A 144,179-nucleotide genomic window follows, 5' to 3' on the forward strand; every position below is an offset into this window, starting at 1 on the left:
GTATGATCATGTGATCATGCACTTATGTGATATGATTCAGGCACTTTGTAACTGGCTCACATTTATGTTGCAGCATCCCACAGTCATGGATCAACAACAGTGACTTTTTCTACCAGTGTCTAACAAAGTCAGTAGGGAAGCCATCAAGTAGTTACAAATGGTGGTCACATAACTGTGGGACATGACCACCTGGGGTTCATCTAAATGACAGCAACTTGGGACTGCTGGAATGAATACACCACACATCTTATGACTGAATATCAAAATAGCAGAGTTGGAAGGGACTTTGGATGTCTTCTAATCCAACCCCTGCTCAAGCAGTAGACCCTATATCATTTCAGATAAATGGTTGTCCACTCTCTTCTTAAAAACCTCCAGTGGTGGAGCACCCACAACTTCTAAAGGCAAGCTGTTCCACTGATTATTTTTGATTCCTGTCCAAATTACTGTTGGTGAGGACTACCTTTATATGCTTTGGAACCCATAAATGATTTAACATTTCAGTTTGCATATTAGAGGAACATTTTTAAGACAGATGATTTTGAATGGAAGTAATGAAATGTTTTGTTTGCTTTATAAAAACATAGTTTAGGAATAGCAAAGAGTAGGAATTGAAATTTACTTTCTAATTTTCTTTAATTAGCACAGTCTTTATTATTTATTATTTCTTTCCCTTACAAAAAGAGAAAGAAAATAGATTGCTTTAGAAAACTCATTACCAAGAAATTATCATAAAACAAAAGAGCAGCACTTGTAAATTGAATGTTTTATGTTCTTGTATGATTCAGTAAAAGTATTTGAGAACCTAGAATGTGAATTAAGAATTCTCATCTCTTTATTTTAAAAAAATAACGTAATATTTATCTGTATGACTCTTAAATTTAGAAATAATTAGGAAGGAAAAAATACATCTCAGGATACCATATTAGGAATACATGTATCTGTCTTCCTAGAACCATTGGGGCAAAGTATCCAAGGATAAGGAGCTTAATGAAATCAAAAGAATATTACAATAAGCTTTAGAAAAGGCTCGTCTCAGGGTTAAGTTGTCTAAATACACAGCAACAGAGGGCATATAGCAGTCTAACACTGGAAGCTAAAATTCAGGAGCATGAATGCTTTACTATTGAATGGGCCTCCATAAAAGTTAAGTAGCCTATATATTCACCAGGAAAAGCAAGACTACATTATTTTTCTATACAAGTTTGATACCAACACAATCAGTAGCTGTCTATCAATCACAGAACAGGCCTGGAGATGACTGGAGCTTTAAATTTTCATTTCCTCTTTGTAGATAACAGATTAACAGAGTTGGAAGGGAACCTTATAGATTATCTAGGCCAACACACACCCCCCCCCCCCGTGGATGGGTTACGACTGGTACGCCTAGGTACGGGTGTACCGGTGCCTACTGGGAGCACCAAGTACCGTTCTGGTATGGTGCTCCGGAAGGCCCGCCCGCCCGCTCTCCTTACCTTTATTTGAGCTGCCCGGGGCATTTGCACACGTGTACGGAGCATATGGTGCCTGCGCGATGCTCTGCCGAGCAGCTGGAGTGTCAGGGCGGTGAGTACGTGCATGTGTGGACGCCCGGCCCCATTGCAGCATACCGGTTGCAACGGGATCCGGACTCCACCACTGAACCTACATCATTTTTGACAAATGGCAGTCCAGTCTCTTCTTAAAAGTCTCAAGTGATGAAGCTCCCATAATTTCTGAGGGCAAGCTGTTCCATTGGTTGATTGTTCTCACTGTCAGAAGGTTCCTCCTTATTTCTAGATTGAATCTCTCCTTGGTCAGTTTCCATCCATTATTCCTTGTCTGGCCCTCAGGTGCTTTGGGAAATAGCTTGACCCTCCTCCTTTCTGTGGCAGTCCCTCAAATATTGGAACACTGCTGTCATGCCTCCCCTGGTCCTTCTCTTCACTAGACTAGGCATGCCCAGTTCCTGTAACCATTCTTCATATGTTTTAGTCTCCAGTCCCCTAATCATCCTCGTTGCTCTCCTCTGAATTTTTTCTAGTCTCAACATATTTTTATAGTGTGGTGACCAAACCTGGATGCAGTACTCTAGGTGTGGTCTTACTAGGGCTTTATAGAGTGATATTAGTACCTCACTTGATCTTGATTGTATACCTCTGTTAATGAAATTTAGGATTGCACTGGCTTTTTTAGCTGCCGCTGCCCACCGCTGGCTCACATTATATAGATAAACCATTATATCTTATAGCACTTTTTCTTGTTTTTCATGTTTAGCTGTTTATGCCTTTTGAAAAGCTGCTCATGAGAAGGCACTATAGAAACAGCATTTTAAAAAGTAGTAGAAAGTGCTTCTGTTTGTATAGAACTATTATGTACCATATTGGCATGGTTGGGAAAAGTCACAATCTGGTTTTAAAATGTATGACTTAGACTAGTGTAGTGATTCTGGTTTTGGAGAGACCCAGTTCAAGGTCACTGAATAACCTTGATCCAGTCACACCCGGCTCAACCACTTTCACAAGATGGTTATGGGGGGAAATGGGAGGGATGCTCTGCATGGGAATTTGTCTTCCTGTGGAAAAGCAAGACATAAATCTCATAAATTATAATAAAGTTTGATTTTAATACAGTAAAACTTTTATTTGATGATTTTTCATTTACCAATTATTTTCATTTTGACATTTCAGTGTTAAAAGGTAGTTTCCCCCCACTAAAATGTATGTATGTTGTATGAAAACACACACACACTGGACAGGATTGATCATAATTTTAAAAGTAGGACAAGGGAATTATTCATAAAAGCTAAATTGCTAATCATGGATATCAACAAGATTCCAAAGAGCTTAATGTTTTACACTGTTATAACACAATAGTACACAACATAGCTAGTTCTAAATTACTTAATTACATTTGTTTTGCTGATTTTAGTAGAATTTGCTTCTCTATAGGATTTCCAAAGGATGTCAACTACTAAAACTTCATAGTTACCGGTTTTAGGCCCTTCCCCCTTTTCAATAATAGCTGTGGAAGTAAACACCCTTTTAGATTTCTATGAAAGGAGTTATCATAACTCTCCCTCTACTGAAAGCCATCAGAAGGAGAAAGGAGAAATAATGCATATAATGCTGTTTCTATGCTAATGAGCACTTCCTCTTGACCTCTGATTACTGCATAGGAAAAAGATAGCATAGGGTAATAAAAACATGAGACAAGTACAGGTAGCCCTTGACTTATGATTGATCACTTTGCAACTGTTCAAAGTTATGACAGATCCCTCAAATTACATCTAATTTGTGAGCAACAGAAGGATATCATATTCGATGGCATTATTTAATTGATTTGCTTTAATAAGGTTAAAATGGAATATCATTTTTCCATACATGTATTTTTAGTAGGTAGCTGAACCTAGAGAAATCTATGGAAAGTAGACCTATTGTGTCTATTTTAAAAAACTTTATCCAATATAAATGTTTAAATTTAAATCTGATATGTGGAATAATGCTTGAAATGCCCTTGCAGCCTGAGAATGGTTATGACACATCAGTAAAGATCAGTATTACATGAAAAGACTTGCCCACATACACAACAATCTCTTTCCTACCAAAGGAAAGGAATGAAACTAATCCTTTAGGAAAGAAAAGAACCAATGCAAATATTCATTTACCATTACTGTTTATTTTATTTATTTATCTAGTTTGTCACTCATGTACAAGAGGAATAAGAATAAACATGAATAAGAACACAGGGAATGGGTACAAATAAATGGGGACATTAGGACAGGGACGTTAGGCATGCTGGTGCATTATGGATGCCTCTACTGATCTCAGGAATGGGGTGAGGTCAACAGTAGACAGTTTAAGCTTAAAGTTATGGAAGTTTGAGAATGTAACAACAGTGTCAGGTAGTGGATTCCAGGCATTGACCACTCTGTTGCTGAAGTCGTATTTTCTGCAATCGAGTTTGGTGCGGTTTACCTTGAGTTTGTATTTATTGTGTGCTCATGTATTATTGCGGTTGAAGCTGAAGTAGTTGTTGACAGGACGCTGTAGCAGATACTTTTTCAAGCTTGGTGGCATAAAGTATTCTGTTGCAAGTAGAGGAGTGGAGTGAAATACCACTGGACTCGCTCAATTGTGTTAATATCCAATATACTGTGCGGATTCCAGACAGACGAGCTATATTCGAGGATTGGTCTACCAAAGCTTTTTTATGCTCTGGTTTGCAGTACAATATTACCGGAGAAGAAGCTTCGCAAGATTAGGTTAACAACTCTTAATGCCTTTTTGGCAATGCTGTTTCAGTGACTCAACCCAGCCCCAAATCAGTTATCTGGTAACTTTTGCTTACCATTAATGCTAGGGATTCAGACTACATATGGTAAATACCATATCCATTTCTTCAGAGCGTAGAAGTTTACATTCATTCCAGAATCATTGAAAGCCTAGATCAATCTAACAAACAAGCTTGCTAATTAGCTAGCTAGCAAGCAAGCATGCGTACATACATACTAACTCTATATCTTGAGGAAAAGGGAAAGAGAAATAGAGAATGATATCCAAAGTCAAAGTGGATCTTAGAGTAAGAAAGATTTACTGTACTTAGTTGCATCTCTATTGAGGATATTCATATATAATAGAAATGCAAAACTTTTAAATATTCCATTGGTCAGAATGGAAATCTGACTAATCAAACCATATTTTTTGTTAGGACCTTGTATTATAAAACTGCCTTCAATTGTCATATGAAAAAGCAAGAGTCTTGCAAGACAATATGCAAAACAACCTGATTTTGCAACATAATTTGAACTTTTCTGAGTCATCTGTTAATTAAGCATTCTAGTTTTAGTGCTGCACTGAGGTTCTCTTTCTCTCAGTCTACTGAAGGATGAAGGCCTCTTAGTTCAGCACATTGATAGATTGTTTTTCAATTTTCCAGTCAGAAGAGAAAGCATAGCTGGCCCAAAATTACGCAACCAGCTTCCATGCCTATGAAAAGACTAGAAAATTCCTAAATCAATTATCTGAACCCTAATGACCACAATGACTCATATATTTATGTGGGAAAATCTCCAAATACTATAAGGTTTATATATTGATATACATGGAAAGTATTAACCACAGCTATACATTGTAGTGGCTCAGTGGCTAAGACGCTGAGCTTGTCGATCAGAAAGGTCAGCAATTTGGTGGTTCAAATCCCTAGCACCACATAATGGAGTGAGCTCCTGATAACTTCTGCCAACATAGCAGTTCAAAAGCATGTAAAATGTAAGTCGAAAAAATAGGAACCACCTTTGGTGGGAAGATAACGGTGTTCCGTGATCCTTCAGCATTTAGTCATGCTGGCCACGTGACCATGGAGATGTCTTTGGACAGCGCTGGCTCTTCGGCTTTGAAACGGAGATGAGTACCATCACCCCGAGTCGGGAACGACTAGCATATATGTGCGAGGGGAACCTTTTATACATTGAAATTCCTGTTATGGCCTTCAGATATTACTGAGGTTAATACTGAAATAAGACTGTCAGGAAAGGATGAACGATGATACTGAATCACTTGACACTTGACCTTGATGATTTTAAGTTTATAATAGAGAGGATATGGGAAATTTAGTATAAGGCAATTTATTATATGTAATCAAATACACTGTAAGAGATAGCACTTAGTAGCAATAGACATGAGTAATTGCTGTAACATACAATCAGTAACGTCAACATGTTTTATTTTGGGAAGTACATTAAACCAATCATAACATTATTAAATTATTGGGGTATTATATCTGTTTAAAATAAACTTGCACAGATTGTTGAGATGCTTCTTATTTTCTGGATTTATTTTGTACTTACTATCAAATGTCAAGGGTTCTTTTTTTACTGCACTGAAAAGAGGAGTAAGCACAAGTCTCTTGTGAACAGCACATATTAACATGTAAATATTTTCATCTGGCTTTTCTTAGAAAATACATGAAATGACAAAAAGAATTGCCTTTCATTATAGAATGCTTTAAGGCAAAGCTCCATAGAAACATAAATGGTATGTTCCAAGTAAGAGGTATTAATTTTCCAAGTTGGCACTTGAAATTAATTTATTTTTTTCTGGTTTCGACCATCTTTTGATTCCCACATTGCAATGATATTAAAATACAGCAAGAAAAAGAGAAAGTGTAAGCAGGATACAACAGACACAGCTACTGGAAATAAATCTGGTAGATGCTTTGGAGGTTCCACTGTGGCACTCATTAAAGTCAGGATGCTCATCAGAATTACTGAGATGAAAAACTGAATGTTGAAGAGAAAAGGCATGATGGTTACTACAATTTTGCCCTATAAGTGGTTTCACTGGGTGTTGTTTTATCACCCTTAAATAGGAAATTGGGTGGCATATAAATTTAATAAATAAACATTTCAATGAATTCAATGCCTCCGCAGCATAACATCATATTTGCCAGTTGCCAGGGTTAATGCTAATAAAATACCATTAAATACACACATTTTTCAAGTAGAAAAATAATTCTATTATTATTAACATATATAAAGTGCTCACTGCATTACTAACATGGGCACAGGGATGAAGGAATTTATTTTATTAGTCAACTTGAAGGATTATAATTATAAGATGTTAGATGCTACTTATAACTAATGCTGAAATATTCTAGCAATTGTTTGATAACAGCATTACTGAATAATGTAATTCAATAATTTAACTGAGGAAGTTTGGCAACTTAATATAATGATTTGTGCTTTGGTAAGAAAAACATGCAAAGCATGAATATGCTCTTAGTAAAATTAGTGCACATAATATATTTTTGTAAGTTACTTACTAAACTCTTTATAACTTTTGAAAATGTCTTAAGCCAAGTAACGTATTTCCTTAGGTAACTGGAAAGTTTTTTTAACTGCAGATCTTCCTCAGCTGTTTTTTCAAATATTGAAAAAGAAGTTGTACACACCAGGAGGAAAGCCAACATTGTGACAATGTAAGACAAAAGAAGGCCATCCTTTAATAGAAGAGGAAGCATGCTGTAAAGGGAAACATGAATTACTGTGAATTCTAGCAAGGTTATACAAGCCAAAAAAATTACCATGTAAAATAAATCTTAAAATGTCTTCTCAAAGTATGAAGAATTGTTTAGAAATAACATTCAAACTCACCTGAAAGTTGAAACTAGAAGAAACCACGTAGATATAAAAGGAATTTCATGTATTACTAAACAGACTGGTCTATGGGGAAAACAAAAATATAAGCTCAAAAGCATTGTTTAAGAAACATAATAACTTTTCAGCTGATGCTTCCCTGATAATCATAAAAGCATATTAGGACAACAAAATAAATGGATTAATGCTCTAAATAATGGATCTTTCTATAGGAATAAGCAATACTTCATGTCCTTGATACCTCTGCAATAAAAGAATCTGCCTGCATGGTCATTGCTGATCAGCTACAGCTTCAATGCATACTCAGTATTCTGGGACCTAAGAAAAGTCCATGATTTCACTTTCTGGATTCTATTACATTTGGAGAGCAGAAATTCATGGACACACAACTCACAAGTTTTGTAAATGTATTGGTGTAGGAGCTTTAATCTTATTCTAAAACATTTTTGTCAGCACTTTAGTTTTCCTTACACATATTTCCAGATACCAGTGTGAAGTGGTTTTATATAATAAAGTATTTTAAAATATAAAATACTACTTACGCTGAAACAAGAAGAACAGATTTTTCATGCACTTGGAATGAGAAGAGGAAGAAAGACAATGAACAGCAAACCTTTGAAGAAGAAAATGTAGAATGTTAAATGCTAGACAAGATCTGCTTTTACTTATATTGACAGGACTATGTAGATCATTTTTGTGCTATTAGTCATGGCTAATCAGTTTCACACTTTTATTACCAAAAGCTTTTTATTTATACCATAAAATATGGCTACTTGACCAAGGCTCGCAATATGATAAAAAGCTTTAAATTAGTAGCACGTGTACCTAGATTATTAGCTGATTAGTTGTTGATGAAAGCACGAACCATCAACTAGGTAAGTGACTCACCAGGGCATCTAAACAAATCAACATAACTGACAAATCATTGATGTAAAACTTAAATGATCTAGACAAATTGAGATGGATTTAAAATAGGTTTCTGGTATGGTAGAGCTCTACTTTCCCTCTCTGATCTGAAATGCTAAATTGGGCTGAAAAATTTATTATCAGTTTTTATTACACCTTTAGGTTTTTCAGTGTTCTGAACAAATATTGCAGGTAGAAGTCCATTGTCAAAGACCATTAACAGTGCAAGAGCCTATCATTTAGGATCAATGACAATTTGCCCACGGGCAACTTGTCATGGCCAACTCACCACAGCTAACTTGCTGCAGGACAATTCGCTATGGCCATCTTGCTACAGGACACCTCACTGCTGGACAAGAGTTACATTAATACCAAAGAAATGGTGGAATAGAATCATTGAAGAAAGGATGCAAGAGGAGGGACAGAATGAAATGTGAATGGCAAAAATTAAAATATTTTTTATTTATTTTAAATAATTAAATAGAACAGTTAAATTGTCCCACGGCGAGTTGTTCCATGGCGAGATGTCCTGCAGTGAGTTGTCCATGAAGAGTTGGCTGCAGCAAGCTGGCCGTGACAAGTTCGCTGTGGCAAGTTTCCCATTCACATCATTTAAATCATGTTTACTGTTCTTTAGCCATGTTTACTGTTCAATGAGATGTTGTGAATGAGGTTAACATTGATTATTTTATTGCCAAATAACTCCTTGGACATTATAAACAGACTATTATAATGATGTCAATGGAGTAAAATATCTCCTAACTTTTTGTGCATGCAGTTGATGACAGATTAGAGACCATAGTTGAAGATCCTTAAAGAATTGATAGGAAAAAAGCTAATTCCAACAGAAGAGAATATATGTGGTTCACAGGGTTGAACTGTGGAGTTCTTGAGATTCTCTGATCTCCAAGCTAGATTCCATGATCAAATGAAGCAGGAAAGGGGGAGTTAAGAATGAAGAAGTCAGCAGCATTTAGCCCAACTGATTGTTTATAGGGAATCACTGATTGGAATTGTTCTTTTCCCCTTTCTACATCCCTATCAACTATAACAGAGATAAAGAAAAGAGATTATTACATATTACAAAGCTATGAATTCTTATGTTTAAATATGTATACCCTTATATACACTTACCAAGCCATATTTAAATCCTCTGAGCGAAGGTTGCAGAGTCAGTTTTATGCAACTGGGAAGTACAGTCAGGAATGTTAAAGCAAAACTAAAAATAAAGTAATATCATATTAAAACCATTGATTTCAATAACCAGATTAATTCTGAATCAAGAATCAGTTGAGAATTGTTTAGGAATACTTTGGTATTGCTCAGTTTTTATAGTTACTGAAGAGAAATAAGATTCCTTTCATAATAATGATGATGTTATTGATTCAGCTGAGTCCGACTCAATCACAAATGATAAACCAACAAGCAGAGAACAGCTCCACAAAATGTTGAAATAATATTTTTATTAAGGCCATTTTATATAGTTCTATATACCATGAATAATTCTAAATCTAAATAATTCTAAATTAGTTCTTTTATATGCATCTTTTGCTAAAACCATAAAAGGAAGTTGTTTGGGGAGTTTGATATTTACATACCTTAATTTAAGTTGTGTATCTTTTGTCAGGATTGTCTTTATTTTGAAAAGAATGCTTACAGCGCACCAAATATTGGCTACTTTATCCTGAAAATATATTTAATGTATTGCATTATTTTGAAGGTAAAACATAATTTTATATACATGGAATGGCAGAAATAATCAACTTGAAATTAAATGTATCTGTGTAGCCTTCTCATAAAATCATAGATTTTTGAGGAGACCACAGACTGTCAATGCTACAAAACTACCTATAACTATGTAATATCCATATTTTAAAAAGCAGCATGAAACATTTTTTCAAATTTGAAGCCACATTTCATTCTGCCTCATTCTTACTAGTACATATTTAGCACCACTTGCTAGCTGCCAGCAATGACAGAGTTAACCCCTAATAAATCACAAAGTCTAAAGACATTAGCAGTTGTGCTAGGATCACTTTCCAAATTAAATTTGTAACCAAACAGCTAGCATACTCATGAAACTCATCCCTAAACAGCTGCTTGAATCACAGCTGTGTAGACATAACAGCAAGAAAGCTACTACAAACAACTGAACAATCTCCTTGTTCTCTTACAAGAATACAGAACACACACTGCAAATTTGCTGAAGGTGACAAGTGCCTGGCAGCACCACCAACATAAAAGGTGCCAGCTTAATAGCCAGTGAAGTCTTACAATTATCAGCACTGAAGACATGTCTGTAAATGGGAATCAATTCAAGGAACCTGTCATAGGCACCCCAGGATAACCTTACTGTGCATTGCTTAGTAGACAGTTTCTTAGTTTACCCAGATTAATATCCCAATCAGCCACTCCTGTGCCAGCTCTAAAAATCTTAACACTGAATAAACTGTGTTAAGTTTTTAAATCATACAGACCCATTTCATTAAAATCTACAATATGTTCTTTCGTTTTTAAAGCATGAAGTGAGATTAATAGTCAGAAAAACAAACTGCTTGACAGTCCTTTGACTTATGGATTTCTATTCTTCATGTCACATTTCTATTTCTATTTCATCGTGTAACATTTCAGTCAGTTTATGACTGGGGAATAAGATCCTAAGTGTTTCTTACGATGTGCCATCACCACTGCTGTACGTAATGATTTTCAGATGCGAGTCTGCTGCAAAGTGTATCACTATTTCTCTGTCTGGTGCAAACAAATTAATAAAGTAATACCATCAATAAAACCATCCAGTTTATGGTCAACATCTTAAGGCTTTACCTTAGCCAAGCAAACTGTAAATTTTCCACCAGGATAAATTTAAACCATACAAATTTGAGCATCAATCCAATCTCTATTTTGGAAGATTTTTTTAAAAAAAGAAACATTGAATTCATTTTTTTTCATATTGAATTATTTCTTAAAACCTCTAGATTGTGCAAAGACATTGTTTATTATTGTGGAATATATTTGAAAAATGTATGCCTGAACTACAGATCTGACGATGGGATTAATTCTATTTGTATAATATCCTAGAAGATGCCAGCTGAGCTAGGGGTTAAATGCTGGATTAAATAACTGGCAAGAAATGACAGTCAGAGAAGCCAGATCATATTACTAGCCTTCTGGTGTATCTTCCACATGAAATCCCTAAGGGTCAAAGTGAAGGTTTCTCAAGGGAGCTAAAAATATAAAACATTTACAAGAAGCTTGGGAGGGGGAACATGAGGCATACCTCAAACAAACCTCGATCTACAGGAAAGAGCCTTCTCAGTACTTGCAAAATTTGTTCAATGTCTGTACAAAATGGGAGCCAACAGATTGCAAAAGAAAGAATGACAATAAAAGACAGTTTCATCAACAGCCATAACCTGTAAGAAAAAAAAAGGGGGGGGAATCAAGCCTCAAAGAAAGATGATTTTTATGTACAGTACTTTCAAACTTAAAGTTTACTTTTCCAAGCAGGAAACCTGTTAGAAAAGTTAAGAAAACTGTTAAATATGCTCTCCCAGCCACCCCCAGGAAGAAGAAAAACATTCTAAACTCTTATCTTCTAAATATGGGTGTACATTTGTGACCTGTGCTTAACTAATGACAGGTGTTGAAGAGAAAAGATAGTTGTGTGTATTTTGATACACTATAGACACTCTTAAAACTATTTAGTATGTTATTTAATGACTTAGGAGAAACATGCTTCTCTGGGGGAAGAGGGATGATAATGACATGAATCCCTACTGCAAAAGCTAATCAAGAAATGAATGACATGCACAAATTCCCAAGGCAAAACAGCCTAAGTGCATTCCAGGACCATTTTTTTTTTGGATGTCAGCTTGTAAAGATACTCACCCTTTGCCCAACAGGCCTTTCTTGAAGCACTTTCCCAGCAGGTAGCAGAAGAAGGGCAAAGCATGGTAGAGCTCCATTTGTTTGTAGTTTATAGCAAAACAAAATGCTACAGAGCCCAAAAGGTCCAAGTCATAAGAGAGAAACAGCACTCCCCACAAAGCAAGACCAAGACTCACAGAATTATATATGTTTGTTCTGTTAAGGACAACAATCTGTAAAGAGCTTGCTAATGAAGAATATGCAACTGTAACAGGATTCTGTTGGTCGTCCACTGCCACCAAAACCTACTTGATGCCACAGCATCATTCTGAGATGGCATGAAAAGAATCTTCATGTCTTAAAATAATAAAATGGGGCAGAAAAATATAGCTTTCCCCCTAGTTGTGCCACATGTTGCTTTGACTTCCCTCTTCCCTCCCCTTTTCTTACCCACACAGCAACAGATTTATTCCACAATATCCATGCATTGCAAAAAAAAAGATACTGAAAATGTCCATAGTCAATCAGAATGAGACCGGGATAAAGCAATGTGCAGAGAGCACTAGAAATCTGAGAACAACAAACAACAACAACAAAAATCAATCATACAGGTAAAATGTGAATATTAATTTTCTTTAGAAAGATTGTACTGGAACTGTCAACCCATTGAACTTCCTCCATCTAAAAAGATGCAAATAAAGTAGTGTTAAATCTATTGCAATGGATAGTATTTTGTTTTTTTACTGTTTTTCAAAAGTATAACTCAATTACTTCACATGTTTAATGTTTATTAAATTTATATTCCAACCTTTGTTCACAAACTGAAGGCACTACTGCCTCCCATTTCCCCCCACAACTATTGTGTAAGGAAGGTTGGAACAAGAGAGTGTGGTGGTTCCAAAGTCAGACAGTGAGCTTCCATGGCTGAGGGTACCCTTGTGACTCAGAAACATAAAATGATCATGACACACAGACATTTTATTACAATAAGATCTGACATTTGCTTGGCCCAAGGAATTACAAGTTATCTGATAGAAACACCCACTAGACAAGAATAACATGTCTCTCTGATGATTTTATGTATGAAAACATTCACAGCTGCTCTGAATTGGATGCCACATGGATACAGATGACAAAGGTAGTGGCTTATAGTGGTAGCTGGGAGATTTTTGAGCCAGTGATTCACAAAGAAGTAGATAAGGTTGTCTGTAGGCTTACCACTGCCATTTTTGGACTTGACCCCTGAGTCCCCCTGGGAATAGGGCGGCATACAAGTCTAATAAACTAACTAACTAACTAACTAACCCTGTTAGCTAGTTAAAACATGATATTTTTGGACTACTATCCCATATAAAACTTCTAGTGCCAGAAATATTATATTCTCCCCCTATTTTCCACACAACAACAACCTTGTGAGGTAGGTTGGGCTGAAAAGAGTGACTGGCTCAAAGTCATCTAACCTGTTTTAATCGCTAAAGTGGGACTAGAATTCACCATCTTCCACTTCTTAGGTTGATACTTTAACCACTAGACCAAACTGGTTGTGTGTTAATCTTATTTTATAATTATGCTATGTTTTAATTGTAAACCTTGTTTATTTTACATAAATAGATTGACATATATTTGTTTCTTGTGAAACACTGTAATGAAAACTGTTAAATTAATGTTTTAATCATAATTGGACTAATATTGTTTATCTGATTATTCACTACATTTCTTACTTTTTTCATACAGAAACAACATTATTTTGCAAAGAAAAATATACTAACCTTTTTTTTTATTGATGTCTCTTTTAAATAACAGCAGTATAAGATTACTGCAGGAATATAAACTAGCATATCAGCAACAAGAACTGCAAGACAGAAAAATTATATACAGCAGTCAAACCAACATTTCTCATAACTCTAATTCTGCTTTGGCTTAATTGTTATAGCAATAGCACTTAGATTTATATACCGCTTCATAGTGCTTTTACAGCCCTCTTTAAGCGGTTTACAAAATCAGTATATGGTCCCCAACAATCTGGGTCCTCATTTTACCCACCTCTGAAGGATGGAAGGCTGAGTCAACCTTGAGCCAGTGAGATTTGAACTGCTGAACTGCAGCTAGCAGTCAGTTGAAGTAGCCTGGAGTACTGCACTCTAACCACTGCGCCACACTCTGTCATGATCCTTATGAATCATTTATGGAATTTCCCTTCATATTTTTCCCCTGCATGTTATGGCTCAGGAATGCAACCTGATCAAATGGGCACCCTCCACAGCTAGAAGGTTGCCACTTTGCTTCTTCTTTACTGAAAAAAAACCCTAATAAACATTCCATTGAAATGATCTAATCAAGGTTAAACCACCATGGCCAAAATGAGGAAGGCTTATCCACTTTTTCTCCCCATATTTCATACACACTTAAATGACTATAATATGTGCAAACATGGCTATTTCTGTATGTGTCTGCTTGTATGTGAGCTTATGTGCTTACAATCATAGAGAAAGAGTTCCTAGTTAAAGACACTATTAATACTTAACATGCTAGGAAAAATAACAAAACACCATCATGTGTCTGGTGGGCCTCTGAAACATGGACACCACTAGAGTGCTTGATGGGATTGTTCCTGTAAGGTTCCTCACCAATTAATGATCCTGGGTAGCTGCTTGGTTTAATGAAGAATTAAGGGAAATGAAATGACTAAAAGGACATCTACAAGCAGGGGCCACAGAAAAACTAGAAATGCATCAGAACAGATATTGACAAATGTTTATTTTTAAGCTGCACATCAGCAGAAAGAGAAACAGCATGATTTCTCTGCATTCACAGATTTTTCTCCCAGCAGCCTCAATAAAAGCCATCAGAGGTTTTTAGGGAAATATGTGTAGATTAAGATATCTAGAGGCTCAGTGCATGGTTTTGTGGTTTTCTGGGCAGATAACATTGCTCATATGGGCTAGATACCAGTTGGACAGAACCCAATACAGTGAGCAAATCTGGATCCTGTACTGTTATCTGAGATGCTTTTGAGAATACATTCAATGCAGTGAGCACGTCTTATTGGTATCTCAAAGAGGGAAGTGTGTTGTTCTTGGTCCTTCAAATCTTTTATTGGTGTTTGATACTATCTATCATTGTATTCTGTTGGGCTACCTGCAAGAGTTGGGAAGTTGGAGGCTAGCAAAGTATCTGGAGACTATCAAAATCTGGACCTTTTTTATTGCCAGAAACATCTATTTCGAAGGAGGTGTTTAGAATTCATTTACTGCTCTATATTTATTCTGTTGGAATCTATCCAGAGTTCTCTGATTGGGGTAGATTATAAAAATAGGAAATATAATAACAAAAATTCATAGCAAAAGATACCAAAACAAAATATCAGCAGAAGCTGTTGCTTAGTTTCTAACTTTAAAAGAGGGGGAGGGAGGGAGAGGGAGGTACAAGTGGTATGTGGGACAGAGGTTCATTTTCATAATGATTTTCATAATTTGATTATTTCATTGTTTGATTATTGCCACTATATCAGCCACTTGAGTATATACATTTCATTTGTTACATAATAATTATAAAATTATTGTAAACATAAAGTTACTTAGGTTTTTTTAAAAAAAATATTTTACAATGCCAAACTATGACTTGAGTGATTTCTCAAAACATTTTTCCCAGTATATACACTCCCTAGAGGGGGGATTTTCTAAAATGGGTAAAAATAATGGCTAACATTTAACATTATTGAATTCTGTAACCTTGATAACATGCATTTAATGGCTATTGTTTAAAAAATGTCTATCCATTTGTTTGGTTTATACATCAATGATTTATCCGGCGTGTTGACTTGAGCATTATTAAAGACTATTTCAAGGGTAATTTGGTTCTAGTGATTTTTAAAATGCAGTCAATTACTAAAGACCAGATGGAAAGGTTTGTGGCCAGCATAAGAGGTGAGGCGGAGGAGTGTCTAATTCTGCCCAAGCTAATCAGCAATAAGAAGAAACTAACATAAGATTATTATTTTTTTGCACAGCTCTATTCATTCCTGGAGGATGAATAACACAAACTAATTAATTGTTTATGATGCTTAATAAAAAAAACTCATGACATTGCTAGGTTTGTTTTTCTTTCATTATTAACCACCATATTAATATCAATTAATGTGTCTATGAAAATAATAATCATTTTGATTTAATTGTAAAAGTAATCGCTACTAAATGTTATGATTCTGTATAGAATACTAGCAGTTTTTAAATGGCTGGAAAAGCTATTATTACATAATAAGAAAATATTGTTATACAGTAAGAAGCATTTAATCTTTTATGTGCATATTAGCATCCATTTCAGTAGCACCCTAAAAATGTAGGCTGGGCCCAAATTAGTCCAAATATGAACACTTCCAGCTACTGCAAGAAGAGCAGGACAAGCAATACAACTGTCTGTTGGTTCTTTCTTTGCTGTAACAATCCTCTAAATCACCAAATCACTGACAGTATCTTTTCAGGAAGTGTGGAGGGTAACATCTAGTTCAGGGATATCCACCCTTAGCAACTTTAAGACATGTGGCTTCAACTCCAGCCTGGCTAGCTGGGGAATTCTGGAAGGTTTGCCAAGGTTGAGCACTGCTAGTTTAGTCTTTCAATGTTTAGTCTAGTGTTTCCATAAAAACTGAAAACACTTGATGAAGAAAAAGTACCTATTTTATATATACTGTATATATGGAATTAGAATTAGTCAAAGATTCTATTTCATTTAGCGTTGTACTCATCTTGTATACATCTACAGACAATTATTGACATGAACTTAATAAAAATTTAGTTTTATATAATATGGAGTAGAGGACAAGCTGTAACTCTACTGCCATTATTTATTGATCTTTTTGTATTCAAATATTTCTAGCATATTAGACAAGGCAGATATGATTATATAATGCAAAATAAGACAATGTAACGGCTACTATATATAAATGTGTGTATCTCAAAAATATTAAAAAATATTTACTTCTAACCACATATTAAAATGATTTAAATAACTGAAAACAAGTTAAAACCAGATGTATTGCTAATTATTCAACATTTAAATGACATTTAAATATTGCATAAGGAGCAATTAAAAATACCTGTTCATTAGTCAAAACTGAATAAAGTCAAGCATATAGTTACTATGAGAAATTCCACAATATGGAGAATATTGAAAAGTCCAATCTCTTTTGCTCACTCAGTACAATTGGTTTTAAAACTGAATCTAGGAAGAAGAATATTCATCTTGAGTAATAAAAAATGTTAGCATTATATCTGGCAAGTTATTCAGAATCCTGTAATGTAGGTTCTTACCTTAAACAATCCCTTTCATTATATATTTTGTTAGTATACAGCTGTACTAATATTAGCATATTAAAGATTATAATCACTTGTATCAAACTCTGCGAACTCCTCTTATATGGAGCATCTCCAAATACACAATACAGGATCAAATAAAATGCCTTGTATAGTTACATTGTAAAAATAGAATTCCTACCTGATGCACGCATAAATAACTTGTGTGACTGACTCTCATACCCACGAGATGTGTGTAGAGTAATCCAACTGGGATTTATAAACTTTGCCCTAAAAACAAATACGAAAAAACATAATTGTCTTAAGGTGTATTTATAAGATATGAAAAATAATTTAAATTTGTAATAACTGTTCTTTTAATGGTACTTAATCATCAAATATTTAAAAAACACATAATAGTTTTTCTTTTGAATGTTGTAAACATATTCCTCAGATTTTTAACTGTATAAACAAGGTAGCAGAGACCATTCTGATTAATATTCTTTACCTTAAATGAACTTACAAAAATTCTTTGGTTTTAGTCCAGTTTCTGAAAACTAAAAGCAATAATAAAACACTTTTTATAATTTCAACATATCTATTCCAGTGTTTTTTTAAGACAAAAAATAGCTATGTTGACCACAGAAAAAAGTAAAACCCATATTGGAACAATAGTATTATAAAGCCAGTTTAAGGTAGTAAGATAGCATAAAGTTTTCTAGATCTTTGCAAAGCTTTTATCAGCTAGTTGTATTTCTTTTAGGAAATTAAAAAAGGAAATTGTAGGCATTAATTTGTTCATTACAATTTTGTAAAGAATAGAATAGGCAATTTACTATCCTCTTGATATTTTTTTATTGAAAATTTTAAAAAGCTTTTACAAATATTTACCTCCCTCCCCCACTCTCCCCACCCAAGCCCATCCCCCCCAACCTCCCCCCCCCCGACTTCCCAGAGCAAATACAGGGTATAAATTTTAACAATCATATTCTAAGATAAACTAAAAGAAACTTGGCTTCATCTTTCATTTGTGCTTTAACTCCTCTTTTGTTAAACTAACTATAAACAAATCATATCATTCCTTTCTCTTTCAGTCATAAGCTATCTGGAATTTCTTAGACCCGTATTTATTTTGAATATAGTCAATCCATCTTCTCCATTCCAGTTTGTATTTCTCATCTGAGTACTCCTTAAGATATGCTGATATTTTAGCCATCTCTGCTAAGTTTGTTACTTTTAATGTCCATTCTTGAATAGTAGGCAAATCTTCCTTCTTCCAGTATTGTGCCACCAGCAGTCTTGCTGCTGTTATTAGATTCAAAATCAGTTTAGTCTCTATAACAGTACAATCAGTAGTTATACCTAACAAGAATAACTGAGGGGTAAACTTTATCCTCATTTTAAAAATATTTTGCATAATCCACCATATTTTTATCCAAAATGCTTTAACCTTTTTGCAAGTCCACCATATATGGTAATATGTAGCATCAACACAATCACATCTCCAGCATTTAGGTTGCAAATTTGGATACATGCAAGCCAGTTTTTTAGGATCTAAGTGCCATCTATAAAACATCTTATAAAAGTTCTCTCTCAGGTTTTGGGCTTGTTTTTACATTTCTTACCCATATCTTTTCCCATGTATCCAGCATTATTGGTTCTTCAAAATTTTGTGCCCACTTTATCATACAGTCTTTAACTAATTCTGTTTCAGAATCCATTTCTATTAATACATTATATAGCCTTTTTATATGCATTTGACTTTGATCCCTGATTTATTGTAATAGATTGTCCTCATCTTGTGTAATACCAATTTTCTGATCTTTTTGCCATCTGGCCTGCAACTGTCCATACTGAAACCATGTTTGAATTACCTTTTCTTCTTTTAGTACATTCAAGGGTTTTAACTGTAATACACCTCTTTCTATAGTAAGAAGCTGTCTGTATGTAGTTACATCCTGTTTTTATGCTATACTTATGTTCTCTATTGCATGTCTGGGAATTGCCCACATAGGTATCTGTTGTGGCTCGGCCGGAGCCTTTGGAACTGCTATCAGACTCTGACAGGGAGGGGCCCTATGAGTCAGGCCTGGAGGAGGCGGAGAGCCCTACACAGAGTTCTGACTCCGAGTAGGGCTCAGAGAGACTAATTGGTCTCCAGGTAATGACTGAGCCTTGTAGCAGTGAGAGAGGTTGACACAGAAACCTCCTGTGAGTTTTTTTGAGATGCACGCAGGAGAAGGGCTGGCCGACGTAAGGAACAATTGAGGACTCATAGGAGATGATAACGAGCAGCTGTGGCTCGTTAGGATCTCCTCCTGCAGATAAAAGACTGATGGTGCCACCCCTGGTTGCAGAAGTCAACGTTCTGTTTCTGTTCTAGTCAAGCTCTCCGTTTGTGTGCAACCATTGAGAAAAAGCACTTGGATAAGTGACTTGATTTATATAATCCTGTTTTGTAGAAGTTTATGAGTGAGGACTTTTGCCAGAGCATTTATCTGTGTTTATTTTGGGCTCGCAGCCAGCAAGAGCCGGGACTGATAAAAACATTCCTTTGCACGTTCTGTTTGGCTTTAGTTTTTTGAACGGACAAGATGGGGGGTCAGAACAGGTATCTTATCATTTAATTTATGTTGATATTTTTTCCAGACACGCAATAGAACATTCCTTAATATATGACTTTTGAAAGTCTTATCCACCTTCTTGTCGTATATCAAATAGGCATGCCAGTCGTATATCAAATCATGCCCCTCGATTGAATTAATCCAATCACTAATTATTGATAAAACTACTGCTTCATAGTATAGTTTTAAATTTGGCATTTTCAAGCCTCCTCTCTCACATACATCTTGCATAATTTTAAGTTTTATTCTCGGTTTCTTCCCTGCCCAAACAAATTTGTTAATGCCCTTCTGCCATTCCAGCAAGTTTGCATCTTTTTTAAGTATTGGTATCATTTGAAAAAGAAATAAGAACTTAGGCAAGACATTCATTTTCACTGCTGCTATTCTTCCCAACAAAGACAATTGTAGTTTTTCCCAATTTTTCATCTCTACCTGTATTTTATGCCATAATGGTTCATAATTATATTTATATAGCTTCCCATTTGAAGTTGTAATGTAAACTCCTAAGTATTTAACCTTATTAACTATCTCACATCCTGTTATTCTTTCTAATTCTTCCCTTTGATTAGTGTTCATATTTTTAACTAGCATCTTTGTTTTCACTAGATTTATTTTAAACCCAGATACTTGGCCATATTGATTAATCATATTCATTAAAACCTTAGTAGATTTCCCTAGTTGGGTTAAAGTTATAACCAAGTCGTCCGCAAATGCTTGTAATCTATATTCGTGATGCCTAATCTTAATTCCCTGTAAATCTTCTGACCCCCGTATTTTATTCAGCAATAACTCCAAGGTTATAATAAACAATAATGGTGATAAGGGGCAAGCCTGTCTTGTACCTTTCTCGGTTTTAAAAGATTCTGTTAAACTCCCATTGACTATAATTTGTGCTGTTTGTTCATGATATATTGCCTTGATTGCTTGTAAAAAATACTCTCCAATTTGCATCTTTTGCATTGTTTTCATTAAAAATTGCCAATTAACTCGATCAAATGCTTTCTCTGCATCTAGAAATATAAGCGCTGCAGGGACTTGGTTATTCTTTCCCAGATACTCCAATATATTAACAATTTGTCTTACATTACTTCTCATTTGTCTCCCTTGTATAAAACCAATTTGATCATTGTGAATCAGTTGCTGAGTAACCACCATCAACCTATTTGCTAGTATTTTAGCAAAGATTTTATGATCTGTATTGAGTAATGATATAGGCCTATAATTTTTTGGCTGAGTAAGGTCTTGATCTTCTTTGGGTATCAAGGATATAAAAGCTGTTATCCAAGATGGAGGTACCTTCCCTTCCATTTGGATTTTGTTAAATAATTCCTTAAGAAGTTCTACCATTACTAATTGTAAATTTTTATAGTAAACCGCTGTCAAATCATCTGTGCCCGGTGCTTTCCCCGCCTTTAACTGTTTAATTACCTGGAGGATTTCCCCCGAGGTTATTGTTTGGTTCAATCTCTCCCTATGCTCATCCTTAACTATAGGTATTTTTTCTTTGTCCACGTATCTATCTATATCTAAGCCTTGTATTTTGTCACCCTTGTACAATCCTGTGAAAAATTAAAGGAAGACTTTTTGGATCATGTCCTGTTGATAAATTTCTTTACCTTTGTAATATATATTTTTGTATGTTATGAGATTTTTGTTTCTTCCTAGTCATGTATGCTAACCATCTACCTAGCTTATTTGCATTGCAAAAGGTATTATGTTTAGCATATAACAAATTAGTAGCCACCTGATCAGAGATCAGCATATTGAATTGCGCTCGTAATAAGGCAATTGCCTCTTTTATCTTCTTGTCTCCTGGGTTTGATATTAACTCCTGCTCTTTCTGCTCAATCTCTTCCTCTAGTTCCTTTCTTTTTCCCCCCGTCTATGTCTGTGTAACTTATTTAAATTTATGAGGACTCCTCTCATATAAGCTTTGCTTGTATCCCAAATCATTTCCATAGATGTACCCTTATTCATATTAAAAACAAAATATTCTCTCAGCAATTTTTTACATTCATTGACATTTCTCTCATATCTAAATAAATTTTCGTTTAGCCTCCAACCCCTTTTAGATTCCTTCCCATATTCCAATTCCATCCAAACTGGGTTATGATCTGTTAAGGCTCTGGAACATACCTTTGTCTTCTTTACCTTGGAAAGCAAATCATTTGTGGTCAATATAAAATCAATCCTAGAGAAAGATTGTCTATCAGAAAAGAATGTAAAGTCCTGTTCTTTAGCATTCCTTTCTCGCCAGATATCTCTAAGCTCAAAATCATCCATCATATCAAAAAAGGACTTAGGTAATTTCGCACGTGTTTGAATATTTTGCGAAAGACCCTTCTTATCTTTCTTGGTATCCAAAACTCCATTCCAGTCACCCATTAGTATGCAGGATCAATAGTCCCACTGTATTAACTTGGTATGGAGCATCTTGTAAAATTTATCTTGTTGTTGATTGGGAGCGTATACTCCTATTAAAAGTATCTTTTTCCCTTCTAGTAATAGTTCTATTGCGATATATCTTCCTTGAGAGTCTGCTTCAATTAGATCAGCTTTCATATCCTTTCTTAGGTATATAACTATACCGTTTTTCTTCTCTGGGGCGGAGGCTACAAAGTATTGTCCAAGTCTTGCGTTTATCAAATATTTCTGGTCATTTGTTCTAATATGTGTTTCTTGCAGGCAAATTATATCATTCTTAAACTGTTTCAAATAATGGTTTGTTTTCTTCCTTTTCTGCGGTGAGTTTAAGCCATTGATGTTCCAGGTTAAGAATTTAGTTATCATCTTTAGCTCCCTGAAGCTTTTTAAGAGCCATCTTGAAATCCTGTAGTTTGGTTTTCAGCCTAGCTCCTCCCATCGCTTCTGAGCTGAAATCAGTGGCTTCCTTAGCCACTACGTAAGCTTGTTGCAGAGCTTGTTGTTTCTTTAATTCTTGTTCCATATGTCTAGTAACCACTCGGGTTTGTCTTTGCTCCTTGACTCCTTCTAGTTCCACCAGCTGGGTCTGAACTTGGTCCACCTGCAATGATCCTTGAGTATCTTGCTGTCCTGTCTGTCCTTCTTGCTCCCTTTGTCTGGGTCCTGGAGATGGGGGGTGACCAGCTTTTAGTACATTGCTGTAAAAATCTCTAGCCTTCCAAACTGAGTTAAGACAATATCTTTGACCCAAGTAGTTGACCACTAATCCGGCTGGAACTTCCCATCTGAACTGTAACTGACGGTTCTCAAGTTCCTCCACTAGAAATGCAGTCTTTTCTGGATCTCAACATTTTGGGTGGGATTTCCTTCAAAACTGTCACATCCTGACCCGCAACCTGCAACTTGGTTTTGTAAGACTCTTGTAGTATCAAATTCCTCACATCCCTTGTGGCAAAATACACTACAATGTCTCTTGGGAGTTGTTTCTTTCTAGCAATCCATGAATTAACACGATATATCTTGTCTATTTGCCAGTCAAAGTCCCCGCCCAACCAGCCCATCAGTTGGTCAAAGGCTTCAGAAAAAATCTCCTTCAGATTTTCTTGGTTTTTTTCTTTAAGGCCCCTTATTCTGAGGGCAAATTCCATCTGCATGTACTGGAGCATTGTGATTTCATTTTCTGCATCGTAAATCTTGCCTTGGACCGCATCCATTTTAGTTTCCAGATTAATATTGGACTCATTAACATTTTCCACTTTTTCCTCCATTACAGATACATAGCCTGATAAGCATTTAAAGGCTTCTAAAATATCTTCTCTGATTTGTTGATTATGAATCTGCACCATCCCCAACACTTCTTCCGAAATCTCCTTGAAAGCAACAGAAATCTTTTCCTGCATTTTAATTTCAATCACGGTTGCATGGTCTTTTAAAGCATCATTTAAAACTCTTTGCAATATTTCTTGAGTCAAAGGTTCTCCAGCAGGAGGAGGGTGTTGGGGGGGGGCAGCAAAGACTGTAATTTAGTTGTCGGAGCAGGAGAACTCCCTGCACTCTTGGAAGTTATAGTTGTTTTAGTCTGCTTTAAAGCCATTTCCTCAGTTAATCTTATCTTGCACCCAATTAATAAGTCCAGACAGACCGCTTGTTCCAATTATTACTCTAATAAATCACTGCTGATTTAGTGATCTTTAAGTAATTTTTAACTCTGTGGTAGTTTATAACATTACAGCACAACCCCGCCTTCAAAGCTCTTCGGCGCCATCTTTTTCTTTCTGCCACGTAGTTTAATAGAAGGAATTTTTAGAAAAATTGAGTTAAGGTCTGTTAATACATACAATTGGAAGTTCTCCGGTATTCCTCTGCCTGTCTTGGATTCAGGTATAAATCAATCATTGAACAAGGGGTGGACGCATGTCTTTGTTTCTTCAAAAAGGCAGAAAGAGTCCCGGACGCAGAGTTTGCTGAGTTGCAGGGGGGTTCACACCTTCCACTCCCCAGATTTATCTCCTGGGGGAGGTTAGTGGAGCACTTCCCAAGCCCAGCTGCTCACCCCTCCTTCTTTGCCCGAAGAAGAGGTAATCAATCTGTCAAACAGCTGATGAATGCTGTTTAGACAGCTTAACGCAATCTCAGGGCTGGAACTGCTGAAAAAATCAGTTCTTCAGACGACACGTCCAAACCGGAAGTCCCTCTTGATATTTTTAATTTCAATTCCTGTCACCACAAGGCAGTGTAACCACCTACAATAGAACTGCAGTTTTAAAAATCTAGAGAGACCGTCCATTCCTGAAGCAGAATATAAGAAATAAAATCTAAAGTCTCTTCTGTCCTTTAGCACAAGATTTCTGTCATTTTTAAACTTTAAAGTAATATCTCTTCAAAGCTGCTTCTCAATTGGTCTCTGCAAACTAAAAACATAGATGCATATTGATCACTGTGAACAAATGTTGTTTTTATCTTGCTACAGATTAAAACAGGGAAATCCCACTTAAAGCCTATCCTTATTACCATGATATTGATACTGATAATAATCATTTATCAAACTTGTGTGCCACCCAACTCTCAACAACTTTGCGTAGCTTGTGATAGTAGATTGCATGATCATAGTTGTAAAGCATCTTAATGAAAAATGCCTTGGCCATTTACAATAATATAAAATCAAATACAGTCTTTGTAAACATAGGATACATGTATCTATATAACTGGACAAAAATAATTAGATGTTTACACTGAATACATAAATCCTGGGCTATATATAAGATCTATTTGCAATGTATAATCTACACTGTGTCTCATCTGTAACAATTTTGGTATATGGATAGTACTTTCATGTAGTTTGTTAGCAAAATATGAAATAATGTGAATGCTTTAACTAATATATTATAAAATAAACTGTACGGAGGTGGGCACTTGCAACCCACAATTGCCTCCTGCATCCAAAGCATAGTCTCTAGAATTCTTCAAAGTAGCTGGAATGTCGCTTTTGGGAAAATTTGGAGGATTTATATTGAAGGGCTTTCCCTAATTTAGAGGAGATAGAATTTAAGGAACAAAATAGACATTAAGTCCCTGCAACTACAAATATGGAAATCATTTCTTGATGTGACTCCAATCCAGTGATCTGGGAATTCAAACATTGTATATAACGTCTATATCCAATCATTTTCCTGATTCTCCATCACATTAAAAAAAAATCTTATTAGAGATGTTAATCTCTGATATACCACAGAACACTTATGGATATAAATAACTTCTGAATTAGCGTATTTTGTTTTCTTTTTAAAGAATTATGTTAAACAATTGGCTATATAATAATTAACTTACACATAAGCACACAGAAGACTGTGATAAGCAGTAAGAGGTGGGTAGTCAAGGCCCCAATATTGTAAATTATTGTCACTGGTGTTAAAATACCTGAAAGACAAAGTGAAATTCAAAATAAATATACATGTTTAGCATATTATAGGGACAATATCTCTTTTATTTTCTTATATAAATCTAAAGCTATTTTGTGACAGCTTCTGAGAAAGTAAGCTTTTTTCTCCACCACCACCTCCAAATGATCTTTGGATATTTTTCTGAATAAGTGTTTCTTAAATAATAGTCTGCAGAATGATAATGGAAATAAAATATGGTTTTTATATTAAGTGTATGTAATTGTATAAGATGCCACAGTGGCTTTAAAACCTTCAATATAGGTATAAGATTTCACAGATGTTTTCTAGTCTTCAATATAGGTTTTCCTATATTTAGGAAAAACCAAGATCTAATTCTATTGCTTTCACTGGAAGAAACACACAAACATCCGAAATAAAAATGAATGATTGACTGCTTTTGTCAGTACACAAACTGCTGCCATTAGAAGAAAAAACTGCTCTATTTCAAACGTGTTCAGATGGTACTGTTGTTTTATAGAAGGATGAGCTTTTGAAAATTACAGTAATTGCACCTTAACAAAACGTAACAAAATTATTGACTCTACAGAATTTGAACAAAATAAGTGACAAGCAACTCAAATCTGCTCAAGACATTAATAGTAACAAATTCAACTGGTCCTCTAAATCCTCTAGAGAACAATACAAAAGTGCAAAAGCAAAGAATGCTCATTTGGTATGAGTCTTCTGTACTGTACATTTGAGTGGAGAATAATCAGAATTTAGACACATCTTCAAGTTGAAAGACTTCAGAAGATTTTATGCCATGAAAATAAAAATTACAAAAATAAGATATCAGAACCTTTAAGTCTGTGTGAAACAGAGTGACTAGTATTTTATAATTGCCAGGGGCAAGTCCTTAGTTTTTCCAGTCTATCCAGTCAAATGCAGCCAGTTTCTGACATTTATTGCAATAAATGATATTTCTTGAATACCTTATAAGCAGCCTGAAGTATCTTATGAACAATTCATGATAAATCATATTTCTTAAAGCTGCATCTCTACCCTTTTATCCCACTATTTAAATTGTCTCACACCAAGATAGTTTTAACTTCTTCATTACACTATTAATATTCTGCGTTTTACTTGTTAATATCTCATTTATTCATCCAGCATTGCCCTCTAATTCAGTCTTAGACTCCATTAGAAAAGGTTCGTGCATACTGATGAAGAGAAGGCTAAGAAATTCCATATTTCTAACTAGCAATAAGGAAGAAAAGATGCTGTCAAGATTGTCTTTGATAAATATATGCATGGACTCCAAAGCAAGATAGGGAAGGCAGAAAGATTTAAATTCATGCCTCTGGCTCAGGAAAACCACATATAGGAAAACTACATACAAATCACATTTCTAGTTTATTGCCCACCTTTTTAATATACTTTGCTTCTGAACAAAGGAGGAAAACGTGAAGTACATGCAATATCACTTGTGTATATATGCATAGTGTTATCACTGTACAGTAGCTCTTCAAAGGCAAAGACTTTGGGGGAACCAACTTTCTAGAAATGCCAAGTTGCACGTAGCATAATGAATCACAAAATATTTGATGCTGTTGCAAAACAAAGCTAATATAAAATTGCTTCCAAATATACTTTCGATACTGCTATATCCCGTTATTCAGCAATACATGAAGGAAAATTCTAATTATCCAAGAGTAAACTAGTGGAAAGGATTCAATAATTGTAATTGTATGTTTTGATGGCAGATAAGTGCACTTTCACTGGTTCTCATTCCCTTACTTGTAAATTCTTATACTTATTAATCTTTTGGAACTGAACAATCTTCTCTCTTCATCAAACCCAATTTGCCTATCATTTAAACATATTATTTATTATTAAGTATAAATATAATTTACACAAAAACATTTCTCTTTATTCTATATTGAAGCCTTATACTGAGACAATACATTAGCCCATTAGCTTCTAGACTATGTGCTCTAGTAAGCAACAAACTCCAAATTTATTAGTCTTAGCACTATTGTTTTGACTGTGGAAAGGAAATGTTGAGTCTGAGTCTTCAGAAATTAAAATAATACATTTAATAAACATTAGTCTTTAGAATATCAAAATAATAAATTTAATAAACATCAGCTGTGCACATTTTGAAAATGTTATGAGAGCGCAGCATCTTTTGCTATTCATTAAAATGGTCCAGCTTTCTTTAGAATTTTGTGTGAGCCTGAAAAAGGTGTATTCGCTTTAGAAGAGCTGAATTGTTAAGAGTTAACTGACTCTTAAGCAATCGCACTTTCAACTTTGAAATAGAAGTTCGAAAAAGAGGGGCTACCGGCTGTGCTTGCATTGCTGCAATGTCCAAACCGCAGCACCTTTCCACTCATTTGCAAAACAGGTGTAGCTTAATAAGCAAAAAGAAAAAGTGGGGGAAGGACAGAACTTCTATATCACTGTTTCTTTTTATATTTCTGAATGGTTTATTACATCTGGAAGATAAGGAAAATATTGACAATGGGCTTTCTTCTTCAGGCAGACTCTTCCCTTAGCACACCCTCCCAATCATTATCTGTCCTGAATCATAATCTTCCCTTATCCAAGATATGTTGAGAGAAAAGGCAAATACTTATTACTAGTTTTTCCTAACTATAGCTTCAATGCTTCATCTTTCTCTCTGGTGCTTTGCTCATCTAATGGGTAAACAGCATTTTTCTCCTCTTTTCAGATTCCAATCAAACTAGGTTTTTTAAAGAGAAGCAACAGCACAGAAGAGGCATGTACTTCTATTCAAAGGCAGAGCATAATATAGAGACATCAGATAATAAATCCAAAGATGAGAAACCAATGCTTTCTGCTTCAACTACACATTTTAGAAATGGAATTTCTAAACTGTATTTCTATAACACTTGCAAACCCATTTAATATTTTGATTAATCTGTCTAAGCATTGTATATATAGATACTTAATATGATCATAATGACATCTTTTGAGATAAATCTGAACAGACATAATATAATATATTGGATCTGAAAAATAATTGCATTCCTATAATACTATTTTGGATATCACGTTGAAGAAAAGTGATCTTATTTCTACGTAATTATGTTCAAAGCTATATGGTCCAGCTAAGATCCCCCCCCCCTCCAGCCTATTGTCTAAAATGAAATAAAGACATACCAGTGTTTGACTGGCAGGTTATAAGTAATCTCTTGCCAGTGTCTTTGAGCTTCATAGTCTCCATACATAGGTGCTTTTCCTGCACCTAAAACACAAAAGGAAGAAAATATGAGATATGTTTGTGTACTTATTTGTTAAACTATATGCTATCCATTGTTATGATTCTACTAGTGTTTTTATTAAATGCTTGAGAAATAAATGTTTTCTATTCTAAATGTGTGTCCATGTTAAACAGAAAATATTTCTAATTCTTTCAAATACAAAAATAAAACAGTATTGATATTCTTCCGTCTGAAACATACACTCATACATGATACTATACATGCAGAATCCATCTTCAATGTTTCTTAATGTAGCACCCCATCTGCCATTTCACAGACTCCTCTGACCAATAGCTTGCAATATATAGCTTGATCTTCTGATCTTCAAGAAAAAGAATTGGGGTGCCACAGGACCGCAAAAAGCCCTATATCAAAGACCTTCTCTAATCACCATTTTTGGACCTAACACCTAATACTTGGTATCCTCAAAAATATGGTCCTACTCAGTGGTGGATTCCAGATCCTGTTGCAATAGGATGCTGCAACGGGGCCCGGTGTCTACCACGTGAATGTGTGCATCATGCGTGTAGCGCACACATTCATACTTACTGCCCACAACGCTCCAGCTGCTCGGCTGAGCGTCACGCAGGCGCCATATGTTCTGTGCGGGTAAGCCCCGATTGACTCAAATAGCAGTAAGGAGAGCAGGTGTGCAGGTGGCCCCTCCAGAGCACCGTACCAGAACGGTACCTGGTGCTCCCAGCAGGCACCGGTATGCCCATACCGGAGCGTAGCCCACGACTGGTCCTACTGCATACCTCCATCCATGTACAATGAAGGAGATAAGTCACTTTCATTTTCTTTAAGCTTTATACACTTTATACACTTTCATTTTCTTTAAGCTTTGTAATGCTTGAGTCAAATGTTATGCTTGAGTCAAATTCAGCTTGAAGTTGGTACCAATTTTATATGTAGCAAATTAGGTTCCATTTTGCTCAATTCTACTTGCTATTCTCTCAGCTATTCTCTTGAATAGGCTTCTTTTTAAACAAGATATAAGATATATGAAACAGTGTATTTGTTATAGCATCCAAGTAAATATCATATATACAATTATTCATTTCTTGTCTCCTGATTAACTAATGAAAGCACATATATATTTCAGCTAACACACTATAACTACATAAATTGAAAAGTTTCTTTTAAATCTAGGAAAGACTTTTATCATTCTTTCATATAATTTACTTTTTGATAGTTCATACATGCAAGAAGAGAAGGGTAATATTTGTCCCTTTGTAAAATGTGGACAAGTTCCACCAGAAATGAACTTCTGGAGCAACTAAATATCATTATTGCCTGAGCATAGGCAGAGGACTATTGCCTTGCCTTGCTTTTAGTAAAGAATTACTTTAATGCAGATAAACATATACACATATAATTCTTTTTGGGTGGAGATTGGGAGAAAAAGCTACCAATCATAACAATTTGAAGTTATTATTAAACAGATGCAGATCTTCAAAATATCATACCAGTATTACTTTATTGTAGTGATTGGAGCCCACGCCTTCTGAATAAGGTCCCTAAGTATAAAGTACAAATTATAATCCACCTACCCCATTAGTTAAATACCAGCATATTCTAACCAGCTGCCTAAACTAATATACATAGACAATAAACAGTGCTATTAACTTATACAGACCTAAGTGTCTGAATGAATGGTTGCAGGTTGAAGATTACTTGTACTACGCATTTGTTCACACTAGATTTTATCAATGAGTTACTTTAAGAATAATATATTATTCTATCTTATTATAGATAGTTCTCATTTAGCTACTGCCTCATGCAGTTATTGTATACCCTTAACTGAAGACTGGTACACTCTTTCTATCTGGGATGGTTGTCCTCCTCCACCAAGTGTCCAGCTTTCAGAAGAAGCACATGGAGTGGTAAGGGAGGAAAGAGGCAACTGACTACCCAGTAAATCAGCTAAATCAACCTTGCCTGGTGAGCAATAGGGAGACACATGTCAGATCACCCTCACATCTGCCTCATATAGCAGCTATTCATCATTACAATCGTGATGAAAAGTGACCAATTCTCACAGTCCTCATAAGTATATAAAGCAAAGGAAAGCTGAAGTAAGTTCATAAGCATAATCACTCAGTGACCACTTCACTTAACAACTGAGTTGCCAGTTCCAACTGTGATCACTAAATAAGTACAAGGGAGAAATAACTTTAGCAAGTCTTTTTATTTATTTTACTGGTACTCTGAGCATAAGAAATATTTTTTACTGAAGTATTTTAATACCACAACTTTCGGTTTTTATTCTGGAAATGTCTACTATTGCAAGTCTTAATAACGTTTCCAGTTTAAAAGATGATTACCATAAAATGGATAGTGTCTGAAGAACAGAAATATATTCAGGTGTTTAAAATATGTGATTAGAATCAGTAGAATAGGAGAGAAGAGCTGTCTTTACTAAGCCCGTTGCCACTAGAAATACTGAGAAAATTCTACCCTATAAGCATAGCATCCCAACAGTAGATTTAAAACTATGATTCAATAGGCTAAATATATAGAAATGAATCCCCCCCCCCCACTTCCCTTCCTTCAATCTTTGATTTTAGCATATGGACAATGGCATAAATAGATTTATTGAATAAATAAAGTCAGCAAGTCTATGGAAATTCTCAGTCATCCGGGTCATGATTGTCCCAAAGGTGCTTTTTCAAGAGGCAACTGGACTTTCTGGTTTTTCTTTGAAGACTTTTGCTTCTCATCCAAGAAGCTTCTTCAGCTTCTTGGAAGCTTTTTCAGCTTCTTGGATGAGAAGTGAAACATCTTCAAAGAAAAATCAGAAAGTCCAGTTGCCTCTTGAAAAAGCACCTTTGGGACAAGGTCAACATGTATGAGTTTACTTTCTTCTTCACATGTTTTGAACCATATTAAAGATAAAACAATTAGAACAGGGGAGGGGGGAATAGGCAGAAAGCCATACAGTACTTGACCTCTCAATTGTATGACTGACAGACACAATTTAAAGTGTAGGAGAGATAAGATCAGCACAAAACTAAACCTGCTTTAATTTAAATTTCATTAAACTTAAATGCATCAAATATTTTATTATTATTGTTGTTGTTGTTGTTGTTGTTGTTGTTGTTGTATTTTTACATAAAACAGTTTAGCTAAGTGCTTCCTGGACTTAACCTTATGTAAGTACTAACACAATAATGAAATACTAGATTAGATTAGTCATATGAAGATCATTTTTAGATCAGTTAAGAATGATCTAAATTTTATAAGATGCTCAAATAATACCGCATTTGTTTATTTCAAACAGATATTAAACATAGAATGCTCAGGATATAACTGAATAATATTGAAGGATGAGCAAAGATAAGATAGATATTTTTGTTCATATAATTATGCTGATATTTGCAGTTCTATAAAAATACAAAATAGTTGCTCATATATCATATATTTTGTACAACAATCCCATATTAAGATTTCCCACTATCATACTCTGAACTTTTAAAGAAAATTATCTCCATACACTAGCTCAAAGTCTGAATGTGTATTACCTGAATAAGGACCAAGTGATACAGTCCATCGAGCAATAAGTCCAAGTAACACAGTAATTGTGATTAAGCTCCATTTTTCCATAGCTGGTCTTCCGTCCAGACCTGGAAATAAGAACAATTATATTACACACTATTTTACATTAATTTAGTCCTAATATATTACCATAATAAAACCATTTCTCTATAATATGCACAACTCTGTTTCAAAAGGCAGCAATCCAATGTGGGCTTTTTATAATATTATTACGGGGAAAAGAAAACCAGTGAAAACAAAGAGCAAATTTCAGCATAGTATCAGGGGGCTATTCTGCAACAGCCAGAAACGCTATTGAAAGAATCATAGCAATAGTACTTAGACTTATATGCCACTCCATAGTGCAATAAGATCATTCTTTCCTTTCTCCCCTTCTTTCCTTTCCCTATCCCCTATCCTATCCTTTTCTTTCCTGATGCAAAACTGCCTAGTAAGAAAAGAGAGCCATTCCTGATTTACCAGGCTGCCAACTGGGTCTCTCAGACTTAATTGCAAAAACACTTGAAAGCCAGTCTATGCCATATGGGAGCTACCATAGTTCACCCTAACTGGCTTCTGTAAGACTGAAATGGGCAATGGAGATAGCCAATTTTGTGCTGATTTTAGTTATCTGCTGGTTCAAAGGCAGATGAATATCATTTTAACCAAGTCATAGAAAAAGGGCCATATTAAACACAGATTAACCAAAGCAATGTATTTTAGAAACTCTGCCAATATAGTTAATTTGTGATTTAGTGTATAATATGAAACCAGAAAATTGGGTTGAATAAACCAATGTCAAGTATACCTTGGGTACACAATTAAACCAAAGTATCTATTTCAAAATATGATAGACCTAAACCATATTACAGTTTATCATTCCATATTAAACCTAGTAATTGTCACCTGAAAATTGTGGTATAGCAGCTTGCATGAATCCAGTCACTAATTTTTATTAAAGCAACCTTCTCCAGTCAGGAATCATGCACATTGATAGTCCCATCAATCCCACTCGCCATACCAACGGTTAAATGCATGTAATGCAAACTACTCAACCACTTGTTAACTATGTAATTATTATAGGATTCAGTTTGTAGAAATGCAGAAAACAGTATGCATTGAAGAATGCATGAAAATAAATGGAATTATTAACAAAAGGTTCAACATGAAAGAAGGAGTAAGACAAGGATATATAATGTCCCTGAATTGTTTAATATATTTATAAATAAAATAGGAACTGGGCATGATTAGTTTAGTGAAGAGAAGGATCAGGAGAGACATGATAGCAGTGTTCCAATATTTGAGGGGCTGCCACAGAGAGGAGGGGGTCAAGCTATTTTCCAAAGCACTTGAGGGCCAGACAAGGAATAATGGATGGAAACTGAACAAGGAGAGATTCAACCTGGAAATAAGGATAATTTTTCTGACAGTAAGAACAATCAATCCAATGGAAAAGCTTGCCTTCAGAAGTTGTGGGAGCTTCATCACTGGAAGCTTTCAAGAAGAGACTGGCCTGCCATCTGTCAAAAGTGGTGTAGTATCTGCTGGGGGGGGTTGACTAGATGACCTATGAAGTCCTTTCCAACTGTTAATCTGTATCTGTATCTAAATGTATAAGAAATGCTTGTAGAATTATTAATGGGAGGGGACTTGTTCTTGCTTTCAGTAGTTTTGCCTTATAAGTTTTATCTTATTTGAAAGACACCAAGAGTTTGATTAGATTGCAGTGATATAGTAATCTAATAAGTACAATGTCAGATAGAATGTGCAATATAAAAAGGAGTATGGCTCTGAAAATTAAAGAATCAAACATCAGATTAGTTGTGTTTGGTAGAAAACGTGGAGTGAATGATTAGAGATTATAAATGGTGAAAAACTATAACAAGTACCGGTAGATGAAATTGCATACTGGGTAGCATGGGAAAATGGTTGGAGAAATATTGGTATAACAAATAGGTGATACATTGATACATGTTTCTATAAGGAAGAAACATTTATCAAAAGAAACAGAAAAAATAGCTGTGCTCACTTTCTTATTGGGCAGTATAAATTTGATATCAGAAAAAAACAAAGACGATGAAGGAAGTGGAAATGTAGTATTTAAAAAGTACATGTGGGAGCTTAGCGTTAAAAACAAGAATAGATAAAAATCAAGAAAAAGTAGATGCCAAATTAATGAGAGTCAAGTAAAGAAGTTAATTGCTGGCATGAAAGCAGTATATTTAAGTGACTTGATTATAGAGGGAAGAAAGTAAAACTTGTACTTCAAAAATATTTCCTTTTATTTCACATTTTAAATTGCTTGCTGTTTCCCTGCAGATGGCAAAAAATTACATACAAGAAAGGGAATAGCATGATGGGGATGTATGATTAATTCAAGAATATATGTTTATATAAGACTGCATAAACATTCCGCAGCATGCAGAATTATCAACTCTTAAGTGTGCTTAGCACCTTAAAGCCTCCTCCCCGCCACATTTGTTTAATTATCTAGGAAGCATCATTGGTATTTATGAAAGGAAGCCAGATTAGGGCTCCTGTAAGTATTTGACCATATTGTGGAACCAGATTGTGGGGGGCAATATGCTGACTCTGTAAACCGCTTAGAGAGGGCTGAAAAGCACTGTGAAGCGATATATAAGTCTAAGTGCTGTTGCTATATGCAACCTGCACATAGTTTAAAATCTCCTCAACGCCCATTACTGGAAAGATTGACTATGTGACACCCCACACCGATGTGGGTTGGAAGCACAGTCCCTATAGGTTTTTTTTTTAAAGAAAGCTCTTTGAAGAGGAAGCTGGTCACGATCTCTATCCTGCTACAGTCCACGAAAGCTCCTCCCTTCCCCAGTGGAAGAAGATTCAGGTTCCGTATCCAAAGTCGCCCTGCCTCTGTATCCCTTTCCTTGCCTGCAGCACAGCCTTCCCCAACAGGGAGCCCTCCAAATCAGCACGCTGATGTAAATCCCGGCCGTTGGCGAGGCTGTTGGGAGGGTTTTTTTTTTTAACCAACGGTTCTGGGAGGCAGGAAGCTGAGCACCCACAAAGGGGAAAGAATGCAGTTCCTGACTCCCCCCGAAGGGACACGCGCGTTTCTCTTAACAGGAAACGCCAAGCTTCATCCAGCTATCAAGCGCGTGCTCTACTCCCCTCAGGAGCGCTTATAAATTATAAATCCCGCCTTTGCCTCGCGCCATGTCGGCCACCGCCAGCGACCCCCCCTCCCCCGCCGCCATTGGACACTCTCCGACTCACCGAAACTGACAGGCGCGAAAGGGCATTCAATGGGCGTGCGCGCGTCCGACCGGCTCATTGGTCCCGCCTTGCTGGCCGGCCGCATGCGCAAAAGGTTTCCTGAATAGGTGACGTTCTCTGCGTGTTACGTTTAGGCTGAGTTTTGCAGGAGGCTCGTCAAAATCAGTGAAGGTGGCTGCTGGTTTTAGATGAAGCTAGTCCCGCAGGACATTAAGATAAATCCATGTGTCTTTTCAGTTACGACCTGAAGTCGTTTAGTTTGTAAACAATAAAAATATAGCTCACTGTTTTATTTAGACTGGGATCGCACATTACACTGTACTAAGCTATGGATTTATTAATCATGATTTCTTGAATAAGCCACGTAGTTCAATATCATTAGGCACATTAAAATGGGAACATAAATACCCGGGGGGGGGATTAGAAAGTGCAAAAAATGTCTCCTATATCTTCCAGCTATATTCTATAATTACAGAACACTACAAGCCGAAATATATCACAGTCTGATAAAATGTATAAGTTATTTGGCCAGAGTCTTTTAAAAAAGTGGAAAGTGAAACAAAGTAAGCAAATAAAAACAGCAATAGATAACATTTATTTTAATTCATTTCCTTCATTCATGAGTATGAGTATGAGTAGTTTATTTATATGCCGCCCTTTTCCCTGGGGGGACTCAGGGCGGCTTACAATTCGAAAGGAGGGGAAAACAAACAAATTAACACATAAGACAGTACATCATTAAAAGCACAACATTCATACAATTCGGGTGGGTTACGGTCTTTAACCCCAGGCCTGACGGGATAGCCAGATTTTAAGGGCTGTGCGGAAGGTCTGGAGGGTGGTGAGGGTACGAATCTCCACGGGGAGATCGTTCCATAGGGTCGGAGCTGCCACCGAGAAGGCTCTCTTCCGCGTGGTTGCCAGTCATCACCTTTACATAATGCCCATCACATTCAGAATGATTCTGAGCAGTGTACAACTAAAGCATTAATACCATATAAAAATACAATACATCAATAAAAGGATCCAGGTAAATAAAAATAAAATAAGCTAAGTTTTAAACATATGTGGGGGGGAGGCTTTAAGGTTGCATGCCACTCAGCAAACCCCTTGTGGGTTTGCAGAGCCAGGTTCAGACCTCTTTTGAAAGGTGAAAAGTGGGGCTGCCTCATTTCTTAAAGGGAAGATATTCCAATGGGTGGGAACAACAACAGAGAAAGCTCTCCACCATGCAAAATTCTTTAACTGACAGTGTGTGTAGCATACTTTTCCTGCCTGATCAGGTGGGACAGACGGATGTGATGGTGGGTAACAGGGTTCTTCTGGTAACCTGACCCCATGTTCTATAGGATTTTAAAAGCCAATACCTTGAATTGGAGTCAGAAGCAAAATGACATTCAACCCAGTTCACACAGCAAAAGTGTTACATGCACCATTCTTGGGGCCAAAAAAATTACTTGCACAGCCACCAGCTGAAGCTTCCAAATATTCAGGGATAGACCCATGCAGAGTACATTGCAGTAAACCGTATGGGAAATAACCAGGGCATGAGTGATTTGATATAAGGGCCTCCCAATTCAGATAAGAGGTGTAGCTGCTGCACAACACGAAGTTGAACAAAGGGCCTCAAAGTTGAGTAAAGGCCACTATTGCCACCTGCTCTTTCAGCAGGAGTCATGAGTCCAGGAGGTCCTATTACATACCAGTCCGGTCTGGGGCAGAGCACAGCATGTTCTGCTATTGATGATCAAGTCATAATTCATCTCCTTTTGCCTAGTGATTTTATTTACCCAATATTAGTATTAAATTACCTTTGGTTAGGTCCTTTGTAATTCTGCTGTTTTATGGTCCTATATGAGATTCATTTATGGTAACTCAAGTGTTGATTTCTATGTGTATTGGCTCTATTCCTCTAGCACTGTGTTCCTAATCCTGTTTGCTGAATCTCAAGATTAAAATGAAAAATAATTGCTTGACAACTTTACTTCAGAAGGATCTAAGAGAGTGGATTTCTTTAACCTTAGTTCTTTTTCTTAAGGTTAATGCTGATAAACTTTGATAGAATGTATAAAAACGTTAAGAAGTTCCAACTGTTCACCTCTAAATTGGTAATATGTGTTTTAATGCACTTCCAACAGAACAACCTGGCATTAGCCAGTTGCAGTCAGGTTTTCTTTCCCAGTAACCAACTAGATTAAATAGTATAAAAAGAAGAGAAAAAGGGAGATGAATATTAATAGAAAACATTTTGATTTCACTTCATATATAAGACATTTCAAGTAATCAAAATCTTACTTCCTGCTCACTACAAGAGTTTGGCCATTATATTTACATATATGAGATCAGTATCAATGATTGTTGTTGTTTGCTTTTAAGGCATAAATAGAAATATGTAAATTACATTAAAACAGCTGTTTGAAAAAGATAATGGAGCAATTGTTTGGAATATGGTTCAGTATATGATTCAATACTTGAAATGATTAGATGGGACAATATTCATGCTGAATACAACTTATTAGTTAGTCAGAATATAAGCTCAAGAAGTAATTCATTTATTTTGACTTTGATAGGAAAACATAATGGAAGAAAAATCATTGACATAGCATGCAGTGAGAAAAAGGGAAAGTTCATGTAATCATTCAGCCTCCAATCTTTTCAGAATCTTAGCGATATTCTGAAAACCTCCCAACACTGAATTATGGGTATCTGCCCAGCAAAATAGTTGATCCCTGCATACACACTCCATTAATACAACATGATTAATAAGAGGAAAATGTCAAGGTTGCTACCGTGTTTCACTGAAAATAAGACAGGGTCTTATTTTCTTTTGACACCCCCCCAAAATAAACACCTAGCCTTATTTTTGGGGAGGTCTTATTATTTTTGAGGTGCAGGAGGCAGCCAGTGTGGTCACCTCATGGCTGCTGCTATGTTGCAATATTTTAGGGGAGGGCTTAATTCTCCGGGGAGGGCTTATTTTCAGGGAAACATAGTATTTATGGAAATGTTCATTCTCTTAGTTTGATTATGTTCTCTGTATTTATCCATTTACAAATGTGAATTTTTAAAGGACTAGAAGATTATTGTAATTTTTAAATTGCTTACTGATAAGGTCCAGTTTACTTGGCTTTATATTATCTTACTCTTATCTGTGCATGTGGTGAATCAGTATAGTCACTTTCTTTATGAAAAGTTTAAAGAATTGCAAAAATGTGGATTGTATTCTCAGGTTTCTGACATAAACTATTCTATGAACTCTGGTCATCTCTTATCTTCTCTTTTATCTTCCATTTTCATACTTTCATCTAATTTTACCCATCCAGCAATCTTCTGCAATCATCATCTGCCGTAATTGACTCTTTAACATGATTTTGTGAAACCTTATCATTTATTAAACTTTTCAAATGAGAAACTGTTTAATTGGTTAACTAAGATATGCTATAAAACTGTGTTCGAATTTGGACCACATGCCATCTGAAATAAGTTTGCAGATATTAAAAAGACAAATGTTTTCTGCATGCTCAAATATGCTTATATATTACTTGTATTTATTAATCATCATTCCAGAAGATACTCAGACCAACTTAGAAGAGAGTTGGAAAATATTCTAGAATTGAATAGCAATAAAACTGTTCTGTTTAGCTTTCAGTCATTTAAGAGCTGTTAGTTCTACTGTGTGGTGTGAATCAGGGCTGAAATGCAGAAAATAAAATCTCCTCAAATTTGATTTCTCTCCCCCTTTAGAATGTATTGCAAAATTCATTTTTCCACACAGAAGTCATCAATTGATGCCAACTCCCCCTAATTAAGGCAAGGATGCATATAATGATCAAATTCTGAACTGTACGTATTGTTTTTATTCACAAGAACAACACTTAGACATTTGAAACTTGTTTTGGTTATCCATTTTTACAAGCACTAAAATAATAGTATATACTAAAAAGATACAGAGCATTGATATTATTTATACAGAGAGCATGTTAGTAAGTGTCTGGTGTGTAGTATAGTGTAAAGGCTTAGGGTTAGGATCTGGCCTGCAGGATGCTTAGATCTGGTCCATGGGGCTGCCCTGGAAACAACAAAGGACATGTCCGTGGTGCTTCTGTCAGTGAAAACAGAGCTCTGAAGGGCCATATGTACCACCCTCGATTTCTGTTTTTGCTGGCAGAGGGTTGCAGGAAGCCGTGGCAGCTGAAAATGGAGCTCGGGAGCCTGTTTTCGCTGGCAGAGCACTTGGGCCACCACCCCAACATAAGTGACGTTGAACTGGCCATGCCCACCCTGCCCACGCCCACTCCAGCCCCTGAGGTCAAACACAAACCTGATGCGGCCTCAATGAAATTGAGTTTGACACCCCTGGTGTAGATAGAAATGAACTTAACCTGGGCATCATATCATACAGAAGAACAGACTTTCCAGTCATAAAATATACTTAATAGTCTATGTAACACTGGTAAATACCTTGAAAATACATCTACTCTTAAAACAGCCTCTATTTTTTTTTAAAGTGAGAAATTAAAATAAAAGCAGGTCAATAAGATACAGATTGCTTTCTACACCAAATGACAGTAGTAGAGAAAGCTACTTGTTTATAGTGGTGTTTGACCAATACCTGTTTCAGGCAAGCAGTTCATCACTTGAGGGCATGTTAAAACCTAGCTTGGGCACATTTTAAAAAGATTATAAGATTGGTTGCCTTGAGCAAAATGAATCTGTATTGAACAATTAAGTATTATTTTCAAGAGTATAGTATGGCCTTACAATCATGGATAAACTTCATTAATTAGATTTATTTATAAATACTGCTTGAATGTCATCACATCTGTAGGAAATAAGCCATTGTATTTTTCCCCAGAGAATCAACTATACAGTCCAATATAGGACTTCTCACAACAAGTCCCATCTGTATCAAGACAATTTGTACTTCCCAAGAAGTCAATATTTTAGAATTAGGATATACTTCTTTCAATCGACCAGACTCTGCTAATGTCTGAACCCCCAGAGTTTGCTTGCTAATATATTTATTTTGGTCTCTGCTCTCACTACTCAGAAGTGCTCTAAATCCAAGAGGAATTTAAAAGTGATATTTGCCACAACTCCCCCCACCCACTTCTGTGATTTACAAAAGTTATTATAATGTTTTTTGCTGGCCTCCTAGATTAGATGCATTATAATTGAATTTCATTTTGGAAAATTGACATCTTCCATCCTTCCATCACTGAACTATGCATCCAGGGTGCATGAGTGGACTGAGGTGGGGATGGGAAAAGGACAGGTCCAGAAAGCCACCCAGTATGTGGAAAATTAGCATGCAGTGGCTGCCTTTCCAATTCTTTTCTCCATTTATTGCCTCATCTTCCTTGAGCAGTGCTCTGAAATGTCCTCCTTAATTTCCTTCCCAGATCACCACAATTGTAATTGTTAGGCAAACAATCCAGGAAAGATTTTTTAGTAGTCCTAGTTTACCCTTGCTTAAATGTAAGCCAGCAGTATGCTGCAGCTGCCAAAAAAGGCAACAGAGTCCTAGACTATATCAACAGAGGGATAGCATCAACATCATGAGAACCGGTAGTACCACTCTATACTAGATTAGTGAGGCCATACTTAAAATATTGCATCCAGTTCAGGTCACCATGATAACAAAAAAAGATGCTGAAGCCCAGTGGTGGGATTCAAATTTTTTTTACTACAGGTTCGATGGACGTGACTTTGTGGGTGTGGGTGTGGCAGGGGAAGGATACTGCAAAGTCCCCATTTCCTCCCCACTCCTGGGGAACGGTTACTGCAAAATTCCCATTCCTTCCCCACCCCACTAACCTGCTTTCCAGCTCCATTCTCCTGTTCAGGGCAACAAAAGAAGATCAGCTGGGAGACAGTGGGGGCGGGGCCAGCCTATTTGCCAGTTCTCTGAATTACTCAAAATTTCCACTACCAGTTCTCCAGAACCTGTCAGAACTGTCTGAATACTGCCTCTGCTGAAGCCCTAGAAAGAGTGCATAGGGAAGCAACAAAGATGATAAGGGATCTGGAGGCTAAATTGTACAATGAAAAGCTAAGAGAACTAGGTACCATATGTTTAGCCTACCAAAGGGAAGGGTTAAGAGTGACATGATAGCTGTCTTCCAATACTTGAAGGGCTGTCACAGGGAGGGGGGGGGGTCGACTGATTTTTTTCAAACTATCTGAAGGCAGGAGAAGAAGCAATGGGTAGAATTTTGTCAGAGGAAGATCCAACCTGGAACTAAGGAGAAATTTCCTGATAGTGAGAACAACTAGTCAATGGAACAGCTTGCCTCCCAGAGTTGTGTGTGTTCCATTGCTGAAGGTTTTCAAGAAAATATTGGACAATCATTTGTCTGGGATGGAATGAGCCAGGGGTGAAATTCAGCAGGTTCTGACAGGTTCTGGAGAACCGGTAGCAGAAATTTTGAATGGTTCAGAGAACTGGCAAATGCCACCTCTGGCTGGCCTCAGAATGGGTTGGGAATGGAGATTTTGCAATATCCTTATCCTGCCGTGCCCACCAAGACATGCCCACAGAACTGGTGGTAAAAAAAAAAATTGAATTTCACCAATGGAATGAGCAGGTTGGATTTGAAGACCTTCCACCCAGGGGTGGTATTCACTTACGTTCCCTACTAGTTCACAAATGTGAGCACACACACTGCCTTCTGCCCCTGCACTTTGGGTGAAAAAAGGCCCTAAATGGGATGCTGTAGAGCCGGGGTGGGTGGGCAGAGCCAACTGCGATGTCTGCTTCCAGCCCTATTTCTATGATTCCCTCTGCAACAAAGATGGGTTCCTACGGGTTTGGACCGGCTTGGCCTGACACACCCCCAAACCAGTTCTTGCGGCGGCGGCATAGGCACCGCCATCTGGGTTTTTTTTAGTACTGTATGTGCGCGCAGCACGTGAGTGAACCGGCAGTAGCAGCAGCCAGAACCCACCCCTGCTCTGCAGTCACAGAGAAACCAGTTGCCACCAATTAACAACAGGCAAATAAGACTGAAATAAGGCCCAAAGGCATGCTAGTCATGAGGGCAGGTAGAACAGGGTTCAACAGCCTATTAGATCTGAAAAACAAAAACAAACCCATAGGAACATTTAGGATCTTGTCCCACCGTAGTGTCATCCCTTCTATTCTTGAGTGAGCAAGGACTATATGAGGACCCAGATTGTTGGGGGTAATATGCTGACTTTGTAAACCGTTTAGAGAGGGCTGTAAAGCACTATAAAGTGGTATATAAGTCTAGGTGCTATTGCTATATCAGATGGATTTTGTTGCCCCTACTACTACCCCTACCTGCCTCTTCCTAGGCCTTGCTGTCCCTTGACTTCAAGGGAAGATTGACACATTTTAATAGATTGAAAATTATTAAGGTTGCCCTTGGGTGATGTCAGAATAATGGAGGGGAGAAATAACCATTTCAGCACCAAGGATAACTTAAGCCTCCCTTATTTATGGAAGACAAAGCAGCATCTTAGGACCAGGGCAGAGAAGAGAGGTTGCCAGTTCTGCAGGGTTAAATATGAGTGTAAAAAAAACCCAACACACCATTGTCCTCCTTGTCATAAAACTCATGCAAACTCTTACATATGTAAATGTCTGTGGTATAGGTTCATTGTATATTTGGACACGTGGACAACAACTTTCAACCAGCCTGAATACTTGTTTTATTAGAGGTTAGCGAGGAAAGTATTGATGCATAGTGCAATCCTTTTGCCCATAAAGTGGTCTTAGAAACCATTTGTGTATTTTCATGTTTTCAAATTCTCCTTTCCATCCATTGCAGTTCATTGCCATACTTGCAAAGGGTGCCTATACATTCAGATCAAAGCAGAGTGGGATTCTGACTTGATCTAAGGCCTACAGATTATCAGATGATACCCATAGAATCTCCTTGTTAGCTGAAATCAGGTCATAGAAACTTACCAACATGGCTTTTAAAAAGCAAACCCAAAGGCTTCTCTTGAGCTTTAAGTGGCATTTGAGGAATCCCTGTCCAAAATAAATAAATAATGGATGGAGCCACAACAAAAGTTAAACATGTTTTGAAATAATGTACATATAAATGTAATTAAAATTAATCACCTTTGATTTTAAAAAATAATTTCTAGTCATGCTTTTAATCATTTTTTCTTTTTTATCATTTTAGAAATCACAAATTATTATCAACTTTTGGATATCTTCAGGGATTGTACCCAAAGCTTTCAAGAGCTATCTGTGGATCTTAAGTTTCAGATTCTGGACAATGAGAGTCTCTGACCTCCAGCTGATCAAAGGAACCATAAGCATACCAGCCTGCAAGTGTGGACTGCTTTCTTTTTGTTGGTTGCCACTATACCTGAGCTCAAGGATCTATGTAGTATTCCCTCTCTCAAATTCTTCCTCTTCCACTCTTCTGTCTAAGTTTTAAAATACCTGCTCAATTAGAATCTATTTCCTATGTCTTTTTCCTTGTAAGGCAATAAACAATGATCACCTTTGACTCACAATAATGAAAATCTGGTTTCTCTAGATCTGGTTTCTCTTTTTCTCTCTGAACTTCCCGCCTCCTCATGATTTTAGGCCACCACTCCACCACTGCAGCCAGCATACCTGCTGTGAGTTGAAGTCCCTCCAATATGGAAGACCCCACCTCCATATTGGGAGAATGTCCTTAATGCCTCTGATATCGAAGGCTGCAAAATGAAGGGATATTGTGCCCTCTTTCAGCTTTTCCTTCAATGGGCTTCCAGACTGAATGGGACAAGTTTATTTCTGCTTCTATAAATGGAGCAGTTAACTAAATCTAATGCCCAAGGAAGGAAATTTATTTTATGCAGCTGAACAAAACAGGGCGGTAATTTATATCCTTATATCCGATAAAAGTTTAGCGGCTTCTGGATTTGGATACATACTCCTTTCCCATTCTTAAGTTGCTCTCGATGCACCAAAATCATCTCTGGCTGTGTTAACACCACACACCAAACTTGATCCAGCCCCCCAAAAAAGTGGTTAACTTCAATGATTACCTTTTTTAAAAAATTGCTTAATGCATTAGGCAAATTGAAGCCAGGTGACTAATTCATGGGAAACCACATCTTGCAATCGCAGAAGAAGTAACTTAGGTTAGCCACCAAGATCATCATGTCAGGCAAACACAGTTTGGGTGTTTGTAGAAGGGCTGATATAGATGGGGGCATTCAGATCAAGAAGCTAAAAAGGGGGTGCTTTTACCTTCATGGAGCATCTCTCTGCCTCTCTCACCTGTCAGCCTACCTGCCTGCCCATCAGCTGCCCTCAGGTCTACGCATTCATGCTTGGGGTTGCCCTGAAGCTTCAGGGGGACAACCTGCCATTCCACCCAAAATCTGAGCACCGCACACCACTTCGGATCCCTGGGAGGCTGAAAGCCCAAAATTCCTCCGCTTGTCTTCTCCCACCGCCAGTGGAAAGGCGAACGGGGAAGCCTTCCCCCACCTGAACCTGAGGCCGGAGAAGGGAGCCATCCTCCCGGCCTGGAGAAAAAAATAAGAGACGCGCGCACCGCCCAGGCCGGCCGCGCGGTATTGGAACTATGCGAGGCACGCGGAGGGCGCGCTACTCCGGCTAACAAAAGGCTCCGGCCTGGAGCGAGGCCTCGCGATCCAATGTCACGGTCGAGGCCGGAGAGCTCGCTGGGCGAGTCAGGAAAGGCCCCTGCTCTCTTTTCCCAGGGGGATCAGCTAAATATAGGCCCTGGGCCTGGCTCTGGGCCCAACCTCCGGACCGTGGGCCGTTGGTTGTATAGGAAAAAAAACTATTAGCAAGGAACAACTGCGAAGCGCCGCGGGACTTTAATGGCGACGGAGATACAGTCCTCCCCACCCTCCACCCCTCCCGGCCTCAGAGATTCGGTAACTCGGAGGGCTGGTGGTGATGGTGGGAGGGATCCGCGTAGGGACCTGGCTGGACCCGCGGCTGACACCGAATCCCCCCGCTCGATCGGGAGGCCACCTGGCCTGCCTCGGGGTGTCAAATGATTAGCAGGTCCTTATTTATAAAGTTCAAGCGGTTTTCCTCCCGCCTTCCTGGTCAGCGGGCGGCTTACTTTATTTTCGTCCGCATATCCGCGGGTATAAATGTTTACTTAGGGTGGAATAATATTTATGGTTTCTCTAGAAAACAAATCAGGCCCCGGGCAAGGCGCGTCCTCCGGCCCTTGTCCAGCAGGCGCTTCCTCCGGCCCGCCGATTGCTTAACGAGAGAGGACAGATCCTGCAGCCAAGCGGCGGAAAGGCGTCTTCCTCCCTCTCTTTCTTCCTTAGGGCACATGCTTCGTATTTGGGGGAGAATAACAAGGTTTTTTTTAAAAAAAAAAAAATCCTGCGGCTTCCTAAAAAAAAAGAAGAAGGAAGGAAGGAAGGAAGGAAGGAAGGAAGGAAGGAAGGAAGGAACTGATCCTCCGTTCTTTTATCTGATCTTCCTTTTATTTTACAGAACAAAAAAACAGACCTCTTCAAAATTAGTGATCATATCCATGGGTTCTAGCGGTTCGACGCTGAGCCCTGATTTCCCAGGCCGATCCCGATTTAAAAGATGCCACAGTTCTTTGCCTGCGAGACTGTACGAGGAAGTTCCCCCTATTAGGCCCAGAAGGCTTAATTAGGTTAAAGTCGTTTGATACATCAAAGCATTTGTCCACCAAGATTCAATTAGGAATATGCGGTTAGATTCTTTCCTAATTTTGCGGAGTGGCAGGCTGTCAACAGTGGCATATCAGTTAGTAACTGAGCATTGGTATCAAATTCTTGGTATCGAGTCTTGTGACTTTGATTGCAGTTCAAAAGAAATGAATTAGGAGCTTTCTTGAACTTGATTCCAGAGACTAAGGTTAGATGCTATTTCAACAGAAGAAAAACTTATTTAATTTAAAGACAAACAGAATCATAACACCTTCTGCATTTCTTTGAACATGGGGGTGGGGTGCAGTTAATATAAAAACCTAGGTGGAGAATTCAAAATTTTAACTTATTAAATGTAATTAAAACAGAAATGAGATTTGTCTTCTTGGTTGTGTATTAATTCAGTATAATTCCTTCCTTCCTCATAATTAATTGTTTTTATTACCAGATTATCTGACAAATTGTCTCAATCCTATTTCTTTATTATGGAAGTTACTTTACCATCTCTATCTTAATATTTATATAATATCCAAATAATTTCCCTATAAGTGTAATCCAATCTGTAGCAATTTTATAACGTTTTTACAGAAGTGTCACTAGATATATCTAGATTTAGATATACATGGATAGAAAAGGTCGAGGATGATATTTGGGAGAGATTTTCTTGCTCTTTGAGGCATTAAATTTTTCAGTCTGTTGTATTTTTAACAGAATAATTGTATCTCATATATAGGTTCTATTGATTTTTTTTTTGTTTCCATCTAGCTGAATGACTACAGAATTTCCCCAATGGAGCAAAAACGTTTTTTATAATTCTCTTTCATATGATGTGCTAACTGGAAAGCAAACACCAAAAGTGCCATTTTAAAAATTTATTTACAAAGCTGTGTACAACACGAAGGAATAACATTTAGAATACATATATTCATTCATATATAAACAGACTTCTATAATAGAATGAGAGGGGTTTTTCTCCCCTTCTTTTTTTTCCTGCTCAGTTCTTTCATATTTAAAACGCCTTCCCTTATCGTTTGCTGCAAATTTAGATATATTTCGAAGAAAATTACCGGAGGAAAAATGAGAACCTTCAACAAAAGTGAAAGTTCGGGACTCCTAAGCTTGAGCGTTCTCGACTTCCCGTTATCCCTTTTCTCTGATTTTTTAAAATATGCGTTTGCTTTTTTTGTGTGCCAAATATGGACCATTAAAAAAATAAAATAAAAACGGCAAAGGAAAGTCCGTCATTGCCTCTCGCCCTCCCCGCTACAAATATCGAAGAAACAGGTCGCCGCGGGGTTGCGTGTCAGCTTTACCTGCAGCGTCCGAACCCTTCTTTCCTATGCGTTTTGCCAGCGTTGTTTCAGGGCTCCTCCGAAGCCTCCGGGTTTACATCGCGAAGGCCACGGACTAAGGCAGAGAGATGCGGCACTGGAGCCGATCGAGTCCGCAGAGGGTCGTGACGAGAAAAGGAGTCTCTTGGAGAAGCGGGAGGCCGCCAGGAACCCTCCCCCCCCTCGATTCTTCGCAGGATCGGAGAAAAAAAAGGCGAAGTTGAGGAGGGAGGAAGGAAAGGAAGGAAGGGAGAGCGGGTCCCGCGCTCGCCGCCGAGCTACTGCGCCGGCCACTTGGCCTGGACCGCGCCGGCCGAAGCGGCGGGCTGCAGGAACTGTCCGGAGAGAATGTTTGTAGGCACGCTGAGGATGGGCGCGATGGCCGCCGTGGTCCTGGCCAGCGAGAGCGGCTGGTGGGCCAGCAAACCCGACTGCGCGGTGACGGGCGTCCGGAGGAACGTCTGGGCGCTGACGGCCGAGGAAGAGCTGACGGCCGGCCCGGCGCCCGCCCCGATGATATTCTCGATGCTGAAGGAAGGCCGGCCGCTGGGCTCGGCTTTGACCCCGCCGGCCGCGGGGCCCGAACCGGTCACGGCGCCGAGCCCGCTGAGATGGAGCTGGAGGCTGGGGCTGAGCTGCGCGTTGAAGGCTTTCCGGCTCAGCTCGCCCGAGGGCAGGAGGGGCACGGCGGGCGGCAGCATGGGCCCGACGGGCGGGATGTAGGGGTACTGCAAGGCGGCCGGGTGTGGGTAGGCGCCGTGGTGCAGGCCGTAGGCTCGGCCGTAGGGGCCCGAAGAAGAAGCGGCGGCGGCGGCGGCGGCGGCGGCCAAGCTGTAGGCGCCGAAGCTGTGCATCATGAGCGCCGTCTGTTCGCGCAGCTGCTCTTGCTGGTGCCGCTTGAAGCGCTTGCGGCGGCGCAGGAAGGAGCCGTTGTCGAACATGTCCTCGGACTGCGGGTCCAGCGTCCAGTAGTTGCCCTTGCCCGGGTTGCCCGGCTCGCGGGGGATCTTGACGAAGCAGTCGTTGAGCGAGAGGTTGTGGCGGATGGAGTTCTGCCAGGCCGGGAACTTCTCCCGGTAGTAAGGGAAGCGGTTGCTGATGAACTCGCAGATGCCGCTCAGCGTCAGTTTCTTCTGCGGGCTCTGCAGGATGGCCATGGTGATCAGTGCGATGTAGGAATAGGGCGGCTTCACCAGGCTGCTCTTGGGCTTGCCGCCGCTGGAGGCAGCAGCCGCAGCGCCCGCCGCCGCCCCGGACGGCGCGCCCGGCGCCGAGCCTTCCTCGCTCCCCTTCTCCTCGACGGGGCTCCCGCCGAGGCTGCTGCTGCTGCTGCCGGAGCTCATCTCCACCGCCTCTTTGGCCATCAGCAGCTCGGCCGCCTCGTCCAAAGCCAGCGAGGCGGGCAACCGAGCCAAGCCGCTGCCGGGGGGGCTGCCGCCGGCCTCCAGGTCGCTGCCTCCGCCGCCGCCGTCCCGCTCCTCCAGGCAGTCGTCCTCCTCGCCCACCACGTCGATGTCCACATCTTCCGCCGTCAGCACCGTCTGGCCGGACATGTCGTTGGCGCTCAGGTTGCCTGACAGAGTCATCTCCCAGCTCAGGAAAGGGGAAAAGCAGCGGGCTGGAGGGTGCGGGGTCGTCAATGAATTGGCCACGGGCGATAAATCGGGAGAGTTGAAAGAGAGAAGAAGGGACGAGAAGTGTCTCTGTGTCGGGGAGGAAGGGAGGAAGGAAGAAGGGGGCTCTTGGGGACACTTGGATCCAAATCCGGCCCCTCTTTGAACAGGGTGCTTCTCCAACAGGTAGCGGTGTCAGTAGCCAGAGAGGGAGCGCCCCCCCTCCCCAGCCTTCCTCTTCTTCTTCCTGCTCCTCCTCCTCCGCTACCTGTCGGCCACGGGGGCCTCCTCCTCCTCCTGCTCCTCCTTACCCAGCTGTCGGCATCCGAGAGCAGACCGCAGACCCTTTGCCCACCTTGGCGGCGGCTGCGCTGATAGGCGCCCGGGAGATCTGCGGGCCAAGCCTTCCTTGCACGCAGCTCGAGTGCGACGCCGGCAAACGGGGCGGCCACTCGGGGCTTTCCTTTCAAGCAGCCGGTCACCAGTCAAGCAGCAGCGACGACGGGGCGGCAGGGAGCGCAGGCAGAGTCCGAAGGGGTGGCGGCGGCCAAACCGAGCGAGCGACCCGAGCTCCTGTAACCGTTTTTGGCTCCTGGTCTGGAGCCCTCCGGCCCGGGAGGACTCCGGGCTTCCAGACCCCTACCGGCTGCTGCGATGTTGGACTGTGCTTTTCCCCAAAAGGAGCGATTGGCGAGCGGCGACCTTCTCCCGGCTCATCGGAATGGTTGTGCCCGCCGCCACCGAGGCTGTTGCTGCAGGTTAGCTCTCTTCGACTAAGGGGATCTCCATCTCTCTCTCCTCTGCCTCCTCTGCTCCAAACCTCCCTCTTTCTCTTTTGCCTTCTTTACTCCTCTCTCTCTGCCCCCACCTCGCTTTTTCAAATCCCACAAAACACCCCGTCCGTTTCCTCTGTTTAAATTCCCCCCACCCTTTCCCCCCTTCTCCCTTCTATCTCGAATGGGCGGAGGGAGAAAAAGGTTCGGTTTGGCAGCCCAGAGAGCAGGAGAGGGCGGGGAATCCACGGGCGTTATAGAGGAACTCGGTTGCCACTTAGAAAGTGCCTTTTTTTTAAAAAAAAGGCTGCCTGATAGATTACTTTCCAGTTAAAGATATACTAGGGGGCGGGGCCACGCGATGGCTTGACGTCAGCGCCCCCCTGGCAGGCCAAGCCCGGCTCAAGTTGTTTCAGGGGGATTGTCAACAAAGAGACAACGGCGGCTCCTTTTCCCCCCTTGATCCCCGCCAAGTGATCAGCTCGCCTCCCTTCAGGGAAAACTTGCCCAAACAGGCCTTGTGGCAGGTCTCCCCAGCTTGGCCCCTTAAAAACAAACATCTGCTCAGGTCGCCAAGTTTATTCTAATAGGAATGGATGGAGCATCAAAACAAATCAAAACAAAACAACCACGCTGGAATTCGATGAACCCAAACACGCACACACAGACACACACACAAGAGAGAAGATGCCCCATGCAATCTTTTCAGAATTGGGCATTTACACACACACCCAGAGAATTTTCCCAGAGAATGGAAAGCAAAGTAAGTCTTCAACTGTGTCAGTCAGGCTGGATTAAGAATTAAATGATAGAGCCAAGTATAAATACAATTATTATGTTGCCCTGGAATGCTTTGGTTTTTTAAATCCGGTTTTTTTTGGGGGGGGAGCGTTGAACATCTCTATCCCCTCCATAACTTCCGAGAAATTTTGTTGTTGTTGTTGTTTTCTCCTTTTACCTTTACTAAATAAATACCAGCATCCGCTGGGAAACGAAGAAGGAAAAGATGGGTATCTATTCATCTGGTAGGTCAGTTGGGGATCGAAATAAGACCAAAAAGACATAAAATAACCACGCCTTTCTTAAAAAAAATGGGAACAGAAAGAAAAATAACCAAAAGAAGAGAGAGTGTGTACGCTGTAGCTTTATTATTATTGGTGGTATCTTGCAGAGGTGTTAACGACGTAATAATAGCTCATTAGCATATTAAAAAGTAGGAAATGGAGAAAGGGGGAATGTGTGTGAATGGAAATATTTTGGTATTCACCTTCAAGGTAAGCCTTGTCCCAAGAAAACAAACTCCAGGAGGTAGCCAGTTCTCAAAGTTTGTTGCAAATGTCTATTTCCTCCTCTTTAAACAAAAGCCTCCGTTTCCAGAGAGAGAACAATTGCTTGGAGTTTAGGTAGGAAATGACTCGCTTGGTAGGTGGCTTTTCTTTTTGTTTTTTCGTGGTTGTAATGATTGTTGTGACTTCGGTGAAATGTTGATAGGAACAACAACTACTACTACAAAAACAACAGTCGTCAGGGGGGAAAAAAAAGAAAGATTTGAATCTCCAAAAGAAATGTCCAAATCCACTTGCCTGGACTGCCCTTGTGTGGCCGCTTTTGTTTTCATCACAACATTTTACAGCTTTCGGATAAAAAAGCGGGACATCTTTATATTTAAACAGAGCGAAACACGCGAACCAAAAAGGTGGGTCCCGTGTTGCGATGGAGAAAAGGGGAATTGACTTAAGACCGAGTGTCGAAATGTGCTAATGAAGACAGAAATGGCAAGAATAGTATATACAGAAGGCACCATGTGTGTGTGTGTGTGTGTGTGTGTGTGTAACAGCCCCCCCTCCAGTGATTTATGCTCTGAGCAAAGGGAAAGTAAGAGGAGGGGACCTGGCTCTCTGCATGGAGGACCAAACCTCCATATCACTGTTCACACGAGAGGGGCTTTCAAGTTTACCCTCTGGAAAAACCGGCATCCGTAAGTTACATTTCTCTCCCCCACCACACCTCTACCGGCCGTCGCCCCGCTAATCAGTATGGCACGGACGGACCACCGCCCTATTGAGTGATCTGCCACGGGACGTCCCAAAAAAAAAAAAACAAGCGGACAGGGACTTCGAGCAAATGCGACGCATTGTATTTGGTCCTTCTCTGTTTTGCAAAGCGCTGCCTCGCGGAGTAGAGAGGAAAGGGACTTTGCGTAGCTCCTTGTCGGAAGCTCTCACCTTTACAGAAGCTCTTCGGTGCGGTTCTACGATCGCTGCTTTGGAGCGATTCTTCCCAGCTGGGACTCCTTAGCAAGAAAAAGCGACTGTTTCCCAGCCTAGATTAGATGAGGGAAGAAACCAGGCTAATTCGGACGGGTGTTAGGAGATCTGCCTGTTCGCGGGAAGGATTCGTAAAACCAGGTTTATCCCACCCCACAAACACGAGTCCCCTTTTCAGTCGCGGATGGCCGTGGGACGTTTTTCTCTGTCCGTTTTTCTTTCTTTTTTCGCCCTTGGTCTCTTCCTGAGGGAGCCTTTACCTTTCGATGGTCCCGGGGTGAATTCCGACCCTTGGACCAGTAAAACCTTTGCAGATCTCCGCGTGCGTGTGTTACAGCAATGAATAAAAGGAATCCGAGCAGGAGTGGGCCGATCCGTCATCCATTCCGATTCATTCCGTGACAAAAAAAAAAAATCAATTTCTCAAATATAGTCACGCATTACAAAAACATCCGTTTCTTCTGTGGTTTTCTTGTGAAATCTCACCGGGGATTGTAACAAGGTGATGAGAGAGAGAAAGAGGGAGGGAGGGAGAGAACATCACTCTAGAAAGCGTCGCCTTCATTTGTTGAGCTTTTTGCTTTGACACAATTGAAGTCAAATTAATTGATTCATACCATTAATTATGGTGCTTAGCGTGGAAGAAACGTATCCCTTCGATTAGGACTCTATTGTGCTAATCTCTTGTTCCATCAGTGTTACCATCTGATGCTGGGAGGAAGAAGGAGGGTGACTGCCGGAGGGTGTTTGTGTGTGGGGGTGGGGGTGGCCCGGGGAGAGAAAAAGGAGACAGGAGAAAGCACGGAGGCAAAGTTTGGGGCTCCTTTTGGCAAATCGAGCGGGGCGCCTGAGTCTGAAGCCAGGCACCATCCGCAGAACTAGTATTCATTCGCTTCGGGCCTCCTGGAGGAAGGGCCAAACCTGGGTTCACCTGGCTTGGGGGTCCCATCTTTGATTTGTCTCCTGTTCACCTTTTCCTGTGCTGCAAAAAAATATTATTTTTTATTTATTGGATCAGTATTTACGTTGTATCCCCCCCTAAAGTACTCCCCAAAAGGAGGTGAGGAGAGGAAAGCTCTTCGCATCTGGAAAGGTGTCTGAAGCACAAAGACCGGTGCTCATGTCCAAAAGCTAATTTGGGGGGGGTCTCTTTCTCCCTCCCTCCCTCCCCCCTCTCGTGCGTGAGGGGGGGGATGGAAAGGAAGACGCGGTTGCCCAAAGGAAGGGTGAGTTTAAGCCAAAGGCCAGGACCACCCACCAGCGAATGAGTAAAAGGGAACTCTTCAGTGAAGTTTGCTCTTTGTACCCTTAAGTTTTCCAACTTCGTAGGTGAAGCTTCCCTCCTGCGTCCAGTTTGGTGACTGTGGAGCGCTGAAGAAAACAATTTAATTTTAGAATAATAGCAAAACTTTCTCCGAAGCAATCCTCCTAATTACTCTCTCCTAAAGGAGAAGGCTGAAAAAGAATATTTTTAAAAAATTCATGCGAGAGAGAAGCTACGGGTAGATATGTACAATATTGCACAGGCGCGATTTAGCAAGCAGATTTTGAAACTGCTGTTCGGATCGATAGGGAGCCAGATAGAGACGTTGCTGGCCTTGATGGGGGGAGAGGGGGAGACGCGGAACGAACAACTTATGATAGGAGAGGAGAAATTAATTACAGTTCACTTGGAACCTAGGATGAGCAAGTGAGTGTCTAGCCCACAAAGTGAATTAAAAATGAATCCGGAGAGGAGGTAGGAACTGAAAAGGAGGCGAGAGGAGGACGGCCAGCTGCGTTGGGCTAGGCTTCTTCTCCCGGAACCAACTACTATATATATTTGCTCCCCTCCTGTGCCCCGTGACTTTCCCGGGATAGTTGTAGAAATCGTTGACCTAAATCCTTACAATTTAAAAAAAAACAAGGGGCGTTTTTTAATCGAAGAGGGAGTAAGTAAATAAAGGGGAGCGTGGAAGAAAGCGTGTGGATGAACTGGCGTACCAGTCGAGAAACAGACGAGGGCTGGTGTCGATAGGTTTCGATGTGAATGCTGTGAAATAGCCCAGATGCTGGACTGAGAAGGGGAGCGTTTTCTCGTTAGCAGCTCGGAAAAAGAATTGGGGAGGAAAAAGCCGCACTCTGGCCAGGGTTGCTATCCGGCTCGGGGTAGAAGGAAGGAGGAGGGGTGGATAATCTAATTTAATTGACATCCTCCCCCCGCCCGCAAGAGTTTCACTGTCACAACCTTCCTTCTGGAGACGCATTCGGCTTGGCGTTTTAGATCACTCACACACACACACACACACACACACACACACACACACACACACACACACACACACACAAAGCCACGATCCCATCGAAATCTATCCAAGGATGAGGATGGGGATACTGTAATTACAAAGTTGGTGCTCTAAAAGGAATAAAAACAAATCACGTGTAAAAAAATCGTCCGTCCCCCCGCGAAACCACGGGAGACATTTGAATACCCAAACACGGAGGAGAATGGGGTGGGGGTTTGGGGGAGAAGCAGCAGCCTCGTGTTTGCAAACTGAGATCTTTGTCCTGGAAAAATGTACAAACATCCCTTTTGTGAAAGGCAACACGTTTAATGAACGAGGAGAGAGAGAGAGCGAGAGAGAGCAGGTAGGGGCCAAACCCCGACTAAAATGGTGTGCTAAATTTATGGCATTGTTAGCGTGCTTTTAATTATGGCTATTATGTTAATTATTGCCCATTAGCGCGGAGTTATCAGCGGCGTGTCAGCTTTAATCAAAACGAGGCTTTCTCTTGAAAATGGTTCTTTCCCATCCGCCCGTCAGGGACAGTGAAGAGGGGAACGAGGCAGAGCCCAGGCGGCAAAAAGACCCTCCGTAGGGCGCGAGTCGACGGGGCGGGGGAACCAAATAAAATGACTTCCCCGTTGAAAAAAAGCGACTTGGACGTGATCCTGCGCCGGCTTCTCCCTCCGGAGATTTCCCCCTCCGGGCCAACGAATGGGGGAGGGGAGAGGAGAGAGAAAAGAGCGCTTGGCCCGGCCTCCCCCCCTCTTTCGCCTCTCCGCCCCTCCTCTCCGCCCCTTCTTGAGTGAGGCCGCTTCATCATGCCGAATCACTCTGTCAAACAAGATGTTCCGGCTCGTTTTTATCCGTTCCGTTTTACGTCTCCCCCCCCCCGACCTCCCCAAGTCGTGTGGGCCGGGCTCGCCAAACAAACAACCTGAAGCGCCCGCTGGCCTCAGCCAAGGGCCGAGGTGGTGGTGGTGGTGCTGAACAAAAACCGGGGAGACCAGATCCGCGGAAGGGGCGCCCCCTTGAGGAGAGGTCTGGATTTTGGCCCCGACTGAAGGTGCCCCTTGGAAAAATGTGGACCCGGTTTTCTCTTCCCCGGTCTTCGATTGGGAAGAGTTCGCCCCATGAGGCTCTGCTTCCTAACCGGCAGGCAGGAGCTCCCCTTATTACCTGTGGCGGGGGAGGGGGAAATGTTCTGCTTGGAGGCCTCCCCGAGCCAGATAGAAGGGCTCCCCTTTTATTGTCTGTACTGTACTGGTTCCCCAAGGTGCCCCCCACTCCCCGGTTTCCTAACCGGAGGACTGGGGGGGAGCACTTTGGAGAACCTGTACAGTGTAAGGTTGAGAGGCTGCTGGGTGGGGGCTAGAATTGCCCTGTGAAATTAATCTGGGGTGTCTGGCACTGGCCAATGAAAAGAAAAAGGACAATAAAAGCTTCTATCTGGCTCGGGGAGGCGTCCAAGGAGAACATCTTTACCCCCTCCCCCCTCAATAAACCCTCAGGTAATAAGGGGAGTTCCTGCCTGCCGGTTAGGAAGCAGAGCGCCAGGCCGGTGGAAACGAGCCTAGGATCCGAGAGCGAGAGCCGTCTTCGGGCAGGCCGAGCAACGCACGCAAAGACTCTTTATTGCCCCCAAAAGCCACTTTCTGGACTCTTTTTCTCTCAGGAGAAAAACTCCTCGATTTAAGGAGACTTCGACTCAATCTAAGCCAGCTCAGGATAGTGGCCTCTTTCAGCCCATACATTAGGCCAGTGTTTCTCAACCTTGGCAACTTGAAGATGCCTGGACTTCAACTCCCAGAATTCCCCAGCCAGCGAATGCTGGCTGGGGAATTCTGGGAGTTGAAGTCCAGACATCTTCAAGTTGCCAAGGTTGAGAAACACTGCATTAGGCTACACCCCCCCCCCCCGAGGGGGCTCACTCGTTTCCTGGACTTGAAAGCCCAGTCATCACCAACTGGTCCAGGGATTATAAGGATGAAGGATGCTGCAGTCCAACATACTTAGGAAGGTTCTACTTACCTGGGAGGGTGAATCTCATGAAACTCGCTCCGGCTTCCTCTTAGCGTGGAAGGGGATTGGACTATAAAGTTGTCCATTATCTTAAATTCAACGTGGATTCGAGCATGGGTCTCGTCCATTTTGGGGGGACCTACCCCAAAGGGGGCGGGCCCAAAAGAGAAAAGTCTGCAGTCCTGTTGACTGATTGACAATTTCAGGCAGATCCCCACCCCCCTCCTACACACTTCCCAGCTAGGACTGGGACAAGTACTGTTCTTACTTCCTTTCCTGGCGGGGTTTTCAGGAACACCTGGTCCTTCTCTAGCCACCTTTCTCCTCTATATACTTCCGAGCAAGATACATCGCGGGCACACACCCCTCCAGGGGTGAAATTCATCAGATTCTAACAGGTTCTGGAGAACCAGTGGCAGAAATTTTGAGTAGTTCGGAAATCGGCAAATACCACAACTACAGAGTGGGATGGGAATGGGAATTTTGCAATATTCTCCCCACCACCCGGAGTGGGGTGGGAATGGGGATTTTGCAGTAACCTTCTGCCACCCCACCAAGCCACGCCCAAAGAACTGGTAGTAAAAAAAATTGAATTTCACCACTGCCCCCATCCTCCTTACCCCAGCACAGAAACTCAGTGAAACCAGTTGCCCGAAGAGAGCGAATCTCTCTCAAAGGTGAAAACGAATCTCTCTCAAAGGTGAAAACTTCCGACTTCTTGAACCTCGGAGAATCCGTTTGTCTTGGTTAAGAGAAAGTTCAAGATCAGGGGCAGCCGCCGAGTTATTTTTAGAACCGCCCACCCATTCCTCTTGCTTTAAATTGAGGGTGATGGATTGGTTATTTAGATTTAACACCGATGCTTTCATCCAGTCGCTGGGAAAAAGGGCGACCCGGCCAGTTCACGACTTCAGCCACCGGGGCTTCTAAATAAGAGAGGTGGGAGATCTCTAATGGTCTCCAGATGGTAACAATGCCCATAACACGAACAGTGGATGAGGCGGGGTCGTAGTCCAAACAGCTATTAAAAGCCACCCCCCACCCCCTTTGGAGGCAGCCATAGCTGCCAGCATCCCACTCATATAAAACAAGGAAATGTTAGCCCGAGCGCAGAATTCTGCTTTGACCACTTCGACGGCTTGCAAAGTTCTGGGGTTCTTCTTCTTCTTTTTTCTTTTGCAATGCAATTGCAAGTATCCCAATTGCTACCAAAGGCATCCCCATCGAATCCAAACAATGGAAGCGAACAATGGGGGCTACTCAAAGGAGGGAGGGCAGGCCCCCGCCCAAGCCCCTCCCCGATCCTCCAGCGTTAACATTTAGAGCAGGGATTGGGTTGATTTCGATTGCAAATATAATAAGCGAAACAAAAGGAAGTACGAATTAGAGCCGGTTTTTCTTCCCGGCACCTCGGTTTTATTAGAGGATTCTCACCTGCTCTATTCCCACCCCTTCGATCAAGGGACATAAGAGTTGTTTCTTATCTTTCCAATGTCCCATTTCTGGAAGGATGGGCGTTTGTATTTAATGTGTAACTATGGCAGTGGAGAGGACGCCCCATAGAATTCCACGGGAAAGACTCCCCCCAAATTCTCTTAAGAACCGGCAGCTTCAAGGCCGCTGGAAACCTAGTTTTTTTTTTTTTAAAAAAAGAAGATTGAAATGAAGCTCATGGTTTTAAACTCTTGGGTAGCAGGGCTGCTCTTTGTGTGACCCGGAACTGCTGCGGGGATCGTTTGTAGTTTTCTCCTTTGAGGAGATCCTTGCTCTTCGCCTGCCAGAGGCTTCCATCCGGGCTCGGCCGCCTCGAAAAGCCGAGGAAAAAAAAGAATTGAAAGATTGGCGAGATAGGATTTTCTTTCTCCGCCAATAATTCTGACTCCTCATCGCAATGCCCATTGATAGGAGGGGCTCTGCGAAGAGATCTCCCTGTAGCAACGCGGGGGAAAATGATTTCAGCCTTTCCTGCAGACTGGGAACTGCGATTTGGATCAGAATCTGGCGTGGTAGAGGCTGGTTTTATTCCAAGAAGTCGTTGGGGACGAAGGCAATGCATTACTCTGTGTGTGTGTGTTTGTCTATGTCAATCCTTGTTATATTTTTAGGATTGGTATTATCCCTCACTATCGTTATCACAGTAAACATCGAACCATTAAAGTACCAAATATGAACCAGTGGTGAAATTCAATTTTTTTTACTACCAGTTCTGTGGGCGTGGCTTGGTGGGCGTGGCAGGGGAAGGATACTGTAAAATCTCCAGTCCCTCCCCACTACTGGGGGAAGGATATAGCAAAATCTCCATTCCCACCCCACTCTTGAGCCAGCCAGAGGTGGTATTTGCCGTTCTCAGAACTACTCAAAATTTCCACTACCGGTTCTCCGATACCTGTCAGAACCTGCTGAATTTCACCCCTGCAAAGATCCAAATGAAAGTGACCCTCCCCCATCCCCAGCATCCCATAAGAGGCTTATTTTCATTGCTCTCACTTAGGCATTCGGATGGCTCCTTCGAAGACATCTCCTCAAAGCCACCGCGTCCTCCCCCTGGATTCTACTGGAAGGAAGAGTTCGCTGCTCCTTGGCTCCTTCGCAGGAGAGAGAAAGAAGATTCGTCTTCGGAAGCGACTGGGGCGGGACATGCAACGATTTCGGGATGTTGGTTGGCCTTCCGTGGAAGCGTACCCCATCCATTGGTTTGGGTGGGTTTTCGCCAGAGCTGACACAACGTCTTCTTCTTCTTCTAACCACATGCTATTTGTTTGAAATTGTGAAAGTGGTACCCCACCTTTCCTTTCATTACCCTAGACGATATTTCTCAACCTTGGCAACTTTGAGATGCGTGGACTTCAACTGCCAGAATTCTGGAAGTTGAAGTCCGCAGTCTTAAAGCTGCCAACGTTGAGAAATACTGAATCAGAATAGAGCTGGAGGGGGCGATTGGAGGGCTGAGGTTGGTTATCTGAGTTGGAGGTTGAGAATCAGAATCACAATAGAGCTGGAGGGGATCATGGAGGTCTTCTAGTCCAGCCCCCTGCTCAAGCAGGAGACCCTAAACCATTTCAGACCAGCGATTGTCCAGTCTCTTCTTAAAAAGAGTGATGAAGCACCCAGAACTTTTTGACTGCAAGCTGTTCCACTGGTCTTCTTTGTTAGGCAGTTTCTCCTTAATTAAGGAGATTAATTAAAAACACTGCCCTAGATCACAATGGTCTGGCTTGATCATCTCCCTTCTTTCAGGAAAGCATGGTGGTGCTATGTGACCAATATAGTTCTATAGTTCTTCTTCTACTCCAGTTTTCTGTTGGCTGCTCTTTACCAACACAGGGTCCAATGAAGTCTAGCCCCATTTCCTGCCTAGCCAATGGCTGAAGCAATTATATCCCAGTACACCCTTTCTTTGCCCTTAAGGCTTTGATTTAGGATCAAATCAGTTTGATCCTGTTAGTTAGAAGCATTTTTTTTAGTGGTTGAAAGGCTGGTCTAGAAACCAGGAGACTGTGAGTTCTAGTTCTACATTAGACATGAAAAACCAGCTGGGTGACTTTGGGTCAGTGACTCTCAGCCCAACCCACCTCACAGAGTTGTTGTTGTGGGAAAATAGGAAGAGTACGAATATGTTCATCGCCTGGAATTACTTAGAAACAAGAATAAAGGTGATTTAAAAAAAATCAAATCAATCATTTCCTGACAGTTAGAACAATTAATCAATGGAACAACTTGCTTCCAGAAGTTGTGAATGCTCCAACATTGGAAGTTTTTAAGAAGATGTTGGATAACAATTTGTCTGGTGTAGGGTTACCTGCCTAAGCAGGGGGTTGGACTAGAAGACCTTCAAGATTCCTTCCAACTCTGTTATTCCATATTCTATTCTATTTCAGGAAGAGCTCAGCTCTCCCTTGGCCCTTTCTGTTTCCCCCTTGATTCCACTCCTACCTTTGGAGCTCCAAATCCCATCTTCTCAATTGCAACACATGCAGAACTCACACTACTCTTTCTGGTATCTCCAGCCCCTCCCCCCACATATCCCCAAAAGAAAAAGAGGGAGAGAGAAGAACGCAACTTACTTAACTGAAGCGGATTCCTCCAACCAAGCACAGCCTTCCCCAACTGGCATCTTTTAGTTAGATTGGATCCAACTCTCAGCCACAGTCATTTTCCAGGGGATGGAAGGTGGGAGGTCCAGTCTAAAGGATCTGCAGGAGGCCAGATTAAGGGGTGGGAATGGGCTTCGGACATAGGTAAAGGCAGAAGGGGCAGCCAGTCAGCTTTTCTCCCTTCTCCAGCTAAAGAGCAATTCCTACTTTATTTATTTATTTAAGTTTAGATTCATTTGAATGATGTGGGGGTGGGGGCTTTAGGTTTCAGAAGAGCTGAGAAGAGAACATTTCTGGAGATGGCACTGGAATTACATCTCCCCCCTTTTACACCACTTATGTGCAGCTCCTAAGACATTGCAGGGGTCTTTTTGTAGGAAAGACCATTAAAAAAAAGAAGGAGGATGGGGGCCCACCAGGAGCACTGGAGGTAGGGAGGGGTGTGTGTGACACAGCCCTCCTTTATCAGTAAAAATATTAAAATGCTGCCAAGTTGAGGGGGGGGGAGATTCTTTCTTCCTCCAAAGAGGTGGGAGAGGAAAAGTTGGGGGCTTTGAAGCAGCCCTGAATCTGGGGGCAGGGTCGGGCAGGAAGAGTGGCTCTCACCACTCCATCTCTTGACACTTCTCTTCTCTTGTGACTCCACCTGCTGTTTGTGAGGAGGGGCAGCGCTCCCTCGGAGTCTGGCTGGAAAGCGAATGGGTTCGGGATGCTGAACCAGGAAGTCCTGGGATCCAAAAGGGACGATCACTTGGGCTGTTCCTCTCGGTCCCCCCCCTTCCCACCAACTTCGTAACTCTTCCAAGGCCAAGAGCACTTGAGACCTGTGGCCTCTGGAATTTTTTCCTGTGCTCAGGAGAGACCCCTCCAGGGATGGGAAATACCACTATATATATTGGGCCAACTGAGCCAAACCAGGACTCCCTTCCTTCCCAGAATCTCACTTTGATCCAAATAATGTGCATACTTTTAACTATTTTCGGTTCCACCACAAAAGCGCGTAGGACAAAATCGCGCTCGACAAAAGCGCGCTGTGACGTCATCACAGCGCGACGAAAAAGATCGAAAAAATGTAAAAATAAAGCTAAAACCTTCCCCTAACCCCCCCAAACCTAACCCTAAACCTAACCCTAACCCTAACTCTTAACCTAACCCTAAACCTAACCCTAAACCTAACCGTTAAAGTAACGAAAAACGGAACGGTAACCCTTATCCTAACCCTAACGCTAACGCTAACGCTCTAAAGCTAACCCTAACCCTTACCCTTACCCTAACCCTAACCCTAACCCTAACCCTTACCTTTATGTGAATCGGCTTGCTTTAATTTAATTTTTATTAATTTTTATTTGAATTTTTCGATCTTTTTCGTCGCGCTGTGATGACGTCAAAGGCGCGATTTTGTCGATCGCGCTTTTGTCGTCCGCGCTTTTGACGGGTCACGCTATTTTCATCAAGGGTTTTTTTTTAATTTTTTGGGGGGAGAGGAGGTTTTTTGGGGGGTGAGGGGAGAGGCCCAGATCAGTTTAAAAATTCAACATTTCTGGAAATTCTGTATGCTGAGTTGGTTGGGAAAGTTATGGAGATGCAGAGAATGACCACGTGGTAGAAAGCTATCTTCTTCCCCAACTTTGTGATCTCCACAAAGAACTTTACAAGTCTGAAGTGAGATGGGCTTTACTAATTTAACACATGGAAAGCACCAAGTTGTGTGAAAAGATTCCCTAAAATCTTTGGATGGGAGGCCACTAGGAAAGCTCAGGCCTACTGGATAGACTAAGAAGAAAATCCCCTGGAAGAAGGCAATAGCAAAACACATTGATGATGTTGCTGAAAAAAAAGATAATGTATGAAGTCATCCACAACTGAAGGAGACCTAAAAAGTCTTCAGAGGCCAGCTGAAATGGCCAAACCAGATGTGCTTTGTCCAAAGGTTGACCCATAATAAGTAAAGTTCATTAATAGGAGGCTTTGAAAATTGGTACAAACCTGGTCCCCTCCACTCATTAGTCTCCATGGTTGATGCCCAGCTTCCTGCCCATAACTGTCCTTATTTTACAGGATAGCAGGGTTAAAGGCTGATGCTTGGGTACAGTCCCCTAGAACTCCTTCCAAAACTGCTCCCTGATAGTCATTCAGGGGGATCTTCAAGGTCTGGTTAAAAAAAGTAAAAAAAAAGCCAACCTCAATGGTGCGATGGAAGCTCCACCTGGTCTTTACGTGCCATAGTTCACTGCAAGTCAAGGAAGATCCCATAGGTAGCAAAACTAAGAGTATTACTAAGACGCATGGTCCAACACAACAGAAGAGGTGGGGGAGAGAGCGTTCATGGTGCAATGGAAATATGAAGTTAACCCTGCGTATGGCTGAAAATCTGCAGCATAATTTAAATCACCGAAATATTAATTAGTAGAATTCACAGAGTAATTCATTTTAAAAAAACCACAGAGATGTAACTGATGAAGGGTCTTGCAAAAAGACAGACAGAGGCAGTGGGAATCTGGGAAGATTGTTACAATGTATTGCAACCACTTTCCTATCCTCTGATTGAAATCCTTGGATGAGATCACATGTCCTTGTTCAAAGTGGGCAGGAGTCACTCCATAATATAGTAAAATCCACCATTAACCATGGAAACGTGCTGAATGATGGGAGTTTCTACAATGATAGGCATTTTAGTCTCTCTCAGGCCAGTCTATCACAGGGGCTTTTTGGGGTAGCAAAATGAAGAGAAATCCCAGGTAAGTCCTTTGAGCTCCTGGCGAACATGCTAGATATAAATTGAATACATTGTTGGTCCTTATTAGGTATGGATCAGATACCAGATCACACCAGAGACCTCCCACAAAGCTTGCTGACAACAAGAAGCAAAGATCATTTCCAGTTCGGGAAATGACCCATCCAGCTGCTAACAGTCTAGCTTGTTTTTGACTTTGGGACACAGCAATGACCGACAATCCAAGTATAGACACATTAGTCATGGGCAACAAGTAGACATCTCTTATGCCTCCATCAGTTATTGAACAGGTGAGGGAAATGTGCTTTTGGCAATCCCACTAGTTGGAGATGGTTCTGCACACACTGTTTCCATGTATAGTTATCTTCTACAATTCCGTGCAGCAAAGTTACATTTTTGGGATGTTACAGTGTACAGCAATAAAAGAAGGAAAAAGAAGGATAAGTTTCTCTGTTCCTTGTTTTGTTCTAGGACAAAGGCAAATGCATTTCTCAACAAAATACTTCAATTTTAACTTCAATGGAGACTCAACATTGATAAATTGAAACATGGATGGGCCAGATCTAGAGAGAGAAATCCTTAGAGTCTCCTTGTGGACTAACCTCAAACTCCACAAGGAGAAGCAAATTCTCACCAATTCTTAGAATATAAGTATACTATATGCACATATGTTTGTTGATGTGCTTTGTATGTATGTCAGTGGTGGTATTCAGCAGGTTCCGACCAGTTCTGGAGAACCGGTAGCAGAAATTTTGAGTAGTTCAGAGAACCGGTAAATACCACCTCTGACTGGCCCTGCCCCCATCTATTCTCTGCCTCCTGAGTTCCAGCTGATTGGGAGGAAATTGAGATTTTGCATTAACCTTCCCCTGGAGTGGGGAGAGAATGGAGATTTTACAGTATCCTTCCCCCTGGAGTGGGGTGGGAAAGGCGATTTTACAGTATCCTTCCCCTGCCACACCCACCAAGCCATGCCATGCCATGCCACGCCCACCAAGACACGCCCACAGAACTGGTAGTAAAAACGTTTGAATCCCACCACTGATGTTTGTGTGCAGTATTCACTAGTAGACACTGGTAATTATTTGCTTTTATGTGGCTATATGTAGCATACTTTAATGGCTTACCTTAAGACTGGTACCAGGTGAATTTATGGCTGATATTTCCCTGGGATAATTCCTTGACCGTCGGTTCCCACCACTCCCAAGGTATCATGTTGGCTGAAAGAGTACAAATTGAACGTGTACTTACACATGGCACAAGACAGGAACTTAACCTCAATGTCATGGGAACTCAAGCTTCCATGTGGAATTTAACATTCGGCATCTACTTCCATATCCTTCTCAAAACTGAATTTCATTCCTTTTTTGTTTGCTTTGTTAGTTTTCATTTTTGGCAATGGGATGGATATACTAGGTCAGAAAGATTGTGGAAACAGGGGGGCAATTAATGCTTTTCTTACTAACAATTAAATGGAACCCTTCAAACTCCTCCCTCAACAAATCTCAAAAAATGTTTCAGGGAGTGTATTTGTATTGTGGCAATGTGCTATGTGAAATAAACTACATATTGCTCATGTCCAGATATTCTTGTGGAATTCCAAGATTAGTTTTAGCTGGCTGGCTTTTAAATTCTTCTCTTCTCTTCTCTTCTCTTCTCTTCTCTTCTCTTCTCTTCTCTCCTCTCCTCTCCTCTCCTCTTCCCCTTCTCCCTTCCCTCTTTTTCCTTCTCCCTTCTCCCCCTCTTCTCCCTTCTCTCTCTCTTCTCCCCCCTGCCACATTCTCCCATTCTTGCTTATTATTTTCCTACAGTCTTTTGAGAGCAGCAGGCCAAAGTTCCAATGCAGGCAGCTCTGCCCTTTCACATGTTCCCTTGTTTCCCTGGGAGTCAATGAAAGCTTTGTGTCTATTTTTCCAAATACATTTTTGAGCCTGTAGCACTGCCACATTGAGAACATCCTTGGTTTCTTTTTTATGACCCAGAACAGAGCATGTGTTGAAATGTGAAGCCCATAAATAGACGGATTCTGAATACACACACAAACATAAAAGGGATACAATACAAGTCAATATTAATTCATGCTGAGTAAAAAGTTTCCATGAACATAACATCACCTCCCAGCCTTGCCTCCCAAGCCTTCTTATCAAAGCCACTGGGTTGTATGCATGTTTTCTTAGAAATGTCCCCAAAGATGAAAGGAAAACACATTTGGAAGAAAATATGGTCAGGATTGCACAGTTGTAGCCTTAAAGCCTTCAATGCAGAGGCCAATCAAAAAGAAATTCTAAGAAAATCCTAAGAAAACCAGGAGTTAAAATAGAACAATCCAGTGATTCATAGCCACTCAGTACAGAGTCTGACCACACATCCAAAAGCACACCATGTTTACTTGAAAATTGGTCACAAATTCAGGAATGTCCATTTTGCCAAAACTGATTATAAGATTATAATCCTAGTTTGCTTTCCTAACTGAACCTGGATTTCAACACACAAAACAAGATACAAGATGTGTTTGTTAAATTGCTGGTTATGAAGATGTCCAGGGAAATTTAGATTGTGATGGCCATCAGGAAAAAAGGAGAAAGGCTACTGAAGGTAGAGTTGTACAGGTGGTCCTCGACTTATGACCACAATTAAGCCCAAAACTTTTGCTGCTAAGTTAAACATTTGTTAAGTGAATTTTGTCTCATTTTATGACCTTTCTTGCCACAATTCATAAGTTAATCACTGCAGTTAAGTTAGCAACATGGTTGTTAAATGAACCTAGATTTCCCATGACTTTGCTTGAAGAAGGTCACAAAAGGGAATCACAACATCCTGAGAAACTGCAACCATCATAAATATGAATCAGTTGCTGAGCATCTGAATTTTAATCGCATGACCACAGGGCTGCTGCAACGGTCGTAAGTGTGAAAAATGGTCATAAGTCATTTTTTCAGTGCTATTATAATTTTGAACAGTCACTAAATGAAGAGTTTAGTGGTCAAATAGTCGAGGATGAATAATTTCTAATGTTGACTTTTTAAAAAAAAAATAAAGATGTAAAAGGAGGGAGCTAAATCAAAGATGGAAAATTCTCCTCAACTTTTTATAAAGGACAGGGTTTAAAAAGCCAATAATTCATTCTGAAACCAATCTGCACCAGTCTGAGGTCCTTCAGATGTTTTGGAATCAACCTCTTCCATAATTCCCAGACATAAACTATGCTGCTTGGATTATGAAATTTGATCTCCAACATTCAAAAATATGCCAGTTTTGGGATGGCTGGATAAAGTGATATTTATAGAAGAGAGTATTTGTAGCTTAGGGTTGAAGTGTGGGATCCTTGGTGCTCTCTGAGTTTGGTAGTTTTCTTGCAGACATTTCATGATCAAACTAGGTTACATCATCAGTGCTAGAAACACATCTAGTACTGATGATGTTACCTAGTTTGGTAATAAAATGTCTGCAAAAACCCACCAAGCTAAAAGAGCACCAAGAACTTCAAAATGATACTTCCCATTATTTGACATAGCAAAAGGCAGTAATGTTTCTTTGTTAGAGATATAATTCCAGGAATTTCAAACCGTGATATGGCTGCAAATATTACTTTGGAAAGATGGAGCATCATCTATTGTCAAAGTTTGCAGATGACCATTAAGGGAGGGTATTTCAAAACAGACCAGCTGCTACATCCCTTCATATCCCAGAACTGGCGTCAGTATGGAAGTGATCCAAGTTTGCAGTCCTGGTAAGAAGAAACAGTTCCTGCTTCAAACATGCTAAAAATGCCTTCAGGCCTAGATGTTCTAAATCAGGGGTGTCAAACTGGCAGCCCATGGGTCAGATGCGTCACACGCAAGCCACCTTCACCCCAGCTCCGCAAAGGGAAAAATATTGCAATACATCGCGTGACAGCAACATGATATGGTGAGTTTGACACCCGTGTCCTAAATGAATGCAAAGCAACTCTTTGCTGATTGGTTTACTGAGGTTTCAGTTTTTATTTATTTGGATTGATGGCTTGTTTTGCATTTTTGTGAGAATACCTAAAACCTGTTTAAGTTAGAGCGTTACTTCTTGTTCTGTGCTACTTTTTTGCTTGTTCTGGTGGAAATAGTGCCTTCTCTGAGAGTGTCTATGGAGATTCTCAGTCATCCAGGCCATAACTGTTCTTCAGCTCTAAAGCTGGAGAAGCTTCTTGGATGAGAAGCGAAATGTGAGGTCTTCAAAGAAAAAACAGAAAATCCAGTTGCCTCTTGAAAAAGCACTTTTGGGACTTCTATGTGAGTAATATCCAGGCCTCTTAAGTTAGGTACAACAATCACTTTAGAAACTACACAGATAGGCAAACTATAATATAGAGGTGCTATCATCACGACAGTAGTTTTTTACTCTAGAAAACCAATGCACTGGAACTGTGTATGTCTAGTTTAATGAAAAGAAGGACTAGGGGAGACATGAAAGCAGTCTTCCAATATCTCAGGGGTTGCCACAAAGAAGAGGGAGTCAAACTATTCTCCAAAGCACCTGAAGGTAGAACAAGAAGCAATGGGTGGAAACTAATCAAGGAGAGAAGCAACTTAGAACTGAGGAGAAATTTCCTGACAGAACAATTAACCAGTGGAACAACTTGCCTCCAGAAATTGTGAATGCCCCAACACTGGAAGTCTTTGAGAAGATGTTGGATAGCCATTTGTCTGGAATAGTATAGGGTTTCCTGCCTAGGCAGGAGGTTGAACTAGAAGACCTACAAGGTCCCTTCCAACTCTGCTATTGTGTCGTGTTGCATTGTATTATTGTATTCACCCAATATTAGTGAATGATATCACATAAAGTTCTGATAATATTCAATAGCAAACATACAGAAAATCCAAAAAGAAGAGAACACTTTTTTGCAGAAAGGTATGCATGACATAAGAACTGCAAATCAATCCCCCACATTTTAACTCAGCATGTTATGCAGACCTAACCCTTATGGCTAGTTCATGGTTCAGTATGATGTCATTTGGGAAGACACTAAATTGCACAATATATTCATTCTAGCTCAATCTTGAAAAGTCTGAATTGGTACTTGATCAACTTTTAGCTTAGAAATAACTTTGTCCATAGAACATAGACATTTTTGAATGGAGAACGTATATTTATTATAGCTGAAATAAAGGGATAATTATGTCAATAAAGACAAATAACTGTTTTAAGCTTTTCACTTTAGTTACTATCCTTCTGTTATATCTTTAGCAGTTTCTGGATGCCCAGATGTTTAACAAGTGATGCTTCTTTTGACATAGTTGGCCGAATTAGAAACCTCCATTCAGAAGTTGACATTTGTAGTATTTGTAGCTGTGTTTGGATAACTAGGACAATGTATGAATCCTAGTCGTGTACTGTCTACCTCTTCTACAGCAGTCCTTCTTCCTCAGCTAGTCTGCACAAAATCTTTTATGGGAATAATCCATCTTACAACTTACCTTAAAGTTCTTGTTCTGGTGAACTTCATTAAGGTCTATGATGAGGTTTCCAGTGAGGAGTGGTTCAGGAGTTAATGTCCACCCTCATAATAATGGACTTTACCAATTGTTATCTGGATCTATCCACTAGCCAGACTAAGTACTGTATATGGCACATTATTTGGTTGGAACCAGTGATATGAAAATGTAGGGTAATTTTTTTAACATTTGCTGTCAGGGTCAAGTCACTCTCTGTTCAGTTTTAGACATAGGTAATTGGTGCAAAACTCTGTGAGGAGAGGGATGACTGATTTAAAAGTTCCAATCTGAGCAGCTGATGGATTTCATACTTTTGATAATGGGCTAAATAATTTGAAATTAAATCCGGGCAGAACAGAGATTCTGTATGTTGGTAAGGAAAAAGCTAAACTTTGGGACTGAGAGAAGGGTCTTCTGCATGGGAATGTCCTCCCATAAATCTTTGGGTTTAGCTAAATCGCTTTTATTTTTCTGCTTTAGAATACCTTTTTAATTTTAAGTCACCTGGGTCTTGCAAAAGAAGGTGAGACAACATTAAATTAATTCATTAGTTAATTTTCAAAAACAAAAACAACTCCAATCTTATCTGCTCATGCTGACACCATTAAAGAAGAAAAGGAAGGAAGGAAGGAAGGAAGGAAGGAAGGAAGGAAGGAAGGAAGGCTGTCCTAGAGCCAAGAAATTTTCAGAGGCTTTTAAAGTGTAATCCAGAACCCTCAGCTCAGCCAATATGTTTTTATTAAAGGGCACTATTAGATAATTTTACCACCTCCTGCTTTGAGATCACTTTCCCACCACCTTTTAAAACAAGACCATCGTGATTATTTTACAGCATCCTTGGTATTCTGAGATCAGTCCCGAGGGTTACTCATAATAAACCTCATAATGTGAATTATATAATACATTGTAACAGGGCAATTACTATTATAAGAACACAGTCTAAGCTTTCTATTCCATTTATAAGAAACATCTGCTCAGAATAAAATGGATACATGAAGAGGGAAAAAGTGTTTCAGCTTATCTAGATTTAGGTAAGTAGTTACATTAAATGTAGATCCGCTACCTCTATATTCCAATAGTATTATTTATGCCTGGTTGCCTGTAATTGAGAATGGTTGCTTACAAAAACAATCAGGTAATCAGTGTGATCCAGAAACAGCATCTTTTCATAAGACTCCACTAGGTTGCTTCCAGTAATCCTTTCTTCTCCCTTTTGTCACTTTGATTACTCTTAAACAGTGGCTTTCTTTGTATAGCTGGGTAGAAAGCAGTACACTAATAAAAAAGGACTCAATAATTACTTTGGTTTCTTTTGTGTCCTACAGTTATTTTTCACGGATAAAATTATGGCTGCTTGATATCCAGAGCTTTCAAGTAAGTTGTCTTTCAAGTTTCCTTCTAAAACTGAAGAGGGAATAAACAGGAGAAATACAATTTTACCCAATGTTTGGGTGCAGTTGCTCACTGGCTTCGTATACTTTTGTAAATCATGATCTCCTTTTGAATTCATGCAATACTTTAGACCACTGGTCTACAAACCACAATAGCTGGGTTACAAAGCATATTAAGTTTATGTCAAAAAAAACAACAAACCCACCACCTCTCCACATTATATCTTTTTGTAATATATGAGACCAACCACTCACTCAAATGAATTCCATATAAAATTAACTTTGTTTTGACAAGTCCCATTTTTCCCTCCAACAAGTTTCGAGATCGTAGTTATGAACTCCTTCCTATTTTATCCTCACAGGCAGCCTGAGGGATTTAACCAAAAGACTAAATAGATGGCAATAACCACTAAAGAGATCTCCAAGACAGCAGAAATATTACTTTAGATCCCAGCTGCCACAGTATCAGGACCTGAGTTTATGATGATTAAGTCAAAACGCTCAGATTTTACTTTGACTATCACCTTCCATAAAGGAACAAGTGCCTTCCTAGATAATTTGTGCCATTCTCTGCTTCCATCATTTACCATAAGTTTACATGTCAATTGTGATTTGCACTGGAACAGGGAAGACTTTGATCTGATTTCCTTAACAGGTATCTAGTCTGTTGCCAAAATTTACAAGCTGCTTTTATGCCTTCCACACAATACTAATCACTGGACACTGATATTTGGGTTAGTAAACTTTAATTTCTCTCCCAGGTAACTGTCACCTTTTGTTTCATCCCTGAGCTTTTATTTTTCAAGCACCACAGCTGACCCCTGAACTCAATTTGCACTTGCCTATTGATGCCTAAATATCTATAATATCACAGTAAATTAAATTCCATTTTAAAGGGTTTCTATTTAACACTCTGTCAGAACTTTCACAGTATTTGATTTCTGGTTTCCTCTGCCCACTGACAGGTTTATTTCAATATGGCATGATTAATGAAACCATATATTTAGGGAAAGCATGGCTGGCATTACCATAATCTCTTAATGCTTGCTTAGGCAACATTGTATTTTGCCAGCAGGGCTCCAAAAACTTCCAGCCTCTTTAGTTCTAGCAGAACAAGCAGGAAAGATTAGCAGGCTGAAGGAATAGGTGGAATTGTAATGCATAGCAGGCTGATGGCTTGCTAAATTGGACAACTTTCCACTTAAATGGTTCTGGCAAAGCACCATTGAGGTGTTTGTGGGTTTTCAAATCATCTTTTCTTTCACTGGTGAAAACACCAGGATGTTTGAGAAGGCAGGTCTTTGTCAACTAAAGGAATAGCACCTGTGTAAAATAATCAAAAACAAACCCATTTCATTCTGTGTAACAAGTGGGCAACTGAGGATAACACAGAATTAATCCCTTAGGCCACAAAATCTATGCCAAAAAACAAATGTGTGTTAATGTTTGAGGCCTTAAGGGATTAGGTATATTTGTGCAACATGTTTACTTATGGGTTGTTAAACCATAAATTTTCTCAATTATTTCAGTTTGGCAAAGGTTGTAAAGGTGCTCCTCAATTTACAACTATTACTGAGCCCAAAATTTATGTTGTGAAGTGAAAAATTTGTTAAGTGAGTTTTGCCCCATTTCATGATTTTTCTTGCCACAGTTGTTAAGTGAATCACTGTAGTTGTTAAATTAATAACATATTGTTAAGTGAATCTGCTTTCCACAGTGATATTGCTTGTCAGAAGGTCGCAAAATGAGATCATATGACCCCAAAACACTGCAACTCTCATAAATGTGAGTCAGTTGTCAAGCATCTGAATGTAAATGATGACCATGTGGATGCTGCAATGGTCATAAGTGTGAAAAATGGTCATAAGTGACTTTTTTAGTGCCGTTATAACTTCGAACAGTCACTTAACAAACTGTTGCAAGTTGAGGATTATCTGTACAGGCTGCTGTATCCAAGATATGAATCTGATCACTTTTTTTCCTTTCTCTTCCTACCACCCTTTCTTTGACTCTCCCACTCCATCACCCTGGCATTCATCCTATTCTTCCTTTCCATGCAGTATTGTAGGTGGGCGGCAGAGGGATTAACTCTGTAAGATGATAAAGGAGTACAGAAAATTATGCTGAAGGTTTTTAAAGACCTAGATTTAACAGACAACTAACAATCGACTGGCTTTACCTATCATGTCAAACTTTGAGGTCCTTGGTGCTCTCTGAGCCTGGTTGTTTTCTTGCAGGCATTTCATTACCAAACTAGGCAACATCATCAGTGCAAATGTCTGCATGGCATGGGTCTAGGCTACTTGTCTCACCCCAACGGGACTGGCCTAATCCACCTGCAGGGGAGACATACTGCAGATCATGTCAGGCAAGGAATTTCAGTTGGCTGGTTCCAGAATAAGAGCCTTCTCTGCTGTGGTTCCTCTCCTTTGGAACATCTTACCCCCTAAAGTGGGATGTTTTTAAGAGCCTTAAGATTGGGCTCTGCCAAATGGCTTGGGGACCCAATGGGGGAGCTTCATCCTGGAGGTTGTTGATTAATTAAATTCAACCCCACCTCTCTCCCCATGTGTCCAGCTCCCCTCTTTGCTATCTTGTGCCCATGATTTTATGTGATAATGTTTTTTATCTGATGTGTTTTTTTTTTTTTACAAAGTATGACTTTAATGTTTTTTGATGTTTCTACGTTATAAGCTGCCCAGAGTATTTGGATTCGAGCTGGGTGACAAATACATTTTATAAATGAATGAATGAAATGTCTGCAAGAAAACAATCAAGCTCAGAGAGCACCAGGGATCTCACAGTTCAACCCCAAGCTACAAGTGTTGAGACTCTAGAAAGAGTGCAGAGAAGAGCAATGAAGATGATTAGGGGACTGGAGGCTAAAACATATAAAGATGATTGCTGGAATTGGGTATGTCTGGTTTAATGGAAAGAAGGACTAGTGATAACAGGATAGCAGTCTTCCAATATTTTGTCACAAAGAAGAGGGAGCCAAGTTATTCTGCAAAGCACCTAAGGGTAGGACAGGAAGCAATGGATGGAAACTAATCAAGGAGAGAAGCAACTTAGAATTGAGGAGAAATTTCCTGACAATTAGAACAATTAACCAGTGGAACTATTTGCCTCCAAAAGCTGTGAATTCTCCAACACTAGAAGTTTTTAAGAGATTGGACAAGCATTTGTCTGAAATGATATAGGGAAAAGGTTTCCTGCCTGAGCAGGGGTTTGGACTAGAAGACCTCCAAGGTCCCTTCCAACTCTGTTATTCTATTTTATCAATGTAAAACTTTCTTTTTCTTGTGGTTTGTTGAATATGCTTTGCTTATTGTTTCATTATTGTTTTTCCCACTTCAACACAGGGTGGTGGTGACTATTGATGGTGGTGAGAAGGACCTGATGAAGTGTTTAAGGCCCCTTGATTAAGCAATACTATCCAGTGAGACCCAGGAAACATATCTTCTTTGGCACTGTGCCTGCCTCCAGAAAAGCATATACTACAGTATATCTATGAGATTTGTTTGACCCTATTTCCCCCCACTCTTCCTTAGAAAGTTCCAATGGGTTAAGTTAGCTTTTCTGACACATTTGTAGATATTTAGAACTTGGATTTCCCCAAGCTTCCCCCAGATATTCATGTATGAAATATAAGTGAGTCCATTTTGGAGCTGTTGATGGAAATATATATGGCGCCTGAGATATGATGGTGTTTTTTGAGGAATTATTTCAATTTGTTGTTCATTATACAAAATCATATGTCATGTGGGAGACCATATACATACTGAATGAGTGAATAACTGAAAGAATAACTGAATGAATGATATGTGGTTCCAGCCAGTATGTGGATTCACACACAGCATTAAGCTATTTTTTTAAAAAGATTCATGGCAAGGTGTATATATTATACTATATACATGGCTTTCAACAAATATTGAATCCATATAATAAGCTCACTCCAAACCGAGCAAATGATGCATTGGCTTAATGTGATGTATGAATCCAATCATTCTTAATGCAACCAGTAGAAATTTTGAAATGAATTCTAGACTGTTGTTTGTGTCTATAAACAGAGATGTGCACCCAGAGCCACATAAAGACATTAAACTGCATGCTTTTTATTTCAAAAATATGGATTTTTTAAATATAGAATTTGTACTCTTTGTATGAAGCATAATGAAATTTCTTAACATGAATGTAACAATGGATCAATAGTAGAAAGATAATAGGTAATAACATCCAATCGAAAACCTGTGAATCATTTTGTATAGTTTAAGTCTTATTCTGATGTGCAAAACAAAGTCCAAAGCACAACATAGTTTGTGTACACATCCTGCCACAATAGGGTGAGAGTAGAATCTGTTGGGTTTGAATTGACATTTGAATCAATATAGTCTATTTCCCTCAATATCAAGGTCACACTACAGCTGCTCCCATGATGTTTAGAATGCGAGTTCACTTTTTACAAAATCAAATTTCACACTTTAGGTTTTCTGGAAATACGTAATTACAAGAGAAAAGAATACATTTCCCTTTCTGGAATCTTAGTGATAAAATTATTATAATTCTCTGGCATGTCCCTGACTTTTGGAGTCATTTTGTATCTTGCTTTTTAACCTTTGACAACAAATATTGTTGTATCAAGAAGACAGCAAATCCAAACAATTACATATGTAGTCCAATGGCATACTCGAGAAAATCAATATTTGACATCTTTGCAACTCCTTCTTCTGAACAGCGTTCAATAGCCTTTATTCACTATACATTTATATCTCTTTCAGATTTGCCTTTGTCACCAGAAACCCATTTTTCTCCTTTGACTTCTACATAACTTCTTTGCCCTGTACTTTTACAGATGCCTTCTGGCTATAAATACTAATGAAATCTCTTTGCTTAATTCAATTTTGCTGGTACACTTACAGTTATGACCTAACTTTCCCACGAGAGAGAGACTGATTGAACATTTCAATACCTTATGGATGGGAGCAAACATTCTACAGAACTGGACTGACAATTTCCATAATTATAGAATTCACAGCCTAATGACCTTAAAAAACAATAAAAGGATCTCTTGTTAATTCCATTTCTGTTACTGACATTCAGGATATTTCATTTTTCACGGAACAACAAATTTACTTTTTATTTTCAAAAGAGCACTCTATCCTTTTACCCTAGATTAAATTTTCTGAAAGTTGAAGGATTTCATTGAATATTTAGCATTTCTTTGTCTTTTAAAAGTTAGAATATTTATGATCCTTAGAATGCTTTTGACTGATTTATAGCAATCAATTATGAGAGTGCATTTTCAAATAGCTCCTTTAAAAAAGAGGAATAGAATAATTAAAAAGATCAGAAGTCCCCCCTTGCATATAATTATTTCATTATGCTGCTATAGAGCCGAAATTATTTTTGCTGACTGGGAACTATTGTAAGTGAACAAAATCTATAGTAATATACTGTATACTAGCAGGCAGTTCTTCATGAGAATTAAGGCCACTAATTGCATAAATTGTTATGCAGCCTGGCGTTTCACACTGTATATAAACCTAATGACTAAGATCCTTTCTTCTAGTATAGACAGACTCAAAGCATAACCTTACAATACAATCAATTTATTTCTCAAACAGGTTTATTGCTTTGTTAAACATTCATTTAGATAACGATTCACTCTGTAGTCACCACAGGGGGTGGGGGAATACACATGGTCAATGTACAGATGTAGTGTTTTCTCCCAACAGAACTGCATTTAGGATTGATCCTATTATTATAGACCACATATAGACCACCATTATAGATCACATGGTCTATAATCAGGTAGAATGATGTTTTGCCAATCTTCACAAAGAAGGCTACTGCTGTGAAATCTTTAGACTCAACAAATATCCTTCTGGCCTGGTTTCCCTCTGCACTACTTAGCATTCTTCAAATATAGTGGCTCACAGTTCCTTTACTCCATAGGAAGCATGAGCTTGATGGTTTGGAAATATGGGATATGGAGCCAATCACATTGGGAAGGAGTCAGGTTGTGGAAAGCTGAGATAATTAATCATGGTTATTCAAGAAGCTTACTATCAAGACTTGATGTGGACCTGCTGGTGATACTTGCAATGGGTCCTCCATCCACCTACCTCTCCAAGAAACATTGGATAGCTGAAGATAGGCTATTTTAATTTCTTCTATGCTCTGATAAGAATTTCAATGGGAGTCAATATGGTTAAACTGTTGAACTGGAACCAAGGAAATGCAGTATCAAGTCCACATTCAACCATAGAACAGGTCCTGCATGTTGGACTGAGAAATAGTGATTGGTCCAAAGGAACCTATTGACTAGATAAGGTTGACTATGTCACAGAGGAGTTTGGGAAGAATGGTATGTTGTTGAGTCAACAACTCAAAGAAGTCAAATTTGCTCAAAGATTTGGATATATTTGAGATAAAACAACTGACTGGAATGTTAACTAGGTCTTTCTTAATTCATAACAAAGATAATATCCTAGAGTTCCTGAGGCCTTGTGAAAATAGAGCCTCTTTATAAGTTCTCTGTGTGGAGGAGTTGAAAAAGGTGTGTTTGGTCAACCAATTTCCTGACTCATGTACTAGTCTTGCAGTGTAATAGTGAGGCTGTGAGTTTACTGAGTTGGGTGAACAAGCTACAGGATTGCTGCTCCGAGCCTAAGATTAGAAGATATCATTTCATATCGCCTTGCGCTTTTAGAAGAAAGACAGGATCTACATTGAATGCATGTAGATGTACAGACATAAAATACAATCACAACAATACAATGACCTCTGGCTAGCTTAAGTTGGCTTCAACATTGCTTCTCTGGGAAGATTACAGAATAAGCAACCCAGATGACACATTATTAAACCAAGGGGGGGGGGAGGAAAAATAGAAAAGTATTAAGATACAAATATACAACTTAAAAAATTATACAAGTGGATTTATGATAGGGAAATAAAAGGTGGAAGTGGAAATTTATTTTTATGTAAATATAAAGCCTGGATTGCTGGAATGCCACCCTGAAAATCCATCAGAGGAAGAAAATAAGCAAGGGCAACAATGGAAGGAGGAAGGAAGAGGAGGGAAAAGAAGAAAGGGTAAAGGAGAGGAAGCAAGGGAAGGGAAATGAGAGTAGGAGAGAGGGCAAGAAGAAGAGAGGAGGAGTGGGGGAGAGGGAGGGGAAGAAAAATAGAGGAAGGAGAGGAGGAAAGAAGAAGGTAGACAGAGAAGGGAGGTTGGGAATGAGGAAGGATAAGGTTGTTGCAAAATAAGATGGGGATGCGGGGAAAGCGATTCCAATTGTGTTTTCTATATTTTTCAAGCAGATTGTGATAAATGCTAGAAGCCAACAGATAAATGTTAATAGTATCTATGAGAATGTATATTTGTGAATGTATATGGAAAGGAAAAAATTAAACTTTTTTTTTTTTTTTTTAAACATTGCTTCTCTGGCTGTCATTACTGCCACTATGTTTCATTTGCCAGAATGCACAGGCTGGAAGAGTTACCAAATGGCTCTTTGCACAGGGTCTCTTTAAGGGTGGCCCAAACAAGATGACACTACCACAAAGGACTGCAATTGCTGCCTATTTTGGCTGCATCTTTTCCTATTGTAAGGGAAATGCCTGGACTCTTACCCTCCCCCCCAGACAGGCCCCACCCCTCAGTACCTTCCCCTCCCAAAAAAAGAACTTTTAGCCTGTGCCTAGTGATGTCAGATTGGATATCTATCTGATGACTTGAATTTGAGGACCTGTACTATATTTAGGACATCACGTCAGACCCCATGCTTTCTATGTGTCCTTCTGGCAACTTTGAGCACCTGTTATTCCATATCTTTCCTCTGGCAAAGCACGGTTAGAATCCTGTAAGATTTGGTCACATCCTTACTCCTGCCCTGCCTCTTCCCCTGCTATTTCCTAGTGGGAAATTTGGCCTTTTGAAAACTTTGGCATCTCTGCTTCAGAGAGCCTTGCCAGAATTTTCTAATTGGCTAAGATCATCTGCACCTAGGGCCAGGCTGTCAATCCTGGGACAGCTGTGTCCAGAGGGTTTATTGCAAATCTGCCATCTGCCTCTATGTGCATGCCCAAACTTATCGTCCTCTATGTCCTGGGAACTTACTGGTCTCCAGTGCATTGCCTGCTGTGGAAAGCTTGCTCAATAGCCCTTCACTAACCGGCAAGTGTGTCCCACCCTAGACAAGGAACTAACACAGTGTTTCTCAACCTTGTCAACTTGAAGATGTCTAGACTTCAACTCCCAGAATCCCCCAGCCAGCAAATGCTGGCTGGGGAATTCTGGGAGTTGAAGTCCAGACATCTTCAAGTTGACAAGGTTGAGAAACACTGAACTAACATCTTGTTTTCATCTGATCCAAAATGCCTACAACAGTTATTCATGTTAATGCTTCATTTGGTACTTTAATTGTCAAATATAGTTTAAAATTGTACCGAACTGAAACTGTAAATAGATGCCCTCTGAGGCTGGTCCAGATAATGGTCATTCTCTAGACAAGACTCCAAAATATTGAAGTCTGCCAAGTTCATAGTAGTTGAACTAATTAATAGATCTCGACTGAAGGTTCAATGTTTCAAAGAGATCTAGAAGTCATGTCTATACCGTAATTTCCAATAACATAAGATAGATAATTTTGTCCAAACTTCAAGAAAAATATTTTAGACTAGGAAACACATCCCCCCAAAAGACAAACACTTACATAATGCATATTGATTGGCTCACACATAATATATAACAAAATTAATCAATGCTCTGGCTTAAAATTTAAATCCAGCAATTGTGATTTATAAAGCATGGTCTTTGACTTAGCATGTTGTGCACACCTAGCTAATTATGATTTATTCAATAAACAATGGCTAAGAAATCCTGCCTTGATATAAGCATATTCTGAGCTATAAAAATTATTCCGATGTGAATGGAGGATGGATAATTGGATTTATAGGTCACTTCCTCTCAAGTTTCAGGGAGGGGAGGGCATAAGGGAAAATTTTTTGTTCCAATCTTTGCATCAGGGAAGCAGTTATAATAGCAATACTTTAGCATGTGCGGGAAACAAATTTATCTTCTTATTCCAGCAAGATCTGCTTCATACAACCCTACTGAAATGAATCGAGAAACTTGCATATTATTGAACTCTGAACTGGACAACTTCTCCAGATTTGAACCATGACAACAAGAACTAATTGGACAATGAAGAGTTGGAGTGATGGCATTCACAGTGGGTTCGGTACAGTTCCCATTGTTTCTGAATCATACCCAGATTTGTGTGATCAGCAGTCGCTGACGTTTGGCAAAGGAGGAAGTGCCTATAACGCCATTAGCATGAGTAAACCTTGGTGGGATTCTGCTAGGCAATTGATGAAGCTGTTCAGTTCCTGGCTAAGCCTCAGCGATGTGTGAAAGGAACCATGGATTAGCACATCTTGGGGGGGGGGGGTGTTAATGCCTATTGCCAGGTACACAGCTTTGGGGCACCCGCCTAGATCATTCTGAATGTAAATGGCTTATTTCGCTCCTCTTTGTGAATTCAGCTTTTCAGGAAGTGTGTCATTTTGCCCCCCCCTTCCCCCCTTGAGCCAAATTTGCTGGGCTAAAATAGCCCAGACAAGGAGCAAGTTTGTTTAAACTAACCCAACAAATACAGACAAGCAATGTCCAATTTGGGGACAAGCTTCTGGTTGTTTCAAACCCAGATGGAACTTGATCCATCATTTCTAATGTCCATCATTTTTGAGCAGTTTACAATCAGTCCCTTCCTTTTCTCCAATAGCCAGTGAGTGAAGCAAAGTCCTGTTATAAATGTGAAATCAAGACTGAATAGCAATAGCAGTAGACTTATATACCGCTTCATAGGCCTTTCAGGCCTCTCTAAGCAGTTTACAGAGAGTCAGCATATTGCCCCCAACAATCTGGGTCCTCATTTTACCCACCTCGGAAGGATGGAAGGCTGAGTCAACCCTGAGCCGGTGAGATTTGAACCACTGACCTGCTGATCTAGCAGTAGCCTGCAGTGCTGCATTTAACCACTGCGCCACCTTGGCTCTTAATGACCATTAATGGCTTATATTAATAGCTTATATTGTAGACTAGTCACATATTCGTGATCGAATTAAAATATCAAAGAAAGCCCTGATGCAAAAAAGCTGACTCCAAACAACTAGAGTCACTGCTGCTTTTTTAATTTGGGAGTGAAAGCAGATTCAGAAAAAAAGATATGATAACAAGTACAGGTAATCCTTGATTCAGGACCACAATTGAATCCAAAATTTCCATTGCTAAGCAATACAGTTGTTAAATGAGTTGTGCTTTATTTTATTACCTTTTTTGCCACAGCTGTTAAACGAATCACTGCAGTTAAGGGAAACATGCAGTCATTAAGTGACTTCCCCCATTGACTTGCTTTTTGGAAGCTGGCTAGAAAGCTCGCAAATGGCCATCACATCACCCCAGGGTACAGCCACCATTGTAAATACATGCTGCTTGCCATGTGCATGAATTTTGACCAGATGACCATAGGGATCCTGGTGAGGGCCAGTCATAAGTCATTTCTTTTGAGTGTCTCATAATTTGGAACAGTCACTAAACAAATGATTGTAAGTCTAGGATTCCTTCTAGAAGACAGAATTAAAGCCTAATAAATGGCAGTTCCTTGGCTGATCTTAAACGAAGCAACCAATTTATAAAGGACTGGGCATTCTGCTGGGTTATGGGCTACTAGAAAGCAACATCACAAGGGTTCTTCTATGTTTGTGAGCTTCCTGAATGCTTCTGAATACTCAGTAAAAGACCCAGAAAGCTGGACCACATGAGCCTTTGGCCTGATCCAGCAGAAGATTTATAGGATCTGATGAGACACCACAGGATTTAGCAGGGTCCTTCTTAAATGCTCTTGTTATGCTGATTTTTATTTAGGGACATTGCAGTGGATTAATGCATGAGCAAAGCAACATGCCTACGGAGGAGAAATAAATTCAGGGTCTGGCAGGCAGTGCCAGTAGCTATTCTCTATTGATTGGAGAATGATGAATGGATTTGCCTAAATAGAAACATTTCGAGGACATTTGATACCGAAACCCAGTTTGGGTGTGATGCTGCTAAGCCATAGAGCTTGATTAGTATGAAGATGCCTGCTTGCAGTTGAGGTACCACTTCCTGAATAGCAGAGCTAGAGAACCACAGTAGCATAGTTTGTAAAAGTATCTGAAGATAAATAAGGAAGATAGAGAAGGATGAACTAAATGAAACTCATCAGACCTTCAGATATTTATTTTATTATTTATTTAAATGATTTGGCCATCCAAATCCAGTAGTTATCTTCCATGGACACAAATTATTCCTCTCCCTCCTTCCGTCTCTTCCTCCCTCCCTCCCTCTCTCATTCTCTCCATCTCCCTCTCTCTCCCTTCATAATTCCCTCCCTCCCTCTCTCCTTAGCTATAATGGCAACAAAATCATTTTTTCATGAATTCCTTCATGCATCTGAACAAGCAAGAAAGAACCGCTTAAAAGGGAAAGAAAATATTCTTCTTTTCTTCCGACATTTCCCTAAATGGAACCTGTGAAAACAAGGAACAGTTCATATCCTTAACATGGAATTAAAGAAATGAAACTTCAAAAATACGGTTAGGGGCATTTATTGGAAAAACAAAATCAAACATTTCTGCAAACCAGCAAAAATCCCACTCAGTTTGAGATCGCTTTATGCAAAATATTTTTAAAATCACCAATATATTTCATCTGAGATAGCTTCCTAACATGATCAGCCAGAGAGGGGGAAGGCAAGAGAGGATGAAGTTATTTGATCAGGTTGAGATAATATGATATTATCAAATGATCCAGGCTGTTCCCCCCCCCCCAAATAACAAAATGTGGAAGCAATGGTGTCTTTGACCTTCAGGAGAATTGACTTGTCTAGCTTAACTATTCAAACAAACAACTGTATACACTCTTCAACCCCGATGAAGATTTTGATTTACTTTAATGGCATGATTTTAATGAGCTAAATTACTTTATTGAAATGTGTTTACTGAACTATACAGCCTTTCCCTCCTAAGTGTATTCTCTAAGCTAAAAAGTGCTGTGAACGATATGAGAGGATATGTAACAAAGGAGCTGGATTGTTGTCTAATATTCTATAGAATATTTATTTTAGAAGCTGTGAAAAATGAGTCTTGGTTTAGCTGTGAAAGGAAAGTGATTTCTCACAGTCCATGGGTATCCATGACTTGATAAATTTATAGATTTTCTGAGAATTAATCAGTGGAATAATTGAGACACACACGTGTGCACACAGAGTTTTCATTAGAAATTTGTATTTGCTCTATATCCTCATTATCATTCACTCTTTACTGAAGAGCACACCATGCTTTTATCAATAATCTTTTTTTTTAACCATCATCCTTTTCTTTGGTCCATGAAAAATGTAGCCTAGCTTTGATGTGATTAGCTTTCCAGTTGCAGGTAGTCCTCGTTTAGTGACTACAATTGGGACTGGCAACTTGATCATTAAGCAAAGTATCACACTTTTACAAACTGTTTTCAACTTTCCCGGACTTTACAAGCCTGCAATCGTTGTGAATGCAAGGACTGACTCCTAAATTATGCTTTTGACATCATTGTAACTCAACAGTTGCTAAACGAAGCAATCATTATACAAAGACTCTCTGTATTATGGAATTCCAATCCCAAGCAATCCCAACTTTTATAGTCAGTGGCCAGTTTCCTGCCATCAGATCATATTCAAGGCAGTGAGCAAAATTTATAAGAACAGAAAGGAAATTAAAAATAAAACACTACTAATATTACATTAACAAACAGTTAAAATCTATTGAGAAAAATGCCTCTTTACAATTGTGATGGCACTTTACAGAGAGAAGACTTTCTCCTAGTGCTAGATAGACAAGCATTTGACCATAGGATGCTCTTCAGAAGAACTTATCTTGAAGTACTTGAAGCCTTTTTAGGTTCATAAAGGAATAGAAACTATTTCACAGATAATCAGATCTTAAGCCCTTGAAGGCTTTGAAGATCAATACCTCAATCCTCAATTATGTCCAATAAACAACTGCCAATCTGTAGAAATCTTTTAATACAACATATTTTTTTCTGTCACATACTAGCTGGCAGCCTAGATACTGCTAGTTTAGGATAATTCCATGCACAACATATATTTATTCTGAAATAATAGCGCTACATCTTTAACGCTTACCTTTATAATTGCTGGATGAAGGCCACTATTTCACTAGTAGTATAAGTAGAATCATGTGCTTGAGAACTGATGGTCATTTAAGTTTTGATAGAATAATACAATCTTAAAGAAGATAACTTAGGTTTAGACAATAGAACTTCAAATGGATAAATTTGAAACATCTATCATACAGCTATGTTTTCCAGTTCATAACTTTTCTATATAATTTTTCATGCGCCTTAACCCTGCATGAAGACTTGTAGGGATGATAACTAGCTTAGTTGATAATTAGATTCTCTAGGTAATTAGCATGGAATCCCCAGCTATCAAAACAGCATAGCAGCCCTCCATAATGTGTCTCTCCATTTGTTTTGATACAAAAAGTCTCAATGCCTGACTTCCAGATAGGTATTGCTGCCTGCAAGGGATGATTTGCAGTGCAATACAGCTGGATGGCTCTGAGTTAAAGAAGGTTACTATATCCCTTTGTAAGCCAGATGTTGAGTTGATGGGTAACCATTGTCTTTTGGACCTATGGTTTGTGATGCCTTTCCAAACACAGGAATTTGATTAGTGTTTGGGAAAAGCACAGAAGGCTTGAAAGGGTTCCTGGTTTGATTCAGGCAGAAAATTCTTATACTTTTTAATTGTTCAAGATTATACAAAGCAATGTTTTAAAAAATGTATCAGTACAATGAACAGTACAGTGAAATGCATTTTAATAATATTTATATAAGAATGTAAAGATGGATGTATAATTGAGATTAGCAATTTTTTGTTATGATGGATGAATAGACTGGGAGAAATATGGGATTTCTTAAGGAATATATTTGGGAAGTAATACAATGGACAGAGATAAAACAAATGTAAAAACTAGTAACAAAAAAGTGGATCTGGAAAAAATGAACTGATGGAAGTGTTGAAATGGAACGTTATGATTATTTCAAGATTTTGTTTATGTTTATTATTAAATTACAGACCATTTTAAAATCTTATTTTGGTAATGATAGATAAGTATTTTGGATTATTGATTGGATTTTTGAAATAATCCAGTGATTGGAATATTGGAAATATTGTATACTTTATTAAACTTAGAGTTAAACATTGGTTATGTTATGTTTAACTTAAAATAAGACATTATCTGATTATAAAATTGTATCTGTACTGAGAAAAGTTTGAAATCCCCTCTCTCTTTTTCACACACACAAAATACACAATATAAATACACCATTTTGAATTCCTCCCTTCCCTTTTTGTTTTCTATTTTCTATTTTATTGAAATGTAATAAAGTTGTTTAAGAAAAAAATGGGAAAAAATTATACAAAACTATATTTTTAAAGTATACCAGTGAAAAAAAAAATCTACACCCCTTTTTGCTTTTGTGTAACTTCAGTACGGGTTTGCTTATATTGCTTTTTTTGTCAATGTGAGGATAAAAAGTAGTTTTTAGATAATTCCTTCAGCCAAATACTGCCCCAGAAATGTCAGTTTCTGCTTGGAGCAGATAGAATAAGCATAATTATAGCTTCGCTGGCAGGATATTTTAACATTGATGGTGATAATGTTTAAATTTTTAATCAGGCATGTAAGTTAAAAAGCACATCACATAAAATGTGCAAAGAAAATGAGCTAATCCTGATGTACTATTAGACACTTTATTTCACTGATGGAAGCGAACATCGATAAACATTATTTATCATAAATGACAGAACTGAATGTGTGTTGCTAATAAAACCTACACTGTAAAAATGGTGATTCTCCGAACAGCCATGAATTATTTTGGGGAACTTTGTGATATGTATACAAAGTGTACACAAAGCAGAAGGAACTTATATTGGAATTCATTACTTAGTTGTAATCTTTACTGAGTTCTATTACATTTATTTTCAGATAGCTGAATATTGGACTGCAGCTTAATTCTTTTTTCTCCTTTATTTCAGCTCTCAGAAATTCTTAAGCTTAAAAGAAATGAGAAAAAGTTTATTTAATTTTAATTATATTTGCTTAGATGATGATGATGATGATGATTGACTTACTTGTGTCCATTTATTTATTTATTACATTTATACACCATCCATCCAATATGACTCTGGGCAGCTTACAGCATCATGAAAGCACAATGCAAAACAACAAAGACATTAAAAACGTTACAATATTCAGCAATAAGAATTAAAACAGTAAAGTTAACAACAACAACAACAACAACAACAACAACAACCAGATAGGTACCTATATGTAAACAGAATGAACCAATTACCTTTGTGAAAATCAATCCTGGAGAATTAGGATCTTCTGCCCCCTGCTGCTTTATATGTCCTATATCTAGGATCAATTGAAGGAATTGAGCTGAGGAATCTTAAGGAAGCTGCAGAGAGGAGAGCTGAACCAAATCCTGTTGTGCAATTATCTCACATGGTGTTGCTTGTATTCCTCCCGCTGAACTCCTCTTCCTCATCCTTCTCTTTTGCCAGATGTTTATTCTCAAAGAAAAACGAGCGAAATGGTAATCAAAAGAAGAGAGAAGAAAATAAACTAGCAGAGGATTATACCCAGGGGCCAGTGGGGTGGAAATGATGAGGATGGAATACCCTTCTCCATGTTGTGGTAAACAGTCCTCTATTCTAGGGCTTCAAGTGCTGGTCTTGGACCCAGTTTTCACTTGACCATAAGCCTCACTGGGTGACTACATCAGTCATTCTTGCTCAGTCCAACCCTTTCACAGGGTGGTGCCTGTGAAAATTATATGAGGATATACGGTAATTGTATGAGGATATAATTAGGGAAAACTCCCAAGTTGAGCTTTTAGAGAAAAGGTGTGATATAAATGTTATAAATTGTGATACTTTGGGGAAATATTTCTTTCCTATTTATCAAATCTGGTGGCCTATCTAACGAAGGTGTGTGTGTGTCTGTGTTTGTGTGTAGTTCATAGAAAGCTGCCTATCAGAAAAATGCAACTTTAAATCCTGCGTATTTCCAAAATCTAAATTTAAAATAGGTATATGTGATGCACAGCTACTGTTGCTTCTGATTCTTAAGATTGCAATCCAGTGCATATTACCTAGTAATAAAGCTCATTGAAACCAACAAAATGCATTTTAAGAATTCATATGCATAGACAATCTACAATTTTGAAGAGATATTGAACTCTGCCTATTGCCCAATCTAGGAACAATGGCTATAACAGGATGCATAGTAGGGAGGGAGATGAAGTTTAGCAATCTAAAAGTTATTCAAGATGAAGATTGTAGAATAACAACACTAAATAGTTCATTTCCAATCCTCAATGGGTTGTATTAGATCCTTTTGAGCACTAGTTTTGATGGGATGCAATAAACCATCCTATCTATTAAACTCAGAAGTTGCTTGTTTCCATGTCAACCATTTTATTCCATATGTGGTTTATATATTTAATCCTTGTTAACTTGAAATCATCAGGAAACATGAATTCTATGACTGGATTTACCTGGTAAACCAATCCATGGGTTGTTTAATCATCGTTTGTTAAATATGCCAGCTTTGTTTGGGTTACCAAATTATGTCGAGTCACAATGATAGCCGTCTAACTACAGTAGCTGAGGTCAAAGTATACATTAGCCGCAGACCAAATCATATCCTTGCTTAGTACTGTGTGAGATTTTCAGACTGGAACAATAAACAAGTCTTTTTAGTGGTGACACCACAACTATTGGATCTCTTTTCTGATTAACAGTCATCACACTTTTGCTGTTTTCTCATTTTTTCTTTCATAACATTTCAAAAAGTCTAATAACTTTTAATTTACCATTGCTGTCCCCTGATGCTGATATTTTACTACCCTGTTTCTCTGAAAATAAGACCTCCTTGGATAATAAGCCCAATCGGATACTTATCCTGCATCTAAAAGGCAAGATAAATTTAAAACTATTAAGGCTGACTAACCAATTTTACTATGGTTATGTTTTGATTTTAGCAATTATAATCTTAACAAGCAGACTTTGGAACCACTAATTTTATTCCCTTCCTTTCATAAGGTTGAGATGGTTTGATCAATAAGAGATTTTACTTTCTGAAATAACCTTCCTACTAATTTGCTTGCTCTGATTTGATATCCTTTGGGTGGGTTGGATCATCATTTCCAGCCAGGAGAAGACACAGAATTACAGTGCAATGAATCATCCTGAACAAAGAATTCAACATTTTGCTTCTGTTACAGTTATAGATATCTCAATTCTGCTTCTGTCTTCTGTAACATAAATTTCAGCAATCTGCTTGATTTTCTTTCACATTTTCTAAGGTGGCCAGGAATAAATTTGGGATATGGCATCATTGAGCACAACATATTTTATCTGTCTCAATTTTATCTATCTCAGGGGAGTCCAACATTGTGAACTTTAAGAATTGTGGATTTCAACTCCTGGAATTCCCCAGCCAGCATTGTTGACTGAGGAATTGTGGAAATTGAATTTATCTACTGATTCAGTCTTAGTTCAATGGAATAGCATTATTTATAAGCTTGTTAGTACGGTAATAAGTATTAAAACATAATATGGATAATGTGCATTTCTTCTTAGAGATAAAGTAGAATGAATTACTGGGCCTGGGAATAAATCGTTATTGAGTTAATTTACTCATATTGTGCTCAGTTACATGCACACACTAAATAAAAGTTACTATTAACGTGGCTTACTTCTGAGCAAATACGAATACGATTGCAGAGAAAAAGAATTGGAAGAGAATATCACACATTTATATATTGAAATAAATCCTTGAATTACCTAGCAAATTTAAAGTAATTGCAATATTTTACAAAAGATTTTAAAAATCACTGATGCTATAAATTATTAGCAAATAGTAATACTAATTTACAAAATTTCCAAATAATCTGCACCATAATAATTAAAGGTAATAATACTTTCAAGCCTGTTGCCCTAACCATTGGACCAAACTGGCTCTTGCTTATTTCACTGCTTGTATATGTGCACCAATAAATTTATCCCAGGAGATGTGATGTAAGTTAGAGCAGGGGTCCTCAAACCTCAGGTTATGGACCAGAACTGGTCCATCACCTGTTAAGGAACTGAGCTGCACAAACAACAGGTGAGTGAACAGAGCTTCATCTGTGCATGTGCAGGATCTACTTTGTGCACAACCCCTCCCCTGGATCGGTGGAAGAATCGTTTTCTACAAAACTAGTCCCTGGTGGCAGAAAGGTTGGGAACCGCTGAGTTAGAGGGTCACTTAAGATTATATTCAGCATAGATGCATGTTTCATAGAATCTCACAGAGATATGCTTATGTGCCCTATTGAATTGAGACCTACCTCCAGTTTGTAGCATGAAATTTTCAAGTCATCCTAATCAGGCCATTATAGTGAGGGATTAGTAAAATCATTAAACAAAGTTCCCCATTATTTAGAGAAACTTTATTAATTGACTGGCCAAGTGATTCCAACACTGCTTTATATGAATAAAAAATCTGCTTTATCACCGTGGTCAACATCTTTTATTAAAGCATTGATCCTAGATATCAGTAAAGGAATTCTAAAAATGCAACCATTCCTCCCTCTGCTCCGTTTCTCTACCCCTTTTCTCTTTTGCCCTAACTAAAAAACAATCAGCCAAGATGTTCCGTTTAAGTCCTGACAATTTAATACACCCTATTTACTGAACATTTTCGTTTGCAGCTGAGGAAAGCCAGAAGCCCCTATGTTGGGAAAAATTAAAACAACAAACCTTGATTGCATATCACAATTTCATATTTTGCAGATGTTAATATTTAATCACATACAGAAGCATTTAGCTTAAGTGCATTAATGTAACTCATTTAAAAGGGCTCAGTAATGGTCCCTATTAACTCCCAGCGCGGGTATTATCCATGTTGCTGTACTCATAAGGCCAGAGGGAGTGAATCCTATTGGCACCCACTGAGATTGCTGTGATCTGTTGCAAATCCTGTTAACATCTAATTACTTATGAGAACCGTCCAGGGAATAGCTAATGAGCTGCAGGAAACCCATTGAAGGAAATTCTTCTTTAATATAGAATGAAACATCTTCTGTCTTTCAATTATAGCTTCTCTCATATGAGCATAATTATACTCTTAGGAATGTGACTGTTATTTGTTATTTTTAATTACATGCCATTGGTCAGATGGAAAAAAATAATGTTCCCAACCCAGATAAACATTGGTGAAAAGTTTAATATTCAAGCAAATGTAATAATCTGATTTGTATCTACTTTCTATCCTGTTTAGTCATCAGATGTTAATATAAGAAGCATGGAAGGAGAAGCATGTAGAGAGGAATGCAAAATAGCATGTATGAGGGTGATAACCTCCAGAAATAGGAATATTTTTTTCTCTAATCCAAGATGTGATCTCTTGATTAACTACTTAATCAGAACAATGAATGAGAAATATAAACAGTATGTATTATTGTTAGTGGAGGAAACCAATGAACACATTTAATTTCCATTGTTATTTTTGGTATCTCTCAGCCAGGGGTGAAATGCTACTGGTTCAGACTGGCTCACTCGAACTGGTAGTAAAAAAAAAAAATGCTACTGGTTCGGGCGAACTGGTATTTCCAATGATCACTGTGACACATGATTTATATTAGCTAGAATCATAAGATTTCCTGCTTTCTAAATCTAAATCGCCTGGCACAGCGGATTCCACTTCTCGCTTTTCTACTTACCTTTGCAGGTGTGATCAGTAGCAGGCTTGTTCTGTTTTGATGCTCTGCGCATGCGTGGAAGATTCTGCACATGCGTGGAGGTAGTGCTTGCACGCACGCTCACATTGCTACTGAACCGGTAGGAAAGGTAAGTTGATTTCATCTCTGCTCTCAGCTCACTCCATGCCCTGCTAAATATTTCTCCCCCCAAACATATCATTGAGTTTTGTGCTTGAAAGATGAGTGTTGTGTGACACAAAATGCAAATGCTCCACTAAGTAGCATGCACTGCTGCTATTTTCAATTCCTCCGGTAGATTGGCTTGCATTGGCCCAAGACGCTATTAGCTCTTTTGAAGTACAGATGGGCAGAGAACACTGTTTCAAAGGTTTTCTCCAGACCACGGTGAGAAATGATGGGAGTTACAGTTCAACCTCTAAGCAGCCTTCCGTAACTGAGAATTTCCAGAAGAACACAACAATTTGGCAGTGTCTCAGAACAAATGCAATGACAGTAGGATTGATTAAAGGGGAAGTACATTTTACACCACCATAATTTTCGGTCCTTTAACTCAGCAGCAGAGAAGAGAGCAATCAACAAAATAAGAGTAAGGGGCTAGATGACCTCTAAGGTCCCTTCATGCTCTGATTTTATGATGCTACTCTCTGGTTTGTGCAACTATATAGGATTACAATGAATGGAGATAGATCTATAAAAGTCACTAACATTGGATTTCAAAATTAGTTTTTCCAGGTGACTCTTTTCTTACCTTAAAAAGGGCATTTAATGTAAAACTTAAATTCTAAAAAAAGTACTTTTTGGTGCACATTGTTCACTAACTGGAATAATTAAAACATTTGACAATAATTTGCCATTCTGCTAGTGGTTTCATAAGGAACCTATAAAACTGATCTCAATGAATCCTAACAAATTAAAAAAGGGTTGATTAGTCTATAATTGGAAAATTATCATCGTGATTATCACAAGGATGATAATAATTATGCAGTAGGGAACAACTTAACCTGGCCAAAAGTGCCACCAACTTCATTGATTACATTGTGTGCTCAATGTCAACTCACAAGCCTAAAGACATGGAAGGCATTAGGCAAAAAAATATCCTCTATCAAGAATCTTGATTTTGTTGCTCTCAGCAATCAGCTATTTGCCCTAATCTAGAGTCTGTGTGAATATAAGGCTGTGCATAAAAGATAGGATGCTATGCAATTTTCTTTAAGCTTTTGAAGGAGAGGAGAGCTCTAAACATAAACTTTTTATTCAGAGCTTTGCCTTTCAGTGAAATGAAAGATAATATTTTTTTCACATGTATTTCTCCTCCTGAGTGCTATCTGCACTAAGCAGATTGTTGGACTGGTGCATTTCCATCAACTCTACATCTACAATATAGATCTACATCTACCTCTACATCATCTATCTGTACTCTACAGCTATTTATACTATACATTAGCTATACATTTATACAGCTATACATTTGTACCTGCCAATTTCTAGTTCTCTGAAATTATTGCAAAGTACTCTGCTGCTTTTCTTCCTGGAGCCGGCAGGGAAATTCTCTAAAAGGGTCTTTCCATTAGAATGTGTTGACATGGATTCCCGTAGTCTCTCCTTGAAACTGTTGATTCCTTTTTAATTTACTTATCAAAATTAGCAGCATCTAAAGAGCAGGCTTGGTGGCTTGCTTGCAGATTGATTGATTATCACAGTATAATATTTCTATCTTGTCATGTCCACACAGAATCTCAGCAGTTTACCCAGAAACTCAAACTGTGTGCCCATGCTTGAATTTAATTACTACCCTGGGTTTTCTATGATTCAGACAATGTTAAATCTTAATCCTTTAATGGTAGCAGTAAAACTTCCAAGAAACTTCAATTATAGTTGCAACTTATAAGATGTCCTTTTATGGAAAGGATAGTATGGTATCCTGGTATACCTATTAAATTATTTAGCTTTCCCTTATTCTTGGTATTCTGATCCTACTGAAGTAATTAGTTACATTAGATTTAAACTAATTGTGGTCCTTATAATTAGTGTAGCATGCACATCCTGATTTTGGTTTCCAAATAAGTGCGCATGCATCTCTCTCTCTCTCTCTCTCTGTCTCTGTCTCTCTCTCTCTCTCTGTGTGTGTGTGTGTTTGTGTTTGTGTGTGTGTGTATCTCTATCTTTTTATATGTATATGTCTGTGCATTTCTTTATAATATTTTATTGCTTTTTTTGTCCCTTTCTATAAAGTCAGTGAAGAATAGAAGTTATCACAATATAAGATAATCACAATGTAACTCCTGTTTATGTTAGATTCTAAAAATTAAATGGAAAAAGAAAAGAATGTAGGAGAGAGATCTATCATTCATAGATGGGAAAGTAAATACTAATCTGATATTTATAATTACTATATGCACAACAATGTGAAATCACATGTTAGTTCTTTAGCTGGTGTTGGTCTTCATTTGTATAGACTTCTTCCCAAGAACCTAGGACTGTGAATGCGCAAATTTTCTAAGTGGTATCTAAGATTTTCTGGTATGCTACCCCATGTGCTGATATCGTTGGTTTATATTATACTCTTTCAACTTCAACTTTCAGATCTTGATACTTTGTGATCTTCAATTCTTTGTCTTCTATTCCACTACTCTCTAATATTGCCACATTAATTATCCACACTTTCTTCTTTTCAACCACAGTTATATCTGTGTTATGAGCCAAAACCTGATCAGTCTGCATTCAGAAAACCCATAGTATTTTAATCTCCTCATTTTCAACTACTTTTTCAACTCTATAATCCCACCAATTCTTATTATTGGTACATGATAAGCACCTTATTCATATCAGAGGTGGTATTCAGCAGGTTCTAACCAGTTCTGTAGAACCAGTAGCTGAAATTTTGAGTAGTTCAGAGTGCCAGTAAATACCACCTCTGATTGGCCCCTCCCCTGTCTATTCTCTGCCTCCCAAGGTCCAGTTGATAGGGAGGAAATGTGGATTTTACAGTATCCTTCCCCTGGAGTGGGGAGGGAATAGAGATTTTACAGTATCCTTCCCCTGCCACGCCCACCAAGTCATGCCATGCCCACCAAGTCATGCCACACCCACCAAGCCATGCCACACCTACCAAGCCACGCCACACCCACAGAACTGGTAGTAAAAATTTTTGAATCCATCCACTCATATGCTTCATTCATAGGTGCCAGGTGTTTTTTAGATACTACTTTTAATGTTGGTCATATTTATCTGTCTATCGGTAATTCTTTATCTGTCTATCGGTAATTCTACATGTGCCATAATCGTCTCTTTTAATGATTTGTGTTGTGTGATCAGTTCATAAATTGTTTCAATGCGGGTCTGTGTTGCTTCTGTTGTTTTTACTTCTTCTAAGTTGCACTTCGAGTAGTTAATATCAGTTATTTCCTTATAATTGGCATTGTTGTTTTCTGAATTTCTTCTACTATTCACCTATTGTTTTAGGGCAGTGGGTCTCAACCTGTGGGTCGGGACCCCTTTGGGGGTCGAACGACCCTTTCACAGGGGTTGCCTAAGACCATCGGAAAACACATATTTTCGATGGTCTTAGGAACCGAGACACTAATTTTATGGTTGGGGGTCATCACAACATGAGAAACAGTATTAAAGGGTCACAGCATTGGGAAGGTTGAGAACCACTGTTTTAGAGTCTTTCATTTTCAAGATTTTTAAAAAAAAATCTATAACATTTTTGTTTCCTTGAATATTTTTTCCTAATAATGAATTTCCTTTGATATGTTAATAATTTTTAAAATGATATTTGAGTTTGGATAAAGCCTTTTCCAATGTTCAAACATTCACTTTAAGTTGTCCCATTTTGTTGGTTCCAATTTATAATAGCAGGTGACAATGGTGCAATTTTCAAACACAGAATACTTTTGTCTTGTCTGTGATTGTTGTTCTTCCTGTAATTCTACTGGGTCAGCTCCTGGTTGTCTAACCAAAGCTTCTGAGTCCTATTGCTCACTTATCAGCAGATACCCAGGAATACTAACATCTAATATGGTCCTTGTTAATATTATTTCATTAGGAATATATATTGTACACAGAACCTTCTCCAGTATTATGAACTAGTATTTTACTTTTCTTTCCTTGTGCAAAGATTATATAGCAAAGGAATGTACCAATGGTGAAATGCAATTTTTTTTACTACTGGCTCTGTGGGCGTGGCATGGCTTTGTGTGTGTGTGTGTGTGTGTGTGTGTGTGTGTGTGTGGCTTGGTGTGTGTGGCTTGGTGGGTATGGCAGGGGAAGGATACTGCAAAATCTCCATTCCCACCCCACTCTCGGTCCAGCCAGAGGTGGCATTTGCTAGTTCTCTGAATTACTCAAAATTTCTGCTACCAGTTCTCTGAACTACTTCAGGGATTTCCCCCTTGGAATGTATATTTAACTTCCTCTTCCCTGATCTCCAAATTGCTGGAATCACTAATATTCTTATTGTTTATTAATGTTATTGCGCTTTTGACTCTGGGCAGTGCACACAGCTAATAACAAAAAGTCAAACAATCAACATAATTAAAGCAAACCATTAAAATACAGTCAAAAAGCTTCTGGGAGGTTTCCAAGACTTAGGTAGGTAGGTAAAGCACATTGGAGCAACCCAGACAAAAGGTAACTTACTAGGGATGACTTGAGAACAGGGACATACCTTTCAAGAGTGGCTCAACTGGTGTACAAGATGGAATGTTGCAAAAGTCTTCTGAGCCATAGCATCATTTCCTTCAGTTAGTGTTAAGCTACATGTGTTGGTCTTGGTCATTCTTCTGAGTGTGACTCTTGACCTATGTTCCTCCCAATCCTTTTTAAATGACAGTGCTGATTCAGGTACTAAGCATGGACACTGAATTTTTTGCTTGCTTTACTCAAAAGTTCCATGATCATGATATTCAAAATTTGATAGGCTTAAAACTTGTTCATATACTAAGAAAAAGAGCATCTCTGCTGTAGCAAGCAAGTCGATCTAGATGTCTACATTCTTTTTCTATTATAGGCCTTTACTTTATCTCATTTTAAAAACTTCTTTCATTAGACTACTGCAACATGATTAAAATATTGAATATGAAAATACATGGATGGCTGATAGTTTATACTTTTTCCATTCAACAATGGAAAATATTCAAACCTGTAGACAATTCCAATCAAACAAAGGTTTATAAGATTCCAGATTTGTTGTAATGTGACTAAGAATGTCTCTTCCTTTATCGTATGCTAAGAACTCATATTCTTTCTTATTTTATGAATCCTTGTTTTTGTTTAGCATATTCAGGTACAGTATTTAATCAAGGGTTACCTGTCATATTTCTACCTGGCCCAAACAAAAGGGCTCTATTTGTATAATATACTAAACAGTGGTGGGATTCACTTACCTTCCCTACCAGTTTGCAAATGTGACCACTCACACTGTGTCTGCGCATGAGCACCACCTTCTGTGCATGCACAGTGCTTGCGCATTATGTCAGGGTGGGTGGGCCGAACCTCCCACAGCTGCTGCTACCGGGTCACCCAAACTGGAGAGGACTGGCTGAATACCACCTATGATACTAACCCAGGATCAGCTAAACCATTGTTTAATGAAGTATCCAAATTCTCCAGCCACAAATGAGTGAGCCAATTTAAGCTACACTATTGTGGGCATCTACCTGATTAGACAATTCTTTTAAACCACTGATAATTAACTACTAGATAATCTTGATGTAATTTAAAATTTGAAATGGCTGATTTGGCTATGTGTTGTTGTGAGTGGACAGAAGTTGTGTTCCTTCAAATATATATACTGTCTAATATCTGAACAAAAAAATGAGCTCAACTGAATTTCCATTTCCCCCCATTGAACTTCAAGTACTTCCGATCCAAAATATGAATATGTAAAACCACTACAGTTTAAATAAAAGAAATGTAAGTACTGCAAATCAAAATAATTATAAAATTAGGGTTGTGAAATGGAAGACTCATCAAAGTAAAAGTAACTGCAACCAAGCACTATGAAAATAAAAAGAGATTAACATATGTGGTAATGAGGTAATTAAATCCTTCGCATTTTCACTGTGATGATTTTATAGTATGTTCCTACGCTTGCCAGTTTGGGGGATGCCAGTAAATATTTTCTTAATTGCAAAAAGAGACAATATGAGTCCCACTGTTTCATTCATAACATTTGATTAACTGCATAGGCTGCGTTCTTAGAAAAGAGAACAAAGAGTCTGAAGTGGATAGCTTAGAGGTTAGAAAAGTGATTCCAGAAACAAATAATTAACCAGAAATGTTATGGCAAGGAAAAACAAGAGAAAGAGAAAAAAAGAAAATGAATCTACTATTTGTCTTGACAGAATCTTGTAATAAACCTTCCCAAAGTCAACAGTTCATAAAGTCTTTTGTTCTAGTAAGAGTGTCTTTAATTTTTAACACAAATTCACACTTGGATATGTGTGAGCTTAAGTAAAAGGAGAAGACATGTATATAATAGGATGTAATGGATTATTATCTGTATTTTGCAAAGATGTCAGGTTCTCTCATCTTTGATGGAGTAGCACTTAATGTAAATTTAATTTGAAGTGATGTATGGAAGGCTTGAGGTGATACTCTGTGATTCCCAACTGCCTAGAGAGTCTCTGTGGGTACCATCTGGATTTGGCTGCTCCACATGCCCAGCAGCATTGACTAACTAGGATTAATGAGGTGCCCTGTTCACCAGTGATCCAAAGGAGGTATGCTACATTTACTCCCAACAATATGAAGAGGAGGACGCGTTTCCTTTGGGGGCACACTGTTTGATGAAACTTAATGATGGCCTCCTGATAAGCTGTAATAAATACATGGGGCTGAAAGTTCTTTTATCTCCAGTTTAAATGCTCTTTCCCTGTACAAATGGTGTTAGGAATAGCAAGGCATTTTGGGGGACTAAATGACGATAGCTGGATGGGGATTGCTGTTTTTGTTGGGGGTGTGGCTGAGAAAAGTAATAATTTTTGTTCTGGCCCTAATTAGGTTTTATGTAATAGCTGTCTTCCAGCAGGGATTGGATGATATGCCAAAACATTCTTGGGCTTCTGTTTCATAAAGTTAAGGGATTCCTTGGAGGAAATAAGAAAGAAAGGGGAAAAGTAACCTGACAGCTTTCCTGTGATTAAGTCTATGTGTCTTTCTATTTTATATAAACAAGGGGCTATTAAGTTAGACAAAACTTCTCCATGTGGTCTCAGCTTCATTTAGGCATCTGGATTGTGTTTTGCCTTTGTGTCTAACTGAGCACCGAACGAAACCTCAGCTAATTTCAAATTCCCTTTGTCATCATGGTTTTCAGCCAAAAGTCTATAATAAATGGTCAGAAGATGAGCTGAGACTGAATGAATAGTGAACGGCATTCATCAGCCAAACACAGAATCCAGATCCAATTATATGTATTCATTAAGTGATAATGATATCATGGTCTTTAACTAGGAAGAAAAGAGTGTAATTGAATAATAACAGTTGTACAATCCCAACGGAACACGCTTTCTATCCTGGCATAGTGACCCTTGGGGACGATGCAGGATTGATGGAATTCTATTACTCTTTGATGGATTTATTATGAAAGGCTGAGTGGAGTTGCTCTCCACTTTGTCACTCACACTAATCAGTATCGTAAGGCCCCCCGAGCATGCAGCCTTTTGTATCCCTTTGACAAAGACAAGGTTAGGGGAGGATGACAGACACCCAGACCTTTACAAACCTATACTACAAGATGAAATGGGCCAGCTGAGCTCTGCGCTGGGACAGAATTTTAATTTGTTTATCAATGGTTCACAGGGGCCACACCATAAGGAGATTTGTCAGAGGACGAACGCTGAGGCTAAACTCTTTTGTTTGACAAGTGGAGCTTGGGAAAATATTTATCGAACTGTTAAAATCAGGGGGAAAATGAAGGAAAGAGGGTTCTTTTGAAAGACCCAGAAGATAACTCACATTGCTGCGCATGAAACACCCAGGTCCTGAGGATACGTTTTCAATTTTATACCATTTTCTTTTTTTTTAAAAGCTTTTTTTGGGGGAACAGGTGGTCTCTTGGCTGGATCACTTTTAGCTAATTTGGATCTTATTTGGTCCTTCATACCGGCAAGCAGAATGGAGGAGCAAGAAGAATTTGAACTGAGGGGGGAAAAGAAGGAAGAAGCTTTGGCAAGGAAACCTGGAATTGATCTGCAGAGTTTTTTTAAAAAAAGAGACTGTTTTATAAGGGATCTTGGAGTCCTAGTGGGCAACCATTTAAATATGAGCCAGCAATGTGCAGCAGCTGTCAAAAAAGCCAACACAGTTCTAGGCTGCATAAACAGAGGGATAGAATCAAGATCACATGAAGTGTTTTTTTTTGGAGGGGGGGGGAATATATTTTTATTATTTTTACATTTAAAACAATGCAGTACTGTGAAGTTGAAGTGACCATACATTCAAATTATATACAACTAGTCTCAACCATCAACTATTAGCCTGCTTAATACATTAATCCTTCTGTCTAATCACAATATATACAGTTTGTTCCAGTCTCGTCACCTTGTCTTATACCAATCATAAAATCTGTTCCAGACTTCAAAATATTCTGATTCCCTTTTATTTTTAAGTTCAAGAGTAAGCCTATCTGCTTCCGCACAGACCAGCACTTTTCTGATTATATGTAGCTCTGATGGTGTATTTTCTTTTTTCCAATATTGTGTATAAGTTACGTGTGCCGCAGTTAGTACATGTATAATTAAATAAAGTGTATCTTTCTTAAATCCTTCCGGTATTATACCTAGGAGAAAAATTTCTGGTTTAAACAGAATTTGGCCTCCCACCATTTGTTCTAAACATGATTGAATCATTTTCCAATATTTTTTTGCCTCATTGCATATCCATCACATATGATAAAAAGTGCCTGGTGTTTTTTTACACTTCCAACAATTTGGGGCCAGATTTTTAAACACTTTGGAGAGCTGTGCTGGGGGGAGATGCCATCTGTAGAACATCTTATAAAGATTTTCTTTATACGCCATAGCCATTGTTAGTTTCTGATTGTATCCAAAGTTTTTCCCACTTAGCCAATTCCACATTATAACTGAAAATTTTCACCCAGGTGACCATAGTTTCTTTGACATGTTTCCTCCTCTAGCTTATATTCCAACAACAATCTATACAACACTTTGATCAACCTGTTTTCTGTCTATATCAAAAGTTTATCTAATATTGTGTAATCTTTGGCAATAGCTTCCTTCTTCCTATCCTGTGCAAACCTTGATTGTATCTGTAAGTAGGACCACCATTCTACTTGTACCCCTTGTGATGCCAATTCTAATCTAGTTTTAATCTCCCCCTGTCTGTTCAATAACTCTTTATATGTAACTATATTTTCCATGTTAATTAAATTTGGGTGTATTTATGCTTCCATAATAGATAGCCAAATTGGTGTTTTGGTATAGTGGTCGTGTTTAATTTTGTTTCATGTTAATAACAGGGACTGTCTGATGTAGTGTCTATTGAAATATTTGTGTGCAGATCCTTTTTCATACCAAAGGAAGGCATGCCATCCTGTTGGAGGTCATGACCTTCCAATTTGAGTAATCTTTTATTTCTCAACGTTATCCATTCTTTTAACCATGTTAGAGTGGCCGCAGTAAAATAAAGTTCCAAATCTGCTATGCCAAATCCTCCTTTTTCCTTAGTATCTTGCATAACTTTGAGTTTTATTCTTGGTTTTCTTCCCTGCCAAATAAATTTTGAAACCAATTGATTCAAATCCTTTTAAAAAACTTTTTTTAATTTAATGGGAAAATTCTGAAGTAGAAAAAGAAATTTTGGTAGTACATTCATTTTTATGACTGCGATCCTACCCAACAGGGACAGTTGTAGGTTTTTCCGCCTTTCTAAGTCTTTCTTAATTTTATTGATCAAATTAGTATAGTTGTCTTCTTTGATGGACACACACCTCACAGATAAATGTATACCTAGATATTTGACTTTTTTGACAGTTTGGATACCCAATTTCTTCATTAACTCCTCTTTCAATTTGGATGTCATATTTTTAACCAGCATTTTAGTCTTTGTCATATTTATCTTTAAACCCGCTACTTTCCCATACTCTGTAAATTCCTTAATCAATTTCATCCCGGACTTTATAGGATCCTCTAACATGAAAACTAGATCATCTGTAAAAGCCTGTAACTTAAATTGTTCCCTTTTGATTTCTAGATCACATGAAGTGTTAATACCACTTTATAATGCCTTGGTAAGGCCACACTTGGAATACTGCATTCAGTTTTGGTCACCACCATGTAAAAAAGGTGTTGAGACTCTAGAAAGAGTGCAGAGAAGAGCAACAAAGATGATTAGGGGACTGAGAATAAAACATATGAAGAACGGTTGCAGGAACTGGGTATGTTTAGTTTAATGAAAAGAAGGACTAGGGGAGACATGATAGCAGTGTTCCAATATCTCAGGCAAAGACGCTGAGCCTGTGGATCAGAAAGGTTAGCAGTTTGGCGGTTCAAATCCTCTAACATCGTGTAATGGAGTGAACTCCTGTTACTTGTCCCAGTTTCTGCCAAACCTAGCAGTTTGCAAATGCAAAATTACGCAACCAACTTCCATGCCTATGAAAAGCCTAGAAAATTCCTAAATCAATTATCTGAACCCTAATGATCACAATGACTCATATGTTTATGTGGGAAAATCTCCCAATACTATAAGGTTTATATGTTGATATACATGGAAAGTATTAACCACAGCTATACATTGTAGTGGCACAGTAGCTAAGACGCTGAGCTTGTCGTTCAGAAAGGTCAGCAGTTTGGTGGTTCGAATCCCTAGCGCCACATAACGGAGTGAGCTCCCGTTACTTATCCCAGTTTCTGCCAACCTAGCAGTTCAAAAGCATGTAAAATGCAAGTTGTAAAAATAGGAACCACCTTTGGTGGGAAGGTAACAGCGCTCCATGTGCCTTCGGCTTTTAGTCATGCCAGCCACATGACCATGGAGACGTCTTCGGACAGCGCTGGCTCTTTGGCTTTGAAACAGAGATGAGCACACCCCCTAGAGTTGGTAACGACTAGCACATATGTGCAAGGGAAACCTTTACCCTTATGAAACAGGGAAGCCCTGCTTATTTAGATGCTCATTAGAATGGATTCCAGTTACATATGTTATACTCCGTGGGACAACTCATTCAGCAGCAATTCTCTTCCACTACTAACAGTGCAAGTGTTCCAGCAACAGGCCAAAAAATTACTTTAAGTCCTGAAATAAAAATGTATTTTTGATTCTTAGTATCACAAACATCTCTGGCAGTTGGATAGTACAGGTTCCTTTCAGCCTCCGAGGCATGCAGGAAGGGCAACAATGTGGTAAAACTGTTGGAAGGGATTGAGCTGATATCTAGCCCAACTTTGTATTTGAAGAAGCTAAGGAGAAGGAGATAAAGCTTGGACACATTCGTTAGACTTCATCTATCTATTTTAAACCTTGCTCCCTGGAAGAAAAATCATTTTGGCAAAAATTAGCAATTTGCCATCACATCCCCACCCCCACCCCCCAGTGCCTTTCTGGAGCCTTCACAAATTGATATGACAACTGTCTGGTGTATCTTCTCTCCTACAACTTGTCAAAGTTGCATAAAAATAGACCTACATAAATGAGCCTTGCTTCACCTATGGTTCTTCCTTCTTATGTGTCGTCAAGTGAAGCAAGAATGTAAGAAGATTGTTCTTCATTCAGTCAAAAGGCCTGGTTAACTCTGCCTTTGATTCCCACAAAGCCAAACCATTGTTTACTAATAGGCAGAATGTGAGTGAAACTGTGTTAGCTTAGACAGTCCTGCTGTTCTTCTACCCTAGCAATAGCTGAAATTAAAGGCATCAAGCCAGTTGATAGTATGTGGCAATCATCATCTATTAATGGACTTGATTTATAATTATTATTTTTTCTAAGTGTCCAAGTTAGCTTATATGGGTTTGTTCCTTCATTTCATTACCACAACAACCCTGTGAGGTAAAAGAGGGAGGGAGGGAGGGAGGGAGGGAGGGAGGGAGGGAGGGAGGGAGAGAGAGAGAGAGAGAGAGAGAGAGAGAGAGAGAGAGAGAGAGAGAGAGAGAGAGAGAGAGAGAGTGTCACCTAGTGATTTTCCATGATTAAAACTAAGCCAATGATGGTCTCATCCTCCATTAATGCATCTTGTCTCTCTGTAACTTGACTTTTTCTTCCTATAATTAACAGTTCCATCCCCTTGACCATTTTAACCCATCTTTGGTAAGGTAAGGCAATCAGAATGATCCACAGATGTTCAATTATGGCTGCCCCAGAAACCTATTTACTGTCATTATGGTACTGATGCTATACTTTTACAATATTTATGGTATGCTGCCAGTCACATGCGCTTATCTTTCTGCGTTAATGTCTTACATTTCCCCCCCTAAAGCTCAGACAACACATAACCAAGAATTGGCATGAATGCCCCCGATAGAGAGAGAGAGAGAGTGTGTGTGTGTGTGTGTGTGTGTGTGTGTGTGTGTGTGTAGTCTTTGACGTACAACTAGAGTCGGGATCAGAATTTCTGCAGCTAAGCAAAGCTGCTATTAAGTCAGTCATGTCCAATTTTGTGACCCTTTTTTTGCCATGGTTGTTAACAGAATCACTGTAGTTAAGCGAATCTAGTTTCTCCCATTGACTTTGCTTGTTGAAAGCTGCCTGGGAAGGTCTCAAATGGTGATCAGTTGATGCCAGGACACTGCAAGCATTGTAAATATATGCTGGTTTCCAAGTGTCTGAATTTTGATCACATGGAATGCTGCAATGGTCGTAAGTGTGAGGACCAGTCATAAGTCATTTTGTCCCAGTACTGTTGTAACTTCAAACAGTTGGTAGATCAATGGTTGTACAATCAGTGGTGGGATTCAAAATTTGTTACTACCGGTTCTGTGGGCATGGCTTGGTGGGCGTGGCATGACTTGGTGGGCGTGGCAGGGGAAGGATACTGTAAAATCTCCATTCCCTCCCCACTCCAGGAGAAGGTTACTGCAAAATCCTCATTTCCTCCCGATCAACTGGGACTCGGGAGGCAGAGAATAGATGAGGGAGGGTCAGAGGTAGTATTTACCGGTTCTCTGAACTACTCAAAATTTCTGCTACCGGTTCTTCAGAAGTAGTCAGAACCTGCTGAATACCACTTCTGTTGTACATTGAGAGTTGCTTTGTAAGAAAGCTGATGTTATTTGCAACGTTGTAGAGCAAGGATGGGAAACTATGGCCCTTTTATGGTCTGTGGACTTCAACTCCCAGAATTAAGCTATGTTGGTTCAGGAACTGTGGGAGTTGAAATCCACAAGTCATAAAGGGGTCAATCAATCCATTTATTTTAAGCTTTTCCAACCATGGCTTAGTATCTTCTAATTCTGATTTTTACAACACAGACACGTCGCACTTAGCAATAGTGACGTGTCAGATGGATATGTTGCTGCCATCTTATATATACTGATTTGGAAGACAAACCTATTAAAATTAATAGAATGTACTTCTAACTAAATGTAGTCAGGACCCAACAGCCTAAAAGTAGAGACACATTTATTTCTATGCTTCTGTCTATAGCCATTAAGGAAGAAAACTGATAGGAAAAGCCCAAATGAGACTGTTTCAATCTGGCTGAATTAAGAATATTTGGACCAGTGATCCAATAAATAATGACAATAATGAATTTAGGTCTGTTAGACAAAAGCTATGTGCAAATTGTTTGACAAAAGTGAGATCTTTGAATAATTTCCCACTATTAGAAGAATTCTGCAAATTACACTGACTGTTTTAAAGAGAAGATAGGGGTCAAACTGTATACCAAGATGTCATCCATACAATTCTTTGGATTTGATGGAATCTTTCATTTTGTGGGGGAGTTGAGGTTATTTAAACCAATCTGTGTAACTTGTATTTTATAGATGCAAAATGGCAAAATGCAAATGTAAACCACCACTATGATATCAATTCATCATTCATGGGGGTTTACAGGTAGTCTTTTTGACCACAATTGAGTCCCAAATTTTTGTTGTTAAGTGAGACATTTGTTAAGTGAATTTTATGTCCTTTCTTGCCTCGGTTGTTAAGTGAACCACTGCAGTTGATAAGTTAGTAACATGGTTGTTAAATGAATCTGGCTTCCCCATTGACTTTACTTGTCAGAAGGTCATAAAAGGTGATCACATGATCTTGGGACAGAGCAACCAGCCAAGCAGTTGAATTTTGATCACAACATCATAAGGATGCTGGAAAGGTCATAAGGTCATAAGTCACTTTTTTAATGCCGTTGTAACTTTGAACAGTCACTAAATGTTCTAAGTCAAGGACTACCTGTATAGCTTTTGGGTTTTAAAAAAATAAAAATAAATGCAATAAAATTTCTCTGAAAAATCTCAATAAGCTTTTGGCCTACCAGTTAGAGAAAAGTACCATAAATATTTGTGTCATTTTAAAAATAATTGATAAACATCTTATAGGAAACATACCATGGAATGGAGTTAATTGATTAGTTATACTCCTAGTTTGTGTTGGGGGTGGAAGGAGGAAGTAAATTGTGTTTTTCTATTAGTTGCATCCAGCTCTGCATGTTATTATGGGAGCAGACCAAGAACAAAGGTTAACTCCAACTTTATGTAGATCTGAGACTAGGCAACCTAGTATCTTCCAGGTGTTTGGACTAAAACTCTAAAAAATCAATTGTTATTAGCTATGCTTACAGCAATGTTTTCAAATGACATTTGAAGTCTAGAACATCATAAGAGCATCTGCTTGCCCAATGTTGATGTACCGTGTTTTCCCCCAAAATAAGAAAGGATCTTATTTTCTTTTGACCCCTGAAATAAGTGCTTGGCCTTATTTTTGAGGAGGAAGCGAGTGTGGTCACCTCATGGCTGCTGTTGGGAGGGCTTATATTTGGGAAGGGCTTATTTTAGCACATGCACTCAAAAGCCCGATTGGGCTTATTATCCTGGGAGGTCTTATTTTCAGGGAAACAGGGTAGGCATTGAAAATATTTGTGTTATTTCTATTGAGACCTCAAATAATAAAATAACAGAGTTGGAAGGGTCCTTGGGGGACTTCTAGTCCAACCCCTTGCTCAAGAAGGAGACCCTTTACCATTCTGGACAAATGGCTGTCCAATCTATTCTTAAAAACTTCCAGTGATGGAGTGCCCACAACTTCTGGAGGCAAGCCATTCCACTGAGAAATTGTTCTCAGTGTCAAGAAATTTCTCCTTAGTTCTAGGCTGGATCTCTCCTTGATAAGTTCTCATTCTTTACTTCTTGTTCTTCAGGTGCTTTGGAGAATAGGTTGACCCCCTTCTCCTCTGTGACAGCTCCTCAAATATTGGAAGACTGCTATCATGTCACTTCTAGCCCTTCTCTTCATTAGACTTGTTCTACCTAGTTCCAGCAACCACCATGCATATATTTTAGCCTCATTACAACATTACAACAATTGTAATATAAAATTAGAATTGGTGTAAGATCATACTTTTACAATTTACCTTTCATTTTTATTTCATTTTGTAAGGCAAAGCCTTCTGAAGTTGGTGACCAAATTAAATGTAATTACTATAGATCAATGAACGAATGAATAAATAAATATAAGAACATATGTTGACATGGGAAGCAGATGAAAAGCCAATCCTGCTATTATCCAGTTTTGAGGGGATCAGATAGAAACACCAACCATCAATTATTTGGGAGCTTAATTCTATTTTACTTTTATTTACCGAGCACTATTCAGGTTTTCTGCCTGAGCTACCCAAAAGCCGAGTTCTTAAGTGGCTCTAGGAACTGTGCTGAAGAAGTGGCAATGGATCGATTTTTGTGTGTACCTTGGGGATTTACTTCGTGCGTGGCAGCTGAGTGTACATTAGTTGACTTATCTCTGAACTATAGCAACACTTTGAAAAGGTAAAGCAGAGAGTACACCAATGAGCCATTTGTCAAGAGCAATTGCAAGCAGTCCAGAAGTGCGGGCAGGGGGCATGAATCATGATGTAAAAATGGTGAAGGGCGAGCACTTACACCGGTTGTAGTAATACTGGGACACAGCACAGCCAGAGCATGATTTACTCAAGCTGTGTGCAGGGGACACATACAACGGGAAAAGAATTAAAGTTTGCCTTTTGTATCTCAGGAGGCATGGGGAATTTCATTTGACATCACACACAATTCACAATTTTGATAGGAAGGAAATGATGGCACTGCAATGTACGGCATTCATTCTCTCTCTCTCTCTCTCTGCAAAAATCTGCTTGCAAACCAAATCTCTGTTGCTGTTATTATTATTAAAATAATTAGGATTAAATGTATAAAGGAAAATTAAAGAAAGATATAGCATTTCTTTCTTTTTGAAGATATTGTTACAGGCAGCGGTGGGTTCCTACTGATTTGGCTCAACCGGTAGTGGTTTGGCGGCCTGGGTCACTGGAACTGGCAGTGACCCAGGCCTGCCACGCCCCCAAGCTGGTTCGCCTGGCAGCGCCATAAGCGCTGCAATCTTGTTTCTGGCGACTGCACATGCGCAGAAGCATTTTTATAGTACTGCGCATGCACGCAAAGTGCTCATGCATACACTGCACAATCACGACCAAAGCAATAGTAACGGCTGCCCGGACCCACCTCTGGTTACAGGCTTTATATTCTTATTCTAGACCCACTACAATGTACTTGATAATTTTTGCATATACTGTATGTCCCATATAAAATAGTTCTCTGTTCACAGCAGCACATTAATTGAAATTACTATTCTTCTGCCCCAACTTCTTCCTTCTATCTAAAACAGGAATGGCAATACCAGGGAAGTTTTAGAAGGAATACTCTGAGATAATCTATTTGAAGACTTTAAAAAAAAACCATGTAGATCTTAAATCCTATTCTTTGTACCATTTGCACATAGAAGAAACTGGAGAACACAGTCCCATGGTGATCAGGCCCACAAGCATCTTGGTGGGTCAATATAGCCTGAATGCCCTTTGATCAAATACCCTAATAAAGGGAGGGCCTTATGGTATATGAAAAGGCTGTACGTTGTCTATAAATTGGTCAGTCCAGAGTTTAAAGTCAAAAATGATCCAATTCCGAATTTAGCCCTTCCCAAAGATATCACCTGGTCAGAGAACCTAGTATGGTTGTAGAGATAGTGAACATGTTTGACTGGATCAAATAGGCAATAATTAAATAACATGCTCATAGTTTCTTTTAATGTTATCAAATCAATCTGTCCATCTTTTCGTTCTGACCCCTATCACTGTGTTTAACGGTGAAACATCCATTGTGTCAACTCTTCAATCCACTTCAGGTTTACCAACAAATCTTATTCCAGATCAGTAGTGCCAGGGGGTAAAGGTCAGTAGCATCCAAATAATGGGCATGACCAGTAGGGTCAAACTTCATTCCTTTTTATTTGTACACTTTAAAATGAAATTTGTACACTTTGTTTGTCCAATCATACCTGCCATTTTGATGCTGTTTCTCTCCCTGTGAATGGCCCTGCTCTGAGTAGAAACCAGCAGTCCAATATTCCATCTTCAATAGCTGCTAGTCAGTTTTAGCTGTTGTAGACCTTTAACTTCTAGCCAGCTCTTCCATTGTTGTGCTTCTTCCCCCCCCCCAAACCATCTCTGATGATGTTTTAGTTCCACCTCTAGTGCCAGGTAGATACATGCCGATATCAGTCCACCTACAAGCTGCCTTTTTTTCTGTGAGAACTTTCTTATGAGAAGCTAAAGTAACCTTCTCCTCAGTTCCTTACCAGCAAACCAAAGCACAAACAGATGTCTACGTGGACACACAAAAAGCCAATGAACCACAGGTCTGGAGACCAGGTATCATATTGACCTAGGTTAACTTGGCACAGAAGAGAATAGAATAGATTTATTAATGCTATTCTACTTGGAGGAAATGTTCCCATTACAGAAGAAGTATAGTTGATCAACAAGTAGGACACACCTCTTCTTCTGGAAACTTTGTATTCAATGTTTGCATTGTTACTGTTCTTTAAACTGGTGATTTTCTTGTTGACTGTTTTCTAAAATGGTTGAATCTTGTTTTAATTTTTCTTCTGGTCTCCTCTGGGAGCAAACAGCAGCATAAAACAAATCATTTCCTTTTCACATAATGTGTGGTAAGTGAGGGGACAAAAGGCAAAATGAATGCTCCCTTTTCTTTCTTTGCAGTATCTGAAAGAACCACAGCAGTGGTTGGTTCCTACCGGTTCGGACTGGTTTGGCAGAACTGGTAGTTCTGAGTGCAAGCTGAGACAGAACCGGTTCTCTGTTTCCGCCCCCGGGTTATACTGACCTTTATTTCTGCTTCCAAAGCCCAGTGTCAGGGTTCCAAATAGCATCCAAAAGTAAATCAGAGTCCAAGGCAAAGTATTGCTCAAAGTTCCAATTTATTAAGAGAGACATCTGAGGAAACCCGAATCTGAAACTTCCCGGTTTTCCCTACCCAGTTGAAAGTTCAAGATCTTACCCCACAACCACAAGTCCAGTACATGGTCCAATCTTCCACTATCATGCTGGCAGTTCCACTCATCCAGTTCCGGTCAGGTGCAGAGGTGCAAAGACAAAGGATGACCTTGGCTTTCTAGAAAGAATTTTGTTATGGCTACATAGCATCTAACTCTGTACAATCCCCCCCCTCCCATTTTCCCACAATAGAAAATGCATAGTAGAATAATAGAAAGTGTGGCAGTCAACGATCCAACAGAAAAGATGGCTGCAGGCCTGACACCCAGCTGATCAGTGACGGCAGATTGAATTGCTGCCCCTCAGTTGTTTTTCTTGCTCCTTTCCTTGTTTGCAATGTGGAAGTTCAATTTTTTGCTAAACGGGTTGTTCAGCCAATAGGAACCCACTCCTGAACCACAGTAATCTCCTTCCTTCCACCAACCCCTCTATTCCTTTCTTCTTAGAAGAACGAACAAGCTGCTGAGAACCATATCTAAAAGTCATGTTTACCACCTTCATTCTCTATGTCACTTTTTAGGCATAGACACTCTGGGAAATGAAGATAAGGAACCTGAATGTCTGTTCACAGCACATTTAAAAATAATAGAGGAAAAGAATCCTGTTGGTTGTCTTTGCCCCATCTACGTCTGGATTCTTGGCCTGTGCCTCTGGTTACATCCTCGTTGGGGCATTAACCATTACAATTCTATTGAATATGAGCCAGCAGTGTGCGGCAGCTGCCAAAAAAGCCAACACAGTTCTAGGCTACATAAACAGAGGGATAGAATCAAAATGACGTGAAGTGTTAATACACTTGGAATATTGCATTCAGTTTTGGTCGCCACATTGTAGAAAAGATGCGGAGACTCTAGAAAAAGTGCAGAGAAACACTGTACCATTTGTCTGAAATGGTACAGTGTTTCCTGTCTAGGCAGGGAGTTGGACTAGAAGACCTCCAAAGTCCCTTCCAACTCTGCTATTGTATTGTATTGTATTGTATTGTTTGTAACTTGTGCTTAAATAAAAGTAAACTGCATGTAAAAATTAAATAGGAAGGGCAGGAGTGGTGGAATGGAGGGTCCCAGGGTATGAATTCTTTTCTAACTGAAACTGTCAAGGAGGAGAGCCACTGTGCAATATCATCTTTAAGGATTTGAATTTGAATACTTTACTTTACTTCAAACCCTGAAGGTAATAATATTGAAGGGAGCTGAGAGTTCAGGTAGGTTTAGAGGGTTCCACTTTTTCTATCTTGATTCTGCTATAGGCCATCCATACTGGATGTTGACCACATGATATGGACCCTGTGGTCCATGCTATAGTTCCATGTGGTTTTAAAAATACAAGAATCCATATAATGCATTTTCTCCATGCATTATATCCATTTCTTACCATGATAGGCTTTCTTCGTGGTGTGGATGGTATCAAACCATATTTTGTCTATCTTCCATTGATCACTGCTTCACATTTGGATGATCAGACTTCCCATTAGACAAACCTTTAGATTTTTTACATAATTCAAATGTCTCCTTGGTTTATGTTATAATAAGAGAGAAAACATTAATAACTAAGGACTAATAAGTAAACCTGACTCACTCATGGGCTGCTGATGAATAAAGTTAGTCACAAAGACATAGCAGAAAATACACGGCCAAGGAACATTTATACCATGGTTAGGTACAAGTCAGTGGTGGGATTCAAATTTTTTTACTACTGGTTCTATGGGCATAGCTTTGTGAGCATGGCAGGGGCAGGATACTGCAAAATCCACATTCCCTCCCCACTCTCAAAATTTCCGCTACCGGTTCTTGAGAATCTGTCAGAACTGGCTGAATACCACCTCTGGTAGAAGTGGTGAAAATATCACAGTGTCTTTAACTATCCATAGTATATTTTACAAATTCCAATATGAGTGATACCATTAGCAACCTTTCACCTTGTGTACTATGAACAATGTGGCAGTGAAGTTCCTGTGTGATTCCATAATGAAGGAGTCGTATCCACTGCCATTTCTGCTTACTACAAACTAAATAGGTATCATTCAAAGTGATTTGTTTATGCTAGCATTGATATACTTTCTCTTTTGTTGCAGCCAACTTAAATTAAGTGACTCCTGACCAGATTTAATTTTCAATTAATAAGAATTATTAAGGGACAGACCAATTGATTAGCAAAAATATTACTGAACTAAAATAATAATTAAACAACTTCAGTTATTGCCTTTCACAAGCATATTTTTATAATCCATCAACATTTGATCTTCTTCCCCATAAATCAAGCTTACCGGTATTTAGAACATAATTAACCTAGAGAAACAAATATTCTGATTTTATACTGTAAAACTATAATTTGTTTTGTCAAATAGCTGTTCTATTGAATAAATAGAACGGAATGGAGTTTGGAATGTCAATTGCCAACAAATATACACCAAAGTCTTGGTACAGTTTTTATTTATGGCTATTCAAGTCCATGATGCTTACTCCAGAGTAGGGGTGTCAAACTCATGTCATCATGGTGGCATCACATGACATATTAGGACAGTGATGGCGAACCTATGACACGCGTGTCAGTGCTGACACGCGTAGCCATTTGGGGTGACACGCACAGGATTTCATGCGATTCATCCTCGGCTCCTGCACGGCCGCCGAGGATGAAAGAATCTGTGCTGGAGGAACGGGGGGGGACGTGTGATCTCCCCCGCCCACACTCACTTACTGTATCGCCGCCGCCCCTTTCTGAGCGCAGGGGCTGCTGGTAAGGCGTGCGTGCCGTGCGCACACACGTCATCAGCGCGGCGAGGGAGGACCCGCAGGAGAGGAGCACGGGAACAGTGCGCTGTTTATTTATGAAAGGCTCTACAAATTTAAACTCTGCAAGTTTGAGCATTGCTCACTCCATAGCTCAGCATGCAAAAGCGCTTAATGAGGGAGAATTTATTAAAGAAACTCTCCTAAGATGTGCGCCAGTTCTATTTCACGATATGCAGAATAAAGATGCAATTATTAAGAGAATATCTGAGTTCTCTTGGGGCGGGCTGGAGCGGCATGTTGATGAGGATGTGGAGCTGGAAGCAGCCGACTCCACAGCCCTGGTTCACGGCACCCCAAACAAGTTCAATAATATCAAGGGCAACATACGAAATCGACTGATGAACAAAGAAGTTACTAAGCAGGTATGTTAAATAATTTGTTTTTGGTTTATTAAATACAATTATATATTGCAATTATACATTTTTGTAGTTTAAACTATAAATTGCGCAAAATTATGTTTTTGTCGAAGTGACACACAACGCGAGTAATGCTCTATTTTTTGCCAATTTTTGACACACCACGCCAAAAAGGTTGCCCATCACTGTATTAGGACTTCCCCCCTTCACTAAACCAGGCATGGGTGTGGCCACCGCATGACACATCTTGGCAGGTTTGACAGCCCTGCTCCAGAGTAAATAGATATTGATCGTTGGTGTAAATTACCATAAGGTCTATGTTTCAGGCAAGCATCTATCACAGAACTCTTTCAAAATGCTACATCTCCATGCCAAAAATGTATATGAACTAGATTTCTGCTTGTCTTATTGCAACTAAAGGCAACATACTTACTAGGAAATATGTGATTTAAGATACCCCAAATAATTCTTAGAGATTTCAGAATTCATTTTGAGAGTTTTCTCTCTGTCTGTCATTTGTCAGATTATGGGAAGGATAGGTATCTCTTTCTTCATGCAGAACTTTACAGAAAATACATGGTGCATTTTATTAATTAGTAGGGACCACAGCTTTATCCTCTGTGATTACCAGCTGTGTACCAAAGGTGCTTTTTCAAGAGGCAACTGAACTTTCTTGCTTTTCTTTGAAGACATTTCACTTCTCATCCAAGAAGCTTCTTCAGCTCTGATTGGATGGTGGGGAATGGAAGGATTTAATTCTTTGCAGACAGTTGTCCATTTGCCCTTTTAGAGGGTCATTGAAGCACTTGGAGTTATATTTGTCCTCGGGGTACCTGAGTAGTGCAAATGGGTGTGCAGCCTTCTTGGAACTGATGAAAGGTTTAGAGTTAGAGTCTACAACACAGTCCTTTCATCAGTTCCAAGAAGGCTCCACACCCATTTGCACTACTCAGATGACCCCAAGGACACAGATAAACATCCTAGTGGCCTCGACAACTGTCTAAAAGAGTGCAATTGACCAGCTGTCTGCAAGGAGTACAAATCTTTCCATTCCCCACCCTCCAGTCAGAGCTGAAGAAGTTTCTTGGATGAGAAGCAAAACGTTTTTCAAAGAAAAACAAGAAAAACAAATTGTCTCTTGAAAAAGCACCTTTGGGACAACCATGACCTGGATGACTAAGAATCTCCATAGACAATTACCAGCTGTGGTTTTCATAAAGCTAGGGTGGAAGCTGATCTGAGTTCCAATAACATGATAAACCTAAGACATTATTTTAAAAGATGATGGGGTGCAACTTAGGGGAGGACTTAAAAGAGGGATCAGTCTGGACATTATGGGCAGAACTTTAACTTGAGTGATGGTAGTGATGGTGGAATAGACAACAAGAAGCTCTTACTCATTCAAGTGCCTTTGGACACATCCTTTGGTAGCCACATCTTCCTTAGCTAATGCATTCATTATTCTTTTCAATAAAAATATGTGAACGTATCGTACATTATCATGTTGGGAAACATAGCATCACATCTACCATGGCAGATATTTTATGGAAACCCCTCCTGATGACTTTGTGAAAAAAGTCCAAAACATGCTTCCAACATTTCAAATGTATCTACCGGAATATCAGAATAAAAGAGTTGGAAGGAACCTTGGAGGTCTTCTAGTCCAGAAAACTGTATACCATTTCAGACAAATGATTGTCCAATCTCTTCTTAAAAACTTCTACTGTTGGAGCATTCACAATTTCTGGAGGCAAGTTGTTCCACTGATTTATTGTTCTAACTATCAGGAAATTTCTCCTTAGTTCTAAGTTGCTTCTCTCCTTAATTACTTTCCATCCATTGCTTCTTGTCCTGCCTTCAGGTGCTTTGGAGAATAGTTTGACTCCCTCTTCTTTGTGGCAACCCCTGAGATATTGGAACACTGCTATCATGTCTCCCCTAGTCCTTCTTTTCATTAAACTAGACATACCCAGTTCCTGCAACTGTTCTTCATATGGTTTAGCCTCCAATCCCCTAATCATCTTCGTTGCTCTTCCAATCTAGAAAGGTTGCTTACCTTTCACTTACCTTAATTACAACTTTGGAAAGTACACATTAACCTTTACTGGAAATATAAACATGCAGTATTTGTATATTTATTTCCTCCAGAAATCACTCATTAGTAATGGTGCCTGTGGGTGCGACTTTATAGAGGACAAACCTATGTTTGAAAGTATCATTTTTTAAATGGGATGTCCAACTTAAGAACGGCTTAATGATTAAGACCTGAAAGAAAGAAGATCCACACCTTAAAAATGTCCTGGCAGCTGTTAGCTTTGGACAGCAGGTGGTCATGTTTCAATTTTTCCAATATGTCTTTCTTCATAAATCAGCCGGTGCAAATTTTATGCAAATTTGCATTTTCTTTCCTTCTTTTTTAAGTGAAACATTTCTTCTTTTTTGGCAATTGGTCACTCTACAGAATTGCCCTTGCTTCTCAAAGGCTCTCAAGAGAGCCATTCCTTTATGTATTCTCTGGAGATTTCCTTCTTCCCCTTGAAATTTCATGGAGGTTTAATGGCTGTTCTCTGTAGTTCCCAAGGCCTATAACACTTTCCCCTTCCATTTTATTTGAACAACTACACTAAATCACATTTTGCTGCGGCTAGAATTGCTGGATTTGTAACAATCATAAAACTCTTTTTCAATCCAGCAGTAAAATAGATCAGGGGAAATCCAACACAAATATCAAAAATAATCTCCCCCTTTCCCTTTGATTGAATTAATAAAGTACTGAAGGAAACATGGAAGTCATTCCAGAAACAATTAGTTATTCATAAGACCATCAGAACTGGGTTGCAAAAATCTGGATGACTAATAGAGTCCAACAAAAAAGTAGACTTTCCCCTGTTTTGATTGCCCGCTAGTGCCTGTCCAGATTTCTGCAACCCAAATCTGGTAACCCCAATATTAGTGCGAGGTTCTTGGTGTTCTCGGATGTTGGTTGTTTTCTTTTACATGTTTCATTTAGGGGTGGGCTTCAAATATTTTAGCAATGGGTTCTCTGCCTGGTTGCTGGGTGGGCGTGGCCTTGTCATCCTCCTGCACCATGGCAGAGTTTGTGTGTGGGGGTGTTTTCTCCTGTCCTGGGCTTTGGAGGCTTTCCTTGGACCTCCAGGAAATGAAAACGGCCTCCCCTGGGCTTCGGAGGTCCTCTGGGAGGCCCCTTATTCACCCTCCCTGAGCCTCCATGCGGGTCCTATGCTTACCTGGCATCCCAAATGGGTTGCGTGGGGACTCCTGAGAGGAGAGGAGTGGGAGGGGTGGGGTGGGAAGAGTGGGGCAAGGTGGGAGGGGCCAGCCAGGGATGGGATTTGCAGGTTGTCTGAACTGGGCAGATTCTTAGTTGGTGGTTCTCCTGAACCCATACAAACCTGCAGCAGTCCACCCCTTGTTTCATTACCGAACTAAGTAGCATAATCAGTGATGAATTATCAGCATTATCAGGATCAGATGGATAATGAAACATCTCAAAAAACAAAACAAAAAACAAGCTCAGAGAACACCAAGGACCCCACAGTTCAACCTTGAGCTACAAATATTCTCTTCTATCTATATTAGTGCAGGTAAATCATTTCACTGGCCCAACTCTGCATCATGAGACAAATCATTGTTCTTGCCTCTTTGCAAAGTAGCTTTCTCTTATCAGAATGAAACAATAGCTTTCTGGAAGAAATAATGTTCTTTTCCAGCCATTGTAATACAGTTGTTTGCAGCGGGATCATTTGTTGCTTTTGAAAGCCCTAGGCAGAGATTCTCCCCTGAAGATGGTCATTTAGGTGGCAAATTCTAAATGACATTCCAGTACAGCTTTTGAAAATCACGCTACCTTTTGTTTGTGACATGAAAACCTCTGCATGGATTAAAATTATATCACCTATAATGTAATTTGGGTAATAAGCCTATTACTGATGGGGGGTGGGGGAAGGTCTGTGGCTATTGGGACAAAACAAGCATTTCTATTTTAAAAAATACAAAGCTGAATAAATGGTAGAACACTGTTTCAGAGCTATGGGTAGCCCTTTTATGTATTTTGTGGATAGAACTATAAACATCTTCAAATTAGTGAATTACAAATATATGAGTCTAAATCAGGGCTGGGTTTCAACCGGTTCGCACCGGTCCCTGCGATCCGGTTGGTCGCCGAACCCGGAAGTAAGTAACTTCCGGGAACGGCGAAGCCCCCCCCCCGTGCCCGCGCGCGCCCGCACACCCGCGCTTGCTCCTTACCCGTTTTTTTTGAATTTCGCGCTTTCCACGCATGCGCAGAACGCCTGCGCGATCCTCCAGGAGCAGCTGGAGCATCGTGCAGACGTTAATACGCATGTGCGCGCCGTGTGCGTGCACACGCACGCCGTGTGCGTGCGCAAGGATGCCGCGTGCGTGCACGTGCGCGCCGTGTGCGTGCGCGAGGACGCCGCCAGCCTCGTTCCAACCGATCCGGTTGGAACGGGGCGAGAAACCCACCCCTGGTCTAAATATATGATTTATACATATGGAACATTTCTTTAATACTGTATCCTTCAGTACTGAGAAGTAGATGTGTGCACTCAGAAATTAAGGATTTGAGGAAGAAGTATCTTGGGGTCAAATGACATCTGGAACCCCCCCCCCCAAACAGACTGTATCCATCTATAGAAAGACATTGCCACCCACACAGGGACTGTCTCCCAGGTATGAAGTCTTTTGACACTACCCTGCCTTATAGTGGTGGGTTCCGGATCCCGTTGCAACCGGTACACTGCAACGGGGTCCAGCATCTACCACGTTCACATATGCAGCATGCGTACTTACCACCTGCGATGCTCTAGCTGCTCAGTGGAGCATCGCGCAGGCGCCAAACACTCTGTGCACGTGCGCGAAAACCCTGATCAGCTCAAATACAGGTAAGGAGAGTGGGTGGGTGAGCCCTCCAGAGCACCGTACCAGAACGGTACCTGGTGCTCCTAGCCATTTTATTTGAACAACTACACTAAATCACATTTTGCTGCGGCTAGAATTGCTGGATTTGTAACAATCATAAAACTCTTTTTCAATCCAGCAGTAAAATAGATCAGGGGAAATCCAACACAAATATCAAAAATAATCTCCCCCTTTCCCTTTGATTGAATTAATAAAGTACTGAAGGAAACCTGGAAGTCATTCCAGAAACAATTAGTTATTCATAAGACCATCAGAACTGGGTTGCAAAAATCTGGATGACTAATAGAGTCCAACAAAAAAGTAGACTTTTCCCTGTTTTGATTGCCTGAGTGGGTGGGTGAGCCCTCCAGAGCACCGTACCAGAACGGTACCTGGTGCTCCTAGCCAGTACCAGTACGCCCATTCCGGGGCGTACTGGTCGTATCCCACCACCGCTGCCTTAGCAGTTGGGGTAGCTACTGAAACTAATCTTAGATGTTATTTTTCCTTTCACAAATGTGTGCATTTAACCCATTTGTGTATGCACATATGGACATGTCAACAAGCATTGATCAGAAGCCACACTTAAAATAAAAAAAATCAAGGACAAGGAAAACTATTATTTTTAAAATTAATAGATCATCTAGCTCCATACATATATACGCACACAAACCATTCACTCAGAGGAAAACTAGCCTGCCAGGCATTTTCATACACTGAAAAAAAGATTGTTGAAGCTTTGATTAGATTATATAAACTTCTACTGGCTTATTCTATAGGAGGCCCCACTGAGACCAGTCACTGACACCCAAATAAATCAGTGTTGGGTACTGTGATGCTGGAGAGATGCAGGCTGGAGTGAAAAATGGACAAGAAACTATTGGGTAATGAAGCAGAGGACTTTTTGCAGTTTTCATCTTGAACAAGTCTTAAGAATATTTAATTAATTTAATTGTATCCAACCTTTATTATTTTTACAAAAAGCTCAAGGTGGCAAGCATATCCAACTCACTTTCCTTGAGAGGTGGCATTCAGCAGGTTCTGACCAATTCTGGAGAACCAGTAGAGGAAATTTTGAGTAGTTTGGAGAACCAGTAAAGACCATCTCTGACTGGCCCTACTCCGATCTATTCTCTGCCTCCTGAGTCCCAGCTGATTGGGAGGGAATGGAGATTTTACAGTAGCCTTCCCCTGCCACTCCCAACAAACCACACCATGCCCACCAAGCCACGCCCACAGAACCGGTAGTAAAAAATTTTGAATCCCACCACTGCCTTTCTCCTTCTATTTCCCCCACATCCACAAGCCAGGGAGGTGGGTTGTGCTGAGAGAGAGAGAGATGACTAGACCAAAGTCACTCAGCTGGCTTTCAAGGCTAAGGTGGAACTTGAACTCATAGTCTCTTGCTTTCTAGACTAGTGCCTTAACTACTAGATCAAATTGGTTTTTAGTGGCTCCAATATGCATGTTTACCATTGAATTCAGGATCCTTAGACTTCTAATCCAGTTTGGTTAGTATATTAGCTTCATTTTGCTGACTTCTTTTTCCATGTGTAGAGATGACTGTCTTCAGCGAGTAACCTCTCTCCTCAAGCAGATTTTCTACCATCACAAAAATCCTAATTTTCCAGAGTGGACTCATTTTCACTGAAATTGTAATGGGGTGGCTCTTGCTGGATTTGTGTGGCGGACTTCCTGTATCATGGAGTTTTTATTCAGAGGTATTCATGATTCTTTTCTCATGACTGGTGCTGTTAGGTTTTTTTCTCCTTTAATTCTTCTGATACACCATGACAACTCTTGAACAGATACCCCCAAGATTCTCTAGTACAGTTACACTAAAGTATCCTTTTAAACCAGTTACATAATGAAACAAAGAGTTCACCGACACAAATCAAATCACCCACTGAAACAGTTCTAAATTGTAGCAGGAATAAGAAAACTGTATAGATAAAAGTCATAAAAAGCAAAGAGTCTCTGATTAGATCCAAGCCAGTGGTATCAACTAGCTTTGCTCATTTAACCTGTCTTCTGATCACAGCACAGCCGTCATATCGCTGCAGGGTGGATGTGTTCATTCTGAACTATTAATCTGTTTCAAAATGCCATAACATTTCCATGAAGAACTTCCTAATCCCCCCCCCCCGAAATTAAATGTCTCTTTAAAGTTCATTCTCTCCTGCTGCAACTAATTGAAATGAGATTTGGTTTATCTTTATGACATGAAAATGGGATTGAGTTTCATAATAATAACAATAATGATAACTCTATAGATTTTAGGACTAGTAGTTAATAATTATAGTAAATGTGAAGATTAGACAAGAGTAATGCAGCATAAACATATCATTATTATGCGTTGGGAGGTGTGACTGGAGGCACATTGTTAATGCTGGCTTTTTCATTTTGTATTTATTTTCATCTGTCATTGAATTTGAGCCAAATGATTTAATAAACAGGAATCCAGAAGAAAAATTTCTGGGGAAACACTTCCATAAAGATAGGGGAAATGTTTTGTGTTAGTGGACTGACATAAAAAGGACCAAAGGCATGAAGAAACAGTTGATTTTATTATTTATTCTTTCCCACGTGATAGTTTAATTTCTTTTTTGTTTAGAGTTTTCTTACAACTCTAAGCTTTCTTCCATGTCAAAAAACCATGTGGTCCTTTTGACCTCAATATGCTGAGAACATAGTGAGCAATCAGTAGTCCTTCCAGATGATCATTCCTCTATCTCCATTCCCACTATTTGTATCTTTTTTAAAATCATATTTAGTAAATACATCTAATGATTTGGGGGGGAGGGGGGAGATTTTTCTGCCCTCCAAGTATATTCTGCCCACCACATCTCGCCATACTGTCCTCTCAGAGCTAAAGAAGCTTCTTGGATAAGATGCAAAATGTCTTTAAAAAACCCCCAGAAAGAAGTTGCCTCTTGAAAAAGCACCTTTGGGACAACCATGATCTGCATGACTGATAATCTGCATAAGCATTGTTCATTTTGTTGTTTATTGCATCATTTTAGTTTGGGTTTATGTCTCATTGTATGTTTTCAGCTATTTTAAAGTTTTTTGTACACCTATAGTGAGTGAAATGCGGGACATGGTGGGTCAGTGGCTAACATGCTGAGTTTGTCGATCAGAAAGTTGGAAGTTCAGTGGTTCAAATTCCTAGTGCCACGTAACAGAGTGAGCTCCCATTACTTAGCCCGGCTTCTGCCAACCTAATAGTTCAAAAGCATGTAAAAATGCAAGTAGAAAAATAGAGATCACTTTGATGGGAAGGTAACAGCGCTCCATGCACCTTCAGTGTTTAGTCATGACAGCCACATGAGCACAGAGATGTCTTTGGATGCACTGGCTCTTCGGCTTTGAAACAGAGATGAGCACTGCCCCCTAGAGGTGGGAATGACTAGCACACACATGTGAAGAGAAACTTTACCTTTACTTTCAGTGAATGAGTGGCCAATGATCTTAAATAAACAAATGATTAATAAATAAATAATAATTTATCTTCTACATAATCAAAAACAGTTTATTATTAGATTATTAGATTTTTAATATCTTTTATTATCTGCTTATATCTAACTCAAGGAAGCCTACATGCTTAACACATGATATGCATAATGATTGAAACAAATATCATTGAGGTAAAATGCAGATTATCAATGTATATTTTAGTTCTGCTTGTTACAAGATGCTTTTTTTCCTATTGTGGCCAAACGGTGCTACAAATGTCATGGTTTCAAGAACACAACAGAGCATCACATCCGATGGTGTTATTGTCCAGCAGCTTTCTATTTTTTTCTAGCAGCTTTCTATCTCTGTCTCCTGCAAATGTTAATGATGTCACTTTAAACTGGAAGTCTTTGGCTGACCTTGTGCATAAGTCATTCCAGAAGACGTTGCCCAGTTGCATATAGTTTTGCATGTCATCCATACTTTAGTCATTCTTCCACTCACATCCATTCTGGAGGTGGCTGGTAGATTAGAAGAAGATCCCACTTCCATCCTGTCTATACATTGGGTCTTTATATCCACTTTGTTGTCAATTTTAATGTTTTAACTTCAGTGTCCAATGTTTTAATATTTTTTTAACCTTTTAATAATTTTGCCCTGTTATTTATGGCACTGTAAGCCACCCAGAGTTGCTTCATATTTAGATGGGGGTATATAAATTTGATAAATAAATTAGGCGTCATGTTCTACATCCTTCCTATACTAGCTGTTCTGCTTGGTCTTGTATGCAATTGGAGCAGAACATATTATTACTCCCCCACTAACCTATCTTTGAATGCACTCTAGAAATTTTGAGTTGTATTTCAATTCTAGCAGATGTAATTTACTACAGGCAAGCTGTTTTAATGATACTTTTAAAAGAAAAGGGTAAGATAAAATTAGATACCTGGGGGGGCGGTTACCTTGGAGTTGTTTTTTTTGTGAAATGGGTGGCCCTATAAATGTGATTAATAAAATAAACAAGAAATAGTCATGTAATATTATGCTTTGAGAAGAAGACAGTGTACATCCTGATGTTCTATGGACAATTTATTTAGATTTATTTTAAAATTCAGGATGCTTGTACACTCAGTCATCCAGAGGGATTCCAGTCTGTCTCCCACCCCCTTCCAATGCCTGGAGGCTGTAATAATTGTAAAGACAAGGGGCTTGAAGAAAAGAGGGATTTAGAAAGGAAGCTAACTAGGAACTGAAAATAAAAAAGAGCATCTCCAGGAGAGATGAAGAGCTTCTTAGGAGGGAGGGATTAGTTGACACAGTACACAATAAGGTCTTTCAAATAGATCACTGTTTTATTATGTGAAGACCTATTTAGAACTCTTTAAATTGCAGATGGGACACCTAGGAGGACCTAGATTTAGGAAGTTTGGGATAAACAATATCACCGATGTGATGGACCATTGCTTCTTTTTCCCCTGAGTCTATGATCCATCATGATTATGACATACAGCGTGTGTGGATAAAATGTGGTTTGTTTCTACACTACTGTGATAAATCCAACTGAACAATTCTGTTGTAATAGAAGCAGTTATTACCATTCAGGCCAAAATGCTTTTAAAAAGTGCCCCCCCTTATTAGTACTTTCTTTTCTTTACTTCTGTCCTGTTTTCCATCTTCACTGTTTGATTGCTAGTTGATGGTTAATATCCTTCTGTTAACAGAATATCAGAGTAACAGAGTTGAAAGTGACCTTGGAGGTCTTCTAGTCCAACCCATTGCTCAAGCAGGAAACCCTATAACATTTCAGACAAATAGTTGTCCTTCTTAAAAACCTTCAGTGATGCTCCATTAAACCGCATCCAATTGTACTGTCTGGATGTCCGAATGTGTTAATGTCTGAAGCCTTTTGGCTCCCTCAATTTTGCTGAACATATTTGACATTGTCCATCTGATAATATGTCTAAAAATAATCCCTTGGGTAGCAATATTTACTAGCTGATGAGGTTCCAGAAAATAAAGGACATTTATAAATGTAAATAAATCTAAAGGGGGTGTGCATAAGTGCCCCAGCGTGCCTTCCATCCCTGTCCTACTGTCCCCATTTATTTCTACTCATCTCCTTGTTCATGTCCATGTTTATACTTTTACCTGTTATCTTGTACATGTTCGATAAACTAAATAAAATAAATAAATAAATTTATGTTTTGCAATTATTTCTTCAAATACTTACAAAAGGGGACACATGTGTATGGTATAGGTAATCCTTGACTTACACTCCTTGATTTCGCTTAGTGACTTTGTGAAGTTATAGTGGCACTGAAAAATGGCTTATGACAGTTTTTCACATTTATGCCTGTGGCAGTTTCCTTTTGGTCATGTGATCAAATGTTGGACAACTGGCATGTATTTATGACGGTTGCACTGTCCCAAGGTCACATGATCACCTTTCTGACAAGCAAAGTCAGAGGAGTGAGCCAGATTCATTTAACAACCATGTTACTGACTGAACAACTACAATGATTCACTTAATAATTGTGACAGGAAAGGTTGTACAATGGGGCAAAACTCACTTAATGACTCTCTTGTTTAGCAACAGAAAATTAGGCTCAATTGTGGTTGCAGGTCAAGGACTACCTGTAACAGTGGCTTCCAGATTTCAGAAAAGGAGCCAATGAGACCTTTAGAATGCTCCCTATTATTCAATTTTCTCACTAAAGAGGAAAGGTGAGAACTTTGCTTGCCTCTGGATGTAGAGTATGCAGTTCAAACTACAAATAGTTTGGAAAGAGCATCAGTAATAGCCCAATGCCTAGGATTGCATCTCCAAGGGATCTTGGAGTCTTAGTGGATAACCAATTAAATATGAGCCAACAGTGTACGGTGGCAGCCAAAAAAGCCAATGCAATCCTACGTTGCATTAAGAGAGGGCTACAATCAAGATCACATGAGCTACTAATACCACCCTAAAAAGCCTTAGTAAGACCACACCTAGAGTACTGCATCCAGTTTTGATCACCACACTATAAAAAAGATGTAGAGACTCTAGAAAGAGTACAGAGAAGAGCAACCAAGATGATTAGGGGACTGGAAGCTGAAACATACAATGAACGGTTGCAGGAACTGGGCATGGCTAGTCTAGTGAAGAAAAGGACCAGGGGAGACATTATAGCACTGTTCCAGTATTTGAGGGGCTGCCATAGAGAGGAGGGGGTCAAGCTATTTTCCAAAGTACCTGAACACCAGACAAGGAATAATGGATGGAAACTGAACAAGGAGAGACTCAACCTAGAAATAAGAAGACATTTTCTGACAGTGAGAGAAATCAACCAATGGAACAGCTTGATTTCAGAAGTTGTGGAACTTAATCACTGGAAGCTTTCAAGAAGAGACTGGACTGTCATCTGTCAGACATAGTGTAGAGTCTTCTGCTTGGGCAGGGCGGTTGACTAGAATATCAGTGGTCCCCAACCCCCGGTCCGCGGACCGGTGCCGGGCCGTGGAGTACCTGGCACCGGGCCGCGCAGCGGCCGGGGGCCATGATCGCTGCAGCGGCCAGGGGCCATGATCGCTGCAGCGCAAAGGCTCCTGGGCCGTGCGCAAAAGCTCCTGGGCCGTGCGCAAAAGCTCCTGGGCCGTGCGCAAAGGCTCCAGGGAAGAGAGCCCCGTGCTGGTACGCACGTGATATATAAACAATCAATGTGTCGTCGCGAACAACGCTCCCCCACCCCTGCACGCGCTCAGCGGGCCACGGTAAAATTATCAAAGGCTGACTGGTCCGCGGCGATAAAAAGGTTGGGGACCACTGGACTAGATGACCTACAAGGTCCCTTCCAACTCTGTTAATCTGTAAATCTATAAATTGTGTTTAAAGTAGGGATGACATTGATCTTTCTGCAGAATCTTTTTCAATAGGAACCTTAGAAACCCCAACAAAACTGCTGGTATCTGTGAAAATGAGGGCTGAATGTGTTCCAAAAAGTTGTCAAAAGAACATTCTGGCATGAAAAATGCCAGATTCCCCCTTTTTATAGTTCTGTACCTAGTTTTATTTTAAATGCCAGTTTTATGCAGGAATAATGGCTTTTGTCTTTCTTGCATTTCATAGTTTCATTTATTTTTGTTTTTCAAGGAGGCAGTTGATGGTTTAAGATACTTTTGCCACATGCCTAGAAATCTTATTAGGCAGATTAAAAGTATTAATGAGAAACTCTTGGCCTCCGGATTTCTCCCCCAAACAAAAACAAAGCATTATTTCCCATCAGAATGAAGGAATGATTATTACTCTATGGGATATTTATTTAAATCCCTTCTCCAATACGGTCCTTCTAAATGATAGTATTCTTGCCCCTGTTCAGTTCTAAGATAGTTACAAGTAGGAAAAAGCAAGAGGACAATACTGGGCCAAATGAATAAAAATGATTACCATTTCATTTAATTGATGCATAAATTTGCTTATTTCTTCTATTTCATAATTTCCCTCTTATTTTTCAGCTTTAAGAACTGCAATTCAGTGGCAATTTTCAGAGAGGGATCTGGGTTCATAGGAAAGCCACATGATTCTCAGGCCACAGGTTATTCCTTCCAATTATAACAGCTGGTATTAGACAAGCATGATTATGTTTCCGAATTTAAGGTGCGAATAACAATAACATAGGTCTTTATTAATTTGACTAGAGATGATTCCTTCTTTCCTTCCCGGGAATAAACACAAGCAAGATTATCTGATGCCTTGGTTATTGCTCCAAATAAATTCACTTCGATATTGGATCAAAATGCTACCTTCTGGATACCACTTGTAAGCTTCGCAATCCCAACTAAAATGTACTGTAAACATTATTTATTTCATAGAATCTACCATACTTTCTCCTTTAGCCATCAGAGATTCTTTTAATATGAAGGCTAGAAAATAAATAGTGTATCTACTGTCCCATTGATAGGATACTGGAGGTTTTTAAGAAGAGATTGGACAACCATTTTGTCTGAAATGGTATCAGGTTTCCTGCCTGAGCAGGGGTTTGGACTAGAAGATTCCAAGTTCCCTTCCAATTCTATTATTCTGTTACTAGATGTAGCTTGCTATTGATTAAAACTACTGTATTTGCTTATTTACACCTTTTAGGACAGTGATGAGCAACTGTGGCTTCTTTATGACCTGTAGACTTCAACTCCCAGAATTCCCGAGCCTGCATAGTGGCATAGCAGGCCTAGGAATTCTGGGAATTGAAGTCCACAGGTCATAAAGGGGCCATAGTTGCCCATCTCTGATTTAGAATCATGACTTTGTGGAATTTTTATTTAAGCATTCTGTTTACGGTGTTAACTAAAGGTAATGATGGCCCTGTCTGAGCCCTTCTCTTTTACTATGTATTTGTTCGCATCCTTGATGCATTAAATCTCTTTCTCGCTCCCTCTTCTGGGTGTTTCAAAACATGAATATTGGTTACTATAAGAGAGTCTACTTTATAGACATATAATCAATGAAAAGGCGTTAATCTGCCCTAAAGCTCTCTTCATCTATTGGAACGGTAACTCCAATAAAATGAGGTGGGCAAATCTTTCAGACAGTAATATGAAACTCAGAAAATGTTAAATCTTCATTATCAGAGGTTCATGTGCTGCTTCTCTTGACCACTGACAGATTTAGTAGGCGCTTAAACAAAAGAAAAAGAAACATCTCTGGTGCTTTTTAAATGCTGCATCTTGTAAACTCCTGCATTTGGGACATGTTTAATATGCCTGTGAGCAGAATTCCCTGCATTCAGTCAAGATTTCTTAAAGGACAGATTCTCTGTAAATTATTAACTTTTATTGCTGCCTTCTCCAGATTCATTTAGATTAACATTTAGCATCGTTACTCTTGAACTGACAAGCTGTAAGGATTCCCCCCCCCTCTTTTGTTAAAGGAAGATGCACCGTATATATTGCTGACCTTTTGCTTATCTGGAACTTAACATAATAAAGTAGTGGGATGGCAGGTTGAAGGCCGAGGGGTTATGGTTTGAGTTTTCAAGAGTAACTTCAGGAGGAAAAGAAATGGGGATGTTGATAGCATAAGCTCAGGGTGCAGTAATTTTTAAAAAAAGGATATTTGCATTTCAAATATTAATGATCTGCACTAGGCAATTTCAGGGATTTCATCTTCGCACAAATGAAGGGCAACTCCAAATGTCTGACCCTTTTCTGAATTCCTGGCCACCAATGTCAGGATGCTGCAGGCTATTTTTGAAAAAGAAAAAAAGTTTAAATGCTACACAACAGGCATCAGTGGTTCATTGATGTCACTAGTGGGGAGGTCTGAAAATGTCCATTCCTTTTCTTAAAATTTGGAGGAGGGGGGGAGAGAGAATTTAGGAAGTTTAAGTAGAATAGTGTAGGTGTGTTAGTCCTATCAGATGTTGAACACAAACATTTGATATCTTAGGTTCCAATTTGTTTTTGAAAAGCAGAAAACATGATGCTGTACATAGGCAATATGCCAGACTTTGGACGTTAATGAAAGGACCACAATTGATGTATTGTCTACAGGATGAAAAAAACGGGCAGCCCCCAGGCAGGACAATACTTCTGTATCATTTCAGGACTTCTGCAGGAGGGTTGAAATTGTTCATTTGTTTGGGCAGTAAAGCAAAAAGTAGAATAGATGCAGGGAATGTTTGTGAGAACTGTCAATAGCGATCAGTGGGTTCTAGGTAAACCTACATTCAACCAGTAGGGCAAAAGCTTATAGAAGATAGAAAATGACAAGCTTTTAGCAAGCTCCAGAAGAAATTTTCACATGTTGAAACATTGCCTTTGAGTCTCCCAAGATTATCTGCTGAAAATCAAACATACTTTTGGCCATGATAAGAGGAGCCAACAAACAGATGTGTGGATACTTCACTCTGTCCTTCTCCCCTCCCCCCCCTCAATTTTCCCACAATGCCTAAAGAAGAGATATTCAACAATGTGTTCGTCTGAAGAATTGTCATTTCTTCTGCACATTTTTCACCTAGGATTTCATTACAGGAGCCCAAATGGAAATTCACTAGGCATTTATCCCTATGTGGCTACTTTTTCAAAACTAGTATTTCTATCAAAATCAGCAGTCCCATAATCAATAGGTTACATGAAGAGGGATTTCTGTAATATTTCCCCTGTCTCCTCTTTCAATATGCAGCGATTAGCAAACAAGTTAAGCCTATAACGAAGGTCCTTGTCAGTGGACAAATGCAACGTTATCCTGAGCTCATAAAACGTGTACAGGGCTGCTGTTGAGAAAACCAAGCTGAGTGACAAGGCAGAGCTTTTGATGTGCAAAATAAAGGTAGCCTTCTGGGACTTATTGTCTTACTAACACCACAACACTCTTTCCCCCCAGTATGTGGTCATATCCAGAGGAGTCTGAGTCTCCTTGCTCCATCCCTCTGCTATGGTAGCAGCCACTTCAAACATAGCTTCATGAATAGGAGCTCATTTGACCCTTGACCAGAACCAGCCTCTAAACTGGCAGACAGAGAATCGGAGTAATTTGTATAATTTCAATTAGTTACTAGCTGCATAACAGAGAGGTCACGGCTTTCCGAGGATGATCATTGCCCATGGCAACCCGGCTTCAATGTACAATCCATTTCAAAATACTTTCACTTAATAAATGTAAGTTCATATACAAAGCTCAATTGTTGAATGGGGACAACAAAGCTAATTATCTCGTGCGGACCTCTGAATGAGCGGAAGATGACATAATTTTGTCGGCAAGTTGCTTATTATTAACAAAAGGGAAAAAGAGAGCGAGAAAAGGGGAATGACAAATAAATGGCTTTAATAATGCCAGATGAATGAGGAGTATTGATCTCTGGCTATGTTAAAAAAAAAGAGGCAAGTTTGTGTAAGAGCACTGTTGTTGTGCTACTGTGAGCAGGCGGTTTTTGTTCCGCAGTTTGTTCTGCGCACCAAAATTCTGAAATTCTAAAATCAATGTTGCTATTGTTGGGCCCAAACAGGACACCCATACTCCAGACAATGCAAAGAATTTCAAAATATAGATAGCTGCCTGATTACATACAGATTGGACTGCGAGAAAGCTGAGGTTGTTGGTTTTTTCCCCCCCTCCCTTTCTGGAAGAAAGGAAAGCTTGTTCCGAGCCACACACAATGGCGTGTCTACATTGCCTGCAAAACTTCTCAAAGCCCATGCACTAATTCAAGCCTTTGATTTGAAAAATGTTTTCTGTGCCTTCCTCCACATCTGCAAATACCTCTTTTTTCCTTTGATGCCAGCCAAAAATGGTTTGTGTTTGAATACTTTCCGCTCAAGAAAGGGAGAGGCAGAAAAAGAGACAACCATGGGCCAGAGGGCTAAAGGGAAGAAGGCAGCCTGAAGAAGTTCAGCATTGCCTGAAGAGTGGCTATTTGGCTTTTGTTTTTTGATTTAAAATAAAGGTTTCCTTCTCTCGTGTCACAATCTATTAGCCACCCAGGAACCTGGAATCACAGTGCTTTCCCCTTCACACCCTACATGTGTAGCAGATTTGACGGGGTGTGGAAAGCATCACAGGCGCTGCACTGTGACTGCGTCGCCTGTAATCAGCCTGTGCTGCTGCTCAGATTAATCGTGACAGTAAGCAATATTTCCAACATTATTAGAAGAGAAACCTAATATTTTGGGACATTGGGGATCTCTGAGCGGTTGTCCATCAAAGTGAGGACCTTCATTTTCTGTTCCTTGGATGGGTAACTTTACCTATTAACCATTTAATGGGTGAGAGCTTCGTGCGCATCCCCACCCCAGTTCCGTCTGTTACATGCACAGCACATGTGAATGATAACCTACTGGGTGCCTAAAGTTAATCTTGGATGCTTTTTTGAGATTCCTGCCAAACTGCCTTCCCCCCCCTCCACTGATGACACTTTGGGACACATCACCTGCTCCTTGAATCTGTTGAAGTGGGTCCCAGTTCAACCCTTCACCTCCTCATCTATTTGCTAATTTGTTTATAAATCTGTGAGCATTTGCAAGATGTAAAACCCAATATTAGTGTTTAGTTAGCATCTGTCCCATCTTTTGCATATAGCACGGTGGGGAATTGTTTTGCTCCGCCAATGATATCTCAAGTGCAAACTTGCTGAGCTACACCAAAGGTGAGTTTAAATATGGAAATGTTATATTATGCAGCAGAGTGAACACGGTGTCAGAATTAATGAAATTATGTTTGGGCTATTTAGAGGAATCCAACAGATAAATAAAAGAAGATATGGAAGACTTGCTTTAGCCTGGAGGACTGCTCATCTGTATCAGCCATAGTGGTGGCCCTATCCTAATTCACTGGTATTGTAGCTTATCTTAAATATACAATAGCAGTGTTGGAAGGGACCTTGGAGGTCTTCTAGTCCAACCCCCTACCTATGCAGGAAACCCTATACCGTTTCAGACAAATGGCTATCCATCATCTTCTTAAAGACTTCCAGTGTTGGGGCATTCACAACTTCTATAATCACTGACCTATAAGGAGATGAATAAGAGAGTTTTTAAAGAATTGTGCCTTTTGTTTGCCTTGCAGAATTTCTCCTTACGAGTCCTAAATTTAGACTAATTACAATATTTTACTTAAGATCTGGTCTCCTCATCCTTTAACATAGGATTATTAAGAGCTGTGATGACTCAGTGGTTAAAGATGCTGTGTTTGTCTGACAGCCCAGGTTCAAGACCCGAATGCTATGAGATGGGTGAGCGCCTGTTACTTGCCCTACCTCCTGCCAACCTAGCAGTTTGAAAGCATGCAAATGCAAGTAGATAAATAGGTACCACATTGGTGGGAAGGTAAAAGGGTTCCGTGCGCCTCAGTGTATAGCCATGCTGGCCATGTGACCATGGAAAGGGTCTTTGGATAATGCTGGTTTCCTCAGCTAGGAAACAGAGTTGAGCACTGCCCCCTAGAGTCAGACACAACTGGAAAGGGCAAACCTTTACTATTATTAAGTACTGAGTGCATGCAAGCATGCTATTGCATTGTAAGTAAGTGACATTTGGAATGGGAGAACAATTTTCACTCATCCATGTCACAGGTGAACAAATATGTAATGTATGAAACAAGATATGTTCAAATATGGGGAAAGTTCTAGTAAGATCTCAGATGGTTCTTCAATACCTTAGGAAAGGTACATCCAATCCACATCCCACAGGCTGCATCTGGCCCTGGACAGCTACTGATATGGACCCACAAGATAATAAAACATATAGAAAGAATAAAGGAAAGTTGCCCAAGACAGTTCCTCTTCACTCAATACAGCTCAGGCAAGCCAAAAGGTTGGACAAGGTTACTTTCATAGCTTGAATACAGGTAATCCTCGACTTACAATCATTCATTTAGTGACCATTTCAAATTATTAGAGCACTGAAAAAAGTTACTTATGACTGTTTTTCATACTGTTGCAGCACCCCCATGGTCACATGATCAAAACTGGGTCGTTTGCAAACTGTCTGGCATGTATTTGTTATGACCATTGCATTGTCCCGGGATCATGGGCAGATGTGGTATTCAGATGGTTTGGACTGGTTCGGCTGAACAGGTAGCAGCAAACTGCGGGTGGGCCCCTGCCCACCCCCCCTGGCTCCAAAATGTCCTCTGTAGCCTCATTTTTGATGCCACACACATGCATGCATGCCACACGCGCAAGCGATTGTGGGTGCACCTTGGTACACCCACGTTACACCTATCCTCCGCGAGCTGCACTGGTTACTGATTGGTCTCCGGATGCGCTTCAAGGTGCTAGTTGTCACTTATAAAGCCCTTCATGGTATTGGACCTGGGTTCTTGTGAGACCGCCTGCTGCCAATTACCTCCCAAAGACCCATAAGATCACACAGATTAGGCCTCCTCCGGGTTCCGTCTACTAGCCAATGTCATCTGGCCACTACCCGGGGGAGGGCCTTCTCTGTGGCGGCTCCGGCCCTTTGGAACGAGCTCCCCGCAGAGATTTGGACCCTCACCTCTCTCCAGGCCTTCCGAAAAGCCGTCGATAAGTTCCCTTCCCCTCTCGAATCGTGTGGCTGTTGGTTGTTTTAAATGCCCTGTACTTTTTATAGTTTTTGTGTTTTACCCTCCCCCCCTTGGGTTTGTGCGCCGCCCTGAGTCCTGCTGGGAATAGGGCGGCATATAAATAAAATGAACCTCGAGCCTCGAACCATGCACGGAAGGCTAAATGCATGCATGGAAGGCACTTGTGGGACACAGTGGCGAACCAGTGGTAAACGTAAGTGAATCCTACCGCTAGTCATGTGATCATCTTTTGTAACCTTCCCAGCTGTAACCTTTGCTTCTGACAAGCAAAGTCAATGGGGGAACCCAGATTCACCTAACAACTATGTGATTCTCTTAACAACTGCATGATTTGCTAGCAATGGTGTCAAAAAAGATCGTAAAATGGGGTACAACTCACTTAACAACAACTCTTGCTTAGCGATGGAAATTTTGGGCTCCGCTGTGGTTATAAGTCAAGGATTACCAGTAGTGGAAGAATGAGGTATTTGTTTAATATCTACAGTTGTCGATCAAATTGTATTTGGTATTTGGGACTGGCACTTGAATTCCTTATTTGAAAACATGAACTAAGGATCTGGTTAATCTCTGGTAATCTTAAAATGGAAAAATTAACATTTCTTCTCAAGCAACTATACTTTTCTCTCCCCCCCCCCCCCTTCCTGGAGATGTATGCTCTGACCCATAGTTTAGGGTATTTTCCCTCCGAAGAAAAGAGCGAGAACAAATGAAGGCCAAAGAATTTCTGGATTTCTCTTCCAAAAGCATTTTAGCACTCCTGGCTACTATTCCCACTGGCCCTATCCATCATCATTGATAGTTTGAGAACCAATTCATTTATCACATGGCTCTAACATTGTCACCTAGAGCTCTGGCTACATAGACCCAATTTCTTGGATTTGGTCTTTCATGTGGCCTCTTCCCTGCTGGCATCCACTCAATCACTCCACTTGCCATCTGAACTTCTTCTAAGCGATCCATATGTCATACAGTTCCCAACCACCTGGTGGTTGGGGTTGCGATGCCGACTTCTAGCGCTACTTTATTGCTCCTTTGTTTGTTCCCCCTGTACTGGTATCATCAAAGACTCTGCAATGCAATGACTGAAAAACTTTTGGAGTTGTATTTCTTTCTTTTTTTTGCAAATATTTTTGCACATTTTTTAAAAATATGGTATTTCAGATGGTATAAAGAATGGCGATCATTCCCTCCATTGAGACACTTTAATTAATTAAATCTACTTACCAGATCAGTTGTAGGCCAATAGGTGCAACATGGAATGTAATAGCAAATAATGCAGGTAAATCCTCGAATTACAAGCAAAGCAGAGCCCCGAATTTCTGTTGTTAAGTGAGACAGTTAAGTGAGTTGTAGTCCATTTTATGACCTTTCTTGCCACAGTTCATGCAGTTCTTTTTTTAATTTTTTTTAATTTTTAATTTTCAAAACAAACACAACACATCCTTCTTTACATACTGTAGAAAGTGTATCAGTTGGTTACAAAAAGGATTTCGTGCATCTCTTCCACAGTCAACAAACATAATTCATATTAACTCAAGTATTTTAACTCAGATATTTATACATGTTACCATCATCATACCACCATTTTCATTTGACTTAAATTGTTTAAATGTCCATCATAAAATATACCAAGATTTAATACATAACCACATATTGGCATTTCATTTACTATTTCTAAAATCCTCCAATAACACTGAATCCTTATGTCCTATTCTAGCTAAACATCCATAATCTTTAATAACATAATTTTCTAATCCTCCTTTCCAAATCACTGTTTACAATTTACATCTAGTTTCCTTATGTTGTACCCATACCTATATATACTTTGTTATCATTATCCCTCCTTTATTTAGCTATATCCTGTATCATAACATTTCCCTCGTAATAATCAACACTTAACTGTATCTAACTTAGTTCTTTTTTTATTAACCTTTATATATAATCCAAAAGGATTTCTAATCTTCCTTTCATGGGTACCATTCAATATTCATAGCCAATTATTACTTATCATAACACTACACATTGTATACATTATTATCATTATCAATTATTTATTTAACTATATCTATTATCACTAAATTTCACTAAGTTTAACTGGTTTCATACTCTTCCATCTATCAACCTGTATTTTTCCAGTAGCAAAACAGTCTCATATCTTCTGCCATTTGTGGTGTCAGTCCTCTAATCATCTCCTTAATCAACTTTGTATGGACTCCTCTTAGCAACTCCTTGCTTGTAAAATCTCTCATGCAATTTTGACGCCCTTCTTCTGTTTCCTTAATCAGCTTATCTTTGATTGTCGGTAGTGTTATCAATGATATTGCTTAATCATGTCTTCTCTGCGCCATCATCCCAGGAAATATTTTGTTCACTCCTTCAAATCTTTTTTATATTGGATAAATACTTTAAATTTTTTCTTTCATCCCAACAGGGACTTGGGGATTTACAGAGACTTTTAGCAGGTTGAGGCTTCTAAAAATTTGAATTATTACATGCAATATCCTTGTAACTAAATTCTGGAGGCATCAAGATAACAATACGTGTATGTGTTTTTTATATATTATCAAGTTTTTTTAGTTACAAGCAGAGCAGAGTGGTTTTAGTTTTAAAGTAACAGTAGCTATATTAATATTAGGGTCTCACAATATGAAGGGTTGAATGAAATGATTTACATGAATGCAATGTCAATGTTACTCTATTTCACAGCAATAACTAATCAGTTGGGTTCTTTTATGTTCATTTAGAAAGCTAACTGGAGTTGATGTAATTTATTATAGATCTGCTTATGGTATGTAAGCTCTACTGTTTTTGTTGCTTTGGATATATTATAAAGTGCAACATAGCAAGGCACCATTCCCTATTTGTTTCACAAATTATATTACTCCCTATGAAACAATGTATGTTTTATGAAGTGTTCTTTGTGACAGTTCAATTCTTGGTCCTTTGGAGGTTTATGGTAGCTTGTCTAAAAATGATCCAAGCAACTTTGGATTTAAGAAGAGCTGCTGTGAAGAAAGAGTTGTTGTGATGTGGAAGGAAGTAGCCAAATAGCTTCTCTATGGTCGTAGTTTGAAGCGACTTTGCCCTTTAATAAGGAGGCAACTGCTTTCCAATGTTCCTTGATTTCATCTGCTCTCCATTCAGCTAGAAGTGCCTTGATTACAATTAATATCCCTTGCTGCAAGGGAGAATCATTTCTAGCATATTCCCGTTAACTGCGTTTTGCTCTCTGACCATTCCTCTTATATAATTCTTGATAAGTTAAATAGGACCGGCCAACATTAACCTTATTACCAATGATGGTTTGAGCAATCCTACAGTCCTGAGGTATCATAGAGACTGTTTTCACACAGGATTAATTTTGCTGCCTCTGACCTTTCAGCTACAAATTGCTTCTTTAAAAAAAAATCTGACAGTAATTTCCTTTTCTTTTTGTTTTTGCTTTCACTCACAAGCAGGCCAGTTTGCCCTATATTTTGAAATACTGACGACCGATAGCACTGGATTCAAATATATGCATTGCTTAAATATGATTTTAGGGATTTGGTGACTCAGTGGCTAAGATGCTGACCTTGTCGATCAGAAAGATCGGCAGTTCGAATCCCTAGTGCCGCATAACGGAATGAGCTCCTGTTACTTGTCCCAGCTTCTGCCAACCTAGCAGTTCAAAAGCATGTAAAATGCAAGTAGAAAAATATGAAACATATTTGGTGGAAATGTAACAGCGTTCCGTGCACCTTCGGCATTTAGTCATGCCAGCCACATGACCACGGAGACGTCTTCAGACAGTGCTGGCTCTTCGGCTTAGAAATGGAGATGAGCACCGCTCCCTAGAGTCAGGAACAACTAGGACATATGTGCGAGGAGAACCTTTACCTTTATTGATACCTTTACCTATGCTTTATTGATTAGGGTTATTATGGAAGTGTACAAAATAAATAAGAGGGGAATTGGATCCAAGATAGCCTGGCCATATAGAATGAAAGGGTTTCCTCTACTCTTCCACTGCACAGAAATCTAGCAGAAGTTCCTTACTACCTCTTTCTAAATGGGTTCCGTAGGCCGTCTATAAATTAAGAAAAAAAATCTATCCAGTACTTTGAAGACTGTCTGAATGCTCAGAGAAAGGCTAATAGGAAATATCTGGCTTTGGTATTGGGGGAGGGATAGTTAGTCCTGGCAAGTAAGATCAGGATCGTTTGATGATTCCTAACTGGCTATGTCTTCCTTGCAGCCGTTTTATGCATTTGCAAGCTCAAGTGTTCCCCAAATTTTCAAATGCACCCTAAAGGGTTGGAAGCACCCTATGTATTCAATTGATCTCTTTCTGCTAGGGAATAACAGGGTTCTACTGTGCAGCACCAACTGTATGACCTGAGTATAGTTCAGAATAATATTTAATATGAACTCATCTGCACTCAAAACACAGGGCACAGTGGTAGGTAGTTTATTGGAGGTTTTCGACTCAAAACCTTCTCGTTCATCAAGGTCACTGTTACTGTTCCTAGCCTGTTACTAGTCTAATCTACCTTATAGGATTGTTATAATAAAATTGCCATGGGATTATTCTTTATTACCAAAAGTGCTTTACTTTTGATAATGATATACAAATCTACTCAAGGTTCACATAATAAAAGGCTCAATTTTTATTTGTATCATTTAAAAAGCTTCTCCTTTGATTGTTCACTTTATTTATTACTTATTTTAACCTAATGTCCATAATTAAAAATACTTTTTAAAAAATCCTTGAGTCTTTCTCTGTATTTAATATCTGGCTCCACCTGAACATTAAGTTCTTTATAACTTTCTTTCTGATCTCCACCCTCCCCAATTATTAGCCTTTGTTACCATTTTTTTTACTCCTTTATTGCTTGAAGTTCTTAGATTTTTATTACTTTTATTAACTCTTTTCTTCTCTTTCGCCAGGAACATTTTTTCTGTCTCTTTCAGCTTCTATCTTGGAGTGTCTGGGTCTGAAGTTGATGGCTCAATAGAAAGACAAAAGATTATTTGTCTTCTGTTGAAAACACCTTCTTTCCTCTCAGACTTTACCCATCTCCAGTCTCTCAATGGAAACTGTCTTCTGAGTGAATTGAGGAGCCTGTTTTGCTGGTCTCCTTCTTCTGATTCTGGCTCTTCATGAATTCTAGCTGCTTTCTAGCTTCCAATTTCTAGGGTCTGGCACAGTGGTGGGTTTCTCTTTTTTTTACTACTGGTTTGCTCACTCGCGCACACATGTGGTGCTTCTGCACCTGCGCTGAAGCATCTGGGCGGGTGGGTGGAGCCTCCCACTGCCGCCACTACCGGTTTTCCCGATCCAGGCCGAACCGGCAGAAACCCACCTCTGGTCTGGCAGTTACCACCACTCTCAATGGACTCTGCTTAACAGTCAGTTGAGGAAACCACAAAGTTGTCCCTGCTCTGATCTTCACACTCAGGGTAGCTTCTGAGTCTTACACTCTGCTGGATTTCTGATTACAGCTTTTGTGCTCCAGTCCTGCCCTCAACACAAACGAAGTCTCCAACAAGAGGCTCCTACCTTAGTGCAAGATTTCATTCTCTTTCTTTTGAGAATGTCTTCTGAATTTTGAGATATTTCCCTTTCATAGGTTTTGGGATTTCTGTTTTTTCCCCCTCTGTCCAGCCAAAACATTTCTCACAGTTTGGACACCCTCACAAATGGCAGTTCCTTCTTTATCGAAGAGCTCTTCTTCAGGTAGCTATCAGTTTTATCTATTTTCATCTCTAGCTTCCAGAAACATGCCTGTCTATATCACACAGACATGCACTCTACCACTCATAGGTAGCTAGTGGTTTCAGTGGTATCATCTCCCAATTCTTTTGACTTATAGTAATCAATCTATGTTAACAATTGTGTGGCTTTCTATCCAAAATACAGGTACCACAGTTGGGATGGCAGTTCAGTCTTTAAGTGAAGTGGTTGCTATATGAAACTGGGACTGTGTTTATTAGCTTACTTCAACTTTTACAGACTTGCAAAGATCACAAAAATAAGGATTAGTTGCAAAGTTATTTTTTTCACCGTGGTCGTAACTCCAAACAGTTGCTGTCTGAAACAGTCACAAAATGAGGACTACATCTACAGTAGGACCAGCTTAAACTAGAAGGGTGCATCCTAACTCCTGAACTGCATGTTCAGCCTGTAATCTTTTATATGCAAGGCATGATTTCAACCAATATTTGTTCATTCTTGCAAATATTACTATTTTTGTGGCTGAGACATGGCCTCCTCACCAAAAAAGAGATGGCCAAATTTAGACAGGGACAGATCTTGATAAAATTATCAGAAAACAAAATACAATAATAGTTTTTAGATATAAGCTGAAATCCTATATTCATTTACCTGGAGATAAACCTCACTGAATTTTAGGAACATTAAACATTCTGAATAGATCTTGATCAGATTGCATATGAGCCACTAGCTGAGAATGGGTAAGAACCAGCTACGAATGGGTAAGAATGATCATGGATCAAATGGTATTATTTTGGAAGAAGCGATTTCCCCCAGTAAAATGGAATTATTCTGGGAAAAGCAATTTTCCTCAGTAAAATGGGAAACAATATAAAAGTAATCTTAACCACTTCATGCTTAGCATCGCACTTACTAGAAATATAGGCTGTTTCTTACCATTTTCCCCACTGCTTTATTTTCACTGCAAGATGTTTCTTCCAGATGTTCTACTGTCCAGGATTACAAATCTCATCTGCCCCAGAGGCATGACCAAAGGCTACTTGTCTCTTCACAAAAAAAGCAGTGTTTTTAGGGACACAAGTCTGCTTGCCCTCATTTTGGTGGGTGGAGCTGATACTTTCACAATGGTGTAATCTTATTGTTTGAAGTCTCACTCTTTCGATACGGTGCCCAGCAAGTTTAATTCCCTATCCGACATGCTCTCCATTATCTTAAAAAAAAGTGAGTTAAATATATTGTTGCCTGGCCTTTTCTGCTATTCTGCTCTATCTGGGAAACTCCATTACTGATAGTGTTAGAATACCTGCTCAATTTTCTAAGAAATTAGGTAAGCTTGTTACCTAGAAGCTTTCTAGGACTTTTCAAGGAATAAGGCAAAATCTGAAACAGATCCACAATCACACTCAACTATCCCAAACAAGTCGTGCTAATTCATAATTGAAAATGTTTCATACTTAAGATGAAAACCATTAAATGTTGATTTTAGACATTTTCAAAGGCAAAAGTCTATGACAATATTTCTTTCAGAACGTTTATGTTATGTTGTGCAGATTCTGACCTATTGTTGGTCTTTTTCTGCTGCGATTATTGTCCTTCCTTCTGCCTTCTTTCCCACTGGTAATCCTTTTGCTTCCGTTAATTATTTAATTTAATTTTCATGAGAGGCTTTCTAGCTTGAGGGTGTTTTTGTTACACTAGCTTCATTTACTGAAACGTTCCATTGAATGCACAATGCTTCTGCAATCTAAAAAATCTGTTTTATCATCAATTTTCCTCAATTTGCGCTAAGATTCTGATAAATCACAGCTTTTCCCTGCTCTTTTCTTTTCTACCTTCCATGCCACCTTATTACCTGTGATTCAAGGCAATAATTTTTAATATAGGTAGTCCTCAACTTACAACAGTTCATCCCTTTGAGAGCTGTAGGAAATGAAATTTCATTTTAATGTATGCCGATTAGTGTACATTCAAAGTGACAATAAAGTTATTCTAAGTCTAAATTCTAAGTTAGTGATTGTTCAAAGTTACAATCACACTGAAAAAAGTGACATGGCCATGTTTTGCACTTATGACTGTTGCAGCATCCTCATGGCCATGTGATTTACATTCAGATGCTTGACAACTGGTTCACATTTATGACAGTTGCAGTGTCCCGGGGTCATGGGATCATATTTTTTGACCTTCTGACAAGTAAAGTCAATGGGAAAGCCAGATTCACTTAATGACCATGTTACTAATTTAATAGCTCCAGTGATTCACTTAGCAAGAAAAGTCATAAAATGGGGCAAAACTCATTTAACAACCTCTCACTTAGCAACATAAATTCTGAGCTCAATTATGGTTGTAAGTTGAGGACTATCTGTATACAATTGGTACATGCCATTGCTTCTGTTGAGCACAACTGCCAACCTTTTCCCTTGGCTTATAAGATTAATCTTACACCATCCAGGTAGACCTCGACTTACGACCACAATTGAGCCAACAGGTTTAATTGTAAAATGAGACATTTCTTAAGTGAGTTTTGTCCCATTTTACGACCTTTCTTGCCACAGTTGTTAAGTGAATTACTGAAGCTGTTAAGTTAGTAACAGAGTTGTTGAATGATTCTGGCATCCCCAGTGTCTTTGCTTTTCAGAAGTTCACAAAAGGTAATCACATGACCCTGAGACACTGCAACCGTCATAAATATGAGTCCGTTGGCAAGCGTCTAAATTTGGAAAATGTGACTTTGGGGGATGCTGCAATGGTTATACATGGGAAAAACGGTCATAAATAACTGTTGTAACTTCAAACTGTCACTAAACAAATTGTTGTAAGTCAAGGAGTACCTATACCAGTAAGGGTTAACCTTTTTGGCAAAACTGGTGCGTGTGTGCCCATGGTGGAGCATTGAAACCCAGAAGAGGGCAGTTGGTCAGTGCACATGCACTGCATAGCTGCTCTTCCGGATTCTGTCGTGCACATACAGGTGTCCTCCAAATCTTTTGGGGATTCTGGGGAAATTGCTATTCCTAACACATCTCTGTAGAATTATAGGCTAGGGAAATTTGCTAAGGTTAAATGATGCACATTATTTTGGATGGGAGTAAAGGAAGCATCTTCTTTCCAATATGTAGGTTACAAACTTATCATAAATATTCCCTTGGCACAGAAGGTTGAACTGGTTATTGTCAATTTTCATTTTTGGTATTGCACTTTCTTATTGCCAATTTGAGCTTCGTTCCATGACATTTGATATTATTTCTTGTTTAGTAACTAATGTTATAGTTTTATTAACTCCAACTCGTTTGTTTTTCTAATGTTTGCAGGGATGCTATATTTTTTAAAAGAAAGAGTATGTGAAATTAAGAGATTTTTACCCCCAAAATAAAACAGTCAATAATTTAACTTTATTTCTCTAACAGATAATCAGCTGGCTGAAGGCTAATGGACTTGAACATCAAAAGTTTATGCATGTATACTCCTTCAATTAAAAATAAACTAATATATTGGCACATGATATGCTCCTAATTATAGTTATGATTTTAAATTATGATCGTAATTAAAACAACCACAATACTTAAATTATATTTCTCTGGTAATAGAAAACAATGGCTAAAAATATGCACCTGAACATGGAAGATGTCTAAGAAATATGAAAATTTATTTTTCACATTTTTGAACTGCCCATCTTTCTCCAAGAGGAATTCTGGACAGTATACAATAAAATGTTAAAATATAAACACAGTGTATAAGAATGAACTCCATGTGGCATTAAGAAGGGCAACTGGAATCCAGCATCCAGCCAGTAAATGCTCAGCTCCATCCAGTCACCCTGACTCTACCCTAAATTAAGGGATTACAGGGTGGTAAAAAGGAAGAGAGTATATAAGAATTAAAAAATTAGAATTTAAAAGGAGGCAAGGATGATTAAACCCTATTAAAAATTAGTGAAAATGGCAAAGTAAGGACTCTTAGGGCACCAACCAATCCCATGGTTGCGTGCCCCTCTGGTTTTACCATGTGAGGCCGCAGACACATTTTATAATTCCTTTTCGGAATGGGGGTGGGGGCTGCCTCACGTTCGGGGAAAGAGTATTCTGCAGTGTTCTCTCATTCTAGATCCCACCAGTTGGAATTCTTTAACTGAAGGTGTCAACAATATACCTTTCCTGCCTAACCAGGTGGGATGGGCCAATGTGATGGGCCAAAGATATGAGCCAGCAGTATGCAGCAGCGCCAAAAAAGACAACACAGTTCTAGGCTGCATAAATAGAGGGATAGAATCAAGATCACGTGAAGTGTTCATACCACTTTATAAGGCCTTGGTAAGGCAACACTTGGAATACTGCATCCAGTTTTGGTCACCACAATGTAAAAAAGGTGTTGAGACTCCAGAAAGAGTGCAAAGAAGAGCAACAAAGCTGATTAAGGGACTGGAGGATAAAACATATGAAGAACGGTTACAGGAACTGCATATGTCTAGTTTAATGAAAAGAACGTCCCGGGGTGACATGATAGCAATGTTCCAATATCTCAGGGGTTGCCACAAAGAAGAGGGAGTCAAGCTATTCTCTAAAGTACCTGAGGGTAGGATAAGAAGCAATGGGTGGAAACTAATCAAGGAGAAAAGCAACTTAGAACTAAGGAGAAATTTCTTGACAGAACAATTAATCAATGGAACAACTTGCCTCCAGAAGTTGTGAATGCTCCAACACTGGATGTTTTTAAGAAGTTGTTGAATATCCATTTGTCTGAAGTGGTGTAGAGTTTCCTGCCTGAGCAGGGGGTTGGACTAGAAGACCTCCAAGGTCCCTTCCACCTCTGCTATTCTATTCTAAAGATGGTTCTGTAGGTAGCCTAGCCCCATTCATGTATGGCTTTATAGACCACAGCCAACACCTTGAATTGGACCCATAAACAAAATGTTACCCAGTTCCATTTTGTGGGCAAAGGTGTTACATGAGCTGTTCTTTTGGCACCCAATATGACTCTCACAGCTGCAGTCTGCACCATCTGAAACTTCCAGATACTTTTCAAGAGTGGCCCCATATGTAGCACATTGCAATAGGCCAGACAAAATGTGACCAGGGTACAAATGACCAAACAGAGAGCATGACTATCCAGGAAAGTGCATAACTGGCACAGAACATGAAGTTGAGCAAATGCCATCCTAGCCATGGCTATCGCCTGCTTTTCAAGCAGGAGCCATGAGTCCAAGAGGACCCTCAGGTTACACAACATGTATATCTAGAGTAGTGCAATCCCATCCAAGACCAGATAAACTTCTGGATGCAGAGGGGCACCCACTCACAGCCATTCTGTCAGTTGGGTTCAGTTGTCAAAGACAGATACATAACACATCTACCCAGAAGTAAAAGAATTCTGGAAAATGGAGACCTTCAGACATGACTCAGGCCATAAAAATGCTTCTACACATTTAAAAAGCCCTTTATCACAATCTCCCATAACAACATTTTAGTATTTTCTTCATTGCTTTACATCCCACTATTGCAAGGCTAATTATGATTTAAATTATATCAATTATTCCTTCATATCCAAGCCGGATATGTTCCAAATATGGACACAACTAGATTACAGTGTGCAGAAAAATCAAAAGAATAAGATAATTATGTTTTAAGGGGTAATGGTATTCACTCCCACTCAGTTTTTATCACTACACAAAAGCACCAGTGTGGCCTATTCTAGGCAGCTGTGCTGAATAATAAAGATTTGAAGTCCTTTGTAGGCAGGAAGAAAAAATAAGTCTTTGTCTACTTTACTTGGGATATTCTACCAAACACCCATCTGTAACTGTAAAGACCTTTGGAGTTGCAACAGGCTAAGGAAAGTTTGCGCAGATAAACAGAGTTATTCTAAATTTTGTGCCTACTGAAGAGTGTGTCACAAAGTGCTTTTGCGTTGCTTTTGAAAATATATATGCAAATTGTCTCTCCATTAAATAGGCCTGTTATACTTTTGAGGCTTTGTCAAGTCATATGAAAATGAGAATTGCAAATCATAAGGACATTCATCACCATTCTCCAAACAAATACAACATTGGGGGAAGAACTTTATCAATTTATTCACATCCTCTGTCTCCATTCTATTTTTGACTCTTTACTGTCTGAATAGTTATTATTTGTGTTTAATCTTTCTTTTAATGATAAGATCTTGCAGTAATTTGCACCCTATATGTAAAAAGCAGAACGCACAATCTACAACTTCTTCCAGGAATTCATGGCAAATGGAAAATAATCAGAGCAAAAGTATTTTTCAGAGTGTCTTGAGCACTGCCAGCCAAACATAAAGGGAAACAGTGAATTTGGAACTGATTATACTTCCATATATTTTGAGGATATTTTAAAAAATAGATGGACTTGACCATGGCTAGGGCTCTGGAATTTTTTTTGGGATGTAAGTTACCTTCTTGGACGGATGTTCATATAAATGGAAAAAATGCAATTCTGAATTACTTTTGCTTATCACTATTTGTTGTAGGATTTTTTTCCTAGTTTCTTTTGTTGGGTTTATCCACCTACATCCAAAAGGTGGAATCAATTATATGTTTCCATAAGTGGAAGTCATTTCTTTCAATGGAATAACTAAAAAGGATTCCATTTCTCCCTATGTCTTTCATGTTCTCCACTAAAACAGATTTTGAGTACATGTGGAAAACAGTGGAAGAAAGAAAGAAAGAAAGAGAAAGAGAGAGAGAGAATTTCTATTGTGCTGACAGATTTAAATCCTACCTGACATTTTTAATTATGCACTATAAAGTACTGAATGATGTTTCATTACTAAATGGATCTAGAGTTCTGTTGCATAAGGACAAAGTGCACTTTTTATCATGTCCATTTATTCTCAAAGTGAAACAGGTGTTATTCTAAGACTCATCTAGAAACATTTAACTATAAAGTTATAATTTGGCAAAAGAACCAGTCTGGCATTTTGATTACTGCACTTCATAAGCTAGATCCATGAATTGGACCAGTTTTACTCATTTAAATAGATACAATGGCTACTGGTAATTTACTTTTATTAGGAAAGTAAATTTCAAATATGTGATGTCATGTAACAAATTAGGCGTCCGATACAAGTCATAAGCATGAAGCCATTGGAAGCTCAAATATTTTCTTTATAGACAAATTTCAGAGCCAAGTTTGAAAAACTACCTTTATTGGACTCAATATAGAATATCGACAATGAA

General features: G+C 39.3%; 2 protein-coding genes across 2 annotated transcripts; both read right to left on the minus strand.

Annotated features, from left to right (window-relative positions):
- Window positions 1-3,637: 3,637 nt before the first annotated feature.
- ALG6 (ALG6 alpha-1,3-glucosyltransferase) lies at window positions 3,638-35,768 on the minus strand. The gene is made up of 15 exons (XM_087719556.1): window positions 35,707-35,768; window positions 32,439-32,540; window positions 28,814-28,898; window positions 25,575-25,664; window positions 17,402-17,490; window positions 13,678-13,760; window positions 12,414-12,478; window positions 11,930-12,124; window positions 11,319-11,454; window positions 9,640-9,725; window positions 9,176-9,260; window positions 7,678-7,748; window positions 7,133-7,201; window positions 6,802-7,000; window positions 3,638-6,259 (listed from the first exon to the last, which is right to left on the minus strand). The coding sequence occupies exons 1-15, from the start codon at window positions 35,762-35,764 to the stop codon at window positions 6,062-6,064; spliced, it is 1,611 nt and encodes a 536-aa protein (XP_087575682.1). The 5' UTR covers window positions 35,765-35,768; the 3' UTR covers window positions 3,638-6,061.
- Window positions 35,769-47,865: 12,097 nt separating this feature from the next.
- On the minus strand, window positions 47,866-49,355 carry FOXD3 (forkhead box D3). The gene has a single exon (XM_087720786.1). The coding sequence runs from the start codon at window positions 49,268-49,270 to the stop codon at window positions 47,963-47,965; it is 1,308 nt and encodes a 435-aa protein (XP_087576912.1). The 5' UTR covers window positions 49,271-49,355; the 3' UTR covers window positions 47,866-47,962.
- Window positions 49,356-144,179: the final 94,824 nt, after the last annotated feature.

The sequence above is a fragment of the Thamnophis sirtalis genome, unplaced genomic scaffold (assembly GCF_051295495.1).
Source record: "Thamnophis sirtalis isolate CommonGarterSnake01/CBP01778 unplaced genomic scaffold, rThaSir2_p1.2 scaffold_7, whole genome shotgun sequence".
In the NCBI taxonomy this organism is placed as follows: domain Eukaryota; kingdom Metazoa; phylum Chordata; class Lepidosauria; order Squamata; family Natricidae; genus Thamnophis; species Thamnophis sirtalis.

Bases quoted from the DNA above. Each gene is read 5' to 3' on its own strand.
- FOXD3 (XM_087720786.1), bottom strand. From the start codon at position 49,270: ATGACTCTGTCAGGCAACCTGAGCGCCAACGACATGTCCGGCCAGACG.
- ALG6 (XM_087719556.1), bottom strand. From the start codon at position 35,764: ATGAGCCGGTCGGACGCGCGCACGCCCATTGAATGCCCTTTCGCGCCT. The intron at 9,726-11,318 runs GTATGCCTCATG...ATATATTTTCAG, and splicing joins TAGATCGAGGTTTGTTTGAG to GATAAAGTAGCCAATATTTG. The intron at 6,260-6,801 runs GTAAGTAACTTA...TTCAACATTCAG, and splicing joins CAAAAGTTATAAAGAGTTTA to TTTTTCATCTCAGTAATTCT.